At 45.5% G+C, this 127,536-nt stretch overlaps 4 protein-coding genes across 12 annotated transcripts; 3 read left to right on the top strand and 1 right to left on the bottom strand.

Annotated features, from left to right (window-relative positions):
* Positions 1–10,452: 10,452 nt before the first annotated feature.
* On the bottom strand, positions 10,453–22,955 carry ZNF286A (zinc finger protein 286A). Of its 3 annotated transcripts, XM_081220458.1 has the most exons (7): positions 22,909–22,955; positions 22,406–22,616; positions 21,651–21,734; positions 21,268–21,356; positions 17,733–17,847; positions 16,589–16,681; positions 10,453–13,067 (listed from the first exon to the last, which is right to left on the bottom strand). In XM_081220458.1, exons 2-7 carry the CDS (start codon positions 22,440–22,442, stop codon positions 11,836–11,838), a joined length of 1,650 nt encoding a protein of 549 aa, XP_081076584.1. In that variant the 5' UTR covers positions 22,443–22,616; positions 22,909–22,955; the 3' UTR covers positions 10,453–11,835. The 3 variants fall into 3 exon arrangements, with proteins under 3 accessions (XP_081076584.1, XP_081076585.1, XP_081076586.1); XM_081220459.1 differs by lacking the exon at positions 21,651–21,734; XM_081220460.1 differs by lacking the exons at positions 21,268–21,356; positions 21,651–21,734; positions 22,406–22,616; positions 22,909–22,955 and adding an exon at positions 20,327–21,258.
* Positions 22,956–35,857: 12,902 nt separating this feature from the next.
* On the top strand, positions 35,858–54,756 carry TRIM16 (tripartite motif containing 16). 2 transcript variants are annotated; one of them, XM_081220594.1, is made up of 6 exons: positions 35,858–36,428; positions 42,608–42,703; positions 45,574–45,807; positions 48,242–48,407; positions 48,841–48,936; positions 52,778–54,756. In XM_081220594.1, exons 1-6 carry the CDS (start codon positions 35,931–35,933, stop codon positions 53,359–53,361), a joined length of 1,674 nt encoding a protein of 557 aa, XP_081076720.1. In that variant the 5' UTR covers positions 35,858–35,930; the 3' UTR covers positions 53,362–54,756. The 2 variants fall into 2 exon arrangements, with proteins under 2 accessions (XP_081076720.1, XP_081076721.1); XM_081220595.1 differs by lacking the exon at positions 45,574–45,807.
* Positions 54,757–60,421: 5,665 nt separating this feature from the next.
* On the top strand, positions 60,422–90,494 carry FBXW10B (F-box and WD repeat domain containing 10B). Its single transcript, XM_081219282.1, has 14 exons — positions 60,422–61,213; positions 63,157–63,333; positions 64,369–64,572; positions 64,675–64,802; positions 65,496–65,618; positions 68,856–68,965; positions 70,592–70,792; positions 77,949–78,070; positions 81,743–81,891; positions 82,883–83,025; positions 84,560–84,718; positions 86,384–86,649; positions 87,378–87,527; positions 89,655–90,494. The coding sequence occupies exons 1-14, from the start codon at positions 60,712–60,714 to the stop codon at positions 90,476–90,478; spliced, it is 3,258 nt and encodes a 1,085-aa protein (XP_081075408.1). The 5' UTR covers positions 60,422–60,711; the 3' UTR covers positions 90,479–90,494.
* A 1,878-nt stretch (positions 90,495–92,372) lies between these two features.
* Positions 92,373–118,413, top strand: LOC308607408 (Golgi apparatus membrane protein TVP23 homolog B). 6 transcript variants are annotated; one of them, XR_014013999.1, is made up of 9 exons: positions 94,762–95,042; positions 95,525–95,607; positions 96,801–96,945; positions 100,899–100,988; positions 102,397–102,528; positions 106,961–107,089; positions 108,527–108,656; positions 109,788–111,927; positions 117,169–118,413. XR_014013999.1 is itself a non-coding variant. In XM_081219288.1 (7 exons), exons 1-7 carry the CDS (start codon positions 92,493–92,495, stop codon positions 108,551–108,553), a joined length of 618 nt encoding a protein of 205 aa, XP_081075414.1. In that variant the 5' UTR covers positions 92,373–92,492; the 3' UTR covers positions 108,554–109,780. The 6 variants fall into 6 exon arrangements, 3 of the variants coding, with proteins under 3 accessions (XP_081075414.1, XP_081075415.1, XP_081075413.1); XR_014014000.1 differs by lacking the exon at positions 117,169–118,413 and having other exon boundaries at positions 109,788–109,945; positions 111,837–113,204; XR_014014001.1 differs by lacking the exon at positions 117,169–118,413 and having other exon boundaries at positions 109,788–113,204.
* The last annotated feature ends 9,123 nt before the right edge of the window (positions 118,414–127,536 follow it).

Here is a 127,536-nt window from a genome sequence, read left to right as displayed (position 1 = left end):
TAATAAATGTTAGCGTTATTATTATTTTTAATGCACGTTTTCCTTTGCCTCAATTCCATGGTTTTAATGATTAAAGGCCATCTTCTCCACATTGGGTCACATAGAATCCTCAAGGTTTCTAGAGCAGCTTCCCTTAATGGTGAGAAAAATTCCTTTCTAATCCTTCCTTCCTTCCCTCCCTCCCTCCCTCCCTCCTTCCCTCCTTCCTTCCTCCCTCCCTCCCTTCCTCCCTTCCTTCCTTCCTCCCTCCCTTTCTTCCTTCCTTCCTTCCTCCCTCCCTCCCTTCCTTCCTCTTGCCGCACCGCTTGTGGGATCTTAGTTCCCCCACCAGGGATCGAAACCCAGGCCCATGGCAGTAAAAGCACATTTCCTCTAATCTTTTCTTATTCTGTGTGCCTTGGATTCTCTTCTGCTTTGATTGTGTGTGAGCCCCTCCAGATGGAGATCTGCAGGGAGATAAAAAGCTCAGTGAAACTGAACACAGTGCAACACTGGGCTCTTGAGATTTCATAGCCAATGGGTACCTTTGGAGAAAGTATGACCTAACCCTGTGACCCTTGAACTATCACAGGAGATATGCAAGCGGGAAATCCAACTCCTGGAGGTAACAAATACGGTATATGAAACGAAAAATATACGGGATAGAACTAAGAGCAGATTAGACACTGCAAGAGAAAAGATTAGTGAATGCAAAGACATAGAAATAGAAACTGCCGAAAATGAAACACAGGGAGAAAAAAGACGGAGAATGAACCAAGCAGCCGTGAGCTGTGGAACAAGATGATGTAGTCTAGTAGTCTAAGTGTAATTAGAATCCCAGAAGGAGAAGAGAGGGTGAGAGAGTAGAAAAATATTTGAAGAAATAATGGCTAAATATTTTCAAAATTTGATGAAAATTACAAACCCATAGATCCAAGAAGCTCAGTGAAATTCAAAGAAAAGACATGAAGAAAACCACACAAAGGCACATCATATTCAAATTGCTACATACCAGTAATAAAGGAAAACCTTAAAAAACAGCTGGAGGATATATCACTTATTTGGGGAATCTAAACTATGACATAAATGAACATATTTATGAAACAGAAACAGACTCACAGACATAGAAAACAAACTTCTGGTTACCAAAGAGGAAAGGGGGTGGGGACAGATAAATTAGGAGTTTGGGATTAGCAGATACAAACTACTATATATAAAATAAACAACAAGGACCTACCATATAGAACAGGGAACTATATTCAATATCCTGTAATAAACCATAGTGGAAAAGAATATGAAAAAGACTGTGTATATATATGTATAACTGAATCACTTCGCTGTACACCAGAAACTACAACAACATTGTAAATCAACTATACTTCAAAAAAAAAAGATTTAAAAAACAGCTGGAGAAACAAAGATCTGTACGTACTAGAGAACAAAGATAAGTACTTCTCATCAGAAAACAAAAGCAAAGACACACAAAAAAGCAAGCCAGAACACAGTGAAACAACACCTTTAAAGTACTGGGGGAAAAAACTGTCAGCCCAGAAATTTATACTCATCAAAATATTTTTCATAAATGAAGGTGAACCAGTGAATCAGTAGTGGGATGAGGTGGGGTTGACACACTTCTCCCTATACTTCCCACTAAGTACAGCTAAAAACCCTCAAAATTGTCTATAAAACAAATATAAGACTCAAAGTTGGACAGTCCCACTAAGGACATTGCCACCTGAAGAAAGACACAGTGGTGATTTTCCTAGGTTTTCTTTTTGCCTAGGTTTTCTTTTTGCCTCCTATATGCTGGCCTGGGTAAGTTGACAACCTACAATGCCAATGGGTGCAGATTTTTTTTAAAGCCCCCAATAAAGCCTGCTCTTTCCAGCCAGAGACCAAGAAAGGGAAGCCTAACATAACAGAAAACTTTTGAGAAAAAAACCCCACTCCACTCCAGTCAAACACTATTGAAAAAAAACTGTGGCCCCACCTCAAGCCCATCAGCAAAGGCTGAGTGGGGAGCCTAGGCTTCCTTCCTACCCTGACTGTAATGAGGTGCCCCTCTGTCCCTACAGGGGGTGGTGTCAGAGAGGGGATGGGGAGCTGAGATTTTCATTCACACTTGGTCGTACTGAACCTCCCCACACACAATGTCAGTGGCACCATTTGGAAGCAGTAATAGCATGGCTCTCCCCTTAAGACAAGGTGCTGTCGGGGGTGATGGCCCAGTGGGGGTGGCCTAGAAAGAAATTCCTCTCCCCAGGGCTGTTAATAGAGACTGAGTCCCTTAGACTTCCATCTCCACCAAACAATAACCAGGTGGTGGTGACCTTCCTTAGCCCACCAGAGTGGTGTCAGAGGAGGCCTGCTGAAACACAACACTTAAATAAAAATCCAGAATATCATAATACTCAAAATGTCCCCAAATTTGGCAGAAGACATAAATCTGCAAATTCAAGAGGCTAAGAAAATGCCAAGCAGGATAAACACACACACAAAAATCCAGTTTAAGACAGATAAGCAGCAGCTGGACCTTCAGCTGCTTTGCCTTCCCCTGGATTTTTCCCTCAGTTTCTCTGACTCCTGGGTTACACGTATGTGTTTAGCTCTGTGATGTAGGGTCCTGGCTTCTGCAGGACACCCTGGTCACAAGGTCAGAGGCAGCAAGAACAGACACAGGTTTCATTCTGTCCTTATGAAGTTCTAGCTCCTGCTTACAGGCTCACAGCCTGTTCGTGATCTTCCCTTGTTTACTGCCTGTGGGTTTCAAGCATCAGACGTGGAAACAGCTTCGCAGAGACTGTGTACCCAGCTCCCACAATTCCCAGAGCAGGTCTCCTTTGATACAGTAGCCAGGCCTCCCCAGGAGAGGATCCATGGCTTTCTGGCTGATAGCAAATTTCCCATTACCTCTGGAAGGGTCATTGCCCAGATCCTGGGAATCATGTGCCTGGTCTTGATGGGCACATGATGAGTAAGTAAGTGGTGCGTAAGACAGTCATGTTATTCCCTCTGTCTGTGAAATACTGAGACATAGAAATCTTTTCTGATTCCAGGATCACAAGAAGTAATGAAGGAAAAACCTGAAATGAGAGTTTGATGGCCTGCATTCTAAGAAATCTCATGTTTTATAGACAATCAGGAGAAAAACCATATGATAATCTCAATAGATGCAGAGAAAGCTTTTGACAAAATTCAACACCCATTTATGATAAAAACCCTCCAGAAAGTAGGCATAGAGGGAACTTTCCTCAACATAATAAAGGCCATATATGACAAACCCTCAGCCAGCATCGTCCTCAATGGTGAAAAACTGAAACCATTTCCACTAAGATCAGGAACAAGACAAGGTTGCCCACTCTCACCACTCTTATTCAACATAGTTTTGGAAGTTCTAGCCACAGCAATCAGAGAAGAAAAGGAAATAAAAGGAATCCAAATCGGAAAAGAAGAAGTAAAGCTGTCACTGTTTGCAGATGACATGATACTATACATAGAGAATCCTAAAGATGCTACCAGAAAACTACTAGAGCTAATCAATGAATTTGGTAAAGTAGCAGGATACAAAATTAATGCACAGAAATCTCTGGCATTCCTACATACTAATGATGAAAAATCTGAAAGTGAAATCAAGGAAACACTCCCATTTACCATTGCAACAAAAAAGAATAAAATATCTAGGAATAAACCTACCTATGGAGACAAAAGACCTGTATGCAGAAAATTATAAGACTGATGAAAGAAATTAAAGATGATACAAATAGATGGAGAGATGTACCATGTTCTTGGATTGGAAGAATCAACATTGTGAAAATGACTCTACTACCCAAAGCAATCTACAGATTCAATGCAATCCCTATCAAACTACCACTGGTATTTTTTTTCACAGAACTAGAACAAAAAATTGCACAATTTGTATGGAAACACAAAAGACCCCGAATAGCCAAAGCAATCTTGAGAACGAAAAATGGAGCTGGAGGAATCAGGCTCCCTGACTTCAAACTATACTACAAAGCTACAGTAATCAAGACAGTATGGTACTGGCACAAAAACAGAAAGATAGATCAATGGAACAGGATAGAAAGCTCAGAGATAAACCCACACACATATGGTCACCTTATCTTTGATAAAGGAGGCAGGAATGTACAGTGGAGAAAGGACAGTCTCTTCAATAAGTGGTGCTGGGAAAACTGGACAGGGACATGTAAAAGTATGAGATTAGATCACTCCCTAACACCATACACAAAAATAAGCTCAGGGCTTCCCTGGTGGCGCAGTGGTTGGGAGTCTGCCTGCCGATGCAGGGGACACGGGTTCGTGCCCCGGTCCGGGAAGATCCCACATGCCGTGGAGCGGCTGGGCGCGTAAGCCATGGCCGCTGAGCCTGCGCATCCGGAGCCTGTGCTCTACAGCGGGAGAGGCCACAGCAGTGAGAGGCCCGCATACTGCAAAAAAAAAAAAAAAAAAAAAAAAAAAAAAGCTCAAAATGGATTAAAGACCTAAATGTAAGGCCAGAAACTATCAAACTCTTAGAGGAAAACATAGGCAGAACACTCTATGACATAAATCACAGCAAGATCCTTTTGGACCCACCTCCTAGAGAAATGGAAATAAAGACAAAAATAAACACATGGAACCTAATGAAACTTAAAAGCTTTTGCACAGCAAAGGAAACCATGAACAAGACCAAAAGACAACCCTCAGAATGGGAGAAAATATTTGCAAATGAAGCAACTGACAAAGGATTAATCTCCAAAATTTATAAGCAGCTCAATAACAAAAAAACAAACAACCCAATCCAAAAATGGGCAGAAGACCTAAATAGACATTTCTCCACAGAAGATATACAGACTGCCAACAAACACATGAAAGGATGCTCAACATCTTTACTCATTAGAGAAATGCAAATCAAAACTACAATGAGATATCATCTCACACCAGTCAGAATGGCCATCATCAAGAAATCTAGAAACAATAAATGCTGGAGAGGGTGTGGAGAAAAGGGAACACTCTTGCACTGCTGGTGGGAATGTGAATTGGTACAGCCACTATGGAGAACAGTATGGAGGTTCCTTAAAAAACTACAAATAGAACTACCATATGACCCAGCAATCCCACTACTGGGCATATACCCTGAGAAAACCATAATTCAAAAAGAGTCATGTACCAAAATGTTCATAGCAGCCCTATTTACAATAGCCCGGAGATGGAAACAACCTAAGTGTCCATCATCGGATGAATGGATAAAGAAGATGTGGCACATATATACAATGGAATATTACTCAGCCATAAAAAGAAACGAAATTGAGCTACTTGTAATGAGGTGGATGGACCTAGAGTCTGTCATACAGAGTGAAGTAAGTCAGAAAGAGAAAGACAAATACTGTATGCTGACACATATATATGGAATTTAAGGGGAAAAAATGCCATGAAGAACATAGGGGTAAGACAGGAATAAAGACACAGACCTACTTGAGAATGGACTTGAGGATATGGGGAGGGGGAAGTGTAAGCTGTGACAAAGCGAAAGAGAGACATGGACATATATACAGTACCAAATGTAAGGTAGATAGCTAGTGGGAAGCAGCCGCATAGCACAGGGAGATCAGCTCGGTGCTTTGTGACCGCCTAGAGGGGTGGGATAGGGAGGGTGGGAGGGAGACGCAAAAGGGAGGGGATATGGGAACATATGTATATGTATAACTGATTAAATTTGTAAACAAAACAAAACAAAACGAAACAAAAAAAATATATTACCCTTTGGGATTAAAAAAAAAAAAAAAAAAAGAATGGATCAACAACAAGGTGCTCCTGTACAGCACAGGGAACTATATTCAATATCCTGTGATAAACCATAATGGAAAGAATATGAAAAAGAATATATATGTATGTATAACTGAATCACTTGGCTGTACAGCAGAAATTAATACAACGTTGTAAATCATCTATACTTCAATTTTTAAAAATTTTAAAAAAAGTGACTTCTAAAGTTCCTATCAATTGTCATAGGTTGGATTCTTCTGTGAAAGCAGTTTCATTGATGGGTGTGGCTAACCAGCTAACTTTCAGCTAAAAGATTATAGATTTAGCAAACTGTAAGTATAATTGTGATTTTCTACACTCAAATGACATTAAATCAAACAGTTGTGGATCTTTAAATATATATATATTTATATATTTTTTTATATGTATTTATTTATATATGTATATATAAACTTAAGCTCTATAGTTGCAACACTTAAGCTTGGAGTCCTTCTGGTGACCATTTTTCATGAAATGAAAATAAGATTGCAAAGTCTTATTATACTTTATGTTATTTGTCCTTATTACAAAAATGGATTCAAATGCATTAGTGAAGTATTTACAACATACACACCAGTAAGCACAGAAATCATAACTCTACGACTCAATGATTTATCACGAAGCAAAGACACCCTTGTAACTACAACACAGTTTAAGACAATGAAATAGAATAAAACTACCAACTCAGAGGCCCCTCTCCTCGACCTCCCCAATCACTACCCATTCTATCCTGCCAAAGCTAACGATCATCTAGTTTTTAACACCACACGTTAGCGTCACCTGTGTTATAAATATGTGTACTTAGAACCATACAGTACGAATTATCCTGTGTCTGGCTTCTTTTGCTCAGCATTATATTGGTGACATTAATCTGTGTGGTTTCATGGAGATATTCTTTCCGTTTCGCTGCTCTGTGTGTTCTTTGAATGACTACCTCACGTTTATCAATTTTGCTGTTGATGGACATTTGGTTTGTTTCTAGTTTGGGGTTATTAGCAATAAAGCAACTATGAACATTCTTGATGGTTTCTCTTGGTATATATGAATAGACATTTTAGGTAAGTATAGACCTACAAATAAAATAGCTTGGTCATGGTGATTGCAGATGTTCAAATTTACACATCACTAAAAAACAATGGTTTGCTAACTTTACAATCTAGTTAAGTGATGGAGAAAGTCTGGGAGATCTTTCTCTGATCTCACTGTGTGGGGCAGGGGGATTATCACACGCCACCTCCTTTCTCTCATGTGTCTATGCCTTCTTAGGATTCCTCCTACTTTAGAATATCTGGGAATAGATATGGCCAAATTCTCCACCACCACCTAATCAGGTAAACGTCAGAAGATTTCCCTCCCCCATTTCCAAGTATATCTCTCACAGGTGATGGAATGGGACTGGAACTGAGCAGTTACACATCCGTGGCTCTAAATGTAAAAGGAGATGGAACCAAGGACTTAGAAACTAATAAAGGAGCTAGAATTCACCCAAATCTGTCCTTTTCTTTTGGGGGGCATGAAAGATCTTTGATATTGATGCTTATGTGCATATGAAGTCCTCTGAAATAAGATCTCTGGAAATAAAAAGCCAAGCTCTTCAACTCTGTTGAGTTGTTCGAAAAGTTCATGTATCTGGAGACTCTAACGGGTGATACCAGAGACGCAGGCACTGCTGGACCAAAGACTGTTTACCTCTATCTCTGTGCACATTTTATGTATAGTAAACTCAATCTAGGGACAGATTATCTGGTTTATGGACAAACACAGTTCAAAAATAACAGGTTACACCGTGAAAAATGTAAAGAACAACAATGCAGGGAAAAAAATCTCATTTTTTGAGGGCATTATTTGGAACTACAAGGTAATCCACAAAAGCCACATTTTATACATTACCACAGGGGAATACCCTTCCCCCTTGTCAATTAAACCTATGGTGAGGGACAGCCCAGGTGGGACCTCAAAAAGAAGAATTAGGTAAGGAAAGGGAGAAAGGGACAAAGAACTTCCAACTAGAGTCCTGTTGTAATACCTTTTAAAAAGTGAGAACTCATTTAATAAAATAAAAAATTATGAGAGAGTTAAAATAGGTAATTGAACTAATTAATTGCCAACTAATTTGAATAACATATTCTTAGACTATCGTTTTTATACTTTTGGGTGATGAAGCCAAAAGTAATTCAAAGTTTACCTTAAATCAGTTTTTTAGCATATTTGGCCTAGTTTTAACTGTACTTTTGTGTGTGTGTGTGTGGTACGCGGGCCTCTCACTGTTGTGGCCTCTCCCGTTGTGGAGCACAGGCTCCGGACGCGCAGGCTCAGCGGCCATGGCTCACGGACCCAGCTGCTCCGCGGCATGTGGGATCTTCCTGGACTGGGGCACGAACCTGTGTCCCCTGCATTGGCAGGCAGACTCTCAACCACTGCGCCACCAGGGAAGCCCATTAACTGTACTTTTCACATGAAGTTCTTCCCTCCCTTGTCTCCCCAATATGCCTAAGTGAGGGGTGTGCTTGGCCTGAGGACTTCAAGCATCATTTGGTAGGAACGACCTTCCCTGGCTCTTTCACCTTCTCACAGATACATGGGTTGTGATCCCCCAGCTCATGTCTACAGAGGTTGTGAAGCCCAGATGAACAATTAGAAATGCGATCAGTTTCCTTAATGATGTGGAGATATTTTATAGTTGGGTTTTTTTTTTGCCTCTTAAAACATGCTTAAGTGATAATTTAAAAGCAATTTATAGAAGTTTCTGACAACAAATATATAAATGACATCTTTATTGACAGTGGGCCAATAAGAACAATCAAATTTTGTTTACACGTAACCAAAAACATTTGAAAAGCAGAACACTAAAACTTCCGAGATTCCTGTGGGAGCACAAATACACAGTCAGAACTGATCGAACTCCAAGCATAAAAGGAACAAATACTGAAACGCAAAGGGCCAGAGCTCTCAGTAAAACTAGCTTAGAGTAAGTCCTTTGACACTAACTAAACGACAATAATACTTGAGTCTCTGGAACCATGGTGTGGCTCCTGGTTAAGTGATAATTAGAAGGAAAAAAGGCAGATTCCACGAGGTCTCCAGGAGGCGGTGCAGGGAGCCGCACCAGATGGAAGCAAGAGCAGAAAGAAGTGAAGCCCTTTTCTATGATACGCCAGGCAGCAGGATGGTCAGCTCTAGATCAGTAAGTAAAGGTGTGGAAGACTCACTCATTCTTAAGTCATTTCTGATTGATGCTTAGTCACTTGCTATAGACCGAATGTTTTGTGTCCCCCCCAAATTCCTGTGGAACCCCAATCCCCGAAGTGGTGGTATTTGGAGGCAGGACCTTTGGGAAGGGATGAGGTCATAAGGGTAGAGCCCCCATGAATGGGACTAGCACCCTCATGAAAGAGGCCCCAGAGGGCTCCCCTGCCCTTCCACCATGGTAGGACACAGTGAAAAGATAGCCATCTGAGAACTGGGGAGGGGGCCTCACCAGACACTGAAGCTGCCAGGGCCTTGATCCTGGACTTCCCAGTCTCTGGAACTGTGAGAAGGTTGTTTATAAATAAGCCACTTAGTCAATGACATTTTGTTACAGGTAGCCTAAAACAGACTCACCACTTCATTAAGATATATGTAACAGTGGATCCTCCAACAGCATGGGTTTGAACTGCTCAGGTCCACTTATGGGGATTTCTTCAATAAATACTGTCAGCCCTCCGTATTCGAGGGTTTTGCATCAGCAGATTCAACCAACAGTGGATCCAAATTTCCATCCATTGTTGGTTGAATCTGAGGATGCAAAAGCCACAGATACGGAGGGCCGACTGTACTACACCATTTTATACAAGGGACTTGAGCATCTGTGGATTTTAGCGTATGTGAGGGCTCCTGGAAACTAATGACAGAGAAAGCGAGGGAGAGGTGGAGGAGGTCTCTCAATACAACTATGTGCCAGGTTCTCTACATTCATTGTCTTTTCCTCACAACAGCCTTGAGAGAGGGTTGATCTGTCCCCATTTTACAGATAAGCAAACTGGGGCTCAGAAACAGTAAGTAGCTTTCCAAAGTCACATAATTGCCAAGTGGAGGTGGCAGAATTCAAACCCATTGATTTTGGGTTAGCCAAATATTGGCTCCCAGATGAATTTGTTCTCACTCAAGCATTTGGCCTGTTGAGAAACAGCAAGTATTTTCCGGGACATGTAATCTCTGCTCTAACTACTCAACTCTGCTGTTTTAGCACAAAAACAGCCAAACACATGTAAATGATGAGTGAAGCCCAGTTCCAATTAAACATTATTTACAGAACTAGGTAGTGGGTCCAGGCCATAGCTTGTCAACTTCCACCTCAGACCGTTAATCTGAATATCAAGGTGATGAGAGGGCTGAGCTCTGTTTATTTTGTCCTGTGTCAGCCATTCTCCGACCCTCACCTCTCAGACCTCGGCCCCTTTCAATGTATTCTTATTTTTTAAGAATTCTTTTCAAAGCCTCTTTCTTCCCAGTCCTTCCTATCCCATTTCCTACTGTTTTGATTTCCATCGTTGCTGGATTAGACTTGACCTTGATCTCTTTTACTACTTCTTTAAACTCTATTCCTCTTCTTTTCCTCAGTAATAGAACTAAGGTCTACAGAGGAAACTATAAGAATTATAAGAAGTAACAGGGATAATGTGTAGGGGGAAGAGTGTGGGCTGATTGCTGAAGGTCCAAGGATAGGATTTAGGAGAGGAGAAAGAAGAAACCTGTAACTAATCTTTCCCTCTCTATCTTTTCTATAATCTTCTTTTCACACCGTATAACAGAGCAACAATAAAAACTGACATTTGTATAGTGTTTTGCTAAACATTTATTTGAACTTTTGCTTTTGTGTTTCCAATCCCATCACATGGTTCTTTGGTCACCCATGTAACTTATGTCAATCGATCACTATGGCTTCAAGCCTTTTCTACTTTCCTTGGAGCCCTGGGATACAGCAAAGACCAACCGACATACAGGAGGACAACAAAAAACTGTGGGTAAACGGGAGGCCTGAGAAACGGCAACTACTTCCCGGGGTGTGGGGTAGGGGGAGAAGCCGCTTGTCCTCTTGAAGTCACTGTCCTGTGACTCTCTTCCGTATGTGACACGGCATTTGTGCCTCAAAGCTGCTTCAGTTCTTCTTTTTGTCCAAGACCCTATATGGAACCCATCAACTTTTCACTCTGCACATCCCAGCGGCTTTCTCTCCAAGTGACAAAACATACCTTACAGAGAGCAGAATAAGGTAAAGAAATGAAATCTCCCTAACACTGTGATTACAGAAAACCAAGGATTCATTCAGTGCCAAGGATAAGAAAAGAGGGACTTGATCAAAAACTACAGTTAAGGTTCTGACTCTTTCTCTACCTCAGGGTAACTTCCAAGGAAGTGTAAAGTGAAGATGTACCCAGCAGGGGGATAATAATCATCTAAATCTCAGCATAACCCATGTGAGCATAATTTAGACCTCTTATATTCATCAAATGAGATAGTAGCCTTTGGGGTTGGGAGGGAATCCAAAGCACATTTCAGCGCTTAACCTTTAAGTTTTTATAGTTAATGTAAAAGAAATGACATTCTCTGTATATCTGGGTCTCCACTTTGGATTCAAAGAGGAACAGCTCTGTGTCTTCCCAATGATAAGAATATGAGCCCTCTGCCTCACCTACCAGATAAGAATGTCCTTACAAAGTGAGATGCTATAACAGGCTTTGATGTGACAAAGGGGGAAACTGGATTTCACATTGATTGCATTGCTACCCACTCCCAAGGATTTTCTGAATTTCCACAAAAGGGCATTGGGGGGCAAGCGGGGTGGGTTAGGGATCAACCTTTGAGATTCCTGGCTGGAAGCATTCAGAATGATCAAATCAATGGATATAAGGAACATTCTGTTTATGCCTCAAAGCTATGTATTATGTAAGTAGAGTTAGATACACACAGAACTGGTCCTCAGGCAGCAGTTTATGTGTCTTCCACACAAATTGCTCAGGTATTTAACACAGCGATAAAACCAACTCACATTTCTTCACATTCAGTCATTTTTCAGGGCTGCTCTTCCATGTGAATCCTTTGATGCCTGATGAGGGATGAACTGCACTTAAAGCTTTTTCCACATTCATTACACCTATAGGGTTTCTCCCCAGTATGAGTTCTCTGGTGTTGAATAAGGGCTGATGAATGAATGAAGGCTTTTCCACATTCGTTACATTTGTATGGTTTCTTCCCAATATGAATTCTTTGATGTTTAGCGAAATTTGAGCTCCGGCTGAAGGTTTTCCCACATTCGTTACACTCGTAGGGTTTCTCTCCGGTGTGAATTCTCTGATGCTGAACAAGATGTGTGCTCTGACTGAAGGTTTTTCCACATTCACTACATTCATAGGGTTTTTCTCCGGTATGAACCCTCTGATGTTTGGTAAGGGATGAGCAGTGGCTAAAAGCTTTCCCACATTCCTGACATTTATAGGGTTTCTCTCCAGTGTGAGTTCTTTGATGTTTAATGAGTGCTGAAGAATGAATGAAGGCTTTATCACACTCGTTGCATTCATAAGGCTTCACCCCCGTGTGGATCAGCTGGTGCTGCACGAGGTGTGTGCTTCGATTAAAGCCTTTCCCACACTCACTGCACTCATACGGTCTCTCTCCAATGTGAATCCTCTGATGTATTGCAAGGGATGCGCTTTCTGTGAAGGCCTTCTTGCATTCGCTGCACTCGAAGAGAATTCTAGTGTGAGTTCTCTGATGTTTAGTTAAATTGGCCCTGTGGCTGAAAGACTTCCCACACTCGGTGCAGCTGTAGGGTTTTTCCCCGGTATGGACTCTCTGGTGTCGAATGAGCACTGAATGGTAAGTGAAGAGCTCACCACAGTCATTACATTTATGAGGTTTCTTCTCTTTGTAGGTCCTCTGCTTTTTCATTAAGGTTGATTTCTGTTTCAATCTTTTTTCAAGGGTATGGAAGGCACAGGATCCTTTGGGAACTCTGTCTTGAGTGAGAAGTACTGACTTCTGGTTCAAATTTTTCCAGTAAACATCATGCTCACGAGCTCTCTCTTCTGGGAGTGAATTCATGTGGGTGAACATTTCTCTTAAGCATCTCTCCTGATTTCCTTGCTGATTCTCTAACCGGTTTTCACATGCGAGAGTTGTTTCCAAGTTGGAGTCACAGACACCATTCCTTGTCAGCCTGTCTATGACTGCAACCTGGCATGATCCTTCTTTGGAAAAATCTTGCACTGAAGTTGAATCTTTGCTTCCGGGTCTAGTCTCTGAGTCTGAAACAAATTGGAAATGCAAATTTCCTTTGTTTTCTGAGTTCAACAAAAAGGCAGGTCTGTAACGGGTAAGAGTTAATGAAGGTGAAGAGCATGGCTTCAACGAATAATTGGATTTGACTCTTAGAAGATGACTTGCAAAGAGAAGCAAATGGAGAGAAACAAATGCACAGTAGATGCAGAGAAAATCAGCAGACCCTACCCAGGAATCAGAATGGGGGAAAGGTGACCAGAAAGACAGGAGGAGGGATGCAGATGAAGCACCATTTCACCAGATGAGCAGGAAATGAGCATCCCAGATCAGGATAGGGGAGGAACAACCTCTACAGAATATCAAGCGCTGTCATAAACTTCCAGCCGGTTACCACCTTAGTGCAGGGCACAGTGATGACTTCTAAGTTTTCAGTTACCCAACCCTACTCACATCCTAATATGCATTCCATTTCCAGTTTAAAATCTTCCCTAAGAATTCTTTTATAATATGTCCCTGTTGAAAAATCAGTGATCTCCCTAAGATATAATGGCAGATATATTAAATTATATCTGAACAAGGCTAATCATTACAACACTAATTGAGGTAGCAAAAGACTGGTAACATCTCAAATGTTAAAATACAGTAATATTTTAATACTATAGAGAACTGATTAAACTATGGTGTACACATACAATGAAGTATGTGCAACTTAAAATAATATGAGAATGATCTCTACATATATTGCTACAAAGTGATCTTCAGGATACATTAAACTTAAAAAACCCAGCAAGCTGTGAAGGAGTGTGTATGGTCTGCTACTTTTTGTGTAGGGGAAAAAAGGGGAGATACAAATATATAGACATATTTGGTTATATTTTCCAAAACTAAGGACAGATAAATGAAATACTAATAAAAATGACTGCTTACAGAGAGAACACCAGAATAGAGAGGGCAAGGATGGAAGCCAACCTCTCTGAATATATCTACTATAAATCTATTAGAATTTTTATATTCAATATGAAACTACTCTATAAGGCTGAAATAGAGTTTGGTTCAAAAGAATAAGTAAATAGACCAATGAAACAAAAGGGCAATTTCAGAAGTCAAGTAAATATAGGAATTAAGGACAATACAAAGGTGGTATTTCAGTCAGTGAACTAAAGATAATTTGTTTTTACAACAAATGGTCCTGTGAGTGATTAAACATTCAAAAGACAGTTAAGTTAGATCTGCCCCTCATTCCACACAGCCAAGTGAATTCTGTTCCTTCATCGATGTACTCTTCTATCCATTTATTCAACTATTACCTATTGGATGTCTACCATACACTAGGCTCCGGGGAAAAACACACAGTCCCTATGTACATGAAGGGAGAGAAAATTTAGTCTAACATCTAAAAATACATATAAAAATGCACCTGTAGTAAGTACTAAGAAATAAAAGGCCAATGATGCTGTGAAAGATGATATGGGGAACCCAGGGGGATGAAGGGAGGCCTCCCTGAGGAGGTAAATGACTGAGCTGAAATTGAATTGGGTTTGGGGCTCAGGTGAGTGTTCCAGGTAACAGGTACAGCAGCACAGGGGTGAGTGTTCCAGGTAACAGGTAGAGAAGAACGGGGGTGAGTGTTCCAGGTAGAGGGAATGACAGGTACAGAAGCCCCAAGGTGAGAGGGGACATTTAGGAAGAGCACAGTGGTTGAGAGCAATGGGCTCTGAAATCAGAATGCATGAATTTAATCCCAGCTCTGCCACTTACTAGCTGTGTGACCTGGGGCATGTTATTTTACGTTTCTGCTTCAGTTTCCTTATCTGTAAGATGGAGCAATAACGGTACCTACCTCATGAGGAATAAAAACAACACCTACCTTAAGGAGCATTTAATGAAAGTATTTATCAAACACTTAAAACTCTGACATAGCATTGGTGCTGCATTAAGTGTTTGTTAAATCAGTAAAACATAAATTGATATAAGGATAGTGTAGGTAGGTAGAGGCTGTGACCTCAAAGTGTGGTCTGAGGACCCCTGGGAGTCTGTAGGTTCAAAACTATTTTCAGAATAATGCTTATATCTTATTTGCCTTTTTCATTGTCTTGACATTTGCATTGATGTTGCAAAAGTGATGGTGGTAAAACTGCCCACAACTTATGCACAAATCAGGACAAGACACCAAATGTACTAGTAGTTGTTGTATTTTTCCCCACCATGTACTCTCAGTTAAAAAAAAAAAAAAAAAAAAGCCAGTTTCACTTAAAAATTTCTGAGGAAACAACAGGAATCATTATTAACTTAATAAATTAATCTTATTTATTAAACCTTGACTACATGCCTTCTTAATATTCTGGATGATGAAATAGGAAATATTCATAATGCAAGTCTGCTCATATCAAAGTATGATGCTTGCCTTGAGGAAAACCACTCATGAGACTATTTGAGAGCTGAACTGGCCATTTATTTTTTCATGGACCATCACTTTTACTTGAAAGAATCATTGACAAACTATGTTATCCATGTTGGGTATTTGGCAGATATTTCCTCAAAACTGAAAAAAAAAACGAGCCTGTCACTTCAAGGAAAACAACTGACAGTATTTGATAAAATGTGAGCTTTTGGGCAGAAATTAGAATTTTGGAAAACTTATCTACCACTGAGAGCTTGATAGCTTCCTAATACTTAAAGGCTTTTCTGGTAAGGTCAGTGGTGATACTGAAAATTGTGGTTTTTAAAATATCGCATAATGTATTGTGTCAATATTTGGAAGATATGCATAACTCAGTGAACCAATATTTCCCAAAAGATCAATAGATTTTAAGAGTAGGAAAAATTCATGGATATGGTTTCAGATGCACCTTGCACCTAACCTTTAAGAAACTACAACTTGCCTAACTTTGGTGTAGTATCAGAATAGCCAATTATCTGGAAAGTATATTAATTATATTTTGTTTGTGTTTTTTTTCTTTATTTTTTTTATTAGTAAGGTTGTTTCTTGATGTGGATGCTAGCTACATGAATGTGTTCAATTTGGGAAAATTCATAAAACTGTACAGTTATGATATTTTAATCTATTTTACATTACAAAAAAAAGGAAAAGAAAAAAGGCAAATGAAGCAAATGTGAGCATGTGTTTGATCTCAGTGTTATTTTATTTCCTTGACTTTGTATGTATTCAAAATGCAATATAATTTAAAATAAGATATTAAAAAAATAAAAGCATATTGGCACTTCTATATTCTTTCTTTTTTTTTTTTTTTTTTTTTTTTTTTTTTGCTGTACGCGGGCCTCTCACTGTTGTGGCCTCTCCCGTTGCGGAGCACAGGCTCCGGGCGCGCAGGCTCAGCGGCCATGGCTCACGGGCCCAGCCGCTCCGCGGCATGTGGGATCTTCCTCGACCGGGGCACGAACCCGCGTCCGCTGCATCGGCAGGCGGACTCTCAACCACTGCGCCACCAGGGAAGCCCCTATATTCTTTCTTAAGCACTGAAGAGCGCCACTTCTTTACTGTCTTGTGGGGTTATTCTTTCCGAAGATTCCTGTCTATCTGACTCACCTGAACAGCTGCTTTTGGGGGCTTTTCTCTCAAGCATCAATGGTTCTTTTCCATTATCCAAATTGTGGTTCTCAGGTTTGGAAACTGGAAGCCCTGCTCATTAAAAAAGGAAAAAAAAAAAAGGAAAGAAAAAAAAGAAAGGGACTTAGCTCTTTGTGATGGGCACAAAGCTCTATTCCAGAGCATGGTCCCAACCCCTGGATCCACAAAAAAGACAGGACATCATAGGAAGTTTTGGAATAAGGGAGCGGGGGGCCTCCAAATGAACCTTAAAACAGGTGCAGCAAGAGCCTGGGCCTCATAAGGAGTTACACGCATTTGAAAAGACAAATATTTAGCCTGTAAAAGAAGAGAATCTGTCTTGTTTACTGTGGGAGTTCTGGGGAGATACTGCAGACCAGTCCTCCGCTCAGGGAAGGAAATGGGTGAAGTGGGACACCAGTGGCAGCACCACAAGCCTGTGACTCTGTGACTATCTGTCTTCTGATGTTTTTCCTTTCTTCCTTCTTCAGTTACTAGAACCTGCTTTCTTAGGGAATTTATTATACGAGGTTTGGGAGGAGCTAACATAGTTCCTTCCACCACTGATACGAACACATACGTGTACATGCATGTGTGTACATATGTACACATGCACATACCTCCCCCCACCAAGAGGCGGGCACAGTATCCAAACTGGTCAGAGCATACTGTATCTCCCTGGCTCGAGTTACTGCTTCACTGATGGACATGTGACCCTATCTGCTGAAACTCCCAGGATAGAAGCCTTCTTTTTTTCCTTAGCTCTCTAACTGGAAGAATAATGTAACCCTAGAGCGGCCAATGGCCATCTGTGCCACACAAGGAGATCAGGACAAGCTATACCACGTAATTAAAAAATAAGTAAATAAAAGAAATTCCTGACAATATATCTGATTCCCTTTTAAGCTGGTGTGAATTCGGTTTCTGTCACTTGAATCCAAAGACTCCAGATACAAAACAAGCCTAGACATTTCACCAAGAACCTAGGCAGAAACAGATTTTCTCTGGGCCCAAAGGGATCAATACTTTACAATTACTGGCTTTGTTATGCTACTTCATTGTCAACAAGGTAATGATGTCCCCATAAGCAGGGGCCAGAGTCATGGCAGGAGCCCATCCTTACAGAGTGAGACCAGGTTCCTGTAGTTCTCCAGCATCACGTCCCTCTGTGCAGGATCCAGCCTCCCCCACTCCTCTGGGGTAAAGTCCATGGCCACATCCTTGAATGTCACTGATGCCTAAGACACAAAACATACTTTTGTTCACCATCTGTCACTCCACAGCCTCCCTTTCATGCCCCAGTTTCTGTTGGCCCTGGAGTAGATGCGTACATGTATTCAACGGGGGAAATCACTGTGAAAAATGACAAGCATTCTCATGTGTCCTGGACATTCCATGGAAAGTCACTGGGTATCAATTATGTGCCAGGCACACTGTCCAAGATTCAACATGAGAACCAAATGAAACAAGACCACGGTTTCTCCACTGACAGACTAATTTTTCTGGGGAACAAAGAGTTAAAACATGAACCAATGAATCAACAATGTAGTCTGGCGAAGTAAACAAAATATAGGCATCTGTCTGTATAATTCTCCTTGTGAGTCCTCGCCATGGAATGAACAGACTGGCATCAAATCCAGTGAAGCACGGAATCAATTCAAGGCAAGATGCATTAAATTGGAAAATGACAGCAACCAATTAAGGGTACAGATATCACATATAAATGTTTATGGGTAAACACCATAGGATTATTTATACAAGACATAAAATACAAAAACTGTATGGAGATAGACACATACCAGTACTGAACATGTCTCTTTAAGTAAAGACATAGAGAATGGGAATAATATTCCAGGTTACTGAAATAAATATATACCAAATGCTATAACTGGATAGAAAACACCTTCTATTTAAATATTCATGAAGCACTTGCAAAAGTAACAAAATAAATGTTAATAAATTCCAAAACAGAAAAGAAAGAGCAATAACTGATAACTGAAAAAACATATCAAAATAATAATGAAATAAAACGCAAAAATCAATGCCATAAGGCTAAAATTGTACTCAGAGGAAACACTTCAATTTCATTAAAAGAAAATTAATGTAATTAAATGAACAAAGCATACAAATCAAGTTAGAGACAGAACCCAACAACAAATTAGGGAAAACAGAAGGAATTACAGGATAAAAGTAGAAATTAAGGGGAAGAAAAACAAGAAAAATAAGACAGCTGGGAAATCTGAATAAGAGCAGTAGGTTATAGTACTATACCAATGTTAACTTCCTGATTTTGGAAAAAGAATAATAAAAGCGAGGTGAAATGCTAAATTTTGGAGAATCTGAAAGGAGAGCATATGAGAAATCTTTCTACCACTTGCTAAATTTCTATAAGTCTCAAATTATTTCAAAATAAAGTTCCCCAAAATGGAAATAATCTGAGACTTAAAAAATATAAGAATCATCCTTGGAAAATAAAATGTAAAAATCATTAAGCAGCTACTAAATAGACAAGATACTGTGAGAAAAAATGACTTTGATCCTAAAATCTGCATATCTATAGCTAAACTGACAGTGGAAATTAACTTCCAAACCATAAAAGAAAAAAAAAAACATCAGATTAACAAAAATGCAAACTACAGCACAAAAGGCAGAAAAAAATACAAAAGAAACAAAGCATAGTAAACAGAATTATAAAAATCACATAGCAGGAAAAATGTGAAACATACAAGTAATCATAATAATATGAATAAACTAATTTCTCTTATAAAAAGGTTTCTTAAAATAGCCACATCCTCTTTACAGAAAAGAGATCCAGACAAAACCCCAAAGTTGGGGATGGAGGGGGGGATGGAAGGAAATATAGTATACTACATATTTGATTACAGTACTTCAAGCTCAACAAAAACATATGGAAAAATATACACTAAACTGTTATCCTCAGTAGGGAGAGGTGGTGGACTGAACTTGGGGAGGTAAGGACGGGTAATATACTTTAATATTTATATATGTCTGTACCGTTCACCTGGTTACCACGAGCAAAAATTAAAACTCTAATTATTAAAAAAGTCTAATAAGTAAAAGATAAACAGCCCAGGCAAATTCTAATAAGAAAGACAGTTGCAGTATTAGCATCAAACAAAATCCAACACAATGCAAAAAGGACAGTTTTAAAAATTTTCATAAAGGTTTAATCCATTCTGAAGCTATAAAAGCAGTCTTGAACCTAATATTAATGTGCTGAAATGTATAAAGCATTCACCCTTTTTCTGGTACCTGTACTCTGACTTTCCTCTGGCTGCTATGCCTGGCCACTTTTAGTCCATGCAGTTCAGGTAGTACAGCTCCATCTCTGACCCATGGGTGGGATGTGTGTTTGTATGTGTATGTACAGGTATATTTTCTAGTCTGATCACCACACTCAGATTTGCCAATAATGGTCCAACAATGGGCCTAATACCCATTATAGAGTTAACCTCAGTCCTTCTTCTGGAACGACCAGAAGGGAAGATGCCCCTTTTCTCTGATCTTCAACATGAGAAGATGTAGGCCTAAATTTGTTAGGGGCTACCCTGCACGAGAAGAAAAGCCTGCTTGAGTGCAAAACACACAGAAAGAAAAGAAAAGGTCACTGAAATGGAGAAAATAGATTTTAATGTCACTGCCTGAACTCAATCTTAGCCAGACCTAGATTTTTCACTTATAATAGTCAATAAATACCTCTTTTTGCTTAAGCCAGTTTGAATCGAGTTTTCATCAGGTGCAACTTAAAGCTTCTTGACTAATAAAGTCTTCAATATTCACGTAAGGTATTCAAGAAACCAACGGAGGCAAGCAAGTATACAAGGATCCTGAGAAATCACGTTGACAAACGGCAGCAATGTGCAATGTCCACTTTCACACTTTGGATTAAAGTAGCAAAAAGAGAGGCTAGTGGAGGAATCTTTGCATTGTGGTATGACACACACCATGGAGAACTCTCTTCTCCCACTCACCTTCGTTTAAGAAAAATGTTCAGACATGCAAAAAGTTGAGAGACTAACACACTAGTCACCCATATACAACTACCACTTAAATTCAGCAATTCTTAATATTTGCCCTTGGGGAAGTGAGAGTTTGGAAACTGAGTTATAACTTGGTAACAGTTCACCTCTAAAATACATCCGCATTCATCATCTTGCTGGGCTGGATTCTAACTCTTTAAATTAAATCTTCTATAGGCTTCCTATTCCAGCATTCCTTTGAACTATTTAAGTACTCACTATGTTCATAATTCACTCCAGCACTTCAGGTGTTTTCTTAAATTCCTACTTAACAGTCATGTGTATGTTGTTTCCCCTAGTGAAACATACATTTTAAGAGGTATGCACCACATTGTCTTTTAAAATCGTTTCCCAAATAACAAGCATAGAAATTAGCTAATGGGCTAAAGAAGGGCAATGCTCCTTCTATGCCTGCTGAGTGATAATAAATACTAGACGGACAAGATACCACGAAGAAGCAGAAAACATTTTCCACTGAGCCCTTTAGTCACTCGACTTGTCTCTTAGAATTAGAATTCAGCTCTAGTGGACACAGAAACTCCACATCAAAAAGAAGGGAGTGCGTCTGCACTCTGAGAAATAAGGTGGAATTTCAATAACCAGCAGAGACTCACTCACCTGCGATCTGGCTGTGAGGCGCAAAGCTGCCACTTCTCCTCCTTCTGTGCTCTTTTCTTGGGAAAAAGGAGAATCCTGGGAAGACAGAGCTAAGGGCAAGAAAGCAGTCATGATAGGGCCTAGATCTATCTTGTGACTCAGATTTATGAGCTTAAAATTCTCAGGACTTCCCTGGTGGCCCAGTGGATAAGACTCCGTGCTCCCAATGCAGGGGGCCCTGGTTTCATCCCTGGTCAGGGAACCAGACGCCACATGCATGCCGCAACTAAGAGTTCGCATGCCACAACTAAGGAGCCCTGGAACCGCAACTATGGAGGCCACCTGCAGCAACTAAGACCCGGTGCAACCAAATACATAAATAAATATAAAAAAAAAATTCCCACCACCGTACTCCTGGTCGTCCCTACAAACACTGCAACTGAAAGGAGCCTGAAACAACGACGTCCTGGAAGATGGCAGTCTCTGATCTGGAAATTAAAGTAAGTTTTTTCTCTGAGCTTAATCTACATTAAATTAATATGGGAAAAAGAAGCTCAACCGTTCTGAAAAGTCACCCTGCAAGCTTAGTCCAAATGTAGCTTGCTGGATCCCATCTCTAAATAATTATCACTAGTTGAGACTGGGGTACAATCTAGAAATCCAACAAGCACAGGTAGGGGCGGGGTGTGGATTCTGATATAAGAGGTCACAGACCAAACTTCTAGGAGAACTGGAAGCCAGTAACTGACTCTTATGCCTGGTGCCTCCTCTATTAAGCAAAAGTATCTGCTCTACTGAAACCAAAGGGTTTTTGTCCAAAGTGGAGGTACAGGAGTGGAAAATACTTTTGCCAACCAAAAACAGCTGAACTGTCAGACCCACTGATGAGGCTAGGATGGTATAATCACCCGGGAGGAAGAAGGTGTGAGACAAAGTATGAGACTATGCTCAAGCCTCAGAAGCTGACATTTCGCTCACATTTTGGGGGTGTCTTTGGAGGGTCCGCTGTGCACCCAGCTGGGATCCCACAGCAAGCCCTCCACTCTCACCCAAAGAGCCCTTCCATCCCCACACAAAGGAGCCGGACAGCAGTGACTCCCGTTCAGAAGGAAAAATTCGGCCCGGCCCCCAGCACAAGTTCAACACCGGCCCCCCTCACCGCTCTTCCCAGGCATTTCGGCCATATCTGTCTCCATGGTCACCACCTCCTCCCGGCCGCGAAGGTTCAGCTCTCCCCCCAGCGCAGCCCTCTCCGCGCGGAGGAGCGGGAAGCCCCGAGGCCTCGTGGTCCTCCTTCCCGCCTCCCCTCGGGGGGCTCCTCCGAAAGGCTTCGCTCCGTCCTGAGCCGACTTGGCCCTCGAGGCTGGCACCTGGAAAGCCGGGACAACATCCCTGAGGCTGGGCGCTCGCGCCTGGCGCTGCTGCTCGGAGCTGCGCGGGGGCCGCGCGGCCGGAGGAGAGGCGCCGGGGCCGCAGCCAAGCGGCCGCCGCGCAGACCAAGCCCCCCGCCCACCCCGCGCCCCGGGGCTTCGGGGATGGGGCTCGTGCCTGCCCTCGACGTCCCTTTCTCCAGCGCGCACTCCACCCGACTCGGCGCAGACTAATGTCCCGGGGGCACCGCCGAGGACGATCAAGGAGAGCCGCACCTGAGCAACAACTCACCTCCCACACCGGGCCTCACAAAGGCTACGAACTTCTCTGGCCAGCGGGGCCGCGCATGCGCAATAGCACAGAGCAAGGCTGGCGGGCCTCGTCCGGCCCCGGAACTACGATTCCCAGAAGCCCGCGGGAGTGGCCAGACTCCGCTCCTCGGCAGGTGGGAGCTCGCGTAGCGCGGTTTGGGGAATCCAAGGAGCTGCGGTCTCCCTACCTCTCGCGAGAGTAGTAGTCGCTTAGGTCGTGCGGGATCCTGCGGACACGCGAGAGCGTGAACCGCAGAGCTGCGTTATTGCCGGTCCGGTGCTGTTTCTGCACTTGAGGCTGCTGAAGTTGCCCACGCAAATCACTCCAGTGCAAGGTATCTTAGAGTATATGGCTTTCCCCATAGTCTTGTCCTCCCAAGACTCATCCTTTGCCGTCAAACAATGTGAAAGGTGTACTTTGCAAACCGATGTGCATGCGTCCGTAGGCGACTTGTTATACTGAAAATTCACACGTGTGAGATAGGGGAGTTGAAAAGATTTAACCAGTTTCAACAAATTTGAGCAACAGGTTATTTGCAAGCATAAAAATTAGATTTATCAAAGGAGGTGTTCTCTCAAGGGAGCACGTTTCGTCTCTACTTCTGTTACTGGACACACCCAAACTTAAAATGTCTAAATGCCCCTCTTCTTCTTAGTGAATAATATTACTGCTCACAAACCCATTTGCAAAAGCCAGAAGCAGAATATCCTCAACTCTTGCTATCTGTTCATCACGAAGTCCTATTTATTGTATTCTCCAGTTTGTCCATCTTTCTCTTTTCCCACCAGTATGACCCTAGTTCTAGACACCGACATTTCACTAGGATTACAGTACCAGTCTCTTAGCTGATTTCCCCAAGTCAGGTTTGCTTTCCCACCAATCTATTTGCCACACGTTCTGGCTCGTGATCGTTCTAAAGCAAGAATAAGATGTTACTTAACCCTTCAATGGCTTTCAAAAACTTTGGGAAAGATGATTTTTAGTTCCTACAAGAAGGCACCCCCTTATCCAGTTCTCATTTTCCAATGTGGTTCTCATCATCAGAGCCTCCTGGTATTCACACCTGTGTGTAATCCACCCCCCACTGAGTGTGGATAGGACTTGTGACTCACTTTTAACCCATAAAACATAACAAAGGTGACATGATTCTAATGCTTGTTTTGCTAGGGTAATCCTCTTTGCTGGCATTGGTGAAGCAAGTGTAATGTTGGGGAAATCCACATGACAGGGAACTGTCAGCCAGCAGGGACCTAACCCCTGCCAACAACCCCCAGGTGCTTGGAAGTGGATCATCCCTAGTAGAGTCTTCATATGACAACCCAGTCCTGGCTGAAACCTTGACAGCTGGCTGCAGAGGACCCAGCTCAGCTGTGCCCGGACCTTCAGCCACAGATACCGTGAGATAATAAGTGTGTGCTGTTTTGAGCCACTAAGTCTGTAGTAATATTGTTACACAGAAAAAGGTAGCTAACACAGCATCCTAATGTAAGTGGCTAGCTCCTTGTCCAAAACCCAACCTGGATGCCTCTGGAAGGAGGGAGGTTGTTGGATTGAGAAACTATTGAAAAACTGATCGGAGACCTCCTGGGAGACAGATGGCTACAGTTGGTCCTACAGGTGTGTGTGTGTGTGTGTGTGTGTGTGTGTGTGTGCGTGGGGAGGGAATGGTAGCAGCAATGGATAGCTCCAGATGCCCCAAGGGGACTGCAGGGAGGTTCTGTTGTTTTGTGTGCTCCTTTCTGTTCACTCCCAAATTGCCCCAGGTATATCTTTGCCCACTCTTTCACCATCACACAGGGTAACCTTAGAGCTGGTCTGGGAGAGGCGTAGATAGTAATACAAGATACAAGCAGCTCCACCTCAAAGGTTTTTATTCACCTTTCTCCCACCCTGATACACACAAACACCCCCCCACACATATACATGCACGAACACACACACGGTGAGCCAGGTGATTATTACAAAAAAGAGGTGGGATGATGAGGTTCCTTGTGGGATAAGATCACCTGGTAGGAAGAGGGAGGTAAATGGGGAGTGGTCTTGCCCCAATTTTAACATCATAGATTCTCTGCTTTGAAAATAACTCAATTTCTCTAAGCCCCCTTTTCCCTCCCCACATACACATACATACATATAATTCAGCCACAGCTTGTTCCCTTCCTGTTGAGTTGAAGGAGGTATAGGAAATACCCCAGGGTTTTGGTTCCCTTTGTCCCTACATTACCAGCTTATATCCTGGGATTGGGGAATGTGGACTCACAGTGAAAAAATAAGATGTGAAGCATTCTATTGCTATAAAAGAAAAACAATAATTTGAACGATCTATAACAGATAAGGCAGAATTAGTGGGCCATTTAGAATGTATGTATTTTTTAAAAGCTATCCTAAAAGAGTTAAAGGAGGACATAAGAAATATTAAGCAAGAACTTGTCATAGTATTCAATTTTTTATTGAATAGCAGAATATGTAAAACTGAAGAGTGAATTTGAAATCTGGACTCTTGGATCAAGGAACTCTACTTTGCCATAAGATATCAGGAAGGGATAGAAACTTGAAAAATGTGAAAGGAATGTTAAGCAATATAGAAACTGACTAGATATTCACATAATGAGAGTCCTAGAAGGGAAGAAAGAATAAACAGAGAGGAGAGCATGTTTTAAGAACTAACCACAAATTATGGAGAAATAAAGGTTAAAGAACTTGGATGGAAAGTGCTCATTGAAAGACAAACAGGAAAAATAAGAAAAGACATTACACGTTATAATAAAATCTAACACCATAAATGTTGGTTCGCAACTTCAGGAGTTTCCTGGGTGAAATTCGAAACTGGCCCCTGTATATGGGGGGCAAGGAGAGACCAAAGAAAGATGCAGACCACAATCCAGGTTGGTACGTGGCAGGATTAATAAGGGGACTCAGATACGAGCCTTGTCTTGGGCCGGCCACAAGACGAGTTGATCTCTGCACCCAACCACCAGAGTCTTAAAAGTTTACACAGAGGCCTTAACTGGGTTCAATCACGTATTCAGTCTAGATGTTCTCAACAACACTGCTCTCAAGGCTGCATCCCTGAAACATTTCCTACTGTGGGAACAGTGGGCAGAATGTACATTCCAAGGACAGAGAGGTCGTGAGGAACCTCCAGTTGCCTGAGTCTAGTCCTTGGGTCAAAAACCAGTGTCAAAAGCAGTGCCTGGCATTTTGTGGCCCCTCAATGAGTAACAATTGACTAAATAAATCTGACTTGTCAGTAGCACTGACTGCAACAAGAAAATGTAATGATATCTTCAAATTGTAAAAGATAAAACTTTGAATCTAGAATTTGATATTTTACTTAAGAATCATGTAAATGAGGTAAAATAAAGATACTCTTACACATGTAAGACCTTGGAAATATTCTTGGAGGAAGTATTTCAGCAAGAAGAGGAAAAAATGAGGGAGATGCTTCAAGATACAAAGAAAGTAAGGATAAGAATAATTTAGTAAAGGGCTTCCCTGGTGGCGCAGTGGTTGAGAGTCCGCCTGCCGATGCAGGGGACACGGGTTCGTGCCCCAGTCCGGGAAGATTCCACATGCTGTGGAGTGGCTGGGCCCGTGAGCCATGGCCACTGAGCCTGCGCGTCCGGAGCCTGTGCTCCGCAGCAGGAGAGGCCACAACAGTGAGAGGACAGTGTACCGCAAAAAAAAAAAAAAAAAAAAAAGAATAATTTAGTAAAGAGTTTGTTATCGTCTTAATAATCAGGAGCAGAGATAGTGAGACAGGGTGACACCAACTACATGTACGTAACAGTGGGATACTAAAATTTTAATGATACCAGTGGGGAGGAGGGTGGGAAGTAGAAATGGGAAAGTGAAAGTAAGTTACTTGTCTTGATTAGAGAGGGGATGTACATATTCACAAGCTTAATAAATGATAGAGAAGAAACATAGGTGTGGGTTTTACAACTTAGGTACAAGTACCATGAGAATAAAAGTAGAACGTATAACACTCAAACCAGAAGAAAACAATTGATTATTCAATAGAAAACTGGACAAGAGGAAAGCAAAAAACAAGAAAGTGTGGTAAAGGGAAAACACAGAATAAGACCTGTTATATCACTTATCACAATATATGTAAATGGGCCAAACCTACTGATCAAAAGGCAGAGAACTTCAGTTTAAATGAAAAAGAAACAAACAAATGGAAACCCCCCCCCACAGAAGACAAACCCCAAGATGCAGCAATATGTTCTTTACATCAGAAACCAAGCAACACAGAAAGATGAAAAACAAAGTGATGGCAAAAGATATAACAGGCAAATATGAATTAAAAGAATACCCATGGGCTTCCCTGGTGGCGCAGTGGTTGAGAATCTGCCTGCTAATGCAGGGGACACGGGTTCGAGCCCTGGTCTGGGAAGATCCCACATGCCGCGGAGCAACTGGGCCTGTGAGCCACAACTACTGAGCCTGCGCGTCTGGAGCCTGTGCTCCGCAACAAGAGAGGCCGCGATAGTGAGAGGCCCGCGTGCCGTGATGAAGAGTGGCCCCCACTTGCCACAACTAGAGAAAGCCCTCGCACAGAAACGAAGACCCAACACAGCCAAAAAAATAAAATAAATAAAATAAATAAGAAGACCCCAAGATCACTATTAAAAAAAAAAAGTGACATTTTAAAAAAAAAAAAAAAAAAAAAAGAATACCCAGACCACAATGTTATTATTAGATTCAAGATAAAACATCATATTGGACAAAAGAGGAACATTATATACTTGTAAAACTCATGAGGATAAGTGTAGTCAATTGTATTTGCCCATATTTCTGCTCTTTCCACTTTTCTTCTTTCCTGATGCTCCCTGATTCCTTCCTTTAGCATTCATTTTTTGATAGAAGAACTTCTCTTAGCCATTCTTTAAGGGTAAGTCTGCTAAGTGACAAATTCTTTTAGTTTCCAGTCATCTGAGAATGTCTGGATTTCCTCTTCATTCCTGAAGGATAGTTTAGCTGGATATTCAGTCGTGGTTGACAGTTCTTGTCCTTCAAGTTGACAGCACTTGAAAATGTGCCATTTCTTTCTGGCCTTCATGGTTTCAAATGAGAAGCCTGCTGTCATTCAGATTGATGCTCTCCTGTAGGTAATGCGGCATTTCTCTCTGCTGCTTTCAATATTTTTTTCTTTGTCTTTAATTTGCAGAATTTTAATTATGATGTGTCTCAGCAGGGATTTCATTGAGTTTATTTCTTGAATCTGTTAAGTTTGTGTCTTTCACCAAATTTGGAAACTTATCTGCCATTGTTCTTTTGAATACTGTATCAGCTCCACCTTCTCTTTCCTGTGCTTTTGGGACTCTGATGTTAAGATTGCTGGATCTTTTGTCATTGTCGCAACAGGTCTCTGAGGCTCTGTTCATTTCTTTTCAGTCTGTTTTCTCTCTGTTGTTCAGATTGGGTACATTCAGTTGATCTGTCCTCAAGTTCAGTGATTTGAAAATCTGTCATTTCCACTCTGCTGTTGAGCCCATCCAGTGAGTTTTTAATTTCAGTATTTGTATTTTTTAGTTTTATAATGTTCCTTTGGTTCTTTATTGTATAACTTCTTTTTCTTTGCTAAGATTTTCTATATAGTTTGTTTTGAGAGAATTTGTAAATTCTTATTGAACATTTTTTTCAAACAATGGCTGCTTTATTTATTTTATTTTTGGCTGTGTTGGGTCTTCATTGCTGCACGCAGGCTTTCTCTAGTTGCGGCGAGTGGGGGCTACTATTCGTTGCAGTGCGCGGGCTTCTCATTGCGGTGGCTTCTCTTTTTGCGGAGCACGGGCTCTAGGCCCGCGGGCTTCAGTAGTTGTGCTACACGGGCTTCAGTAGTTGTGGCTTGCCGGCTCTAGAGTGCAGGCTCAGTAGTTGTGGTACACGGGTTTTGTTGCTCCATGGCATGTGAGATCTTCCCAGACCAGGGCTCAAACCTGTGTCCCCTGAGTTACCAGACAGATGCTTAACCACTGTGCCACCAGGGAAGTCCATGATGGCTGCTTTAAATCCTTGTCAGATGATTCCAATGTACGATTTGTCTCAGTATTGGCGTTAGTTTGTTGCCTTTTCTCCTCCAGGTTGTGATTTTCCTGGCTCTTGGCATAATGGATGATTTTGTATTGATTCCTGGATATTTTGTCTGTTATGCTAGGAGACTCTAGGTCCTATGTAAATCTTCTATTTTAGAACATCGTCAACCTATTTATAGGTCTTGGTGTACTTTCGTGGGCTGTGGTTTCAATGGCAATTTAATTTTCAGAGCCTTTGTGGTACTAATTTGGTCTGCTTGGTTTATCTGGTACTTCTAGGGCTCCTGTTGGTGCCTGCTGATGCTGCCTGAGTGGGTGGAAAGAGCTTCCCCAGGCTGGTCCAAGGTGGGGAAAGGGGTCTTCAGCCCTTGAGGAAAAAGAGTGCTTCTTGGGTCGGGTGCTTTCTGTGGTGGCATCCCACTGCCAGTACCACCCAACCACCTGCTGTCTCTAGGGTGTGTGTGCGTGTATGTGTGTTTTTTGGGGGGGTGGAGATTCCCAGGTCCGGTTGAGACAGAGTACTTCCTGGGCCAGCCGATTGTCGTGGCAGGGTCCCCCTGCTGGTGCCATCTGGAGCCTGGTTTCTGTGGGTGAGTGGGGCCTCAGGTTTGGGGGGACAGAGAGGCTTCTCAAACAGGATCCCCCTCGTCAGTGCCACTTCACCCCTGCTTCAGCTCTAGGTGGGGGAGGGAAGACTCAAGTCCAAGGGATAAAGAGGCTTCCTGTCTGGGTGATGGTTGTGACAGTTGCTGACTGGAGCACTGTGATGAGGCCACAGCGTGGATCACTGTGAGTTGCCGCCAGAGGTCTGAGTAGAGTGTGGGGCATGTGCGCCAGGAATCGCCATCCTTGTTATTTCTGCCTGAGGCGGTTGTGGGGGTCACTGGATAAGAGGGGATTTTCCTGTTAACTGAATTTAAAGCTCAGAACCTCACAAAGCTGTGAAGAGCCACCGTGGGTTAGAGTTCACTCCTTCCAGCTGGCATTAGGAAATTATCTCGCAAAGACTTTGCCTCGTGTGAGCTGTTTGTGAGCGAACGAACGAACACATTTTATCTATTTATTTTGCACTCACAAGAGTCTTAGATCCACGGTTCTCAACCAGGGATGTTTTTGCCCCTGAGGGGGACAATTGCCAGTGTCTGGAAACCTTTTTGATTGTCTCCACTTGGGGAGGGGGTGTCAGATCCCGCCCCACGTGGCAACAGTGGGGAGGCTGAGAAACCCTCAGATAGGCAATCCGCCATGGCCGCGTGTGACCACCAGGCGGCAGTCATGCCTGCTGCTGAGATGTTAAATCACAGGCGCTCACCAGCCCCACAGTTGATTGTCATAACAGTCCATCACTCTTAACATACACACAAGTTGTTTTTAAATTACAAAAGTGAAACATTCTTTGCAACAGGTTCAAATAATATAGAAGTATATGAAGTACAACATGAGGGTTCTTCTGTTCTCCTTTTAAGTCTTACCCTTAAAGAATTGAGTTTAAATCTGGGGATCTATCCCAATTCCTTTCTCAGATATGTGTGTGTATATATATGCATATGTTGTGTGTGTGTGGACACACATGTCACTAATATCATACTGTTTCTTTTGTTTAGCAACTCACTTTTAGTTCTCAACATCATACTGTGGACAAATTTATAAGTATTTTAGAGCTACCTCATGTTTTAAATGGATGCACAGTGTTCTGGTGTATTAATGCACTATAATTTATTTATATATATTCTTATTGATGGGCACTTGAGTTCTTTCCAAAAATTTTTTTTTTGCTGATGCAAGCAATTTTGCGGTCATGCTGCTATTTCTGTAGGATAGATTCCTGGAAACGTGATAAGTCAGAGTGTATGTTCATTGGAAACTTGATGACACAGCAGCACTAATTCATGTTCTAACAGTGCAGGAGAGGACCTATTTCCCCTACTCTCACCTACATTGGATACTATTGATATTTTACTATCTTTAATTTATATTTTATGGTATGAGTTTGGATATATTTTTATATGTTTATATTTTCATATGTTTATCAGTGTATTTCCCTTTCCCATTTTTATATTTGTTTTTTTAAAAAATCAATTTGAAGTAGTTCTTTATATGTTTTGCTTATTAATACTTTGTCTGAATTTTGATTTTGAATAAGGGGTGAGTTAGGGATAAAACTTAATATTTTCTCAAATAGCTAGCCAATCGAACTAACAGCCTTTATTAAATAATTCCTTCCTTTCCCCTTGTAATGAATTGCATGCATCCCTGTGTCTATTTTTGGACTCTGTTCTATCTAATCTTGTGCCAGCTTCACAGTGTTTTGTTCATGGTAGCTTTATAGCTGGTGAGGAGGGGGGGAAGAGTGCTAGGATGAGTACTGTGATGTACAAAAGCCGAGTGGGAGGAGAAGACATGGCAACAGACTCAAAGTCGCCAGAAGCTGAAGAAGGCACGTAGGCGGGAGGAGAAGGGGATGGAGTTGGAGTGAGAGCAGGCTCAGATCACACAGGGCCCTGTAGGCCGTTTCAAATTGGGTCTTTATCCTTAGAGCCATGGATCCATAGATGGATTCTGACCAGAGGAATAATATGATCAGATCTGTATTTTATTCAGCTTTCTCTGGACTTCTGTTTCCACCCACGATGGAGTAACTGGTACCAGACTAGCCCTCCCACCACAAACCTCTATAAAACTTGATAAGATGTAAGAGATAACTATTTTCAGGCATTGAATGACAGGCAGCACAAGACTGTTGATCCCTGGCAGAAGGAAAAACTCATGAGGTGAGCCCAATGGCCACCCAACTTTCTGTCTGGGAACAATTTCCCAACCATGACACAGAGAACTGGAGTCCAGCAGAACACAGAGGTCCCGCTAAGCTGAGGGTCTGGAAGAAATCAGGGTCCAGAGCAGCTGAAGCAGCTAGAAACTGTGGGGCCAGGTACACAGAGGAGGGTGTTATGTAAAGGAACACAACACTCCAATTGCATGTACATTACACCTCGGTAAGGTGGATTTTAAAAACCTTTCCCTTGGGAATTCCCTGGTGGTCCAGTGGTTAGGACTGGGCACTTTCACTGCGGTGGCCCTGGGTTCAATCCATGGATGGGGAACTAAGATCCCACAAAATAATAAGTAAATAAAAAAATAAAAAAGCTTTTCCTGGATGCACTATGGAGAACGGATTGCAGGGAGTGGTGAGTGGATGCAGGGGTTCCAGTTTGTAGGCTGTCACTGTAATGCAGGTGAGAGACAGTGGTGGCTCCGACTACAGTCATGGAACGTAAAGAGTAAAGGTTCTGGAGGTACTTGGGATGTAAACTGGTGATGGAATGGATGTGGGGGAGGAGGGAGGGGCGCTCCCTGGGTATCAGGTTGACTGCTGACAGCAACCTCAGGGAAGAGAACCAGGAAGAGGGCTGGCTTTGTCTGGGGGGGATCCAGAAAGGTCGTCAGTTTCATTTGGGCTGTGCTGGGTTTGAGGTGACTGAGAACGTCAAGTCTTTATATTTAGAATGTAGTTGGAGATCGGATTTGAAAGTCTGAGCTGGAGACGTCAGTTTGTACCGACGGTAGCTGAAGTCTAAGGAAGGGGTGAACTCATCGAGGGCAGAGAGTAGGTTGGGAAGGGGAAGTGATCGTGGCTTGAGCTTCAAAGAGCTTCTCGTCTTTACCAGCTGGGGAGAAAGAGAAAAGCAAGAAGAGCAGATGGGAGAGTAGTGGCCGGGAGATGAGGGCGACTGGGAGAAAGGGGGTCCCTGGAAGGCTGTCTAGTCATTATCGAACTTCCCACTACATCATCTTGATTTAAAATTTAGAATCTTGCAATAACCCTGAGAGTTAGACAAAGTGAGTAATTTTACAGGTGAAGGAACTAGAGGCTCGGAAGGCAAATGACATCTGGAAGTGGCTAACGAACAGCTGAGCTGAGTGCAAACCCATCTTCTGACTCCTGAATCCTGGGCGTCTCTGCTTGGAAGACGATCACTGAGTGGCCCCAGGAGATGTGCCAACAAACAGGTTTATTTTTTGAAGTTGCAGTTTTATGATTTTGTACATTATGAGTTGTTGGTTTAGAAATTGGAAAATATGAGGGCTTCCCTGGTGGCGCAGTGGTTGAGAGTCCGCCTGCTGATGCAGGGGACACGGGTTCGTGCCCCGGTCCGGGAAGATCCCACATGCCATGGAGCAGCTGGACGCGTGAGCCATGGCTGCTGAGCCTGTGCATCCGGAGCCTGTGCTCCGCAATGGGAGAGGCCACAACAGTGAGAGGCCCGCGTTAATGCAAAAAAGAAAAAAAAAAAAAAAGGAAAATATGGGAAAAAAGTAACTACCTGCGATAATTTCATGGAGCTCTTTTCCTGCTGTCTACACGTAGACACACATACACTAAAGCTGTTCTTTTTGACATAATTAGTCTCAAAGTGTATGATCCATTTTATAACCTTTAAGAAACTTAATATATTGTGATCCTTCCTCATGCCTTTAAATAATGAGTAACCGGTTTGAATGACTTAGAGAGAAAAGCAAACAGAATAACTTGCCAGAAGCAAACAAGGCTTGTTGGCTGGATGACCTTCAGTCCTACCCAACTGCTTATGACCTTTTTATATACTTTCTATTGAACATTTGCATCTGCTTTTTGGAATGAGTGGTGGTGCAGGAACTAAAGCTTCTACGGCACAGATTTGTAATTTTCACTGCTCTCATGCAACCCTGGAGGGCGTGTGTTGTATGCCTCGGCCTGACCCGATGTTCCCAGGCCCGTGGGTCCACTTGGGCTTCTGGTTTATGGGGACAGAATGAACACACTCTTCCCCAGGCCCCCAAGGTGAAGCCACACCATACTTCAAAGATGAAACTTCAGAAACCCCTATGCTCAGTTGAGGGAAACAAAACCAATAGGTTCATATGGGTGTCAGGATAGGTCCCAGGCAGATCAAGTTTCAAACCTGACACTGATCCAGAAGCCACACTGCACCAGTCCAGAGCGGGAGGGGAACACATGCTTTAAGGGTTCAGTGGAAGCACCGTGTTCGGGTTCGTGGTCGGGGCAGCAGATCTAAGGCACATGTTACTTTGATCCTGAGACCGTCACCTGCCTGCCTCAGGAAGCTTCCCTGATGCACATTTTCTTAGGATGTAGTCTGTCCAGCTTTGAGGTGCTGGGGCTGATAGGTCATGCTGGGGAGAAAGCCAGGATCTGAACAGATTAGGGGTGAGTGGTCAGAAGTTAGAGCAGGTCCTCTACCTCTGTCTGGATTTCTTCAGGCTGAGTTTTTCCCACCTTTGTCGTCATTCACGTTTTACATTCATCCAGGCTTTTTTTTTTTTTTTGCGGTACGCAGGCCTCTCACTGTTCTGACCTCTCCTGTTGCAGAGCACAGGCTCCGGACGCGCAGGCTCAGCGGCCATGGCTCACGAGCCCAGCCGCTCCGCGGGATGTGGGATCTTCCCGGACTGGGGCATGAACCTGTGTCCCCTGCATCAGCAGGCGGACTCTCAACCACTGCGCCACCAGGGAAACCCGGGTCTCCTAATCTTGATGAGCTTCTCTGGTCCCTTGGATCTTGCCTCAGGTGTTTTTTTGACTGCTTCTCCCTTGATGAGCAACTGTTCAAAGGGAATCTGCTCTTTGGATCTCAGGGAAGGTCATGGAGGCTGGAGTCTTGCCTACAAGAAATGCGGGACAAAAGAAAAAGCCCTCCATGTCTGGGAGCCCCACGGGGCCCCGTTCTGTTTCATAACCTCCAGTACCTCAGAATGTGACTGTATTTCGAGACTGGGCTTTTTCAAGAGGTCATTAAGGTAGGATGAGGTCATGAGGTTGGGCCCTAATCCAAATCTGACTGCTGTCCTTATAAAAAGAGGAGATTAGGACACAGATGTGTACAGAGAGCATGTAAAGATACAAGGAGAGGACGGCTGTCTACACGCCAAGGAGAGAGCCCTCAAGAGAGACCAACCCTGCCGACACCTTGATCTTGGACTTCCAGCCTCCAGAACTGGGAGAAGATAAATTTCTGTTGTTTAAACCAACCAGTCTGTGGTACTTTGTTATGGCACTGGGAGCAAACCCATACACCACGTCTAGGAAAACCTTAGTAAGCAGATAAAGCGCCCACCCCTCTCTAGGAGCCACTGGGCAGGTTGTGCAGCCCGGGAGGGCTGTCTGCTTAGAGCTTTATGTGGAAGGAGACACGTGCTTCCTGAGCCTCCTGATCGCCACTGAATCCCGCTCTGAGAGAAGTCCATCTCCTGGAATGTGCAAGAAGGTCATATGGAAAAGGTCAGGGTCAGAGACACGGATCCTCTTCCCAGCTGTGTCATGTCCAGTTCTACGAGGTGGGAAGGGATGAGGGCTGCCCTATTGCTGAAGTCCTTACATTCTGGGTCCCTTTAAAAATTGAAAACAGGGGACTTCCCTGGTGGTGCAGTGGTTAAGATTCCACGCTTCCAATGAAGGGGGTGCAGGTTGGATCCCTGGTCAGGGAACTAAGGTCCCCCATGCCACGCGGTGCAGCCAAAAAAAATAAATAGAGAAAAAGTGAAAACAAAAAATCGAACCTGTCAAACCACGTAATGCAACGTCGGCTTTCACTGCAGAGCTCAGGAATCTCCAGTCCTTTCCAGACCGATCCCCCAGCTTGGCTGAGATTATGGGGAGGCGAATGATTCACAGAAGAATAACAGTTTTGGGTCTGGGCTGGAGGACGGGTTGGAGCCTGTGGGGAGACAGCTGGGCCTCCCTGAGCCTGGGGACCCGGGCTGCCTTGTGGCCACTGCAGCTGGCCGTCCTCTAAGCTGAGCAGAGTGATGACGACTGACTGAGCTTCCTCTGGGGAGAGGAAACAGTTAAAATGCTGCCGCAGCTGCAGTCAGCTAGCTGGGCGTGGTTCTTCCATCTGACTGAGGCCGCAGGATCCTGGGCCCAGGAGCAGAGGAAGCCCAGCTCTGACGCAGAACTTCCACATGGCTGAGTTTGATCTGATGGCTCCCGGGCCGCTGCCCGGGGTCCCCTCTCACCCTCCGGCCACTCTCAGCCCAGACTCTGGGTCAGCCAGCCCAGCAGCAGAAGACGCAACCTCCCCGGGGAGCTCCCCGGGGGAGAGCCGGGGACAGAGCCATGGCTCTGCCTGGCAGGGGGGTCCTGGGGCGGAGGCGGAGGAGGAGGTCCTGTGCGACTTCTGCCTCGGGGCCAGCAGGGCGAGGGCCACGAAGTCCTGCCTGACCTGCATGGTGAACTACTGCCCGGAGCACCTGCGGCCGCACCAGGAGAACAGCAGGCTGCACGGCCACCAGCTGACAGAGCCCATGAAGGACCGGGACCTGCTTGTGTGCGCGGCCCACCACAGCCCGCTGGTTGCCTTCTGCTGCCCCGATGGGCAGTGCATCTGCCAGGAGTGCGGCCGGGCCGAGCACAGGGGCCATGCCTCTGTCTCCCTCGATGCTGCCCACAGGGACAAGGAGGCAAGTGCCGGGGTCTGTGCGGAGAGGGAGGTGGGGAGGCCGTGGGCCAGGGAGAGGCCTGGCCTCTGCCTCGGCTCCTGGGGCTGCCGGCTTCACTCCTGTGCTCTTAGCTCTGGCCCCTGGCTGTGCAGCCAGCCTCCCTGTCTCTCTCACTTGGCTTTGGAAACTGGAGCCGGTTACTCTGTCGCCATTCTCGGTCCTGCTGTCCCTGTAGTCTCTCTGTCTGCATCTGTCGCTCCTGTGGCTAGTTTCCTGCTATTTCTCACTTAGCTTTTGGTGACTGATCTGTGGGTGGGTGTTGGGTGCAGAAGGTGTTTCCCTCTGGCTGGATCTGAGTGGCAATGAATGCAATGTAAAGCTTGGCAGAAATTCAAGAGAAAAGAGCCAAAACTTTGCCCGAAGTTCTCTTTTTCCCTTTACCCCAAACAAGAGATCAGTAGCAAAAGGGCCCCTCTGGAGATACTGGGTATGAAATCCAAGAGCTTGAATAGTGCCGAGATAACAGAGAACTGGAAACTTCCCTCCGGGTACAATGTCAAGGACTGCTTACCTTAGGGAAAATAAATCTCCTCATCAGATAGAGGTATCAGGAGAGACTGAGAAATACTGTACTCATAGCCTGTAATTTTATTCCCATCAGGTAGGGCAACCATTTCTAGAACAGCTGGCTTTTCTTTGCCCTGAGAAAGCTGAGAGCCTGGAGAAGTTCCTGGGAATGGATTCATATGCTTCGTTTCTCATAGTCGGACTTTCCACGAGCATGTTTCTTCTCAGTGGGGAAGTGCAGTTCTTTTGTCCCACATTTCTTGTGTCCAGACTCCGGGCAGCTCCCTGTCTGCACTGAGCATGGCCGCCAGGCCCATGGCAGCGTCTTGGCCCCGGGGTTCCTGGGCAGCAGACAAGGAGCTTCCTGGAGGAGGACCTGCTCCTCCACACCCTCCCTTAAGTGTGGATTTTATCCAGCGTTAGTGGGAACTGTTCCAGAAAGCTCTGTATTCCAGATGCCAGTGAGTCACCGTTATCAGCTCTACAATCTACTTGCCAACAGTTCCCAGCATCTCCAGTGCCAGGAAATGTCCAGTCAGGAGAGCAGGTCACTGCCACCCACTCCCCACGTTCACAGCCACGTTCACAGAGGAGGCTCTGGGTCAGCAGACAGGTCAGAGGATAAAGCTCCATGTAATTGACTACATGGTCTTCATGGAGCCTTGCCGTGTGCTATGTGCTTTCTGTGGATTTTCCCATCCGGTCCTGGAATAACTCACTGAGGTGGTGACTCTTTTCGTCTTCATCAAATTTGTCCAGACTCATACAGATGACTAAGCCATGGAGTGGGAATGGAAGCCTCTGGAAAGCCACCCCACCGGAGGAACACAGGGAAGGACCCCAAGGTCACAATATTATAACCTTACTTTATTTTTTTTGTACCAAAACCCTGCCACACATGTCGTAGAGAGATTAAAGCATAATGCACTGCTTTTCCCTTGTTCAGGGTATAATATCTGAATTCTGTTATGTTTAACTGGAAAAGTGATGCATGTCTCCGTTCAGAAACAATCTCCACCAAACACTGAGATAGATTTTCCCAGAAAAGCCCTCCCTCCCAGCCTGGATCTGCCCTTCTCCCTCCTCAGAGGCAGACACCACAATCTACTCTTTCTTCTGTTTCCTTTCGGAAATTCTGTGCCCGTAGCAGCATAGATACAATATGAATTTCAACGTAGTGTAAGCTGGTGCGTTACCGAGACATAGGGTAATTGTCATTCTGAGCAGGGAGAGTTGTGTTGCTCGTGTGTGGAACCCCAAATTCAGACATCCCAGGAGGGAGCTGTGTCAGGTAAAATACAGACAACTGGGGCAGTTCTTGGTGCTGAAAGCAGGCCGGTTACAGGTGTGATGCAGCAGCCCCGTACCCCAGATCCTTGGTGCGGGCCCAGTTCCCAGCCTCCGCTCCCCAGTGTGTCTGTCAGAGTTCCTGCCTTTCCACCCTGCATCCTTGCTTTCAACTCTGAGAGTGAGTGTGTGCTCTGTAAGCGCTTTTTGGGTGGCCCTGCCACGGCTCAGGAGCCAAAAGATTTCTTGCAAGGAGCCCAGGAGACCAGCTCCGAAGACACAGTACCTGGATGAGGCTGCAGCCACCACCAGGATTATTTTGAAAGTCTTATTGGACATAAGTAAGGCTCCAGAAGCTCCATCTTTCCTCCAGCCAGCCCAAGCCCGCTGGAGCTGCTTGCTGAAGGTCACTTTGGATCGAGTTAAGCGCTAGTCACTCAGGCATGTTGTGCAAGGGAAACCGTGAACAGCAGGGTCAGCCACAGGGACACAGAGAGGCCGGGAGCAGCATCGGGTCCACAGAGCGATTGATTTCTCAGTTCACCGACAGAGCCCCTTCTGAGGCTCCCATGGTCTCTAGCTATGCCAGTGGGCAAAAACTCTGGATTTGGGAATTCTGGGTGTTCTCTGATTATTTGTTCTGTGCCGCTGGGCTTCCAGAGGCCAGCTCTTCCCAATGGGGACTCAGCTCTTCCCCTTGCCCAGGCCAGCGTCCCAAAGCCTCTTAGTTGTTTTGTTTTGTTTTTTTAAATTGAAGTGTAGTTGATTTACAATGTTGTATTAATTTCTGCTGTACAGCAAAGTGACTCAGTTTTAAACATATATACATTCTTTTCTAAATATTCTTTTCCATTATGGCTTGCCCCAGGAGATTGGATATAGTTCCCTGTGCTCTACAGTAGGACCTTGTTGTTTATCCATTCTACATGTAATAGTTTGCATCTACCAACCCCAAATTCCCAGACCATCCCTCTCCCTTAGCTTTTTTTTTCTTTTTGGCCGCACCCTGCAGCATGCAGAACTTCCCGGACCACTGTGCCCCCTGCAGTGGAAGTGCAGAGTCTTAACCACAGGACCACCAGGGGAGCCCTTCCCTTAGCTTTTTTTTTTTTTTTACATATTTATTGGAGTATAATTGCTTTACAATGGTGTGTTAGTTTCTGCTCTATAACAAAGTGAATCAGTTAGAGCAGCTAAGCTTAACTCCACTCACCTTCTCTGAACTCAGGCTCGCTGCTGGGAAATGAAGCTGTGGCATGCGTGTGTGTGAATTGTGAAGTTGGCACTCTTTCTGTAACTGCTTTCCTGTTTGTTCTTTTCTATTCCTTTTCACGGTTATCGAACATTATCGAGCACTTTCTATGGGCTAAGTGTGCTACACTGTCTCAGGGAGCGTGGGCTGTAGTCAGGAAGCCAGGGCAGGTCCACGTCTCCCTGGACGCCAAAGGGCTGGGGCAGCACAGAGGCCCTGCTGCGTGTTCCAAGGAGGAAGACCCCTGGCAGTGAGGTCAGGGCAGGTATCTTGGGGGAAGGAAGGCTCGGCTGGGCCCCGTCTTAGACCTTCAAGTCGATTAGTGGCATCCAATCTCAGCATTGGTTCCAGAAAGCTCAGGATATGGTGGGGATCTTGGACACAGTCTCCAGGTAGAGCTGGAGCCGAGTTCTGAGAGCCACAAGTGTTCCCGCTTGTTGGGGGTGCCGTTAACCAGCATTGTTCATGGCCCATTTGCTGCCAAAAGGCGGGTGGTTTGAGGCTGTTCAGGAGAATTTCTTCTAGAAGTTCCGAGGAGTGCCTTGGACTCAGTATTATGCAACTTGTTTTATCCTGAACATTCCACCAGGCTGTACATCTTTCAAGAGCAGGGACAGTGTCTTATATAACTGGACTGGCATGTAGTGAGCTCTGATCAGCTGGCCAAGGAGTGAAGTCAGGGCTCAGCGGGGGCCCTAGTGTTCCCAGACACAGACTCTCCAGAGGGAAACACAAAGCAACTGGCACCATCTGGAAGTTCCTTCTCTCTTCTCCCTCCCCCTGCTGTTCCAGTTTGCATCTCTAACCTGACCCTGGTCACTGAGCTGCGTACCACCTTTGCCCTGGAGATAGAAGCAAGAACGATTTTGTTAACATATTCTTGAGGCACCAGAGGAGACGCTAAACCAACTGATGAGGGTCGTAGAGCCTGAGAGAGGCAGGTCTTGTACCCCAGATATGGTGCCCGCTGAAGCGGGGAGGACTCTCTGTGCCCTTGGACATGGGGCCGTCTACTCTCATTGGCACTGCTGTCCTGCTTTTGTGTGGGGCCTGCCTGGGCCTGCGATGTGCATATGGCTCACGTCTTGGGACACCCCGGAGCCAGGGTCTGAGGCACCCCGTCATTTCCTTGGAACAGGAAAAACTGGAGATGCTGGTCTCCCAAGTGGCCCCGCCTCTTGTGGTAAGCAGGAGTGCCTGCTTGTGGGGTGACTCACTCAGAGGTCCCCATTAGGCACTTGGGAGTCCCTTCCTCCTTTTATGGCAGTCCACAGACAGTGGGGAGAAGCCCCCTCCCTGGACACTCTGGGGGTCTCCTGTGTCCCCGGATGGTGCTGGGGCCGACCGCTTTAACACACTGTGCACTCGTTGCTACTGTGTGTTCTGTTGTGTCTCCCACCACCTTTCAACAAGCAGCTCATGTCCCCTCCCATCCTGGAGCAGGTCACTGGGTAATAAGCCTTCTAGACAGACCAAGATTCCACGTTGCCCCCAAATAGTCTGGATCCCGCATCTTCCCTGCTTCCCCCACTCCCGGGCATCAGGTCTCAGGTCTCAGGGGCGGGAGGTCACCCGGGCTCACTTGGCTCTGAGTCAGGGCCGCAGGGCCTGAGCAACTGTTCCCGGGCTTCTGCAGACGGAGGCGAGTCCCCTGCCTGCCTGGGCTGCCACCACTGGGGCCTGGGATTCCCGCGGGCTTCAGTGGGAGGAAGGGGAGATGCATCACAGTGCCCCTGCACCCCGAGTTCTGTTAGGGTGAATGACGACACAGCTGGAGTGCAGACACACGCTGCTGTGAAAATCAGTGAAAGCTCTTCTTTCTTTTTTTTTTTTTTAAATTTAATTTATTTATTTGTTTATTTTTGGCTGTGTTGGGTCTTCGTTGCTGCGTGCGGGCTTTCTCTAGTTGCGGTGAGCGGGGGCTACTCTTTGTTGCGGTGCGCGGGCTTCTCATTGCAGTGGCTTCTCTCATTGTGGAGCATGGGCTCTAGGCACGCGGGCTTCAGTAGTTGTGGCTCACGGGCTCTAGAGCACAGGCTCAGTAGTTGTGGCACACGCGCTTAGTTGCTCCGCAGCATGTGGGATCTTCCCGGACCAGGGATCGAACCCGTGTCCCCTGCATTGGCAGGCGGATTCTCAACCACTGCACCACCGGGGAAGCCCGAAAGCTCTTCTTTCTGTTGCTGCTGTCTCGTGCCCTTGTGGACGCAGAAAGTGACGGGGCCTCTGAAGTTTGCAAAGGCTCTGCTTTCATGCCTCGGCACGTTCTCGGCAGACAGTGCTTGGGGAGTTTCAGGAGGCGAGAGTGGGGCTGGGCAGGGGCGTCAACGTGGGCAAACCCAGGGTTCTCAGGCAGGCACTTGCCTCGGCGGGGAGGGTTCGCTTTGCCTGCATCCGGCAGAGAATAAGAGTCCGTGATGAAAAGCAGCCGAGGTAGTGCTGGTAACGATGATGAGGATAATGACACCACCGACACGGATGGAGCACCTGCCATGTGCCCGCTACTGTACAGAGTTCCTGATGACACGCCTCCCATCCTTGTGGGAACCCTGTGAATTGGGCACTTTAGCTGCTCCCACCTCACAGGTGAAGAAATGCAAGTGTGGAGGCATTAAGTAGATTTTCCCGAAGTCTCATCTGCTAAGTAGAAACCTAGGATGCCCACCCCCGACTTCAGGCGCCCTGTGCTCCTTGTCAGGCTGTTCTGGGGCCGGATGGGCTGGACTCAACTCCACTGACAACTGTGTGACCTTGGATAGGTGGCTCCATTTTCTCACCTGTACAATGGAGATAATGTGTTTACCTGCTATGGGCATGGTCAGGATGATAGGTGACACAGAGAAATGCTTGAAGCGATGCCCAGCGCAGCATAAGGTCTCCCTGCATTTTAGCCAGTTCACCCCAGGAAGTGCCGGCACATAGCTGACCCTCTGTGCCTCCACTGAGGGTGGGTGCTCCAGCCTGGCTTCTGAGAGCAGTGTCTGAGACAGACTCCCCTATCCATGGAAGAAGCGCAGACGGTGCCCTTGATCCTGGGGACCTTCCGAGTGCCCTGGGCTCCTTCCTCCTTGACGCTGACCTTTCCTCTTCTTAGGCTGAGCTTCGGATCACCCAGTTAGACCTGGAGCGGAAACTCAAGTTGAATGAAGATGCCATCGCCAGGCTCCAAGCCAACCATAAGTCCGTTCTGGTAAGGCTGGCCGGGGTCACCTGCTGGGCTTTGGCACACCTGGCAGCTGCTGCATGCTCAGCCAGGCCCACCCGGGGTTGTGGGATGCAGGGTGTAGGCCCGGCACCCATGTCCACGGGCCCCATGGGTTTTATCGTTGGGTGAGAACTGTGGGTACAGATAAGGTCGGCCACACTGCAGGGTGGCTTCAACTTGTTATGGGGATTTGCTATGAAATTAGTTCAAGATTCAGAACTGGCAAGTGATTTACTTTTTAATGTTATGGAGTAGAAGCAAGCTAGTCCTGTAATGACAGTGTCCTTATTTGTACATGTGCATATGCTTTTTTGACCAGGAGAAAAGGGTGTATGTGGGAGTCAAGGGGGGTGGTTAGCCAGAGCTCCAGAAATTATGTATAGTCTTGGATTCTTCTATCATAGGAGGGTGTTCTGCATGCAATTCTCACCAGTCCTAAATCCTGGCAGCTAGAAAAGAGAGATGAGAGCTGCTGGATAAGTGGATGGTACTTGATAAGGCCAGTGGCGTGCCAGGCTACTTAGTTTTAGTCTCTCTGGTTTATGACCACTTTCTATAATAAACTCTAAGTAGACCCAAACAGTTCCACAAAGGTTTCTCATTAGTGGCAAGCCAATAACCTCAACTCAGAGGAGAATGCAAAACAACTACCCTATGGCAGTCAGTCAGCAGCAGCATCTTTGCATATCAAGAATGATTCTATCCATTCATCCATCCATCCACCTACGTATCCACTATCCATCCATCCGTCCATCCATCCACCTACATATCCACTATCCATCCATCCATCCACCCACCCATCCATCCATCCATCCGTCCATCCGTCCATCCATTCACCCATCCATCCACCCACCTATCCATCCATCCACCCACCCATCCGTCCATCCATCCATCCATCACCTACCCATCCACTCACCCACCCATCCATCCATCCATCCATCCATATCTAATACATGTAACCATTTCAACTTAATTTCTTCCTCCTTGGTGTTTATAACTAACTAGCTGTGGAAGAATGAATACCTATTTCTTATCCATATAATCTTATGAAAAGAAGAACAATAATTATCCCTTTAAAGTCTTGGAAACCTTCAGAGATTGTTGATTTCCATGCTCAGTGTAATCTGGAGAACTGCATGGAGCATCTTGCCTTTTTCCAGCTCTTTATTTTCCAGACACTTTGATCCCTACTCAGTTCTTCTCTTAACTGCATGGTAACCAGGTGAGGTAGTTACCACAGTGACCACCATGTAGGAGGTACATGAGGACACAGAGACAACAAGAACCGTCCAGGGCCCCTAGGTTGATGGGACAGGAGAGCCTGGGAGTGTTGCTCCCTTGACCTAAGAATTACTCAGTCTGTTGAAATGGTGGTGCTTTAGTTTCCCTTGGTGTCCTCAGGGGATTGGTTTTAGGACAGCCCCCAATCCCCTCACCACGGATACCAAAATCTGCAGATGCTCAAGTCCCTTGTATAAAATGGCCTAGTATTTGCATGTAAACCTACACACATCCTCCCGTATACTTTAAATCTTCTCTAGATTACTTGCAATACCGGACACAATGTAAATGCTATGTAAATAGTGGCCAGCTTGGCAGAGTCTAGTTTTACTTTTTGGAACTTTCTGGAATTTTTTCCCAAATATTTTCGTTCTGTGGTTGCTTGAATTCGTGAATGTGGAATCCGCAGATATGGAGGGCCATCTGTATTTACCTTCTAGGGTTGCCATGAGAGAATATGTATACAGTGCTCAGAACAGTGCCCGGCCCATGATAAGCACTTACTAAATGTGGCCGTTATTATATTACTATGTTATGTAATTAAAAAGTGACCAGGCAGGCGGCAGGACCCCAGGAGAACAGAAAACAGTACCTGGAGGGGCTGCTCAGAGGGCTCTCAGATGGGATGGTCATGGAGGGACAATGGGAGAGATTGAGGCAGGCAGGGCATGGGCTCCGGGCTGTGGAGTGGGGTGAAGGGAGGGTGAGCAAAGGAAAGTGTTTCCAAGAACTTTACATGAAGTTTAACCAGGTAATTTGTGTTGGGGCAACGATCTGGAGTTGGGCATTGTCAGAGGGAGCCATCAGCACCAGGACCTAAGAACTACCAAAGAGAAGTGGAAACCGTTGAAAACGTGGACTGAAGTTGTAAATATGACATTGACTGAAGGCATTTGTAAAGGATGTGGAAGGATAGAATCCCACGTGCACGAGTGCCATCGTGCAAATCCTTGCTATTCATCACGTGGAATTTGTTTTATATATTTTTGAACGTGACATTCCATTCTGCACAGGTAGGCTGGTCCTGCGATGCTTAGGTGCTGTGGACACCTGCACACACCCTAAACATTTTGTGCCTGGCACAGACACCATAGGGTTAGATGTGCTTTTGGCTCAGATGGACCCGGTGGGCAGTTTAACTGGACATAAATGAAATGCTAAGAAAGCAAATTCATGCTACTGATTTGTATAAAGAAGCCAAATTATTATTTTACCTCAAGAAACATGACTATCAAGTATACTGAATACGTACATTGTCCTGGTTGGAAGATGGATGTCACAAACTTGAAGAGCAGCCCGACTGTCAGAGCTGGACTCAGAAATCAGATAATTCACTCTCTCATCTGATGGATGAGAGACTAAGGGAATGATTGGCAAATAAGTACTTATACTCTGGAGAGTCCTTCTTGTTTCCGGGAACCCAGGATTCAAATGAGAATAAAGGCTTCCTTTTACAATAGGAAATTGCTCCCCGATTTTGCGAGTTTCTCGGGTTTGCATTTCTGCGTGTTGAGCTTTGAGAAGGTTGGATGCCTCACTAACAGGTTCTTCACTCCCCCCCACCCCCCCGCCAGGTGTCGGTGTCGGAGGTAAAGGCAGTGGCCAAGGAGCAGTTTGGGGATCTCCTTGCTGCCATGAGGAAGGCCCAGGCTGACGTGGTGCTTTTCTTGGAGGAGAAGGAACAAGCTGCCCTGGGCCAGGCCAATGGCATCAAGACCCACCTGGAGTATAGGAGCGCAGAGATGGAGAAGACCAGGCAGGAACTGGACAGAATTGCCGCCATCGGCAACCCCGTGCTTTTCCTGGAGGTATGGGCTGCCGTGCCACCCATGCCAGGGAGACCTTCACTCTGCTCGGCCTGTGGCACACAGGGGAAGGGAACTGCCTGCTGATAAACGGGTGCGCAGGGAGCTGTGAGGACAGAGAGCAGCTGAGTACAGGAGTACAAGAGGGAGGGCTCTCCAGAGCGGAGAGGCTGGAACCGGGTCGTGGAAGATGCATTATGTGCCAGCAGAGGCAATGGCATGTGCAAAGGCAGAGAGGTTTGAGACAGCACAGCTGATGTGGGGAACTAAGGTGCTTTCACAAGGATGGGGTATGGGACGCTGGGCACAGAGTGATGGGAGGCGAGGCTGGCGGGGCCAGGTGGGCATCTGGTTGTAGAAGCTTGTTCTTCATCGTGCAGTCACAGCAGCCCAGGGAGGACTTCAGCTGAGGGGTGATGAGCTCAGGCCTCAGTGTGCTTTATGAACCACTCCGACAGTGGAGGGATACTTGCTGGGCCGGGGTGAGACCGGGGTCCTGCTGCCTTTCGGAGAGGGCTGCCCGTGCTGGGGTGACTGAGGACAGACAGCCCAGCAGAGAAGATGAGACCTTTCATTACAATGTGCCATTCATTGTATGTTAAGCCACCTGCCATCAGATATTCCATCTTCCTGGATCTGTCACTAGAGCGCTGTGTAGTTTTTAGCAAGTCATTTAACCTTTTTGGGTCTCAGATTCCTCATTTATAAACAAGCAGGTCGGAGGCAGTGATTTCCAAGGCTCCTTCAGTGCTAATATTCCTACATACAAGTAATTCTTTTATTGCATTTTGGGAAGAGATTCCCTTCTAGTTAACGGCAAACGTAAATGTTTATTATGAAAAAAAAATTTGGAAAATATGGAAAAATATAAAGGAACACGATCATCCATATTCCCATCACCCAAGGTAATCATCATTAGCTTTGTAATGAGTGAGATTGAAAGAGTAACAGACAGAGACAGACATACCAAAGAATGTCTTTCAGTTCCTTTACTTTACAATATCAAAACAAAGAAACTGGGCTTCCCTGGTGGAGCAGTGGTTGAGAGTCCGCCTGCCGATGCAGGGGACACGGGTTTGTGCCCCGGTCCGGGAAGATCCCACATGCCGCAGAGCGGCTGGGCCCGTGAGCCATGGCCGCTGAGCCTGTGCATCCGGAGCCTGTGCTCCGCAACGGGAGAGGCCACAACGGTGAGAGGCCCGCGTACCGCAAAAACAACAACAACAACAAAAAAACAAAGAAACTGTGAAGAAAAATTTGGCTTCCCATGTCATGAGTTTCCTAAAGAGCATATAAATAATTTAAAAAAAGAAATAAAATCTATTTTTTTCTCCTTTTGTTAACTTTAACATAAAAACTTTAATATATATAAAATATATTTTAGTATAGGACAACTTATTTTAGTTAAACATAACTTCTTTTTCCACAAATTTTTAGCCAAATCGAAATGACATGTATTGTTCCCCAGTGATTCTTTTTTTTAAAGAAATAGACCATTTTATTTTATTTTATTTTTTATTTTTTCGCTGTGCCGTGTGGTATGAGGGATCTTAGTGCCCCAACCAGGGATCCAACCCTCGCCCCCTGCCTTGGAAGCACAGAGTCTTAACCACTGGACCGCCAGGGAAGTCCCCCCAGTGATCTAAAATGTTACTTTTATCATATATGGCACTAAATCTACATAAAATGCTCATTTTTCTTCCTATCTACTCTCTGGCTTGGCCTCTTTCTTCTCTTCCATTAATCTAACCATTCTGGTACAACTGTTTTCATCACCAAGTTTTCTGCTGTACCCAGTTTGTAATTCAGTGCTTCCGTTGCATTTGAATTTGATAATGTGTTACACCTGAAAGCAACCTTTCCTGATCACTGCAGAGTTTTGAAACATGAGAGGCTTAATGTGATTATCTATGTGAAAACACTTTTCAAACTCTAAAGCACAGAACAAGAATTAGAGAACACTGTGTATTGGATTGAACCGACTAGGAAAATGCAGCAGCAAGCATTCCCGCCTGAGGACTTGTCTGTGAATCTTCCAAGTGGTACACCCGTTCCTCCATCCCTGTCATGGCCTGTGTTTAAATTAGTTAAAAAAAAAAAAGCACTGATAAAATGAAGGTTGCAGGAATGTTACCGCCATCTGCGCTGTTGGTGTAACACATTTGTTCTTCGATTCCCTGTCTGGGCTATGTATTGCATCTGCTCGCGGGTGCCTCATATCTCTTGATTTTTAAAAGTCCACTTTCCCAGTTAAAAAACACGAATGCTTTCTACATTATCAGACGCTGAGCTGGACCCATTACACACACTTTCTTTGTGAAGTGCACGTCACCATCAGCCTATTTTACAGATGAGGAAGGTGCCGTATTGAGGAGGGCAGCCCTGTTTAAGAAGCACCGAAACCAGGGCAAGTTCTGCCATGTGTCCTTTCCTGCAGGAGTACTGCAAGTTCAAGAACATGAAGGACGATGCTTTCCCCAGTGTCTACATTGGACTCAAGGACAAGCTCTCGGGCATCCGCAAGGTCATCACGGACTCCACCGCACACCTGATCCAGTTGCTGCAGAACTACAAGGAGAAGCTCCAGGAGTTCTCCAAGGAAGGTGAGAAGCTGTGGCTTGTAGTGTCTCTGAGGGGCTGACGCGGGAGGTGGGAGTTGGGAGGGAGAGCAGAAACGGGGAGCTTCTCATTTTCAGAGCCATCCTCTGGCTCGCCGTGCTACTGATGGACACTTACCTTAATGACTGACACCAGAGAATGTGAGTCAGTCACATCACACCCTTGGCCAGCATCTCCGAGACTAGCTTCTGAGGTTGCTGATGCTGTACTTTCAAGTGAAATCCAAGTCAGGCTGGGGTCTTTCCTCGGCGTGTTTTACTTTAGTGTGGTCCATTGAGCAGGGGTCTCTGACACATGACTAGTGTCCGGGCCCTTCTTCCCCGAGGAAGCCCAGGGAAGAGGGGCTGGGGGTTCCTGCTTCTTAGGTTCTCCTGCCCACCTGGACAGGTGTGCATTCACAATTCTCTGATTTTCTAGAGGAGTACGACATCGGAACTCAGGTGTGTGCCATCACTGAGCACAAACACTGGACCTCAGAACCAGAGCCCAGCACCAGGCAGCACTTCCTTCAGTGTAAGTCGTGAACAGCTTCCCTTTCCCTGGGTGTGGATGTACGTGTGAGGCTTTGGAAGCAGGGATGCCGTTTCTCACGTACGTTTCAGGTTCTTGCAACATCAGGGTCTGTGCCCAAATGGTACATTTTAAAAAGTTTAATTTAAAAAAAATTTGAACTTTTCATTTTGAAACAGTTTCAGACTTATGAAAACATTGCAAAAAGAGGACCAAGAATTCTTGTATACCTTTCATTCAGTTGTTCCAAACGTTAACACTTTACGTTACAACGGTGCACTGATCCAAACTGGAAAATGAAATTGCTGCAAGCCTATTAACTAATCTATGGAATTTATTCAGGTTTCACGAGGTATTCCTCCCGGTGTCCTTTTTCTGGCTGGAAGTCCGGTCCAAGGTCACAGATGTTTCTTTGTCTCCAGTCTGGGTCCAGTCCTTTTGTCCTTCTGTGTCCTTCATGACCATGGCCCTTTCAAAGATCCTGGCTAGTTCCCAGATGGGTCCCTGTTAAGTCTGACTTGGCCAGAACTGCAAAACCCATCGTCCCGTCATGATGTGGGAGTGTCCTGGGCTGTCAGCATTTTTGAAAACATGTTATTTCCAATCAATACTTCCTTATGGTTAACAAGGCAGGGAGGTTTCATCTCCCAGGAGAGGAAGGGCTGCATCTGGGTAGTCAAGGCTCACTTTTAGGACACGCAGCTGCTTCATCTCTTTGCAATGTGCCGTTGAACCCTGCTTCTGCTTGCTTTCTGGGGGTGAGCGCTGGCTGACCAACTCCTGAACTCCTTTTGCTCTGGTCGTGACGTGGAGCCTCGGCTTTGATGACTGTCTCCTGTTCTTTCCACAGCTCCTTATTTTCCCCAGGACCTCTCAGTTTCCACACAGTTTCCTTGATTTATTCTTTCCTGCTTCCTGACAACAGCACATCTATGTTTTTTTAAAAAAATAAATATATTTATTTATTAATTATCTATCTTTGGCTGCGTTGGGTCTTCGTTGCTGCATGCGGGCTTTCTCTAGTTGCGGCGATCGGGGGCTACTCTTTGTTGTGGTGCACGGGCTTCTCATTGCGGTGGCTTCTCTTGTTGCAGAGCACGGGCTCGAGGTGCGTGGCTTCAGTAGTTGTGGCACGTGGGCTCAGTAGTTGTGGCACATGGGCTTCAGTAGTCGTGGCTCACGGGCTCTAGAGCTCAGGCTCAGTAGTTGTGGTGCACGGGCTTAGTTGCTCCACGGCATGTGGGATCTTCCTGGACCAGGGCTCGAACCCATGTCCCCTTCATTGGCAGGCGGATTCTTAACCACTGCGCCACCAGGGAAGCCCCACATGTATGTTTTACTAACAGATATAGTTAATACAAGAAGCCAAACACCTTTTGTGCTTAACATTAAAATAAAAGTAAACCACATCCTATTACAATCTGTTTTCTGTTGCATGACAGTCATCTTTTTTCATGCATGACATTAACTTTTGCTCCTAGAGCATTGCTGTGAACTTTTAGCCTTTTATGGACTCAGATCATTTCACCTGTCCAAGTTCTGTCAAACTGCCAGCTTGACTGACCAGTGGGAGCCACTTGTAAGCTGGCCCCTTTGTCCTTTAAGCATTGACCTTCTGCCCTTGACATTCTGAAAAGTATTGCTGCTTTCTGGCACTAACAGAATGTTCCAGACCCATTCTGGTTCTCTTGTCCCAAGGCATAGAATCACCTACCCTGTAAGGAGCCCCGGGTCCCCCTAGATGAGAGGAATACTAACGCACTCATTCATTTGGCACGTGTATACTGAGCATCTTCTCAGAGCTAGACCCCCAGGATAGAGTCCCACATAAAATGTGGAGCTGATAGAATAAAAGGAGAACATTCATGAAACAAACACACTGATAAATAATTACACATTGTGATGAGTACCAGGAAGTTATAAAGCCAGGGTGCTCCGAGAGACATTGACAGGCAGGCATGGAGACGTCTTTGAGGACAGACTCACAACCACAATCCGAACGGATCAGTCGGGACCTCCCTGACTCAGGTCAGGGTGAGGACCCCACCGCGGAGGGAACGGTCTGTGCCGAAGCTGCCCGAGTGGGTTCAGCATTGGGTGGGTCTGAGGTCAGGGTGCTGGAGTGTGGAGGTCAAGGGGTAGAGGGCAGGAGATGAGGTTGCTGACGCAGGCAAGCGCCAGTCACGCAGGGCCGGGAGGCCAGGGAGGCGGGTCACTGCTTTTTCCTAAGGGCAGGGGCACCATCAGAAGCTGTAAGCTGGGGCGACACGATTCACCTTAGCTGGCTCCCTGAAGCGAGCTCCTGTCGGGGAGAAGGTCTGGGCGGGGGAGGCGGGAGAGAGCACCACGACCAGCGTGGGGCTACTGCACGCTCTGGGGGAGATTTGGGGGTGGCTTAGATGGGGGTGAGGTAGGGCACTGAGAGGGTGGGACCCACAGGACTCAGGGCTGCTTGCGTGTGTGGTGGGACAAGACGTGGGAGGATGAGGGAAAAGAAATGGAGTGTGACTTGGGCACCTGGGTGCGTGGAGGTGTTGTTCTCTGGGACCAGGAAGAGAATGTGTGGGGCGGGGGACTGCTTGAGAGTTCCCCTGCTGAATATTGGCCAGATATTTTAACAAATGAATGAATCAAATGTGGGTGTATGAGTGCCTGTCTGCCCCAAACCCTTGCCGACGCTGGGTAGAAAAGTGCCTGGATTTCAGGACGTATTTGTCGAATGAATGAAAGCATGAGCCCATCCGCAGGTTTTACTTCTTGATTCAGTTCAGCAAATAATACAGTAAATTCCAAGCAATTTGAGCTTCAGGAAGGAAGGACGTGGGTTGGCTTGTCAAAAGGGGTCTGGGACCACTTAAGACCTGCATGGGCGAGGTGCCCCCTGCAAGCAGTTCTCCGTGACACTGGCCTGGTGTCCCACAGTTTAACTCAGTTCTGGCACTGCCTGGAGATGGCGTCAGATCCCACAGGATGGCTCCCACTTCAGATGCCAGTTGCCAGGTGTTGGGTCCCCAGGTGACGGACAACTTCTGTCTGACTTGGCTACAAATCAGAGGTTCCCAGGACAGCACCCCCCCCACCTTGGACTCGAGCATTTGCTAGAACAGCTCACAGAAGTCAGGCAGACAATTAGGTTCACCAGTTTATTAAAGGATGTGGTAAAGGACACAGATGAGCAGCCAGATGGAGAGAGAGATGCACGGAGCAAGGCCGGGGAGGGTCCCGATCGCAGGAGCTTCTGTCCTCCTGGAGATGGGGTGCATCGCCTTCTGGTGTGGATGTTTGCCAGCCTGGAAGCGCTCAGAACCCTGCACTATTGAGATTTTATGGAGGCTTCATCTCATAGGCATGATGGCCCACTAACTCCATTTCCAGCCCCTCTCACTTGTCCTGAGATTAGGAGTTAGGGCTGCAAGTTCCAAGCTTCTAGTCATGACATGGTCTTTCTGGTGACCAGCCAGCCCCCTCCAGGAGCCCACCCAGAGTTGCCTCATCAGAACAAAAGATACATGTGTAACCTGGGAAATTACAAGGGTTTCAGGAGCTCTGTGTCAGGAACAGGGGGTAAAGACCAAATATTAGAACAACAGATGGTCCTAGTGCTCTTATCTAAGGAGATTACAGGGAGCTTTGTGCCGGCAACCGGGAACCAGAGACCAAATATATATTTATTATAAATCACAGTATCACACTTGCGTTCTGTTTTCTGGTTTTCCCCCACCTCTTTTCTGGGAAGGAACAGGGGTCTGGGAGACAGATGTCTTTTCGTCCCTTGGAGGCTCGCTAGGTTTGAAGGGTTGGGTCTGAATCACCTGTCGGTCCCTGACTTTCTGTGTCCCCTCAGATGCCTGTGACATTGCCTTCGACCCCGACACGGCACACAGGTACCTCCGGCTGCAGGAGGACAACCGCAAGGTCACCAACACCACGCCCTGGGCGCACCCGTACCCAGGCCTCCCCAGCAGGTTCACACACTGGCGGCAGGTGCTGGCCCAGCAGAGCCTCTACCTGCACAGGTACTACTTCGAGGTGGAGCTCTCCGGGGCGGGCATCTACGTGGGCCTGACGTGCCAGGGCATCGACCGCAAGGGCGAGGAACGCAATGGTTGCATTTCCGGAAACAACTTCTCCTGGAGCCTCCAGTGGGATGGCAAGGGGTTCAGGGCCTGGCACAGTGACACGGAGACCCCACTCGAGGCCCGCCCTTGTCAGAGGCTGGGGGTCTACGTGGACTTCCCCGGAGGCGTCCTCTCCTTCTACGGCGTTGAGCCGGAGGCCATGACGCTGGTGCACCGGTTCGACTGTAAGTTTTTGGAGCCCGTCTACCCAGCCTTCTGGCTTTCCAAGAAGGACAACACCATCCGGATTGCGGATCTGGGAGAGGAACCCGAGAAGCCGGCACCGACCCTGGTGGAGCCTGCTCCCTAGATGCCGGGGTCCAGAGCCCAGACCTGTGCTAACACACAGACGGGGCGGCAGCTTGCGTTTTAAGGCTGACTGGGGGGCAGAATCCCTGCCAGCGGTTGCTGGCTTTAGAAATCACGTGGGTCACAGGATGAGGGGAAGGCTCTCTGGCCGCCGCCTTGGGCTCCATGCAGCGCTGTTCCCCACGTTTGCAACAATCCTCAGGCCCTAAGTCCCCCTCGCCATCTTCTCGTGATGTCCTGTCTGCTTGGGTGAACAAGCGCACTGTGCCCAGAGGTGGTCACCAGGAATCCTCAGAACCATCAGAAAGACTGCAGAGGAATCAGAATAAATCACTAACTTTATCTCGCTTCCCCCGCGTCCCCGGCACTGTCCTGAGCTCCTCCCGTACGTCAGCCCTCGTGGCTCTCATGGCAGCCCCGTGGGGTAGCTGCTCACACCGTCCCCATTTTGCAGGTGGGGAAGCTGTGGTCCAGTGGGGGTCAGTGAACTTGCTCGGGCTCATCGTGGTCACGTGGTGAGTGAGTGGCCCCTAGGAGGGCTGATGTTGAACTTCTAACCACGACCCCACGCTGCCTTCCTCCTTAGATGGTGGGTGTTGTGTGCACGGGAATAAACCACATCATGAACTGCGTTCGTAGGAGTAGAGTGTCTTACAGCCTCCGTCGCTTTGCACCCGCACGTCTGACTGGGCCTTGCAGCTGTGCTGTGATGGAGAGCTCACTACCTCACCTGGAAGCTCACCTGGTTTGGGGACAGTGAGGATTGCAGGAATGTCTTAGTGGGGTCCGAGTCCTAGTCCCTGTAACCTCAGGCGACAGGGCTCCTTCCTCTCTTCTGGAGCCACCTGGACGATGTGGACGCGTCTGATTCCTCATTCAAGGGCAGTTCTCCCGTGTGTTTGGGGGCAGCTCTCACACCGTCCCCCCCCGGGAATTATTCTTGGCTTCTCACTCTATCCTTGGCTTCTCACTCTACCTCCCACTTTCCTTTGTGGTTTCCGGACCTTCTACTCCTCTGATCACATCCCCCTCCTTTCTACAGATGCGTTCCCTAAGATTCATGATACACATTCATCAAACCCTTAGGCAAATGACAAATTGTATTCAAATGAGTTTCTAAGGACATAACCTGAGGCCCCTTTCGGGATTCCCTGGAAATACAACTTCTGGGTCTTTTCCGTGACCTGTGTCAAGTCAAGTCCCTTCCTCTTTGGCCAGTCTGACGGTCGTGTGTCGAGAGTACTTTACTTGAGTGTCACTCGACTCGTTTCCAGAGACCCTGCCCTACATTTGAATTCTAGGATTTATATAGTATAGGATTTGAATTTTTTAATTGAATTTAAAAGCTTGGAATTTTATTGACCTTTAAAATATTTAAAAAATTTTTTATTGGAGTGTAGTTGATTTACAATGTTGTATTAGTTTCTGCTGTACGGCAAAGTGAATCAGTTATACATACACATATATCCACTCTTTTTTAGATTCTTTTCCCATATAGGCCATTACAAAGTATTGAGTAGAGTTCCCTGGGCTATACTGTGCATCCTTAGAAATTTTTAAATTTGAATTTTAAATTTCATCACATCATTGCTGCTTGCGGAGATAGTTTTATTCATGACTCTATGCCCAGTGTAATAGCTCTCCTTCCTAGCCTGGTGTCACCTACAGAATTGGTAACCCTTTCTTCTTAAATCTTACTCTTGTTGATATACATATTGATTAGGTTGATACCTATATTGATTAGAATCTTGCAGTTCTCAGCCAATATCTTTTGGGTTTAGTTATTCAATAAGTTGTGCATCAGTAGAATTGTTTGCTAATGTAGCCCACCTTATGCCCCTTTATCCACTGCTCACCATGAAGGACTTTTCAGCGGCAGAGATCAGGATATACTATGTCAGCCTTTCCTCTCTAATGATGCTCTCTAGGGGGAAAGTGAGATCAGCTTGGCTGGGTTGTTGATGCTTCTTACTTTCTTCCCCAAATGCTCACATAATATTTGACAAACCATTTTAGAATTCTGGTGTAAGTTCACACCTCATCTGCTGTTTCCAGAATCTACCTTTTTTTTCTTTTAAAAAATCAAGACAATGTTGCCTGTCTTCATCCTCCACCATTCTCCCTAATTTCTCAAAATTTACTGCCTGGATTTCAGTCACGTTGGTAAATTGTGTCAGTGTTGTGAGATGTAATTTGTTTAGGCCACACTCAGATTCATAAAAGGAACCCTTTGGGTGTCTCCTTACCTGTTTTGAACTTCAGTTCCTCTTTTTGTCCACTCATTTTTGGTTTTAAGACCTTTCCTCTCGATACAGAAGATCCAAGCAAAATTGAGCATTAGCATTGCCTTAAGCAATGGGCGTATCTTTTTTCTTCCCCTGGGTCCAAAAACTGAAAATCGCCTAAAACAAACAAAATTAAAAATCAAAAAAGATAACAAAGGCCAATTTTACGCCCTCTGTCATATTCCCCAAGCTGTGTCAGTGTATGCCACTCTTCTGTATGTCCCACAGAAGCCTCCACTGTCTTTGGCAACTCCCTAAGCATAGACAGGAACATATAATAGCAGATGCAGCTGATCAGACATTCCAGAGGTTCTGGATCCTCTTTCCTCTTAACACCCACCGCTGGCTACCGCGTTCCTTCACTGAAGTTTTGCTGAGGCCCTCGGGTTTCCTCTAAAAAGCTTAGGTTTGGGGACTTCCCTGGCGGTCCAGTGGTTCAGACTCCACGCTTCCACTGCGGGGTTGGGGGGCTCTGGTTTGCTCCCTGGTCAGGGAGCTAGGATCTCGCCTGCCTTGCGACGCCGGCAAAAAATAAAAATTAAGGGCTTCCCTGGTGGCGCAGTGGTTGAGAGTCCGCCTGCTGATGCAGGGGACACGGGTTCGTGCCCCGGTCCGGGAGGATCCCACATGCCGCGGAGCGGCTGGGCCCGTGAGCCATGGCCGCTGAGCCTGCACGTCCGGAGCCTGTGCTCCGCAAATGGGAGAGGCCACAACAGTGAGAGGCCCGCGTACTGGGGGAAAAAAAAATTAAAAAAAATAAAAAGCTTAGGTTTTTAAAGTTAATGATGAGTAAGGAGGGCTTTGGCATTTTGAGGGCATTCCCCATTTCTTACCTCATTTAATCTTTGCAGTCCTGTGAGATAGGTAATATTTTCCCTGTTTTATGGAATTAAAATGAAAAGCTTGGCAGCTCAGAGAGGCAAAACTTGGTCAAGGATGCTCAGTAGGACATTTTGAAAAAAACGTTTGTGTTTATTTCTAAAACGAGGTTACGTTCACAGGTTCTGAGACATGAACATCAGTGGCTCTCAGAGTGTGGCTTCCTGACCAGCAGCATTGGCACCACCTGGGAACTTACTAGAAAAGCAAATTCTCGGGCGTCAGCCAGACCCGCTGAATCAGAAGCTCTGGGGCAGTGTTTTAACAAGGCCTCTGGGGGTTCTGATGCAGGCTTGGGTTTGAGAGCCTCTGTCTGCCCCATCTACTCACTTGAATCTGTTCCCCCCTTCATACCTATAGCAAGTGCCCGCGAGTTCCCGAACAAGCAGGAAGTCACCCGATCTCCTTGAGGACCCGGCCATGTCAGCCAGGTCAAACTTTTCTGTGCTCTCGTGTTTCTCCCCTTCCCGGAGAGCGAGACATTTCTAGCCAATGCCCTCGTTCCCTACCTGCTTCTCTTTAAACCAAAGGGCAAATGGCAACTGGAAACTCCACAATTTCTCAGGAACGAAGACTTGTCTCAGTTAACTTTGCCAACAAGTGTGACACCACCTGATGGGCAGGCAGTGGCTCAAACACGATGGTTTTCCCCCCTTTCCTTTTGAGAACGATCCTAGTACAGCTTTTACCATGTGATCAAGTGCCTTTGCAAACACATCACCCGCCTGTGAGCGAGGTGGACTCATGATCTCCATCTACAGAGGCGGGCAGCCGAGGGCGGCAAGTGAGTCGCGGGGTGGAGGTATGTTTGCTGCTCCATAGCCGAGACCCTCCTGCTCTGCAGCCTGAGCCCTTCCCTGATTTCCCGCCATCTGACCCAGGTCAGGTGCTGGGTGGGAACCAGCAGAACCTCAGGTGCACGTCGTTGGGCAGGACAGCGGAGCCGATGGGGGTACAGCAGCCATGCCTTCTGGGGCTCGCTACACCATGCAGGGGGCGGGTAAAGGAGGTGAAGATTTGGGGTGGTATAGGCTTTAATCAGAATCATGAACAAAACAATGCAAAGGGCAGAAGGAAGCTCGGGGACTGCATGGAGGCTGCAGGCTGCTCGTAGCCTGGGTATCTGAGAAATCTCCAGATGTACGTCTCAGCCCCAAAGCTTTCCTCTGAGAAGTGTTTTCCCCTCCTGGGTCTTACTCCACCGAGACCTGTTTGCCCGCCTACCTCTTTGGGTACCACCGGCGCCACTTCCCCACCATTGGCTTACCCATCAGGCCGTTGCATTCCGCCATCCGCCAAGGTCACATTCTAAACTCTAACACCCGATCTCAAATGGCTCCAGTTGCCCTCCTGAGCTGTCTGACATTCAGTGTGTGCACGTGTGTGCGTGCTCACACCTGTGTGTGGGATGCGGCGGCAGCAGAAGTAACCACCAGGCTTAGTTACACTAACGAATGTAAGCCTCACCCTACGACACCCTGCAGGGCACTGGTGATCACACATCCTCTACAGAGGAGGAGAGATGGGGTCCCAGAGGGGCCGAGGGGCTTGCCCAAGGCCACAGCCCTAGTAAGAAAGCAGCAGGATTCCAGCCAATCTCTGACTCCAAGGCTGAGTTGGATTGTAAAACTGCTCCCTTGAAGTATGTCAGCTTCACAGATTAAAATCCTAATTTATTTGGACCTTTAGGAACAAGCTATTGTATTTTCAGCTTGTAGCATTTCTGGGGGTAATGTGCCCCCTTATGTACTCAGGTGCTTTGGGCCTCCCTCCTCTGTCTGGCCTTCCTGGTGGGTGAGATGTTAATCCACTCTGGCCTTTTCTCCAGGCATCTGTCAGACAGAGGAGCTTGAGCTGTTAGCACTGATCTCCTTCCCGGCCTAGTTCCTGTCCCCATCCCAACTCTTTACAAGACCTTCACGGCCGAACAACCCAGCGATGACTTACGCTGCCTTTCTCTATCGGTGCCCGGTCACCAGATGTGGGCGCTAGACGTGCTCATGGTATTGCCAACCTTTTGCTTTAATCCGGGGTGGTAATAACAACACCAAGAGCAGAGGCAACTGGCTTCACACATTTGATCTGATACTAGAAGGTAGCGTAATTTTCATCACCTGCCTTCATCTCCTCCTTCCTCATCATCAGTAAGATGGAGAAACTGAGGCTCAGAGAAGCCAGGCAGGGAGCTCATGATCATCCAGCTCCTTGGTACCAGAATCAGTGTGTGAACCTGGTCCCACCTGAAGTAGAGTTGTCTCAGTGTGTCCTCAAAACTCTTTTCTGTGTTGTCCTACGTTTGCAAGGCCAGTTTGGCTGCGGTGGTGAGCTGAGGGGCTATGGTTAGGTAGTAGTCTATTACAGTCATTTTTCCTAATTTAGCAGTATAGCTTTATGAGTTATTTTGAAAAATTTCAAACCTGTGAAAAGCTGAAAGAATAGAATGATGAACACTCATGTGCTCTTCACGCACATTCACTGATTATGAGCAGTTTGTTGCATTTGGGCTCTCTTTCTCTCTGTGTATACACATACACACACTGAATATGTGTGTAATGTGTGTGTGTGTGTGTGCATATTTTTCTCAGACCTTTTGAAAATTATTTGTAGACACTTCATTCTGAGTATGTCAGCATTTAGGAGTGATTTTCAAGCTGTTTTCTGTGGACTGGGTTCTCTGGAGCTGCTGCTAATTTAAATTGTGTGGAGTCTGAAGCTGGTGTAAGACAATGTCTGTCATCTTTGGGCTCAGGTGTCAAGGTTTTGTCTTCAGAATAGCCCCCTTGCTCTCAACAACTGCGCTGCTAACAAGTCAACTTTTGAACTTATAAATTTGTACTAATAGACTATCACTATGTCTATGTTGCATGTTGCGTTTTTACAGAAGATATAATTTGCAAACAGGCTTTTGTTACTAAAAAGTTTTGGAAATCTCAGTGAGCCCCTGGTCTCCTTCTGGGTCATCACTGACCATCTTTTGGGGGCCCCGAGGGCCATGTGTGCTCACATGTTTGGCTGTAATGGCCCAAGGCACCACTTCTGAGTGGATCACAAGCCAGTGCTAAATGGTAATGATCTCATGAAACAGGTAAGTCATTGTCATGTCATTTTTCTTTTAAAAGCTCCACACATACTGTTTCTTCCCATGCATCTCAATGTCTGTACATACGCATGTCTAAACATCATAGTGGACATTGATTATCTGGCTGCCCAGGATAATGATCCCAATGACCATAATACTGATGACAATAGGACGGTAGTTAGCATTTATTGAGGGCTGAATATGCACCAGGCAGTCTTCTAAGTGCTTTGCATATAATACCCCATTTCATCCTCACACTGCCTCTGAAGTAGGAACTACTGTTGTTTCCATTTTACAGGTGAGGAGACTGAAGCATAAAGGGTTAAGTAATGTGCCCGTGTTCACAGAGCTAGTGAGCAGCTGGGCTGGGGTCCAAACCCAGGAGTCTGACCCCAGACCCCACACTCCGCTCAGCTGTGCTTCCTCCCGATACCTGGGTTGGTGTGTGATTGAGGCCGCAAGTCCCCAAATATATTCTCAGGCCCACAGACATTTTTTTCCACTAGGGAGTTTTCCCTGCAGAGGTTTCTGGTTAACCTTCTGAAGCAGTTAAGTAACAAATATATATTAAACATTTGTGTTTTCACTTTGATGATGAGTTAAGAAGATGACTGTAAACATATTCAAGATCAGTCTAACCAAACAGCCATACACAGACGTTTCCATCTGATTTCATATTCACAAATATTTAAAAGTCACTCACGAACAGCAACAATGGAAGCTCAAGACCAGGCTCCACAATATTTTTTTCCCCCTTTGAAAGGGGTGCGTACATTATTTAAATTTGACTACCTCTCTTCCTGTTGTTCTAGAAACGACATGACCAGCTCTTTCAGAATATACAGCAACTGCCTCCCCCTGAGCAGCGCCAGGCTTAGGAGATTTACGGTAAAGGCATGTTTCCTAGGAGGTCAGTACGGAAACCCAGAGTCAACGGCAGTTTCTGGGGAGAGCAGCTTTCTGTCCACTGCAGCAGTTTCCTTTTTCTTTGGGAGATGTTCACATTTGAAAAGGCTCCATTGGGATACTTATCAGCCTCTCCTGTTCCTCTGGGGTTTGATGCAGTTGACAACCGGCAAGGATAAAATGAGCTGGTCATCTCGGGACCATGGAAAACATGGAATCGAGGCTCAAGAATGCCCCTTATTTTCGATGTGAGAAGGGGAACAATTCTGTCCCCATGTGCCAGAAGTGTGAGACGTGTGTCCTGGCCTGGAAGATCTTCTCCACCAAAGAGTGGTTCCGCAGGGTGAGCAAGATGTCCCAGAGGAGGTTTCTGGTCAGCATCCTGCAGCAGCTGGATAGCTTGTATTTGTTACACTATTTTCAAAATATCCTTCAGACCACGCAGGGGAAGGATTTTATCTACCACAGGTCCCGGGTCAACCTCAGCAAGGAGGGGAAAATCGTCAAGTCCTCCTTGAACCGAATGCTGGACAAGACGGTGGAACAGAAGATGAGGGAGATTTTGTACTGGTTTGGGAACAGCAGCTACCGGACGAAGGCGAATTACACACTCTTGCTGCTGCAGATGTGCGACCCCGAGTTACTTCTCACTGCTGTTGATGTCATCAGAGTCCTGTTTCTGAGAGGGCGGAACGATGCCTCAGGTGAGCGAGGCCACAGGTAGAGACCTAAGGGTCCTCAGAGACCAGGAGGCCAGACTTCAGGAGCCCGTCAAGGAGTGGGAGGTATGGACAAGCTTAGGTAGATGGGGATCTTCCAGATTGCAGAACAGAGCGCTTTGTCCTGACACCCGATCCTGTTGACCAAAGGAGAAGCTGCTGAATGTCACTTCCGTCTAGAAAATTATAAAAGGACAAATGCAGAAGGAACTTTCAACTGTCAGGCGTTTCAAAGGGATTTCTGCATCCCTTAGGCCCAGAAGTGGCTGGTCTGCGCCTCTGCTACTTAATGCTGGGGCGGTTCCTGCTTTAGCGGGTTAGGGATTGAAGCGGGTTTGAGAAGGAGGTAAGGGGGGTGCTACTGAGTTGTGTTGCCCTTCAGTTTGCACTGCACGGAAACTAGGCCAAGAGGCCAAAACCTAGGGCTTTCCTTCATTCATCCCACTGTATCCCTTGCTTGCACATAAAATCCAACCTCAACTTGGAGTTTATCCAAGGCTGGAGGTAGTGGAAGGGCCAAATAAGGCTGGGGTAGGCGTTCTCAATCGTTGCTTGTATCAGAATCACTGGGAGGGCTTATTAAAACCCAGGTGGCTGGGGTCCTCCCCGGAAGGTCCTGACCCAGCAGGTGTGATGTGGGCCACGAGTCTGTATTTCTAACAAGTTCCCAGCAGATGCTGATGCTGGTCTGGTGACCTCACTTTGAGAGCCGGTGGTCTAGGGTGTTGGTGACAAGGCCTTGGAAATGTTTGGCCGGTTGGACTGGGGCAGCAAAAGCAACCAGAAAGGAGGTAAGGGGCTGGGGGTTGCAGGGGGTCCAGTACGAGAAGCAGAGGATTAGCAGACTGGGACAAGGCTGGGAGAGGGCGTCAGATGGAGGGGTTCAGAGGTTGAGCTCTTGAGGGCAGGGAATTCCTGTTGTCCACGAGACCTGGTTTGTGGTCCTGTTGGCAGACTCATAGAATCCCAGGAAAGTTTAAAGCTACGTGGCCTTGGGGGCAGTTAGATCCCGTTATATGCCCTTGATTTTTTTGGTGTGTCCAGGAAGTAAAAGAATAGTCATCTGGAATGAAGAAGTGGTGGAGAAAATCAGAGGATCCCATAAGTTAGATTAGAGATTGATCAGTCCAGCTCCTTCATTGTATAGGTAAGGAAGTCGAAGTTCAGGGAATCTCAGTGATTCGGCCGTGGTCACCCAGTCGGGGGGTTGAAAACCAGGCCCCCGTCCTGATCATCTCCCGTGGGCAATGCTGGCCCCTGGACAGGGGTGGCAGGTCTCGAGTAGCCTCATCTGTGCACACAGGTCCTCACCCACCGCAGGAATCAGCTCCTTGTATTAAAAGTTGTGTAAGTCCAGTTACAGGTTGTGGCAACCTTCCCCTTTTCCTAGGGGAGCTTCTCTCTTAAAAATTAAATTTTCTAGGACTTCCCTGGTCATCCAGTGGTTAAGACTCTGTGCTTCTACTGCAGGGGGCATTGGTTCGATCCCTGCTGGGGGAAGTTCTGCATGCTGTGTGGTGCGGCCAAAAAGAAAGAAAAAAAATTGAATTTTCTAATTTGACTCAAGGGCATTTATTCATATCATTGAAGAACATGACGCAAAAGCTTCAGAAAAGCAGTCCCTCTTCCAGCTCCTCACTCTCTCTCTTCCTCTTTCCCTCCCTCTCTCCCTCTCATTCTCTCTCTGTCCTCATGTATATAGAGCTCTGATGAAGTTTGCAGTGCAGGTGGGCTGGCAAAGGCTAACAGAGGCTTTCTGTGATTTTTACGTAGAAACTCAGAGGTCCCAAATAAAAACAGACATAACTGGCCTGGTCCGTTTTGTGTTGATTAAAAAGAAGCCAGTAGAAATAAAACCATCTCTCTCTACCACTTCCTCTCCACACACCTGCCTAAAGAGCCGCTCATCTTGGCCTTTTGTTTTTCAGGGAACGACCCAGACTCCAAGGATTTGTTTTTCGTCCCTGAGAAAGCCAACATGGCCCCGTGCGAGACCTCACAAGTCTGCTGGGCAGCCAGACCCGGGCACACATCCTTCCCGTTGTCCAAAACTACAGGAGAAGCAAGCTTGCACGAAAATGTGTGGTGGGGAGCAGCCACTACTGGTAAGTCCGCTGGTAGGAAGAAAGCCGATGGGGAGGGAGTCCCGTGGAGATGGAGGGGCTGGTAGGGCGGCCGTATCTAGGGAGGACAGAGTTGGGCAACTAACATTCACTTGTCACCTACAAAGTGGATTGGGCTCTGTGAAATTTATTCCCTCATTTAATCCCACATCTGGTAAGGGGAGAAACAAGGATTAAAATCAGTCAGTGTGGGACTTCCCTGGCAGTCCAGTGGTTAAGACTCTGTGCTTCCCCTGCAGGGGGTGCGGGTTCGATCCCTGGTTGGGGAGCTAAGATCCCACATAATGTGGGGCGTGGCCAAAAGATAAAATAAAATCAGTCGATGTGACCTTAAGTCCCCTTCTGCCCCAGGCCGGAATCTCTCGGTCTAGCCCCTGACCTCTGGTGTGTGGGGATATGGGGAGGGGCACCTCCAGAACCCAACCCACCAGGAGCTATTTTTTCAGCATTGGATTCAGTCTTGAGGTGGAAACAAAAGCAGTGGGGAATTGGGCCCTGACCTTAAGGCTGTCCTCACTTGGTTTTTGAAGCAAGACATATACACAGAATAATTACGGGAAACACAAAACATAGATTCAGGAACGCTTTTTATACAGAAATTTTCAAGTTTCAAAAGTAGGTAGAATAGTGTAATCATTACCCACATAACCATCATCCAGCCTCAATAATTATCACCATTTTACCAATCTTATTTCCTCCATCCCCCTCTTTTGAAATTGAGACTTTTTCTTGTTGGGCTCATTTAGAGGAAACTCCAGACACCATGCCATTTCACCAGCAGGGCAGTTTTGATGCCACAGACATCGACTTGAGCTGGGAACGTTGAAAACTGCTTGTGCGTTTGGTTGGGGAAGCTCTATTTTCATTTTGGCAGAAGAAATGACCAAACCCCGGTGGCCTCAGGGTAGACCCTGATGAGCTCTGTTTTGGGGGACAGCTTTTGGCAAGGACTTGCTCTCGGCCCGGAGTCACCCCAAAGATGCCCCAACCGTGCCCCCTTCTCTGGCTTTCCTCTAGAAGGACAGTGGAAGAGTTCACTCCAGTATACTTCCGAGATGAATAGGCTGTCTTCTGAAAAAGCCAGCGTGTCCAAAGCAGGCTCGGCCCCCGCTGCCGATGTGCTGGTGGATCTGGAGGCCGTCAGAGAGCTGTCTTCTGGGGTCAGCAGATACCGCGACTTCATCCGTCACCTGCCGGTCCATCTCTCCAAGTATATCCTCAGTACGCGGGGTCTGTTGGGGGATTTATCAAGACCCCCCCCTCCCCGCCTGCCACCACTGCAGCGCATTTGGGAGGTCCCCAGGTCCACCTCTTGTTTTCCAGGTATGCTGGATAAGAACAGCCTGAAGAGGTGTGTGTTCGTGAGCCAGCACTGGGCAGTGCTGGTGCAGCAGGTCAAGACTGACCTGTCCATGCACGCTTTCATCCAGCACCAGATCACCTTACTGCAGGTACTTTCTTTGGGAGGGGACAGCTGTAGACCAGCCTCATGTCTGCACCAGCCTTTCTGTCTGCGGTAGACCCTGAGCTGGCCTCCTGCTGCTTCCTCAACTGCCTTTTTGTCCGGACTCCCGATATCCCCATTTACTCTCCCCTTGTTGGTGCATCTAGCAGGGATGACACGTATAGAAACCTCTTGGGAAGACAGAGGCAGAGCCTTTCCAGAGCCTCACAGAGCAGGGAACTTTCCCCAGGGAACCATATTGCAGCTTGTGCAATATAAGAAAGCTTCATGTACACAGATGTTTACAGAGCCACAAAGTATTTTTTTAGGTTAAAATGCAGTTTTCCCTGGATAGTAACCACCTCTGGCATTTATACTTCTGTTTCTTGCCAGAAGCCTGACCCTAAATCATGGGTTCCTGGTAGCTTGGATTTTTCCCAGCAGAGGGAGAGGAGGCCTTCAGCCAGGGGACATGCTGGAATCTGGGAACCGCCCACCATCCTTGCTGGTCCCTCTCCGGATGTTTGGTGGGCGTTACTCTCCTTCAGCCAGTCTACACGCACCACTGGCCTAGCTGGCCAGGCCCAGGCCTTCCTTGCACAGAACTTACCCATCTTTCAGATCTTGCCAAGCACTGGTTTTTCCCCTCCTCTTGGAGTGCAAGATGTAAGAGTAGCCATTTTCGGTTCTTTTCCCTCAGGGGTCCTACACCAGGGGAATAGACCCTAATTACGCCAACAAGATTACTGTCCCAGTTCCTAAGATGGCAGATGACGGGAAGCACCTATGTGTGAAAAATCAGAAATGGAAACTGAGAACGAAGGTGGGTTCTGATGGCACTTGGGCCAAGTGACTGTGGGCGTCCTTTCCAACTGGCCATTGAAGGCTGAAGTCCAGACTCGGCCCTCACATATGGATGTCGGATATGGGAGGATGTAGGATAGAGCATATGGATGTAGGATATGGGAGATGTAGGATGGGGCATATGAATGTAGGATATGGGAGATGTAGGATGGGGCATATGAATGTAGGATATGGGAGGATGTAGGATAGAGCATATGGATGTCGGATATGGGAGATGTAGGATGGGGCATACGAATGTAGGATATGGGAGATGTAGGATGGGGCATATGAATGTAGGATATGGGAGGGTGTAGGATAGAGCATATGGATGTCGGATATGGGAGGATGTAGGATAGAGCATATGGATAGGGTATGGGAGGCAACATTCCCTAAGGGAGACCACAGTTGGGTGCTGTGTGTCCTTAAGCGAGTGACTTTCTCTCCTTAAGCCTTAACTACCTCTTCTGTTAAACGAGGGGGCTGATTTGGTTGTCTTCTCAGGGTTCTTCCTGACTGCAGCTCCCACGTCAGGTCCTGTGTCCATGGCATCTGTCATGTAGCGGGGAGCTCAGAGCCAGGAGCAATGTCAGGATCGCTGGGGTTTTCCTCACCACCTCTGTCCCTGCATTGAGAGGCTGCAGGGGGGTCTGTCGCTCGGGATTGAGGACATGAGGGCAGGGCTAGGGCCGTCCCCAAATGTCCAGGGTCCTGAATGAATTAAGCTTTCCGACCTCTCACTTCCAGGTTCGTTCTGGTTCTAGGACGGAGGAGAGCGTTACTTAGTCTCAGACCTCTCTACAAAACCTCGGGCACTAACAAAAAAAGTATCGTGTCTCAGATGGAAGACTCTGAGCTCTGGGTTCTGCCCATTCAGCCGTGGTGGTCGTTCACCAGACCAGTGGACTCCTGCCCCCTCCTCTCTGCTCAAGGGCCTTCTATTTTGAAATCTATTCAATGGGCCCCAAAAGGATACTTAACAAGGGTGGTCAGACTGTAGCTTTCCATAGGAAGACTGTTCAGTTTCAATTAGAAGTTGAGAAAGAGAAGGGTCCAGTTCTTATGTCTATAGAGGCCGTTCTGGTCACACAAAGGAGGGAGGGGGGCGGGGAGGGCAGCAGGATGATGGGACCGTGGTGACTCTGGGGGGCCCAGTCACTACTGAGGTCCACCTGAGCATTGCCATGGGAGACTGTGCACCCCGGCTTCCCAGGCCGCCTGAGCTTTCAAGGGAAGTGAGAAATCTGAATTATCATGGCACAGCTCCTTCTTTTCTTTAATACTGGCAGCCAATTAAAAGCATTAAAAAAACCCCCAAAACTACATGGGCCCAAGAAAACACATTTGTGGGCCTGCAATTTTTGAAATCTTTGAGTTGGCCCCTCCGCTCATTTTATAGATGAAGAAACAGAGTGTCAGGCCTCCACTGGAGGGAAAGAGACATAAGTTCAAGGCTGACCCACTCTTTCCAAGCCCGTCGCTCTGTTAAGTGTAACACAGCCAACACCCTTCTTCCTTAGGTGATGTAGCTAGTAATTGCCAGACAAACAAGGACTACCCAGACAGTGTTTGATGCTTAGAAATGTATAATTAATTTAAGGAAAGAAAGAGAAACAGGTAAAGGTATGGAGACCGGTAGGGAAGCAGTGGGACTGAGCAGTGAGGGGGCTGCTGGGAAGAGGCGGAGACGAGTGGTGAGTGCTTCGGGGGTGTGTGTGGCTACAGCGGGTACTGCCTGGGCTTGATTTCTGTGATCTTCTTGATCTACTTGAGCCTCACGATGCGTCGGGTGGACAGTGTTGCTCCCAGTGTGTGGGTGTGGAAATGAGGCTGTGCTCTTAGAATACTTACCCAAGGTCTCCTGGCTGGTCATGGCAGAGCTGGGATTCGAACCCAGATCTTTTTCACCCCATCTACTCCACCGAGTAGCCTCCAGGCTCTCAAAGCTCAGTGGGTGAGCGAGAGCCAAGGAATCCCAGCCTGGGCTGTGAGGAGCCAGGGAAGCCTCGTTTAATTCAAGGCAGGATATCAGAGCTGCCTGAACACGCGAGGGGAAGCAGGCTGATGGATTCTTCTGGGGAGACACTTCTTTGTGGACGTCAGGACCTGGTGAAAGATTGAGAAGGAGGATGGGCTGAGGAAGAGTGGACGGGCATGGAAGAGAAGGCTGAGGTTGGGAAGGAAGACGGGTTCCCAGACACAAACGTCGTACTGTGGTCCTCTTTGCTGTCATCATAAACTCACTTTGTCTTATTGGTTTCCTGTTAGTGTGATTGCTATTTCCTGCTTTTTGAGGTTGAAGAAAATGAGGCTGGGAAGAAGACTGGAACTGGAATTCCAGTTGAATCATCTATACCAGAATTTAGCATCCCTGGAGGGCCATAGCTACTCAGAAAGTGTGTGATGAAGGGAGGGAGTGGGGAGGGAGGAAGGAAGGAGGGAAGGAGGGAAGGAGGGAAGAAGGAAGGAGGGAAGGAGGGAGGGAAGGAAGGAGAGAAGGAAGGAGGGAGGGAGGGAAGGAGGGAATGAAGGAGGGAAGGGAAGGGAGGAGGGAAGGAGGGAGGGAGGATGGAAGGAGGGAAGGAAGGAAGGGAAAGAGGGAGGAGGGAAGGAGGAAGGAATGTTGGAAAGGGATGGGGAACACCCCTGTTGAGACTTGATAAAATTGATTTCCCCTCTCTGAGGCTCAGATGCATCATCTGTAAAATGGTGAGAATACTTTGTGGGGCAAGTGATGTACTTTGTGAGGCAGCTGTAAGGAGAAATGAAGGTTGCAGATGTATGAAATCTTTGACACACAAGTGCATAGAGCGTGCAACAGGAATTTCACATGTGACTTGAGTTCCCACGAGTACGCTCTGTACTGTCTCGTGCACAGACAACAGGAACTCGAAACCCCGGCTTCTGTGAAATGGGCACCAGTGACTTTATTTTGTGTGCATCCTGGTCGTGAGCTCATTTTTGGAAAAGTTGTGCTATCAGCAGCATCGGAAGTTCACAGAATCAGAGGTAGAAGAAGGATCAGGACCTTCAATTCAGTATTTTCTCACTCAGGGGTTCCTTTTGCTCACGGGTCCCTCCCCATCACCACATAGCAGTGGCCACAGCCTGAAGAGGAGGAGCTCTTGGGCCCCTGTACCCTCACCAGGGGAGAGTCTCAGGGATGCGTGTCTGGGGTCAGGTTGCTGCCGTCCTTTGACTCTAAGTGTTCCCTTGTTAGAATGACTACGACCTGTGGACCGCATACCAGAACCAGGAAACTCAGCAGGTGCAGATGGAGGAGAGGAATGTCTTCTGTGGCACTTACAACATCCGCATTCTCTCTGACATGTAGGTACTGTGGTCAGAGTCCAGGTCTCCAGGGATCCTTGAACTACCCACACGGGCATCTGAGGACTCCCATGACCTTTGCTCACTTGGAAAGGCAGTCCTTCCTCACCTCAAGCCCCAGCCTCAAACCCACATGAGATCCCATTTGGAGAATAGGTGCTTGATTTTTGCACCATTCTTGGCATTGGGTGGAGGTCGCTCTCCCCTTATAAATTTTCTGTACACTGACCAACAAGCTTTTGCACAATTCACAGGCATGAAATCTTTTTAAAAAATATCTTTACTGTTTAATTCTTATTTTAGAAGTAATATATCCTTACTGGAAAAAAAATCCATGAAATGCCAGGAAATGTATAGAGGAAAGGAAAGCTCTCCTACAATCTTGTCACATAGAGATAACTACCATTAATATTGATGTCTACCCTAGAATTTTTTCTTTGCCTCTATAAATACATATATTAAATAGAAATGGGGCTATGCTATACATAGTTCTGTAACCCACTCTGGCAAGGTACTGTGAAGGTCTTTCCATGTTAAATATGAAAATGGTATTTATGATAACTACCTAGTGTGGCATCATTTGAATATGCCATAAGAAGACCCTTTAATAGGCAACTTTCTGCCATACTTTAGACCTAGGACTTCACTCTTTATTCATAAAGTTTTGTGAAGTCCATCATTGTTCTATTTTTGGTTGTGAACCTTACTAACAAATTGCTTCTTGACCAGCCAGTAGGGGGAAGACAGAGCAGATGGGAAAGGGCAGAGCTGAGATTTTATGGATAGTATGGTGATACATGCTCTTTAGAAGAGAAGTTGACTGGTTGAACTCTAGATAGGACAAATGGAATGAGGACAAAAACGTCAGGAATTGCTCCTCATATTTAGAGTGACTTTATATCCCTGTTTACTGAAACAATTCCACTTTACTCTGTGGTCCTCAAATAATTAACAATAGTGTCCCCTTTCACAATAAAAAAATCTCAGTTTGGACAATAAATTATTTGGTCATCCTGCTCATATTTTATCTATTTGCTAATAATCTTATGGTTGGAAAATTAATTCAACTCACCCTGTTTTGTTGGACTGTAAGCTCATTGAGGGCAAGGTCCATTCATATCTTATTCATCTATCTTTGTATTTCCCATTAGCACCTATTTTCACAGGACTTTGCCCCTAATATATGCTCACTGGTTATTGGTTAAGGGAAAAAAGAAAAACAGCAAAAAACCAACAGTGGGACATGCAGTGGGTATAGGACTTCCCAAGTGTGTTCCTCTGAGGTTTTCCATGAAAAAAGGTTTCCATGGTCAAATAAGGTGGGAAATGCTGCATACTCTGTTCTGTGTCTTGATGATTTATCATACATTAGCAGAAATTATTAAAATAGTTTTGCCTTTTGTGTTTAGGTTTTAAATCTATTTGAAATGGATTTTTGTTATGGTGTGAGGTGGGGATCCATCAGGGACTGTTAACATTAGGCCTTGCCTTCTGCTATATCCCTTGTTGGAAGGCCCTGGATTTTCCATTATAGTATTGCTGCAGTTGAAAGGCACTGTGCTAAGTGAGTTCTAGGAAGGACAGTAACTCTTCTTTCCATGGATCATCCTTTTTCTGGAAACTCAGGTGGGACCGAAGCAGAGTCATCCACTATTCTGGGGGAGATTTGTTAGCTGTGTCATCCAATCGGAAGATCCAGCTTCTGGACATCATACAAATAAAGCAGATACCCATCAAGTTCCAAGGCCACACTGGGAGTGTCCGTACCCTCTTCTTGTGTGCGGAGGAAAACTTTCTCCTGAGCGGGAGTTATGACCTGAGTATCAGGTAAGTGGTCCAAGAAAGCTGTGGTCCCCAACCTGCCCAGGCCTAAATGCAGCTTGTGGAAAGAGCATGCATACTTTTACCTTTTTGTATTTATGCAACAGTTATCCTAAATTACACTGACTTTTAGAATAATCCACGTTTTTTTGACAAGATAAAAACCAAAAATTTGTATATTGTTTAAACTTTGGATGAGATAGATGTATAGCAATTATCAGATCTATTTTCTAGCTGAAGGCTGTGACTCAAAAAGTATTTTCTTTAGCATTCTTAGGTGAAGGCATAATTTATATTTCTTTTTATAGATTTCTTCAGGGGAAAGTAGTTTTTTGTGGGTATGGAAACAAAATAGTGTTAAAATATATATATATATATATATATATATATATATAATTTTTTTTTTTGTGGTATGTGGGCCTCTCACTGTTGTGGCCTCTCCTGTTGTGGAGCACAGGCTCCGGATGCGCAGGCTCAGTGGCCATGGCTCACGGGCCCAGCCACTCCGTGGCATGTGGGATCTTCCTGGACCGGGGCACGAACCCGCGTCCCCTGCATCGGCAGGTGGACTCTCAACCACTGCGCCACCAGGGAAGCCCTGTATATTTTAAAACAATATAATAAACACCCATGTGCTCATTACTCAGGCCAGGAAATAGGGTGTTACCATTCCCTAAATCCCCTTTGTGCCTTTCTCTTATTCCTTCTTTCTTCCTCCCAACCAGAGGTAATGTTATCCTAAATTTTATACTAATTATTCCCTTGTATTTCTTTATAGTTTTGCTACCTATTTATATATATGCCGATATATTAATTACTTTTGTCCATTCTTGAACTTAACATAAATGGAATAGTATCTTAAAAGTTCATCTGTACTTGATTCTTGCACTGAACTGTGATTTTGAGATTCATTTGTAAGATGTAGGTAGCAGTAATTAATTTTTCACCGAGATACAGTATTTTATTAGATGAATACATCATAGCTCATTTATGTGCTCTTCTGTTGGCGGATATTTGCATTGTTTATAGTTCTTTATTCTTTCAAAGAGAACTGCCATAGACATTCCTGGATGTGTCTCCTGGTACCCATGTACATGAGTTTTTTTATTTTTTATTGAGGTATAATTGACATAAAGTGTTAGTTTTAGGTGTACGATATAATGATTTGATATCTGCATATATTGCAAAATGATTACCACAGTGAATTTAGTTATATCCATCACTACACATAGTGACAGTTTTTTTTCTTGTGATGAGAACTTTCAAGATCTACTCTCTCAGAACCTTTCAAACATACAACACAGTATTGTTGGCTTGTTTTTCTGTTCTTGCATCAAAACCGCCTTTTTAAAAAAGATAGTTTTTATAGAGCAGTTTTAGATTCACAGCAAAATTGAGAGGAAGGTACAAAGGTTTCCCATATACCCTTTGCCCCATTCTCAAGATACCCCATCAGAGTGGTACATTTGTTACATTTGATGAACCTGCATTGACACATCATAATCACCTGAAGTCCATAGTAAACCTTAGGGTTCATGCTTGGTGGTGTACATTCTATGAATTTGGACAAATATATAGTGACATGTATTCATCATTATAGTATCATACAGAGTATTTTCATTGCCCTAAAAATCCTCTATGCTCTGCCTATTCATGCTTCCCCCTAACCCCTGACAACCATAGATCTTTTTACTGGCTCCATAATTTTCCCTTTTCCAAAATGTCATATAGTTGGAATTATACAATACATAGCTTTTTCAGATTGGCTTCTTTCACTTAGTCATATGCATTTAAGGCTCCTCTGGGTCCTTTCATAGCTTGATAGCTCATTTCTTCCTTATGCTGAATAATATTCCACTTTGCGGATGGACCACAGTTTATTTATTCATTCATCTACTGAAGGACATCTTGGTTGCTTCTAAGTTTTGGCTGTTATGAGTAAAGCTTCTGTAAATATCCATTTACAAGTTTTTTGGGTGGACATAAGTTTTCAGGGTAAATATCAAGGAGAACAATTGCTGGATCACACGGCAGAGTATGTTTAATTTTGTAAGAAATCGCCAACTGTCTTCCAACGTGGCTGCATCATTTTGCATTTCCACCAACAATCAATGAGAGTTCCTGTTCCTTCACATCCTCACCAGCATTTGATGTTGTCAGTGTGCTGGATTTTGGCCATTCAGATAGGTGTGTAGTGGTGTCTTGTTATTTTTTTTGCATTTCCCTGATGACCTGAGATGTGGAGTATCTTTTGGGGATGTCTTCTTTGGTGAGATGTCTGTTAAGATCTTTGGTCCAGGGGGCTTCCCTGGTGGCGCAGTGGTTGAGAGTCCGCCTGCCGATGCAGGGGACGCGGGTTCGTGCCCCGGTCCGGGATGATCCCTCCCGCATGCCGTGGAGTGGCTGGGCCCGTGAGCCATGGCTGCTGGGCCTGCGCGTCCGGAGCCTGTGCTCCGTGGCGGGAGAGGCCATGGCAGTGACAGGCCCGCGTACTGCAAAAAAAAAAAAAAAAAAAAAGATCTTTGGCCCATTAAAAAAAATTGAAGTATATTTGATTTACAATATTGTGTTAGTTTCAGGTGTACGGTAAAGCTGAAATACATACATATATATATTTCAGATTATTTTCCATTATAGGTTATTACAAGTTATTGAATATAGTTCCCTGTGCTATACAGTAACTCCTTGTTGTATATGTATTTTATGTTTAGTACTTTGAATCTGTTAGCCCCATACTCCTAATTTATCCCTCCCACCCTCCCTTTTCCCTTTGGTAACCATAAGTTTGTTTTCTATGTCTGTGTGTCTGTTTCTGTTTTGTATATAGATTCATTTTTATTATTTTTTAGATTCCACATGTAAGTGATATCATATAATATTTGTCTTTCTCCATCTGACTTACTTCACTAAGTATATTCTCTAGGTCCCTCTATGTTGCTGCAAATGGCAATATTTTGTTCTTTCTCATGGCTGAGTAATAGTCCATTGTGTATATATATACCACATCATCTTAAGCCAGTTGTCTGTTGATGGGCACTTAGGTTGTTTCCATGACTTGGCAATCGTAAATAGTGTTGCTATGAACATTGGGGTGCATGTATCTTTTTGAATTAGAGTTTTCATTTTTTCCAGATATATGCCCAGGAGCGAGATTGTTGGATCATATGGTAGCTCTATTTTTAGCTTTTTTAAAGGAACTTCCATACTGTTTTCCACAGTGGCTGCACTGTGGAAAAGTTCAGTGTAGGCAGGTTCCCTGTCCTCCACACCCTCTCCAGCATTTATTACTTGTAGTCTTTTTGATGATGGCCATTCTGACTGGTGTGAGGTCATACCTGATTGTGGTTTTGACTTGCATTTCTCTAATAACTAGCGATGTTGAGCATCTTTTCATGTGCCTGTTGGCCATTTGTATGTCTTCTTTGGAGAAATGTCTATTTAGCTCTTCTGCCCAGTTTTTGTTTTGGTTGTTTGTTTTCTTTTTGTTGAGTTCTGAGAGTTCTTTATGTATTTTGGATAACAGTCCTTTATCACATGTGTCTTTTGCAAATATTTTCTTCCAGTCTGTGCCTTGTCTTCTAATTTTCTTGACATTATCTTTTGCAGAGTAGCTATTTTAAATTTTAATGGAGTCCAGTCTATCAGTTCTTTCTTTCATGGGTCATGCCTTTGGTGTTGTATCTAAAAGTCATTGCTATACCCAAGGTTGTAGCTTTCTCATATGTTATCGTCTAAGAATATTATAGTTTTGTGTTTTATGTTTAAGTCCATGATCCATTTTGAGTTAAATTTTGTGAAGGATGTAAGGTCTGTGGCTAAATTCTTTTTTTTTTTTTTTTTTTTGCATGTGGATGTCCAGTTGTTCCAGAACCATTTGTTGGATAGACTCTGTTTGCTCCATTGTATTACCTTTGCAATCAGTTGACTGTACTTACATGGGTCTGTTTCTGGGTTCTCTGTTCTGTTCCATTGATTTATTTGTCTATTCTTTCACCAATACTACACTGTCTTAAGTACTATAGCTTTGTAGTGAGTCTTGAAGTTGGGTAGTGTCAGTTCTCCAACATTATTCCCCTCCTTCAATATTCTTTTGGCAATTCTGGGTCTCATGCCTCTTCCTATAAACTTTAGAATGAGTTTTCAATATCCACAAAATAACTTGCTAGGGCTTCCCTGGTGGCGCAGTGGTTGAGAGTCCGCCTGCCGATGCAGGGGACGCGGGTTCGTGCCCCGGTCTGGGAGGATCCCACATGCCGCGGAGCGGCTGGGCCCGTGGGCCATGGCCGCTGGGCCTGCGCGTCCGGAGCCTGTGCTCCGCAACAGGGGAGGCCATAACAGTGAGAGGCCCGTGTACCGCAAAAAAAATAAATAAATAAATAAATAAATAAATAACTTGCTAGGATTCTGATTGGGACTACCCTGTTTTGTTTTGTTTTAAAGATTTTTTTTAAGTTGTTGTTGTTTTTGATGTGGACCATTTTTAAAGTCATTACTGAATTTGTTACAATATTGCTTCTGTTTTTTATGTTTTGGTTTTTTGGCTGCGAGACATGTGGGATCTTAGCTCCCTAACCAGGAATCAAACATGTACCCCCTGCACTGGAAGGTGAAGTCTTAACCTTTGGACCACCAGGGAGTCCTCGGACTACCCTGTTTTAAAATTTTTTGATTTGTTTTGTATTTAGCTATGCAGTTGGAAAGTTTTAATATGTGATGGTGGGGCAAATTTTACACTTCACTTTCCTTTTTTTATATAACTTAGCTATGGTATATATTTTTTGAGGTTTTAGGGTAAGTTTACCGACTTGAAAAATCTAACTAGACTTACAATTGGAGTTGCATTGAATTTATAAACAATTTGGGCAACACATTCATTTCTTTGTTCTTTCTTAGAACTTAATACTTTTTCTTTATAAAAGTCTTGTGTAGTCTTATTTAATACTTGTAAACTTTATAATTTTATTGCTATTTTGAGTGGTATCTTATTTCCATTTATATTTTAAAGTTGGTTATTGCTGGTACTGAGAAATGGTATTGATTTTTATAGGTGTATCTTGTATCCAGCAACCTTGCTAACCTCTCTTGCTAACCTCAAAGTATGTATGTTGGTTTGGTTTTTCCATGTAGATGATCTTATCAACTGGAAATAATGGCAATATATCATCTTCTTTTCTGATACTTATGCTTTTTTCTTTTTCTTTCATTCTAACTTTGCCTTGGCCTTATAGTTAAGCAGTAGCTGTGACAGGCATCTTTATCTTTTTCCCCTTTTTGAAGGGAGTACATCTGTTTTTTCTCCATTAAGTATAATGCCTGCCATTATGACTTTCTTATATAAATAAGTTTGCTAGGTCAAGGAGGTCCCTTCCATTCCTATTTTTCTAAAAGTGTTTCTCAAATATCAATACCTTTTCTGCATAAATTACGAAAACAACCTGGATGTGTGGTTGGCCATGTTGCTAGAGACAGAAGTTCAAAACATGCTTTTTTGGGACTTCCCTGGTGGCACAGTGGTTAAGAATCCGCCTGCCAATGCAGGGGACATAGGTTCGAGCCCTGGTCCAGGAAGATGGCAAATTCCGCGGAGCAATTAAGCCTGTGTGCCACTACTGAGCCTGCGTTCTACAGCCCGCGAGCCACAACTACTGAGCCTACGTGCCACAACTACTGAAGCCCGCACGCCTAGAGCCTGTGCTCTGCAACAAGAGAAGCCACTGCAATGAGAAGCCTGCGCACCACAACGAAGAGTAGCCCCCGCTCGCCGCAACTAGAGAAAGCCTATGTGCAGCAATGAAGACCCAACGCAGCCAAAAATAAATTTTTAAAAAACATGCTTTTTTTTCAGACCAGTGGGACATTGTTGAATGCACTATGGGTGCGGAGCAGGCTCTGATGAGCAGGTAAAGCCATAGAACCTTTAGGAATATTAGAAGGAAAAGCCTAACAAATCTAAAGAAAAACAGAACCAAAAAACCCATTTACTAATCATTTATTATGTGCCAAGTCTCATAATAACTATGAGGTAAGTACCATTATTATCCCCAATTTACAGATGACGAAACTGAGGTACAGAATGATTCAGTAACTTATTCGAGATCACACAGCTAGTAAGTGATGGACCTGGGATTGGACCTCAGGCAGCCTGGCTCCAGAGCCCACCATCTTGACATTATATCGATACTTTGTCCTGTCACAAAGGCATTTGGCTGAAGTGGAAGTCAATATTAATGATAGTTGAGAGACCTCAGGCAGGTTTGCGTATTAAAAAACAGTGTGACTCTGGGAATTACCTGGCGGTCCAGGGATTAGGACTCTGTGCTTTCACTGCTGAGGGTGCGGGTTCAGTCCCTCGTCAGGGAACTAAGATCCCACAAGCTGCGTGGCCAGAAACAGACAAAAACATACAAACAAAAAAACAGTGTGACTCATACACATTCCCATGTTTTCTCTTAGATATGCTTTAGAAATGGCATAAAATATTCTTGTGGCTTGGGTCAATTGTTGTGTTGTTCTTGTTTGAAGGTCAGCTCTACCACTGAATCAGTGCCATGGATTCTGAGCCTGGTGACCATTCTAGGGACCCTTCCACCTAATACCAGCTAACAGTTATCAATTATTTTCTACACACTGCTCATTGTTCTAGTGTTACATGCATTATTGCAGAGTTTCTCAACCTCAGAACCATTGACATTTGGGGCTGGAAAATTCTCCCTGTGGCGGGTCATCCTGTGAATTGTAGGATGTTTAGCAGCATCCTTGGACCTTGCATGCTAGATACCAATAGCACCTCCCTACCAACTTGTGACAACCAAAAATGCCTGCAGACATTGTCACAGGGGATGGAAATCACCCCTGGGGGTAGAAATCACCCCTGGTTGACAGTCACTACATTAGTGTATTTAATTCTTCATAGAAACCCTGTGAGGTAACTGCTATTATTATCCTCTCCATTTTATCAATGGGGAAATGAAGCTTACTCAGAAATTAAGTAAGCTTTCCAAAGTTACAGCTAATAGGTGCTGCACCTGGGATTCAGATCCAGGCCTTGCACTCATAAAACTCTGCTGCCTTCCAACTCCCTATTGAACTCTATACCATCTGATCCCTTGGGCCCTCAGAAAATCTCAAAAACTTATTATTATTTTTGGCCTGATTCCTGCAGATACTGGGATCTGAACAGTGGGGCTTGCATACGCATCTTCAGTGGCCACCAGGGGACTATCACTTGCATGGATGTGTGTAAGAACAAGCTCGCATCTGGAGCAAAAGATTGCCAGGTAAAAGGTGAGAAAGAAACACCTCCAACTCTCTAAGAAGTTTCCCCAAATCCATGGGTTGCCAAAGGACTTGTTTTGCTCATTTCTATGGGCGGTCATTTATCCTTTCAACCGTCCATGTATCCATTGACCCATTCACTCAACAACTATTGATTGAATGCCAGGTGCTGTGCTAGGTGGTAAGGAAAAAAACGCTTATGATATGGCCCTTCTGATGTGGCTTTTTATTTCCCCAAGAGTCTCATGGTCTTCTAATGGAGACACATGTAGAAATATATAATGGGGGATTATAGTAAATATGTGAATGATAACAGTTGCCATTCATTGAGTACTAACCTTGAGACAGGCACTGTGATAGGTGCTTTGCATACATTATCTTATTTAACTCTCACAAGAATCCTATGGGATGACTGTAATTTTAAATTACAATCAATTTTAAAAAGAAGAGAAAAAAAAGAGGGAGAGAGAAAAAAAAGAATCCTATGGGATGGATGCAGATAAGGAATCCACAACTCAGAAAAACAACTTGCCCCAAATCAAAGCTGCTAAGTAGTCGGGTGGGGATTTGAACCCAGGGCTGTCTGGCTCTAAAATGTGTGCTCCAGTGAGCTTGTGAAGTACTAAGGGACCGTAGAAATAAGAGTAAAAGGGAAAGCACTGCAGGCAGGGTGCTCTTTGAGTGTGATCTTGAGGAGGAGTAGTTCTACACACAGAGGGAGAGTGTAGAGCATTCCAAGCAGAAGGAACACCTCAGACAAATCACAGAATATTGAAAACAATGAAGAATTTGGGGAATTTCCCTTTGCTCTGTACAGCTGGGCTGCAGCATGTGGTGTTGGAGATCAGGCGGATACGTTTGTCTGGGGCCAGATTGTCAAGGGCCTTCTGCGTTGTGGTTGGAAATTGAACTTTATTCTCTAAGACGTGGGGGGCGGTAGATGCGTTTTAAGCTGAGGATTGATACGATGAAATGTGTATTCGAGAAAGGTTGCTCTGGTGATATTGTGGAAGAAGGATTTGGAGAGGTGGTGACTCTGGGGGACAGGGGGCAAGTTAAGGTACTTACTCAGTCTAGAGAACCTGTGATGTCTTCAGAATATCCGAGAACAGGCAAGTGTGAAGACATCAGATGGATGCGAGTTTACACGAGATGGTACAAAGAGAAGGGAGACTTCTAGAAGGAGAACTGGCGAGACTTCAACACTAGCTGGAGATGAAAAGTGAGAGAGAAAGGCAAAGGGTGAGGCCAGACTTTATAACGCAGGCCTCTGGGTGTCTGGAAGTACCGCTGATGGAAACGGGGCTTCAGAGGAAGAGTCAGGTGGGGGAGGGAAGGAGGAGGGGGTGAAGGCTTCCATTTTGGACACGTTGAGTGTGGCAGGCAGGAGAACGGCCAACCAGAGATGGCCACGTTCTAATCCCGGACACCAGCGGCTGTGTCTTCTTGTGCCTCGCATGGCAAAAGGGACTTTGCAGATGCACTGAAGTTAAGGACCTTAAAATGGTGAGATGCTCCTGGGCTGTTGGTGTGGGCCCATGGGTAATCGTGGATCCATAAAAACAGACATTTTCTTACCTGTGATCAAAGGGAGTCATGACTATGAAGAGTGGTCAGAGAGATACCGTGTTGCTGGCTTTGAAGATGGAGGAAGGGGGTCCTGAGCCAAGGAATGTGGGTGACCCTAGAAGGTGGAAAAGGCAAGGAAATGGATTCCTTCCCGCCCACCCCCCAGAGCCTCCATAAACGAACACAGCTCTGCTGACACCTTGATTTTAGCCTTGTGAAGTCGTGCAGAATGTCTGTAAGATAATCCGTTTGTTGTTTTCAGACACGAAGCTGGTGGTAATCTGTTACAGCAGCAAATAGGAAGCTAACACATTGAGCGTGGTATTACCGCGGACATCCGGGGGAGGGCAGCAGGAGGTGGATGCAGCCCCAGATGGGTCAGCTTGGTGGTTACCAAGTACAGTGAAAGGTGGAAGCCCCGGGTGTGGGTGAGGTTTCCTTTGCAGAGCAGGAGGAAAGAGTGAAAGAGAAGAGAAGCCAGGGCCTCGGGAACCCACAGCATGTTAGGAGTGGGCGGAGGAAAATGCCGGGAAAGGGACAGTGGGCTGGCGGGACACACACGGATGCTCAGAGCTGACTGGGAAGCCTTACTCCCTACCTCTTTGCCCTCCCCAGCTGACTGAGCGTCTCATTGCCGTGATTGCTTTGAGGGGTGGAGCAGAAAGGAGGAAGGATGAGGCTCTGAAGATGGAAGGGTGGACATGACCTCCCACTCAGCTGAGAGAGTCCTGTGGGCCACCAGCAGGGCTATAGGGCAAGGGGAGTTAGGCCCTCACCTCTGGTGCAAAATTTAAGCGGACAGAAAAAAACCCTCAGTAATCAAGTTGCTTATTTTAATGCAGTATTTTAAAAGTCAAAATTAACGTGCAAAATACACAATGAAAAAAGCATCCGAAGATCTCTCACTCCACCCTAATCCTGGCCCCAGCTACCAGCCAGCCTGCTTGGGCTCTTCCCACCTTCCTGGGTTACCAAAATAGAACAAAAAGGAGACAATTAGAGACCTGAAGGGTACCCCCCACACTTTAAAAATTCTTTAAGTCAGGACACCTTACCAATAACTCCTTTAATTCATCTTTCAATTTTCCCACTCCTAATTGGATAAAAGGGCCAATATATATTTAAAAACAAGTGTAGAAAAGTGTACTCACATAGTTCTGGTTAATGGTTAGTAGCGTGGCCTGTGGACCCAGACTCCCTGGGTTTGAATCGCAGCTCAATCTGCTCACCACCTGTGTGATCTCGAGCAGGTTACAGAACCTCTCTGGGCCTCAGTTTCCCCATCTGTACAGTGAGGAATAGTAATAGCTCTGCCTTGTGAAGATGAGTTAATGCCTGTCAGGCAGTTTGAGTGGCGCCTGGCTCACAGCTGGCGCAGCGTGGATGCCAGCTATGGTTACTCTCCGGTCCTGGGTTACGTGTTCTGTTACCCAAGGAGGAAGGTTCTTCAGGGGCTTTAATGCCCTCACCCCTGAATTCGTGGTGCCTGCTTTCAGCTTCTTCCCTTAAGCTTGGTTCTCTCACCCACCCAGGGACACATACCCACCCAACACTTACAGTTTGGGGTACAGTGGCTCTGACGCTGTCTGTGTAGCAGCAGCATTAGACCTGCCCTGAGCCGTGACAGTCTCGCAAAAGTAAAATCAATCCAAAAGTCAGATTCAGAAATATTTTAAAATGTAAATGAGGAGAGACAGCTTTCTTTCCTTTGGGGGATAGAAGGTGTGGGTCAGGAGGACAGCATCCGGGAGGAATGAGGACATGAACATCTGCCGTGATTTTCCTGAAATCCACTCCATAGGAAGCATTTTTCAGGCTTATTAGAGTTGAGGAGACTTATTAGAGATGAGCTGTCTGACTCTTGGATCCCGAGGCTAAGTTCCAGGGTCAGAGCCAAGGTCCATGCACTGCTGGCTCTCCTAAGGGCTGTGTTCGGGGAGCGCTGGGTTGCAGGTACGTGGACTGTGGGTGAGCCTCTGGAGCTGCCGGGCCAGGTGAAGGCTTCCAGGGTCTGACACGATGGGCTCGGCTGGTCTTAGCTTCTGCGATGGGGTGTGGAGCCCCACTGCCACCCTCTCCGTGCACCTACCCCTCTCTCCCCCTCCCTTTCAGAGTGGGATATCGAGACAGGAAAGTGCCTGAAGACCTTTAAACACAAAGACCCCATCCTGGCCACCAGGATCAATGACACATACATCGTGAGCAGCTGTGAGAAAGGGCTGGTCAAAGTGTGGCACATCATCACAGCCCAGCTGGTAAAGGTGAGGGTTGGGGACTGGGGGGTCGGGGCACTGGGGGTGAGGGGCTGGAGGACACTGGCAGTCCCCTTCCAGGTAGCTCCCCAGACTGCCCTAGAGCAATTGAGTGACAGTCACCTAAAGAGGGTGGTCCTGAAAAGGGGGAGGGGAAGGCCCCCCAAGAAGGGGCCATTCTGAGCCAGTAGAAGGTCAAGGCCCGTGTGAGCCACGTTGTCACGGGTGGGTGGTGGTGGTGGTGGAGGCTGCATTCTGACTCCGCATGATACCTGGGTTCGGGGTCTTTTAACAGCAGCATGAGTAAAGTGCCTTCTCCTCTTCTGGAACATTCCAGCCTGATTCTGGTGTGGGGTATAGGAATGAACAAAGCCACAACTGTTTTCCTCCTTCCTCTCATGAGAAGAGAACATTGGCTGTCTAGAAAGTGATTGTTCACACACAAAAAGCGTTCTTGCTGGATTGGAAGCCCCCTGGCCCTAGTGGGTGGTGGGGAGATGTCATTTGTGCCGGGACACAGGATCACAGTGAGAAGCACTGGCCTGGCTGGCAGGCTCTTGCCACCAGTGATGTCGTCAGCGTGGTCTGCCCAGCAGTTGCAGGCACAGGGAAGCCCGGTTGCCTCTGGGTCCTGGCAAGGAGCTGGGGACGGAACACCTGAGCCTTGCCCTTCTGGCAGCAGAGGAAGGTAAATCGTGGCCCTCTCTGGCACTCTAGGAAGGTGGGGCCGGCCCCGCCGCAGACCCACCGGGAGCAAGGCCTCTCCCTGCTCACCTTCCTCCTTAACTCGGGAGAGAGCTCCGGAGAGCGGGGGGCATGGAGTCCGCCGGCCTCATTAGAGCAAAGGCACGGTCAGCTCAGATAAATGCTAAGTGGTGGTGGCCACGGATTGGTGGAGTGTGGCTTTGGGATTCCCCTCAAGAAGCCTCCAGCTCTGGCCTTTGAGGAGTCACAGTCTGAGTTGAAGACGGGCTGAAAGCAGAGGCATCTTTTCTTGCAGACGCTCAACGGCCATGAGGGAGCTGTGAAGTGTCTGTGCTTCGACCAGTGGCATCTCCTGTCGGGAAGCGCTGACGGCCTGGTGATGGCCTGGAGCATGGTGGGAAAGTACGAGCGGTGCCTCATGGCCTTCAAGCATCCAAAGTAGGTGCCAAGGAAGCCGTGACCCAGCTCCTGCCCCCCTCCGTTTCCTGCCAGAGCCCAGACTTCGCTCTTCGGCAGATCGGTCCCCTCTGCTGACCTTCTGTTGACTCTGCTCCTCGTCCATCTCTGGTCCCTCTTCTTCTGCGTGTCGTCCACTACGACCACCCCCTCTCCTGTCCTCCCTTATTTCTCTTAAGAAATAATACTAAATGTGGATTTTGAGAGGTTATTGAAACTTTACACTTACGGCACATGGGATAAATTTGTATCTGTTACCTACCAAACTTAGGAATATTGGCAGAACTGTCCCCCAAACAATGCCAGCTCCAGTAAGCTTAAAATCTTGGAATTGCGTGTTCACAAAAGCTTAAAATTATCCAAGTGCCAAAGGTTTAAAAATAACCAAGGGCTTAAAGAAGGAGCTCCCTTAAAGCCTGCGGGCTTGATCCTATTCCAGGACAGCAAATGGATTTCATTGTACACTTCAAATCCCAGTTTAGTGGTGGTGGCTGCTTGGAGCCAATTAAGAAGTACTCTGAGGGCTTCTCTGGTGGCGCAGTGGTTGAGAGTCCGCCTGCCGATGCAGGGGACATGGGTTTGTGCCCCAGTCTGGGAAGATCCCACATGCCACGGAGCGGCTGGGCCCGTGAGCCATGGTCGCTGAGCCTGCACGTCCAGAGCCTGTGCTCCGCAGCGGGAGAGGCCACAACAGTGAGAGGCCCGCGTACCACAAAAAAAAAAAAAAAAAAAAAAGAAGTACTCTGAGGTCACATCTAAGCTTATTTGAAAGGATATTGTGGTCAGTTAATGGTTCTGCCACAGTCATGGGTTTTACAGGCTGCTCTATGCCACTCCTGTACTGCATGAATAATGCTTCTTCCCCTGAGTGCATTATAAGAAATACCAGGAAACTAAGTGCTGTCCCAATCGATTGAAAGAGTAAATGGGCCTTCCAGGAGGATCTATCACGGGATAGTTATTTAGTGAAATATGGCCCTATATTTCCTTGTACCCTCACAGGAACCTCTTGAACAGGCAGACTGGCTTTGTGGGCAGTGGAGGGGGATATAGGCGTTTATGTGTATGTTCTCTCTCTCAGGTCTGGGGTGCTTCTTATAAAGATGATCATTTTCCCTTGTTTTTTCTTTCTTTCTTTATATAACAGTGCTACTCTTAGAAAGATTCAAAATGTTAAATACTTCTCAGCATGAGAAGTATTACCTAGGAATCAAATTGTAAGAGAGAAGCATGGTCATCTCTGTATCAGACCAAAAAAAAAAAAAAAGAATCTGTGACTTAAGCTTTTTTGTTTTGCCACCTTGTGGCACTGTAACCAAATTGCAGGAAAAATAACAGAATGGGGGGGGGGAGATTCCATCTGTGTCTTGAGGGTTAATGGTTTACATCCAGAATCATAAAATGATGGCAAACATCGTTTCAAGGACAGTCACGACCCCTGCCTCCCAACAGTACCTGAAATGCCCCAACTCCAGACACACCCACACAGTTTGCCCATTGCTCTGTTCCCTTCCAGGGAGGTTCTCCACGTGGCCCTTCTCTTCCTCCGGGTCATCAGTGCCTGTGCAGATGGCAAGATCCGCATTTACAATTTCCTAAATGGGAACTGTCTGAAGGTGATGAAAGCCAATGGCAGAGGTTATCCTGTGCTGTCCTTCTTTATTCAAGGCAACAGGTGGGTGGTAGGTGTGGAGGTCAGAGCCCTGAGCATTTCTGTTTGGATGATGTTTTTTCCTCCTATGGGACACTGGCCCTGGATTTGCTGGCAGCAGGAGAGAGTGGGCCGTGCTCCCCTCCAGTCTTGGCTGCAGTAATAGGCTCATGGGGGACTCACGGGACTTCACACAGAACTTAGCAGTGAGGGACCACACTACTCTTCATTCGTTCTGGGTGTCTGATCCAATCACGCAATGGGCTTGATACAGCTCTGCCGTGGGGACCGAGGTTCTGCCAGCCTGCAGCCCCTGATCCCACGTCCAGCCTGAGAGCTCCCCAGCTCTCTGTGTCTCGCTTCTGATGCAGAGAGACTTGCAGGAGGGTGGGAGTGGCACTGGCAGGCGGCCCAGTGTCCAGTGGGGCAGAACTGAGCAGATGAGTTTACAGAAAGCAGAACCATGACGACACTAATTGTATATAATACTGTGTTGTTAGAGGCTAGGTTCAGGGTGATATTATGTGAAAATACCCAACCAGACTTAACTTTTAAATTCTACCACAGCCTCACTCAAGACGTCACTTAATCACTTCGAACCACATTGCCTTCCTCCTAATGATTAGTCCTCCTTGCTTAAAGCAGGGGGGTGCTAGTATACTAAGACTCAATAAATTAATGGTTTTCAGTTATGAAGTCAGAAGGCTATAAAAAAAAAGGTCACCTTTGACCTTTTCTTAATCATGACTTCCGAAGAGAGATGTCAGCTTGAGCAAAAATAGGTCTGAAAGAGATTCCTAGTTGGAATGATTCCCCAAGTTCCATTCCAGTGCTTCCAACCGTAATGAGTCACTTTTATGGAGAGTTTACGCTGACAGTGACAGTCTTAAAATTGCAGCCTTTTGGTGCAGAAAGGAGCCCACACATAGCATTTCCATTTCTTGTTTATGGTTATGGGAGACCTAGGAGCAGAGGTGGGGGAGGGAAAGCAATGCCCTGTGAACGCTGTGAACCCTAGGAGCAGCGGGTGGGTAGGAGGCGATGTTGGGGACCCCAGGTTTAGAACTCTTTTTTTCTCTAGTGGCATGAGAGTGGGGATTAGGGAAGACAGAAATCCTCCTGCTTTACAAAGTACAAATGTTCTGTCTGAACGTAGAGCGTGCACAGACACCCAGAGCGATGGCGTGAAGCGGGTGGGGCTGGAGGGTCAGCGAGGGCTTGAAGGCCTCCCCCATTAGAGTTTTCCTCATCCCATCACGGCAGTAGAGCCATGGCATTTGGATGCTGTGCTTAAGAAAAAAGGAGTGAACTTGAAGACAACTGTGTGCAGAGTAGCTAAGCCTTCTGACTCAGGCACCCCAGGTTCTTGGCACTCACTCCAGGATCGGAAATTCATTAAAAAATATTGTAATCCCAGAAGCGAAGTAATCAGGACATGTGTGCCTTGCTCACATCTAGTTTCTAAAGAAAACAGCTTCAGAGCTGACGACCCCTGCTGCACGGCCTGCCACCTTTCTCCGCCGTGGACCCTGAAACAACCTACACCACCCTGTCTGTGCGGTCATTTCCCGGGCACTGATCCCTTGGCCTCAGGATCAGATGGGACAGTAGTCCAAGTGCATATTTGGAAGCCAGGCAGTGGCAGCCTCCACACTCCTTTTGTGGGCAACCCTGTTGCTTTGGTTCCAGGATGGTGATCAACACGGAGGGCGACGTCCTCATGTTCCAGTTTGAGAATATCAAGTGGCAGTATTCCCTGGAACGGGCCAACGAAAAGAAGAAGGACAAAGAGGATGACAGGGGAGAAAATGGCCTCACGGAAGTCCTCTCCAAGTCGAGCACTCAGATTTACAGCCCTCAGGAATCCATATCTAGCAAACAGGCGGCCCAGGAGTCCCTGTTCAGCAAATCTCACAGGTCCCCAGTTCTCCTGAGGGCATCCAGGTTACCTACAGGTAAGAACTGAATCCCAGGCCACCCCAGTGGTACCCAGTGGAGCAGGTGAGGGGCTTCCAGGACCAGTTTCTCTGTGGAATATTTTGGTCAATGGTTTCTTGATGATATAAATCCCAACCTTTACGTCACTCTCTTTGATGTGACAATTTGTTAGCCAGCTCGAGGGAATCTCCTGATTTTCAAGGCCTACGTTTTCAAACTTATTAGAATCTTTCTGCAGTAGATGACACTAGCCCTTCACACTTGCCATTAAAACAAAAACACAACCAGCATCCTCCCCGTTGCCCCTGATCCAAGCATATAGTACATGATTATTTCCTTAGGACACAGACAAGACCTACTGTACTGCAGAAAAATGTCCTCTGCGGAATGTATTCTCTGTAGACCTCTGACTGATAACACACGTACCTGGAAAATACTAGATCAATAGATCACCTCCAATCGTATTACACCACAGACGGTCAGTTAGGACAGAGGACCGAGAATTTCAGATAATGCTTAAAACTTGATAATCAGTAGGAAATGGGGGTAGGAGGGGGGCGTCAGGAGGTGATCTAGATGGACCTTCGGCTCCAGGTGATTGCCTAGTTTCATGGGACAACAGGAAGCAACAAACAGTAAAGTGATAATTTGGGTGAAAATCAGTTGAATTATCAGCTACGCCCCCAGTATTCATACCTAATTGAATCATATAATTACTACAGTTTCCTCCTCAATCTTAATTTAGGAGTGTTAACGGAGGCACCTCTAAGTCAAGGAAAGCCAAAGTCACCCCAAAGAGTTGGCAGGAAGAGACCGAGTTCTAGGGAAGCAAATGGCACGGGCACCGAGCAAGAGAGTTTGGAAGCAAAACCCCTTGCCGGAGATAACAAGAATGGTGATCCTTTATTCTGAATTCATGTGGCAAGATTCAATCTCTCTCTCTCTCTCTCTCTCTTTCTTTGTTCAGTCTAATTTTTCAGCAGGTTGATCAATCAGTTTGCTTGGATTCTGAATGGATAAAATGCCCAGCTTCTCCTAAGAGTGGTGGGTTTTCCCTAATCGTCCCCTTTCTGACTTGAGGCCACACAGAGCGAGCGCCTTTCTCAGAGCTGAGCTTCTGGTTTGGGGCTCACAGTCAGCCTCCTCACTTCCTGGACTGTTGTGTCATCAGTCTGAGTAATGGGCACAGCGGAAGGGAGAAGAGGCAGTGGGGCTGATTGCAGAGGCATGTTAGGGGGGTTCACGGGGATTGGGGGGGTGCTCTACATGTGAGATAAGGGGGTCAGGGAGATAGGCGGGGAGGGGCTTTGGAGAAGAGTTACCATGAATCGGGTGTCCCTTTGTTGTTTTTGAGAGACTCTGGTAAAGATTTGAAATGCCTTTCAAATATTTTTGGCTAATATAATAGTGTTTCTTTGAATCAAACTCCCTGCAGAGACTACCTTCAAGGTGAGGGTAAAACAACTGAGTTTTGTGAGGTCTGTAATAACAGTGGGCATCCTTGCATATACCTGTGTCTGTGTACCTGTATAGGTATACCTGCGGGGTAAAGTCCTAGGCGTGGCATCGCTGAGCCACAAGGATGATTGCATTTTAAAAGCTAGAAGGAGATTGCCATAGTTGTCTTTAAAAACTGCTGTGTCACTTTTCACTCCCACCAGCAATGCGTGAGAGCTCCCACTGCTCCCAAGCCAACACTGGGTGTTCACCATCATTTTGCTCATATGATAAGTAAAGATGATATTTGCATTTCTTTAAGGTTGATCACTCACAAACCAAATGTCCCTCAGTGGGCAGTAACTAAGTAGGTGATGACAAAGCCATACTAGGACAAAGGCATATTATACAACAGCTAAAAATGGATGAGGAGCTCCATTTTTGACTTGGAAAGAGATCCATAATATATTATTATATGAAAAAAAAAGTTACTGAACAATGAGCCCATCACAATTCCTTTTAATAGAAGGAGAAAAACTGTGTTTTTTCTCTCTCACACACACAGACACACACCCACAGACATACACACACACACACAGAGTGGTGTATTCTGGAATTGGACGAAGCACGGGGAAGACTTTGACATCTTAATTTCATTTAGATAAGACCTACTTGGTCAAGGAAAATTATACGCTGTTATAAAATTGTAAAATCAATACCCTGTTGCATATTCTTTGCTAGTTTTATTGGTGCAGTTTGAGGTGCAGATTTTACTTGCTAGGTCAGACTAGACAAATGCCTTCTCCTTTTCATGGTTCAGTTATTCCTTTTGTAAAAGGAGGATAATAACACACTGAAAAGTGTGTCTGTGAGGTATTGCAGGGATTCAAAAGCCCAAATGAGAGACGTAGTAAATTTGCTCACCTATGAAGACATCGTTGCTAACTCAAGGGCCTTAGGCATCTTGGAGGCCTTGACCCTAAAGTAGCATGCCAGAATGAATCTCTTGTCCTTGTCAGTGACTTTTGGATCTACAAAATGTTCAAAACTTTTTGGGAACTCCTGTTCAGGAACTGCCTTTTGGCCACTTGATAGTTTCAATTTTGCAGGGGTGACATGTTTTTTGAAGGCAGTTTTGATTTTGAGAAACATCCAAAGATCATTTGGAGTCAAATTTGATTAATAAAGTGGAAATCAAGCTTTGCAATACAGGTTTTATTTAAAAATATAGGTATGTTACTGAAAATTTGTAAGGCCTATGAATGGGGTGTGAAGGTCATTCCCACAGGGAAGTTTCACGAATGTGTGGAGCATAGGCATTACATATGTTCCTTCCAAAATATGAATATCTAGAGGTTAATACACACTTGTACACAAGTACTAGCATATTTGTTAAAAACTTGTGTTAAATATTTTGTAATTTCTCGTCTCATAGAGGATTTTTGCTCACATGATGGCAGCATGTCCATTGGGTAACAAAGACCATAGTCTGAATAGCAGTTGGAATGGATTTAACTTTCATACGTAAGTACTTAATGGTTTTCATGGAACACTGGTTTGTTTTTCTTTTCTTTTTTTTAAAAAGCAGATGATGTGGAGAAAATACCAAAACAAGGACAACTGGGAACTTTGGGAGACTTGATCAGTTGCTCAAAGAAGAAGTCCTGGTGCATCCCTGTGTCACCTGACCAGTTCCTCCTGACTGTGAATGCCCTGCAGAAAGCCCATAATTCTGGGGAGTTTGCCTATCCCCGGAGGCCCCAAACCCAGGTCATCAATTCCTGGGGACCTTCCATTTCATACCCAAGGAAGGTCCTGAGTTTGAAGGGACGATCGGTCCAACATGCAGTCGATCGGTTGAGATTGAGCAACCCTCCCATAGATGTGAAACAAACCAGTATTCCCCTTGAAATCCAGAAGCTTCGGCCTAACCTGAAGAACTCCGTGCACAACCCCAGAGTCCAGTCTACCATCCCCCAGCCGGTGCTTATCTGCCCCAGGTTCTCTGGCAGCATAAAGGGTGAAGACCCGCCAACCAGTTCAACTGATGGGGCAGTGCGCAGCTTCAGCCCCCTAACCAGCACACAGGTCATCAAACCAAACCACGTGCTGGCTCCGCCGATGGGCACGACGGCCCAGGCTGCCAAGAAAGATTGGTCCCGCTTCTACACGGCCCTCGACCCCTTCAGAGTGAACACGGAGTTCATGCTGCTGACTGTGAAGGAGGAGAAAGAGTACGAGGAGGCCAAGATGAAGGAGTTTCAGGCCATAAAGCCAGCTGGAGGGGTTGATCCGGAAAAAGCCAGCAGAGCTGCCTGGGTCAAGAAGATCAAAGGCCTGCCCATTCGTAATTTCATGAAGCAAGGAAAAACAGCAGCCCCTGAACTTGGGCAAAACGTATTTATCTGAACCAGCCTTGGGAAATTACAGCGTCTTATAATAAACAAAAAACCAAGTGGATGTTGGTGTTTGGCCTCTTTTTGTTAGTTTGTTTTCAACTGTTCCCTGGCAATTAACATGGGAACTCTTTAATTATTTTCCTATAAGCCAAAGAACTGATACTTGTCAAAGTAAGAAAACAGAGAGAGGCTGGGGGTGATTGGCATCTGTAGTCCCACTGAACACCATTCAGTGAGAGGCATGGAAGCCCTGTTTCATTGATGGGAGATGTTGGAAGTTTAATACTACTCATGGCTACCAATTTAGGGCTGTCGTTTCTTCTAGCAAATGAACTGATGGGATTATATCAGAATAATGCACTGGAGTTCCCTGGTATTTTCGTATGGAAGCCTGATGAAGCTCAGTGAGTTCAATTAAGAATCTAAAAGGAGAAGCCCTCAAATTGCATTTTTCCTCCTCAGGGCTAACTCCTATGGAAGAGAATTAGGCACATTCATCCTTTCTACATTAGTAGCATGTGTGTTGAGGTTGCTACTTAAGCCTGCTGAGGTTGGTGTCAGGGGCCAGGCAGGTGATTTAGATGTGGGCAGCCCAGCATAGGGGCTGTGGCCCATCAAAGAGCTCAAGCCCCATATGAAGGGGGTAGCTCCTACTCAGTAGCTCAGCATGGCGTAGGATGGAAACCATTGAAACAGAATGCAGAACAAAACAACAAAACACCAACCCTACAAAACTCCACAACCCACACACACACTGAGTGGGCCACCAAAACCCTGGCATGGGTAGGCTAGATGCACAGGCCACCTGTTCCCAGCCTCCGCTTTCACCTCCAGGTGCAGGAATACCATCATTTGCCAAGCTTTCTCTCCCTGGAGAATTTTTTCTCCATTATTAGGAAATCAGGTTTAAAGTAGCACTGGCAAATAGCCATGTAAAAATTGTGATTTGAATGGAAAGAATCCCTTCAATTAAGGAAACATGCTTCTACACATTATTCCATGAGCCCTCCAACAGCAGTTTGACAGCAGGCTGGGCAGATAGGATATTGTTATAATCACAGTTTCAAAGATGACATAAAGTCCCTGAATTTCAGCTCCTTCAAGGGGCAAGATCACAATATTCGCGGCTAAACTTAAAACCGTGATAATAACATCTATTGAGTAGGTATGGACACTGTAGGGATACCATTATCATCACCTTACTGAGGAAGGGAAGGACACATAGAGGTTAGCTAGAAAATTGGTTAAGTGGAGTAGACGGGCTCAAACACAGGGGGCTCAGACTCCGGGGCCCTCGCTCTCAGCCTCTCTCCTTACTGTTTCCCAGGTCTATCTTTCTCCCTTAATAAGATCCGCCATGTTTAGGGTCCTCCTGCCTCGTTCTTCTTAACATTTACCCCTTCGCAGGAGGACATTTATTTCTTCAACTGCTTCCACTATTTAAGGTACAAAAGTAATCCTGTACGGAATTACACGTCATCGTAAAACACTCAAACGAAATGAAAACTATGGAATAATCATGCCCCTGACCCCCACCCCTGCCCTCAGGACATCCACACTAGCGGAATGACACTCTGTAGGCAGCAGCAACATCTCCAGGTGACAAACCATGAAGTCCCTAAAGCAGCATCTTTTACTTTCCTCTCCTGCTTGGACTGGCCCGTGCCCCGGCCCGAGTCCTGGCTCCCCGCCCCCGCGCCCGCCCCCGCGCCCGCCCCCGCGCCCGCCCCCGCGCCCGCCCCCGCGCCCGCCCCCGCGCCCGCCCCCGCGCCCGCCCCCGCGCCCGCCCCCGCGCCCTCTCTAGCCCCGCCCCGATCCTCCCACTCCGAATCGCCCCGCCCTCACGCTCGCCCCCGACCCTACTTGCTCCTCCCCTGAGGGCCCGGAAGCGGAAGTGGGGTCGGGTTTCCTCTGTTACTCCGACTCCTCCAGGCCCGGAGTGAACCCTCCTCGTCTGTTCTGGTCCCCGGCCCGCGGCTGCGGCGCTGACGTGGCTCCCGGAAGTGGGGCTGGCGTGGGCCGCCATGTTGCAGCAGGTGAGGGGCTGTGGGTGCGGAGAGAGGGCCGCGGCGGCTGGGCCAGGCCTGCAAGGTCTGAGGGGCGCGTGCAGAGCGTCCGGGGCCGCTGCCGGAGCCCGAGGAGGAGCGGGTGGGCGGCGGGCGGGGCGGCCGGGGTCGGGGCCGGGGTCCGGGCTGCGCTGAGGGCCGGCGCGGGTGTGAGAGGCGCGGGGTCGCGCCCGGGCGGGCGGCCGTGGAGACGCCGTGTGTGGCCAGGCGAGGGGAGGGGGGCCGCCGCCCTGCACGTGGGATTAGGGGACACCCCCCCCCCCGGCCTCGCGTTCAAGTTTGTGCTGTCACAGCAGCGTTGGAGGTGGCTGGTCCACTCTCGTGACCGCATCTGCCCCTCCGAGCTAATTACAGCCCTCACGTGTAGGACCAGAGATTAGTAAGAATCATTTCGTAGTTTCTTCCTATTTTTTAAAAAGTTACACTTTCAGTTAGATTTTGTAGGCGTTTTTTCCTCTTGAGGGGTTACTGTGGCCCAGGCACTGTGCTGGGCCCCGGGGAAGGGCTGCGAACCGCACAGACGATTTCCTGCCCTGAATCGGAGGGTGAATTGGAGGGTGCCGGAGGTGGGGAGGCAAGGTAAGTTAGAAGACTGAAGGTACTTTTCACAGGGCGATCACAGAACCAGGGGGATGTGATAGCGGGTGTCTGCGAATAGGTCGCTCTCGGGATTTAGGGTCGGAAAGGGCTGCTCCGGGGAGGTGACCGGAGTGGGGACTATCCGGTGATGGTCTGCACCTGCGCCCCGGCTGAAGGAGGCTGGAGAGAAACACACAACGGCACTGACTGTTCGCACTTAAGCGTGTGGCCAGGCACCTCAAGCGAGCCCTTAGGGCCGCCAGGCAGTCACCCTGCCCCCTCCGTAGTCCCCTCTCCCTCACACCTAGGCTGCTCTCCAGGGCTTCTCCCTCAGACCTTCAGCGTTTCTTCCTGATCTGCTCTCAGCCCCTAGCCTTGCTGCTCATTTCACTGAGAAGGTGGAAGCCTTCGGTGTCCGCATCGCCTGCCATCTCCAGCTTTCCTCGTTATCTCTTGTTTACTCTGCCTTTGTTTTATGTAACTGCACTGTCTGTGCTGCGGTTTTTTGTTTTTTTTTTTAATGTTTTGGGTTTTTGGTCACGAGGCATGTGGGATCTTAGCTCCCTGACCAGGGGTCGAACCCACACCTTCTGCACTGGAAGGCAAAGTCGTAACCACTGGACCGCCAGGGAAGTCCCGGTGCTGCCTTCTTAAGTCGAGCCCTCTACTTGTGCACTGGTTTCCATCCCCTCTTGCCTAAATAAAGTACCCCCAGAGAATTCTAGCCTGTCACCAAGGTGGAGACCACTGGTCTCATAGATGTGAATCCATTTTACATTTTCTAGCTTCAGCTGTTCCTCCACTCTTCCACCTTCGTTTACTCTGAGGGCTTTCTCCATACATACTCTTTGTGTTCCCACTTCTGTGCCTGTGAACAGATACCTAGTCAAGGGGCCAGAGGGAGGCCCAGCGGGTGAACTCTCCTGGAAGCCTCCCCACAGCCTGTCCCCTCCCTCTGCTCCTGTTTGCGCTCACGTTACTTCTGGCACTGATCACAGTCTGCCACGTGTCGTAGGTGATTGCTCCTTTGTTTATTAGCTCATGCCTTCAACAAATACTGTAGCACCTGGCCTGGTGCTCGGCTAGACACTAGGATTTATTACAATGCAGGGACGGAACTTGCCCTCCAGTAGCTTGGAGTCTAGGAGGAGGTAGGAGTAGACTTGCAGTAAGAATATCCCGAGATAATCGTTCAAGCGGAGATTTGCCCAGGTGCTGTGGGAACGGGGGAAGGGGGATGCCTGGGGTTTTCAGGGCAAGTTTCTCAGCTGTTGCAGTATTTGAGCTGAAAGTTGAAGGATGATTTGACGTTTGCCTGATGGTCCGCTTCATAGGGGATGGGGAAGGGAACAGCTTCTGGGTAGAGAAAACATGAAGGGCAGAAAGGTGGGAGGGCCCGAAGTGTTTTCCCAGAGCAGGTAGTGACAGCGTTGCTGCAGTGCTCAGTGGGAGGGGGCGTTGTCGGGAGGTGGGCTCGGGATCAGGTCCTGAGCTGCCACGAGCTCTGGTTTGCTGTGCCTGAGGGATTTAAGTCTTATCCTGTACAGGGAGGGGCGCCACTGAACAGTTTGGGCAGGGGGGTGACATGGTATGCTCTCCATTTAGGGGGATACTCCGGGTAATGAGGGGCTGGAGTGGAGCGGGGGTGAGGCCAGAGATGGCAGGTGAGTGGGGAGGGGCTGGCACTGTGAAGGGGCTGGCACCTTCACACGAAGGTGTGAAGCGTGACTGAGGCTGCAGGTGAGTTGCAGTGAGCTGAGGTGCGAACCACTTAGAGACCTGAGGTTGAGGAGGGAAGGGAAGTAGAGGACAGAAGGGAGATTCAGCATCAGGACATTAAAACATCTCTTCACGCTGTAAAGGACACCTGAAGAAGCTTGTATGCTGATGAGAAAGATCCACCAGAAAGACCTGAAGATACAGGAAACTGTAAATAAAGGGGAAGAGTGATGGAACACGCCCCCAAGGAGGCGGGGAGAGAAGGGATTCTGACTACAAGTAGCTGGTTTAGCCTTGGAGAAAAGGGGACAGAGTTGTGAGAAGGGGTCGGGAAAACAAAGCTGCAGTCAGATGATTTTGTGGAGGAGCCAGAGACAGTGAGTTTATCTCGGCAGCCTCAGCCTTCTCTGACCTGGGAGAGCCCCCTGAGGGTGGCTGCATTGAGTTTGCGCTTGGCAGCTTCTTGGGTGGGATGGAGACGGCAGGTGCTTGGGTTGCCACGTGGGGTTTGGCCAGGTGATCAGGGTTGGGGGAGGGAACTGCCCTCGCCCCTTCCCTAGGCTGTGAGTTCCAGGTGGCCGTGACCGCGTCCTACCGTCATCTTCCGTATTGACTAGCGTGCTGCCTTGCATGTAGTAGGCATGCGATACGGAGTTTCATTCTGCTTCATGAATATTTGCTTTTCCTATCAGGACAGTAATGATGACATTGAAGATGTTTCACTGTTTGATGCAGAAGAGGAGACAACTAGTAGACCAAAAAAATCCAAAATCAGGTACAACGATAAGTTGCAAGACTCGGGTTAGTGTCTGGTGCTGTTCTGTCCATTGCCTGGTGCCAGCGACGGGGTTCGGGGCAGAGTGGTTGTGATGTGCTGGTGAATATTGTGTATTGCTGCTTTGCTCTTTAGTCCGAGATGAGGTGACATCTCACGTTTTCCCTGGGAATAACTGACATACGGCATTTTATGCAAGACTGAGTTTTCTCAATCTGCAAATCCAATTTTTTGAACACTGGTATTTTTAATTCTGACTTTTGTACCAAGAATGCACCATTTCTTTAGATAGTTTCTGTAGATACATTACATTTTGATTTATTATGCAAATTTCAGAATTGTATCTTTTCTATCAACTAATGTGAGAATATCAAGCCAAATATATTTCTATCCCAAACTTAGTTACCGCTAAAGAAATTCACTTGATGAAATCAAATTCTACCTGAACCTTGAAAACATCTCTAAGTGAGAGATGCCCGTCACAAAAGACCATGTATTATATGATTTTGTTTATGTGAGATGTCCAGAATAGGCAAATCTATAGGGACAAGAAGTACATTAGTGGTTGCCTAGGACTGGAGAGGGGTGGGATTGGGGTAAATGGGGGGGGGGTGACTGCCCGTGGGTATAGGCTTTATGTTTGGGGTCATGAAAAAGTTCTAAAATTGATTGTGTGATAATTGCACAATTCTGTGAATATACCAAAAATCACTGAATTATACCCTTTAAATAGGGGAATTGTGTGGCGTGTGGATTATATCACAACGAAGCTGTTGATAAAACGGCAACTATGCCTGATGGTTACTTTGTCTTAATGCCTGAAGTGATTTCTGAGGGCCTAGAAATTCTTAGGGCATGATTTTTAGACATGTGAAAATAGGAGTCAGTCCTAAGAGTGTAGTTTCCTAATTCCTCTAAGCTTGGTAAAGTTTCTTGTTATTTATTTTGTGAAAGTTTCTAATCAATGAGGTGTTAAAGTCACGTTTACATAGTGTATTTTCTGTGACAGCAGGGCCTAGTCAAAAAATGGGACTTATGAAAAGAGAGAGGTAGGCGGTTTGCTTCTTCCTCAAGTCATCTTTTCTTTTGGCAAGACTCTGCATGGTTCTGCTATGGCTGAAACATTTTCATCTACATCTACAGTACCTGTTGTAAATGTAATTGCATTTCTTTTATTATGTTTTGGTTTTCAGACACCCAGTGGCATCATTTTTCCATTTATTCTTTCGAGTCAGTGCAATTATAGTCTATCTTCTCTGTGAATTGTTCAGCAGCAGCTTTATTGCCTGTATGGTGACAATTATCTTATTGTTGTCATGTGACTTTTGGGCAGTCAAGGTAGGTTTGATTGTTTTTATTTTAAAATCGTGTTTATATGATGAGATTGAATGACGTGTAAACAGTAAAAAAAAAAATGACACTTAGTATTTCCGATTGGTATTAATTTATCTTTTTGTTACCTTGGGCCTCGCCTGTGTCAAAGTGCCGGTTGTGGCAGATCACGTGTAGGTTTACTGACTTGTCTGTGCTTTATGTTAACCTACATCAGCTTTAAAGTTAAACAAACAAACAAAAATGTGACCAGCAGCTACAGACTACGCGTATTGCTTCTAATCCTCACCACTGGTTTTGCTTCAGGGTCACCTCCGGCTGTGCCGTGTATGATTTCTAGATAAGGCCCCAGGGTAGTTTGTCCACAAATACTCAAGTACCGACCATTGCAAAGGCTCCTATTTGAGCTTGAGGGCAGTGTTTCTCTGCCAGGTCCAGTTTTGCCCCCCAGGGGGACGTTCGTTTGTCAGTATCTGAAGACATCTTTGGTTGTCACAACTGGGGGTGGGGGAAGTGTGCTATTGGTATCACACGGGTAGAGGCCAGGGATGCTGCTAAATATCTTAAGGTGCACACACAGGACAGCCCCCCACATCAAGGAATCATCCGGCCCAAAATGTGGATAGTGCTGAGGCTGAGAGATCCTGTTGCAGGGGATAGAAAAGAGTGTAAGGAATGGTTCAAATTCAGAGGCAGTGGTAGGTAGAGGGATGGATGGATAGAGAGATAGGTATATAGATAGAGGGGCATGTGATCAAGTAACCATGGTAAAATATTAAATGTAGACACTAGGTGATAGGTATATGGGTATTCACTGTAAAACTTGACTTTTCTTTGTGTTTGGAAATTTTCATAATAAAATGGTAGGGGGAAAAATTGAAGGCAAAAAAAAAAAAGACAAAAGCTACTTTTGGAATTTGAGATATGTATATTGATTCAAAAACCAGTAAGATGTTACAGGTCTGCTCATGCCCACCAACCCAGCCATTTTTAGATCTTTTGATTGTTACAGATATCAGAAGTGGTTGGCTTGGTGGTGGCCAGTTTCCATAGGCCACAAAATGCTGAGAGTAAGGATTACAAAGGTCTGTATCCTGTAGGCTTTTCTTTTGTACAGTCTTCTTTGCCTTTTATTTCTTTGAATTTCTTCTGTTGCTTTATGCTCTAAAGTGTTCACTGTATCCAGGTCACAGTTTTGTTTTGAGGAACGTTTCTTTTTGTTGTTCATGTAATTTCTGCTTAGCCAAATAGAACACCACCTTCAGTCAGTTCTTCCTGGTAATTTCCAAAAATTATATAATTAGATCCTTGTGGGTTTAGAGTTTTAAAAAATGTGGCCAGAGGGAATTCCCTGGTGGCCTAGTGGTTAGGATTCCGGGCTTTCACTCCATAGCCTGGGTTCAGTCCCTGGTCAGGGAACTGAGATACCGGGATGCAAGCCGCAGCACGAACAAATTAAAAAAAAAAAGAAATATGGCCAGAAAGTATATTTTCTGATAACATATATTTTTTTTTAAAACAAGGGCTTAAAAAATACCCTTTCATCTGTGGCAGAATTACTTACAGATATGCAGACAATTGAGATATGAAATTAAGAAGTCAAGAATGTACAGAATACCAGTCCATTATTAAATGGACTTGGGGAAGTGGGTGTGCAGGGTTCTGAATGTAGTTAGAACAGCAGTGTGTTGTAGTTGTAAATCTCCAGGCAGTTGTCAAAAGAAGAGATAATTATTAAAAAATAAGAGATAAATAAGATAAAGTTATTTAAAAAATGAAAAGAACTTAAATGTTATAACCCATATGGGGCTTTTGTCTTATTCTTTATTTTGAGAAATATAGTAAAAAAAGAATAAATAGTTGTTTTCAAATTTTTATGCTAACTATTAGTAAAATTTAAAACATTGTGTGTCTTCCACAACATTGGAGAAGACAGGAGCAACTAAAACATACATCAAGAGAAGGAGAACAAAGCAAGCGTCCAGGAACCTGAAATATCATAGGGCAGAGTGCAAGGGGGTGGGAGCAGTAGCACATTAGTTACAGCTGTAGATGTAATTTGATTAAACCCTCTTTTTAAAGATAAAAATTCTTAGATTTGGTCAAAAATCAAAGTCCAACCCAAAAGATCTAGTTATAATTGTAACATTAGAAAAAGTAAAAGAAGGCAAAGATAATATAAGACCAATTCAAACAAAAAGAAACTTGACGCTATATTATTATCAGACAAAGCAGAAATGAGAGTAAGACAGCGTTCAGTGGAACAAGAAAGGTCAGTTGATGAGTCACAGTGAGGATCATTCACAGAATGACATCACATCAAACTATAGTGAAAAACTACTAGAAACACTAGAGAAGATGGAGGAACACCGTTGTGATAGAAGTCTAACAAACCATTGTCTTTGCAGATCAGAGCAACAAAAAATACGTAAGGTTTGAAGGATCTGAATGAAATAACAAGGTCACTTTCATAGCAGTATTTGGAACTCTGTATGTAGAGGCATAATACCTTCTTGTTCAGTTTCTGTGGAACATGTACAGAAGTTCACTAAATATCACTATGAAGAAGATCCAAAGAAATTGCCCAAAGCAGCTACATTTTCTAGTCCAGTACAACAGAACTGGAGACTAATAAAAAAAAAATGGTTGTCAAAATTGGGATTTTTAAAAAGAGCCATTCTGCTAAATATCTTGGCTTAAAAAGGAAATAAAAACTGTAAATACAGATTATTTATACCTTAATGATAATGATCATCTGCATTCAAACTTTTGAAACGTGTCTAAAGCTGAATTCAGAAGAAAAACAATAGACAAAAGTCTTTTATTAGAGGTCTAGAAGTTTCAAAAACAAAAACAATAAGCTTGAGAGAAATTCGGAAAATAAACTAATAATGACAAAAACAGGAAGTAAAGAATTGGAAAATGGGAAAATGGAGGAGTTTGAGACTATTCTAAGAGCTGTTATTTGAAAGTGCCACTAAAATAGACCTCTGGCTGTTCTCGGTCTTCTTTGCCAGCTCTTCTCTTTTACTTAGCCTTTGATTGGTAACGTTTCTACAAAATGAAGTTTGGTCTCTAAGGCTCCTCTTCTTCTCTTCTGTTTTCCTTTCATTATGTTAGGAAAGCTATCAAAGCAGTTACATTAGTAAGAGGGAAAGAGCTTGGTGCATTTCAAGTACTGAATGAGGGTCAGTGCCTATAACCGTAGCCTTCGTTTGGGCTGCTGTACAGAATACCAGAGACTGGGTGGCTTACAAACAATAGGAATTTATTTTTCCAAGTCCTGGAGGCTGGAAATCCAAGGTCAGGGTGCCAGCATGGTCAGCCTCTGGTGAGGGCCCTTCTTGGGTTCCAGACTGCTGATGTCTCGTATCCTCACATGACTGAGAGCAGAGAGAGGGTGAAAGCTGTCTCTTGACTCTTACTAATGGACACTAATCCCATTCACAAAGGCTCCGCCCCCATGGCCTCATCTAATCCTAATCACCTCCCAGAGGCCCTCTCTTGATACCATCACTTGGTGATGGGGTGGGGGCAGAGTTTCAACCCATGAATTTGGGGGGACACAGTATTCAGTCCATAACCTTTTTTAGAGATGCATAGTTATAAAGTATATGTACTGTGGTCAGGATATATAGGAAAAAGTAGGTCCCAGTAGCTAAAGAGCAAGGGGTTTAGAAACACATTAGGGAACTGGAGGAAGGACAAGAGTTCGTGAGGGAAAAGAAGGGTAATGTTTATGGGTGTGCTGACCCTGTCACCTCTGCCCCTGTGGGGCCTGCCATTGCCATTTTATTTACTCTTTTGTCCAGGCCTGGTACGTAGTGGTCATTAACTGGATATTATGGCGGGAAAGTTGATGATTTCTTGTTTGTGAACTGTTACACTAAGATACGATGTTATGGTAGACCTGTAAATAATGTTTTTAAAATGTGTGTGCATATATTAATCTTTACCAGAATGTCACAGGTAGACTAATGGTTGGCCTGCGCTGGTGGAATCATATTGATGAAGATGGAAAAAGCCATTGGGTGTTTGAGTCCAGGAAGGTAAACTGCCTTTGTTTTTTTTTTTTGAGCGTCATTCAGAAAATTATGTGTAGGGCTTCCCTGGTGGCGCAGTGGTTGAGAGTCCGCCTGCCAATGCAGGGGACGCGGGATCGTGCCCCGGTCCGAGAATATCCCACATGCCACGGAGTGGCTGGGCCCGTGAGCCATGGCCACTGAGCCTGCACGTCCGGAGCCTGTGCTCTGCAGCGGGAGAGGCCACAACAGTGAGAGGCCCGCGTACCGCAAAAAAAAAAAAAAAAAAAGTGTAGATACATTTGAGTATTTAAGGGTCAATTACCTAAACACTTCAGATGCATCTACACATAAGGGACCGCCCTAGATCGCTTGGCATGGTATAGCACAGAACCAGATGGCCTTCTAAACTTGCCTTGCGTTTCTCTAGTTCCGACTGGAAACAGGGCGTGTCCAGGAAAGAACCCTGAGAGGGCTTGGGCTCAGGGTTTATGCCGTGTGCTTAGCTGCCTCCCAGGGGGTTGCTGCTGAAGGGTCTCTGTTTGTGACCCTCAGCCCTGTGTGCCTTGCCTAGTGTAGCTCCCTCCAGTGGCTCCCTCTGTCCTTGCCCCCGGGGTCCTCCATTCGTGCGCAGGAGAAAGAGGAGGTTTGCAGCTGGATAGAAAATCTGAGTTAAGCAGAGAGCAGTCTGTTCTTCAGGCTGTGCCTTCAGAAGCCCTAGGGGACCTTGCTCTGTTTTGGGTTAGCCTGCTTATCTGTAGTGGAAATCAGTTTGGGAGCCAGAGGACAAAATTCCTGGAGACAGCACCAATTAAATTGCTTGCCTCTGCTTGTTAGGCCCTGACTAGGACTCCTCAGAAAACAGCATTGTGCTCAGTGAGCCCATAGTCCTTTATATTATAAAATCTACCTTGGAAACCACTCAGCACCCTTTTAAATTCCTGGGTGTTGCTGAGACATTCTGGTCATTGTCCAGAATCCCTTGACTGCATTTCTTCCTGTGGACCCTGACTTGACCTTTTAGTCTCCAGGATGACCATAGCCTTGATTTCCTGAATCCTCACCTAAGAAGGCATCTTTCAAAGCTTGCTTATGAATAATCAGTATAAGTGCAAGAAGGATTGACTAGAAACCTATCAGAGGCCACTCTTACTGTCTTGGGTGATGACAGACTGTCCACTCTGCCCTGAAAATGAAACATTCTCGATTTAAAACAAAGTGTGTTAAGACCAGTTCCAAAATTACAGTAGTGGTAGATCTACTGTTTTGTTTGAGGGAGATTGTGGGGCGAGGGGTAGGAGTTCTGACTTGGGACTTGGGTTGTCTGTATTAATTTATTTGAATTTGAGGGTAAGGGGTTTTTCATTAAAAATGTTAAACTTTTTGCTGATAAATATCACAGAACATTGGTTATTAAATTCATGTTCCTTTGTAGGCCTCTCCTCAAGACAGTAAAACAGTTTCAGAGGCTGAATCAAGAATCTTCTGGTTAGGACTCATTGCCTGTCCGGTGCTGTGGGTAATATTTGCCTTTAGTGCCCTCTTCTCCTTCAGAGTGAAGTGGTTGGTGAGTATCAGTGTGGAGCTATCAGTAACCCACTAAGGTGGCTGATGGACAATCATAATAAGCAACCACCTGTGTTAACCTCAGGGACCCATCTTGAATAGGCAGCTTCATCATGTATTTCCCAAGTTTGGTTTCTCAACTCTGCTTTTCTCTAAGTACAGAGAGCAGAGTCCTGTGAAAGACTCCATCTCACCAGTTCTCCAAGTGCTTAGCAGAATTTGATTTAGCCCATCTTGTTCAGTGATTACCACATTTATCACATAATCTTGTCGGTTGGGGATGGTCAGTGTACTCCAAACGTGCTTAACTTGGTTTGGAACTAACAGAGTGGTCTTTTCTGAAAATACTGGTTGGTAACCTGTTCTGGTTATCTATTGCAACAGTCATCTTATGCTCTCTTGCAGTTTCACTGGTTCAGAAGTTTGGGAAGGGCTTGTCTGGAAAGTTCTGGCTTGGGATCTTTTGTACTTGTGGTCAGACAGTGGCTGGGGGCTGGTGAGGCTTCTCCTCTTTATGGGGTCCCATGGCCTCTTAACACGGTCTTTCCACATTGCTGGTTGGGGCTTCATTACAGTCTGGTGGCCTCATGGCAGTTAGACTTGGAGGGTCACAGCTTACTTGGAGGGTCACAGCTCCAGTTGAGAGTGTTTTAGCTCACAAGGTGTATTACCTTGTACAACTGTATTAGTTTGCTAGGGCAGCCATAACAAAGTATCACACACTGGGTGGCTTAAACAACAGAAATTTATTTTCTCCCAATTCTGGAGGTCTGTCTCTTTGGCTTGTTGACTGTCTTCTCCCGGTGTCTTCATGTGGTCTTCCCTCTGTACATGTCTGTGTCCTAATCTCCTCTGCTTATAAGCGCACCTATCATATTGGATTAGGGCCCACCCTAGTGACCTTATTTTTCCTTAATTCTTTAAAGACCCTGTTTCCAAATACAGTCACATTGTGGGGTCCTGGGATTATATATATATATATATATATGTAAACATATACATTTTGGGGGAACAAAGTTCAGCCCATGACAACCACCTAGCCTCAGAAGTCACAGCATCACTTTTGGCACCCGTCCACATTCAGGAGAATGGAAATTAGGCTCTACAGCTTGATGGGGGAGTAAGAAGATTCTAGAAGAAAGAGCATGTGGAGGTACAGTTGCCACCATCTTTGGAAAATATAATCTGTCACTTAGCCCAAACTGTGTGTCTTATTCTTTTAATAATTGATTTTATCTCACTTAATACTTACTGGTATCAGATGTATTTTGGCCTTAATTGTGTTTTTTTCCCCTGTTGTTAATATTTCCTTGTCTAGTTCGCTGTATAGGTTCTCTTTTCCTTTGTGCATACACATACCTAAATACTTTCCCTTTTGAGATTTGGAAGGTTTATTTTCTGTTTTTAGTTTTTCTAGTAGTTATCTGTATCACATAACCCTCTTTCATGCATTTCATGTATCATACCTTCTTTCATGAATTAAGAAATGTATTTAATGTCTTGATTTCCTGCTGTGAAAGATGTAAAGTTAACATTCATGCCTTCTCCCACCTTTCCTCCCTCCTTCCACTTCTGGATTTTTGTTGGTTGTAGTCTTACTTTAGTTATTTTAAGTAATATACTTACTCCTGTTTATTGACTTAGAGACTGTTTAGAAAGGGAATGAAATAAACACTCTTATATTCCCTCTTTTGTTTCTTCCCTTTCTATGCCTGAGCTTTCTTTGTTCCAGTATTATTTTTGTTGTCAAGGTTTATAACAATTACCTTTTGAAACGATATTTGTTACTGGTTGTTCAGTCTTTGATCTACTTTTAAATAAATTGATTCAGTCCTTTTATTGCAACTTCTCCTTTACCTCTTGGTTGGCTGAATTTCATTGTTGGGTGATTTTTTTCAAAAAACTTGTGGGTATTATTTTCCTTTGGCTCTGTCATGTTTAAGAATATGAGCCTGTTGACTTTATTCTTGAATAAACTTTTCTTTTTTCTTTTCTTTCTGAATAAACTCTTTATGCTTGAATAAATTCTTTATTTCTTCATTCTTGAAAAAAGATTCTTTATTCTTGAATAAAGAATTGGCTAAGTTAATATTCTTGGGTCACAACTTTTTTCTCTCACCATTTAGAAGACATTACTTACTCATTTTCTAATATTGAATATTGTAGAGAAATCTGAGGCCTGGCTTACTTAACCTCCATGTAAGGGAGTGAATTATTTTTCTCCCTGGACAAATAATTTTTGTTAATCATTCTTGAAGTTTTAAAATAGCATACATAACCAGATTGTCTTTGTGTTTATCTTTCTGTATTGCTTTTTCTGGAAACTGTGTGCCCCTCTAATATACAGGCCCAGGTTTTGCTTTGAATCAGGAAAATTATCTTCTGTTCTCTTTACATTTATTTATGTTCTGTTTTTTTGGTGTCTCTAATTCTGAGGTACCAGTTACCTCTGTGTTGGATCATTTTTATCTGTTCTCATCTACTATCTTAAATGCTTTCGTCTCTCATCTTTTTCCTTTCTGGTTATTCACTCAGCACATCTTTTTAAAAGAGTCTGCCATACACCAGAGCTGTCCTGGGCACTGGGGATATGATTAAGGGCCTGATAAACAAGATGACTGCTCCAATAGCACCACTTTCTAGCGGAGCAGAGTGTAGACAGATAGTAAATAAGGGTTGTTAGAAAGGTGGTACAAGGTAACAAGAGTGGAGAGTGCCAGGGAGAGCTGAGTGGGCTGCTTTAGCAAGGGCTTCTCTGCGTTTCCTGAGCTCTGCCAGCTCTGTTTTCAACTCCTTCTGGTGTCTTGTCTTACCTTCATTCTCTTTGAATTCTTATCTTTAGGTTCTTCTGTAGGGTGACATATGCTTCAGGAATGCTGTTATTTTGGTGGACTCTGTTTCTTTTTAGAATCGATTCTTCGTCTGCCTTTTGCATACTGTGTTCCTTTCTTCTTTTTGTTTTTTGCTGTGGTTCTGCGTAGCTGCCTTTCCCTGTTCCCCTCCCCATTTTGCTCCTGTTCGCAGTGGCAGCTCTGTCCAGACCTTCTCTTTATGTTGGTTTCGTGTGGGTGAGTTCTCCTTGCCTGCCTTCCTTGTTGTCTGAGACATCTGGGCTCTGCTGTGAGCTGCGGTTTGGTCGACTGAAGGCGCAGGTGTGAGGAGGGGACCACAGCCCTGCCGCCGGCTGCCTTGCCCGGGTTCCTTCCCTTACGTAGTGGAGTTCTGGTTGCTCTGTCGTGGTTCTGCCCTCCTGCTTTAGATCGTTTGTGAGCTCCTGGAGCCTTCACCTCTCTCTGGGGAGGCAGCCCAGTCTTTCTGTGGCAGTGTTTCCCCTTCCCTAAAGCAGAGCGGGGAGGGGGGGTGAAAGGTGGTTTGGGCTCCTGTTTTAAGACCACAGGGCAGGAAGGGGGCATCCCGTCCCTCAAGCTTCCCCACCCACTGTTCTCTGTGGTGATGGGCTTGATGACCGTTGGTCCTCCTGCCTACGCAGACCATTTGCTTATTCTAGAACAGGGCTTGGCAAACTGTGGCCTGCAGGCCAAATCTGGCCTTATGCCTGTTTTTGTAAATTTTTGTTGGAACACAGCCTTGCCTGTTTGTTTACATATTGCCTGTGGCTGCTCTGGGGCTAGAATGGCAGAGTTGAGTATTTGCAACAGAGACCATATGGCCTGCAGAGCCTAAAATATTTATTATCTGACCCTTTACACAAAAGCTTTGTAGAATATTTAACCGTGGGATCCCCTCATGTTGTTCAAATTAACTTTTCTTTAATAATATTTAAATAGTAGGCTTGTGTTTCTTATTCTCAGTCCTTAGCGGTCTTAGTGGGGTCACCTATAGGACTGTGGCCACAAGGAAAAAACAACTCTGCTGAAGTGCATTTCTTCCTAGTGCTGTGTCCCCCTCTGCGCCCTTCCCCCCATCTCCTTGTCACAGAAGGCAAACCCCTGTTGGTTGCTACCTTGAGGCACCGGTTTGCTTTCTTAGACGCCAGGTGTTGCCCACACATTAGCATAGAGCAGAGACTCAGCTCTTTGTGCTTTCAGTGTGTTGAACTTGATCTATCTCTTGACCATTCTTTTGGAATTCTTAAGGAAATAGTTGACATTTGAGCCCCTTCTGAGTCTCATTTACTTTTTTTATATCTTTACTCACAGAACCATGGAAAATATTAGAGAATGGTCCCCCCACTGCACCCCCGGGGCTGGCACAGAGCATGTGTGTTGATGGGTGCTTGTTGGGTGGTGCAGGGTGCGATTGGACGGGTCTGCCCTGGGAGGGAGGGTGCATGGGAGTCTCACAGCCACAACCCCTCTTCACAGAGCTTCCTCTTCCTGCTCTTTCCCGAGACAGTCTCCGCGTTTTGTTTATGGCAGAGAGACGGTCAGTCAATGTCAGGCCCGTAACTGTTGGTTATTCCTCTCTCCCAGGCGGTGGTTATCATGGGTGTGGTGCTGCAAGGGGCCAACCTGTATGGCTACATCAGGTGCAAAGTGGGCAGCAGGAAGAATTTAACCAGCATGGCTACATCGTACCTTGGAAAGCAGTTTTTAAGACAAGTAAGTGTTTTCTGGATGTCAGGGTAATTTGGATGCGGTCAGTGACTAATGCAGTGATGATTTCTAACTCTTGTAGAGTTTAATTTCTATGAAGTACTTTAAAAAAAGTCTTTAAAGGGACATACTTATTTAAGTATGACATCATGATGATAAAGTTATTTTAATTTCTCTTTGGAGGCTTATAGGGCATTCCAGAAATGTATTGTCGGTATCCTGAAATTATTTTAAAACCAGAGGGATAAATGTTCATTGATAATAACTTTTTTTTTTAATTTGCTGAAGTTCAGTTGCTTTCCATTACTTCCGGTGGCTCTAAATGAACAGTTTTGAAGAATGTATCAATATATTGTGTGGTTTTAGGCTTTATAGTAAGAACAAGTTAGAAGCATAATAAGACCGTATTGTTAAAGATTGTTTTAAAGTACTCGGTTTGTTTTTGAAGAATGTATAGGTTTTACTATAGCTCCCCGATATGAAGATTTAAATCGGAGTTTTCCATGGGGTAAGTGGTATTCATAGGTAAATAGGAATTGGTAAAACTTTTGGGAAATTGATTAGGTCTTTGTATGAGTGATGTCTCGTGTTTGTGTTCATGCAGTAGGTTGGGCAGGTAACGTTATACAGGACACTTACGGGTTCTCAACCTTGGACATGCATCAGAATCTCCTGGAGGGCTAGAGCACAGATTGTGGGATCCTACCCCCAAAGTTTCTTATTTAGTTGCCCTGGGGCCGGGTCTCATAGGTCACGTGTTTGCAGGTTCCCAGGTGGTACCAGGTTGGAACCAGGTGGAACCAGGTTGCTGGTTCAAGGATTACATTTGTGACTAAAGCCCTGAGAGGCTAAGTGACTTCTCAGGAACATACAGAAACAAAAGGGTGCAAAGCTAGGGCTTAACTCAGCTCTCTTGCAATCCAGTGCCGTTTCCTGTACAGTTTCTCTTATATAAAAGTTAAGAAGTAGGGAAAATGAGGATTCTTGTAGGGACATGACTCTCCTCCTGAGGGTTTTTGCAGAGTCCTAGTATACCTTTGCTGGGTAAGGTCCACCTCATGGTAATTGTCAAGTGTGTGCTTAATAGGTTTTTTTTCCCTTACGATTACCAGCATTCAGGTGAAATTGAACCTTGAGCTTGACATACATGGACAGGGTCAGTAGACTTTCATGGCACTTGGTGATGCTCTGCTAAAATGAGAGTGACTTGCTGGACATCTGGGTGGACCCGTTGCTTTACTTCTCTAGCATGACAGTAATTTTTAACGTAATTGGGCCATGGGATGCCAGGTAATGTAGTAGCTGGCTGTGCTGGCAATTACAAAATGTTTTCCTAGTGCTTTAAATCTGGTATGTTAAGTAAAATAGCTTTTAGTGTTAAGGAGTTGTTTCTCTTGCAAGTAAAATAGCTTTTAGTGTTAAGGAGTTGTTTCTCTTTTGCAGACCACTGGAGACGATCAGACCTCCTGAAGAGAGTGAGGGAGCCTGCGTGTTCTTTCCATCGGGAACAACTGAAGGGGGTCTTGACTGTGAACCTTTAGAACTCAGTACCTATTGCAAAGAGGAGTGTTGGGTTTGTTTTTCCATTTTAAAGTTTACTTTAAAAAAAAAAAGGAGAAGTAGTTTTCATATTAAGTTTTTACTTTCTAGCATATGGGGCTTGAAGGTGTGGTGTAGCTAGAAACATTGTTAACATTTGGTTCATGGTGTACATATGTGTATGCACAAAGTCGTGTAAGATCCATGTGTCTTAAATTAACAAAGTGTTTGTGTTCATGCCCATATGGAATGGAGACCTTTGCATTTTGATCCACAGAACAAGGAGTATGTTCCTAGTCTATCTCAAAACTCTCTGTGTTTACATACTATTTCTGTAGATTATTTTAGGTTTTGCTTCCATGGTAAGAGTGAGCACTTTGGCTTATATAGAGAGTTAGAAATAATTGTTAATTTTACACTTAATATATATGATGAAACTTCATGATGAAACTTCTTATCCTAGGCGTTTACAGGCAGGTAAAAACCAAATTTGGGCTATTGGTGTTAACTAGTTTCTAAAATTTTGTTATTTTTATTTGTAATGAGTCACGTACTTAAGGCCCAGTTAATATAAAAGGAATTTTCATAGTTTATGTTCATGGGATACGTAGGCATTGCTGCTGTTCTATTTATTTTTGGGGAAAGATAGCCGGATTTTACTTTGGAACCTTCCAGAAGCTCTTCAGTGGTCCTTGGCCTAATGAAATCTATCTTTTACCACTGAAAGAGTATTATTCTTATGTCATAGTGAGAATAATCATTTCAATACTTGGCATTGTAAATGCCTAAAAGACGTTTTATTTTACGAATCTATTTTTTTCTTGCTATAATGGGGATATCGTAAATCATGTATTTGTATTAATGGTATTTCTTAAAACAATATATGTAACAATCCGCAAACTGTTGTAGGCATCTGTAAATTCTGTTGTAGGTACTGTAAATTTTGTTTCAATCGGCAGATAGGTTATTTTGTGATTGTATTTATACATTGTTAAAAATTTTTTGAAGGTGTTTTGTTTAATTGAATGTATCTTATTGGCGTGATAGCTTTGAAGGTGCATAACTTTATATTTGTATAAAACTCTACTGCTTACAAAGCACTTTGACACTCGTAATCTCATTTGATCCTCACGACAAGCCTGTTATGTGTGATGCCGGTTTATAGGTGACGAAACAGGACTTCAGGTTATTGACTGACTTGCCCAAGGAGACACTGATTACAGGAAGACCCATCAGGACATATTACTGATTTTAGAGGAAATATTTGTCTCTAAATGTCCTTTCCTTTCGTACGAATCATTAATTTACTAAGTCATTAATTTGGTAAGTGCTTGTTTCCCATTTTATTTACACTTGTCTGGTGAGGAAAGTGGATGCTGTGTAAATGTTTTTATTTAACCTGAAAGATCTGGTGTCAGTCTGTAGAGCTGAGAGTCTCATGGGGGGGGGTTGCTCTTGAGGTAACTATTGTTATTTGAGGCTGCAATCCTAAACCACATATGAATTGAATTTTGGAATATGCACGTGGCGGGACCTACTGTTTATCCCCCAATATTCATTTTTCCCTTCTATTCATTTCCCACTTATTAGCCAGGACATGGCAACAAAGACAGTTTTTCCCAGATTTTCTTGCTGCACCTTGGCTACGCTTCCAGGAAGTATTCTTAGAAGGCCGGCATGCGCGTCCCCTCCCCTTTTCACCCCTCTTAGCTGAAATGTTGACAGAATAGATGGCGCTTGAACAGCTGTCATGGACGATGGGGTGGAAGCCTTATTTTGAGAACAGCAGAGAAATAAGGTAGAGATTGAGTTCCCTCTGATGGGGCCAGCAACCCTGAACTGCCTGTCTGAATTTTTAAACGAGAAACAAACTTCTGTCTTGTTTAAGTGTTATTGCTTTGGTTTTTCTGTTGCTACAGCCTAAGTGAATTCTTATCAATACAGTATATTTTCAGCAGCCCCCATAATTGTTTCCATTAGTATAGTATTTGAGATGTAATAGTTCATCAAATACATATTTGCTCTTTTCTCTGTGAGGTAATTAAGCTAATATTATAGATGCTACCAAGTCCAGCTGTTCCAGATGCTGTGGCTGCGTAAAAATTCACCCCAAAACTTAGCAGTGTAAAACAGTCATTTTCTTATGCTTACACAAGCTGTGGGTCAGGAATTTGGGTGGAGCTTAGTGGGGACAGCTTTCCTCTGCTGCACAGTCTGGGGCTCGGCTGAGAGATTTGAAGGCTGGGTTTTGCACATTGGCCAGGAGGCAGGAAACATCTGGGGGCATCTTCACGGGTCTGGAGATTGATGGTGGCTGTCAGCTGAACCTCAGCCAGGTTGCTGGTTGGAACACCCACATTTGTGACCTCTGGGTCGTCTCTCTGTGGAGGCTCATCTGGGCTTCTTCACAGCCTGGTAGCTGGGGTCTAAGACAGGCTTCCCCAGGGAGCCAGAGAAGTGTGTGACGTTTTTATGACTAGTCTCGGGGTTCACATAGTGTCACTTCTGCCATACTCTGGTTGAAGCAGCCACTAAGGTCCCCCTGAGTTCACGGGGAGGGGACAAAGCAGCCATCTTTGGAAAGTAAAATCTGCCACACATAGTCCTCTCAAGACTGGAAAACTACTTGAAGAGACTGAGGGCTGCAGGTGTTGCTTTCTTTTTTATCTTCCCTGGTCAGCCTTGAGCACAGGTGAACTGACTGAGTGGTGCAATTAAAATGAAAGTAACATTGCATTCTGTAGCCCCCAGTGTGCCTGTTGTGTGGCCCACAGCTCTGAAACACAGGCAAGGGTGTGTGTGGTTGTGTGGAGGTGATGGCACAGTAAGTCCACCATGGTGTCCCTACTGTGGTCCTTTAAGTTTGTAAAACTCTTCAGAGCTCATTCAGAGCTCCTTTATGTCTATTACCTTATTTGATTTTCCCCCATAACCTCTAGAAGGAGGAGAGATCATGAATAACCTCATGTTACAGATGAATAGCTAAGACGGAGAAAAGTAAAATAATTTACTGACGATTGCATGTAGTAGAGACAGTGATGCTCCCCCAGTATTCCCTTTGTTCTCCTGTACTTCCCACCAGCTCCCTAATTAATTGAAGCTATGAGATCAGTTATGGCCCGTGTGATGTGAGTGAAGGTGACCTGCATCGCTTTTGGGTGAGGAAGGTGAAACTGATGTGAGAGTCTCTAATCTTTCTTCCCTTCTGTGGCAGCCAGTGGTGCTCGAGATGGTGCCTCGGCCAGCTGGGTCCCTGGGTGGCTTGTAGAGCAGAATCCCCCACCTGCTCCTGTTGGACGAATGGCGTAAGTGAGCAATAAACTTCTGGTGTGTGAAGTCACTTGATTTCCTGGTTAATTTGTTTCCATAACATAACACAACGTAATAGCCTCTTCTGACGAATATAGGTGCACAACTGACAAGTAATACTCAGAAAACTTTTTTTTTTTTTTTTTTCTTTTTGCGGTATGCGGGCCTCTCACTGTTGTGTCCTCTCCCGTTGCGGAGCACAGGCTCCGGATGCGCAGGCCCAGCGGCCATGGCTCACGGGCCCAGCCGCTCCGCGGCATATGGGATCCTCCCAGACCGGGGCACGAACCCGTATCCCCTGCATCGGCAGGCGGACTCTCAACCACTGCGCCACCAGGGAGGCCCTCAGAAAACTTTTAAGTCCTAATTCAGTAATTCCTCCACTGTTCCATGCTATTTCCTTTTGCAAGGAAAGAAATTGGAATCTGGTCCCTTAGTGCAGCATCACCAGTTCTAATCAGAACAGACAGGTGAAGTTGACCAGGTGAAAATTCAACTAGGAGAGTCCACCTCCATCTAAAGGGACAGGGGCTTCTCATTTCCAGCCACTTGTTGCCACTCAGGAGTGTGGTTCCTGTGTTGCTAGGGTTTTCAGTTTTTTAAGAGGAATGGAAAATCTGGATGTTTATATGAAATCTGATCTTTTAATGTTTATAAATTAAATTTTAAAAGAAAACAAACGTGAAGTCAAACTGAGTATGTTTGCAGGTCAGGTTCAGCTGTGCTAACTTTCGTGGCAGTGCAGTGATGTTCAAATTAGTTGAGCTCTTTCTTCTAAGTCTTGTGTCAAAGCTGAATATCTATAATGAGCAAAGCAGAGTTGCTCTAGAGGAAACAGGTTTGGAGGTTCTGGAATCACCTGCTCAGCCCTAACTACCATTTTCCAAGGAGCCCCCGAGCCACTGTTTGCTGCAAACCACTGCTGGGAAGGTGAAACCAAAGTCTGCCTGGTTTTGAGGAACACCTTCTCAAATCATATGTCACATACATTTTTCAATTAAAAATAAAGTCGAAATAATATCAAATTCTTGTGAGAAGCAGGAAACATTCCTTAAAACCTTAATATTGTTATTCTAAAAGGAAAAGAGCAATCCTGTCACTTCCTGAAGAAGTTAAATTTAGTGCCAAGAAAAAATGTAGTCTTATATATAACTTTTCCCCACTACGATTAATTAAAAAATAATAATTAAAGCAGTCATGGTCAGAAAACCGAAGGGCTACAAAGAAATGCAAGTCTTATCGCACTCTCAGTTCTGCTCCCCAGAAGCAAACATCTTCAGCTGCTGCAGGTTTTGTATTTTGGGGTATTTACTTCCATACTAAATAAAATGCTTATTGTTTGTACAGTGTTTCTTGACTTATCAACTTTCTATAGTAGCTGTTGGCTTCCTGCTAAGAAAAATGAAGATTTAACTGAAACCCCTCCCCCTCATATAGTTTGAGCACTTTTTTTCCCCCCTACTTGGTTGTAACATTAAAGGCTTAACATAAACCTCCATTTCTTATTCCTTAAGTTATCTGATGTTTAACTGTTTTCTTTATTAGTAATTTGTTCAACTGCAAGTAACAGGAAATTCCACAAATAATAGTGGCTTAAACAAAAAAAGGGTTTGTGTGTTTCTCTACAAAGGAAGTCTAAAAGTGGGCACTTGCTGGTGTTGATGCAGTTACTAAACGGTTCCTCAGCTGGTTTTTGTCCCCATGCTCATTGCCTCAGGGTCACAAGATGACTGTCACAGCTGAAGATGACTCATCTGTTTATAAGTAAGGAAGGAGAGTGGAGGTTCCCGTCCTATCTATTCCCTTTTAGCAGAAAAGCAAAAGGTTTCTCAGAAACCACTGTAGACTTTTGCTTCTGCTTGCTTACATCTCATTGGCCAAAGTGGTGTCACCCAGGTGTACGGAAGTCTGGAAAAGCAGGTATGAAGGTGGGCACATGGCTGCCTTGAGTAGAAGTGAGGTTTTGTTAGGGGAGAAGGGAGAAAGGGACATTGGGTAGGAAACTGGCAGCGCCCACCACATACTTCTCATGGGGGCTTTATGTAGAGGGCACCGGCTGCTGCTGTGGCACCGTTTCTACAGTAAATAAATAGCCTTGGATCTGGACGGCCTTTTTAAAGCCAACTTTTGATGCAAAGCCATTAAAGCACTATTTGGTGAAATAGTTCTGTGAGGGCGTAGGCTGCTGTACTCTTACGTATATATTCTTACTTTAATGTGATTTGGGGGTTGGATTTAGGATATTTAGAGCCTACACCCTCAAGAGTTCTCTTGAGGTGGTGCCACCCCCAAGGGAGGGTGTTTTTGTAAATGTGTTAATCATTGGTTAGCACGATAATTGGTTATTTTAGTGGGCGGAGGCTAGGGATGCCTGGAGCTTGTAGTGCATAGGACAGTCCTGTACAACCCCAAATTGTCCTACATCTCTATAGCTTCCATGTGTCCCATGAAAATTATGTACGTGACAGTCCTGCTATAAAGAGAAAGGAACAGCAACCCCTGACAGCTGTCAGGTGGAGGCTGACCTGGCCCTTACAGCTAGGCTCTGGTGTTCTCTTTGAACATGAGTAATTCTCTACGACACCAACATCTGACAAGGCTGCCCTGTGACCATGAGGCAGCAAGACAAAAATGAGGATGCTTTGTAGTCATGTTGGAGCATAGAAACAAAAATACCGCGCAAACCACAAAACATGAGCAAACACCCCCTCTCCTGGCTTATGCGGAGACTGCTGCTGCTCTGCTGAGTGTGGTCTTAGACCACTCTGTTCTCCCTACCACCTAGATGAAAATTACCAAGATACCTACTCAGAATTGCTTTGCTTTCTGAAAGCACCCAATCTGGAGTAAAACTATGGTTCATGGAACCCTGCTTGAAATCCCCTATCACAGGCCCAAATTCTCTGATAAGCCCGTCCTAGCACCCTTGTACTGAGACACCCCATGGTGTGTGGTCTTCCTTGTGCAAATAAACCCACTTTGGTTCAACCACAGTTCTGTTCCGCATGGTCTCTAGCTGGTGAGCATTGACACTGATTAATAATTATCTGAGCGTAGACTGTAAGTCCTTTTTTGTTGCAGATTTGCAACACTTGACTTACCCAAAAACGCAACTATCAAGTAAAGGAAGGTTGTACTCTTTCAGTACCTTACCAAGAGTGTCTCACCAGTTTGAAAACTGTCACCAGTTTTCATGTCAGTGTTGCTCATGGCATTTGAATTGCAAGTTAAAACCACTGCAGCTGCATTAGTCTGCTTTGTAGTGGCCACATATACAGGAAATATATGTATATTTGCAAGCACCCGACTATGTGTCACATGCATATGCAGGATTTGCATGCCCAGGAAAGACCCGAAGAGGCCCTAATCTCTCATCTCTAGATGGTCTTGAGGCTCTGCACAGACAGGAAATAAAGGCTTAGGTAGAGTTGTAAACTTCTGGAGTGTTGAAGGTGTGTCCCAATACACATGAGCCCCTCAGCAAAAGGCAGAAGACTTATTTCAGGTGCTTAAGGAAATACCTGCCTGATTATTAGCTGAAGATGAAGCTAACTGAGTAGAGATTTCAGTGGCTACACATGACAAAGAGTACGGATTTACAGAATTAGTTCGGAAAGTCACTAAAAAACCTGCAGCCACCACCACAATAAGCATTAAAGGGAAGGGGCCACAAATCTGGTTTCCAGAGTCGCCACCTTGTATTACTGAAATCCTCCAGTTTTCAACAACAAAAAATTATAAGACATGCAAAGAAACAAGACAATGGCTCGTACACAGGAAAAATACAACAGAAACCTTCCCTGAGGAAGCCCAGACTTTAAATCAGCTGTCATATATGTTCAGAGAGCTAAGAGAGACTTTGGGCAAATAACTAAAATAAAGTAGGAAAATGAGCTATGAACAAAATGCAAATATCAGTAGATTAAAAATAGAAAGGAAGCAAATAGAAACCTTTGGAACTGAAAATGGTAACTGACATGAAAAATTCACTAGAGAAGTTCAACAGATGAAAGAGAACAATTGAAAATAGGACAATTGAAATAATGCAGTTTGAGGAGCAGAAAGAAAGAATGAAGAGTGAATATAGCCTAAGGGACCTGTGGGACCATCAAACATACCAACATATATGTTATGGGAGTCCCAGGAGACAAGAGAAAGGCAGAAAGAATATTTGAAGAATTAATGGCTGGAGACTTCCCAAATTTCATGAAAGACTTGGAAAAAAAAAACAAACCCTACATTAATCTGCACTTTCAAGAAGTGCAACAAATTCTAAGGATAAATTCAAAAGAGATCCACATCTAAACACATCATAGTTGAATTGTCAAAAGCCAGTGACAGAATATTGAAAGCAGCAAGAGAAAACAATCCATCACATATAAAGGATGCTCAATAAGATTAAAAGCTTGCTTCTCATCAGAAACCATGAGGTCAGGTGACACATTCAACATAGACTTTAAGACAGAATTGTTACAAGCGACAATGACATTACATACTGATAAAAGGGTCAATCCATCAGGAAGATTATATATGCACTTGACAACAGAGGTCCAAAATGCATGAAGCAAAAGGTCAGAGGATTGAAGAGAGAAATAAAAAACTCACTAATCGGGCTTCCCTGGTGGCGCAGTGGTTGAGAGTCCGCCTGCGGATGCAGGGGATACAGGTTCGTGCCCCGGTCCGGGAAGATCCCATGTGCCGTAGAGTGGCTGGGCCCGTGAGCCATGGCCACTGAGCCTGCGCGTCTGGAGCCTGTGCTCCACAACAGGAGAGGCCACAGGAGTGAGAGGCTCGCGTACCGCGAAAAAATAAAAAATTAAAAAAAAAAAAAAAAACTCACTAATCATCATTACTAGTGGTTCACTATTAATAATTTAATGATTAAGTGAGATACTCCGTATAAAATATTCAGCATAGTCCCAAGCATATGGTAAGCACTCCGTAATGGTACCATACTCAGAAAGGAAAACAGAGTTGCTTAGCTAGTTAAAGGTAGAGCAGTCAGGAGGTCTAACCCCTGGTTGAGTGGCCTCCTTATGATTTAGATTCCCATCCAATATGTGGCATGGAGAATTCAAATGGAGAAAAGCCATCAGTTGCAGGAAAGAATGCTGATTATTTTTTATTTTGCTTAGAACAAGTTAGAGATTGTAAGATTATAAGCTGGTAACTTACTGTAGTGTTCATTTACAATTTATTTTCTATTCAGAGTACATCTTGTTATTTATGTTTTTCAGATAGTTGTTGAAATCCAACAATGCTATGGACCAGTCTTCACGGTAAACATTTCTTTTAGGATTTTCGCCTTTCCCTGCGCGCCCTTTTCCTCTTCTGCTCGTAACTTGTGCGTTGTCCACTAGATGGCAATACACCAACATAAAATGAAAAGGAAACAGCCATACTGTAGCATCTTACTCGATTTAGTGGGAAATGATAGTTTTCCTGGAAAATTAGCCTGCAAGTAGTGGGTTAGGACTAAATCCATGCTTCCTATTGTAGAATAAATTAAAACCAGTGCTGATGAATGAATAGATGCTGAACGACTAAGTACAATCATATATTTAGTGCTTACAATGTACCAGACCCTGAGATAGGTCTACATACAGGATATGTGTCTGCTTTCCTCATATCACCACCCCCTCCCTCCATTGAACAGATGGGGACTCTGAGGCTTGGAGGGTCAGTAGCTTTCCCAGGGTCACACAAACTAGAGAGAGATGAAGCCAGGACTGGTCAGTGGCAGGGGAAGATGATGAGTTTGAATTTAAGATATGCTGGGTTTGAAGCCAGTGGTCACATCCGAGTACCAGAATGCAATGGAAGCATGGAATTCTACCTTAGGGTTGGGCAGAAGCTATGAATTTAAGAGGCATCTCTGCAGAGCAGAGTTGAAGTTGTAACAACATATGCGGGCTGTTTTGAGGAGAGTGTCTGTTGAAGAAACAGCTGAAGTGTAATCCCCAAGGAGAAGGTGACGGCAGAGGGTTAGGGGGACGAGCACTGGTGGCAGACAGTCCTCCTGAGTTGAAGTCCTGGCTTCACACTTCCTAGCGGCGTGTTCTTGGGCGAGACAGGTGACCTCTTTGACCCCTTGCATTAACCTCAGGAGGAAGATGCTATCTCCATTTTACAGGTGAGGAAACTGAGGCTTGCAGAGCATAAGAACTGACCCAAGGTCATAGTGCATCTAGTGCATGATGGCTCTAAGATTCAGATCTGGAGAGTCCGACTTAGGCTCACACTGTTAAGTACTGCATGTGATGCTCCCCCAATCAGCGTGCGTAGGACACTGGCTAGTAATACCTTGTGTATGTGTGAGTCTCCTTGTACCAGTCAGAGGAACAGACCAGTAGGAGATATAAATGTAAATTATATCTATAGATCTATATATTTACATCTTATGGATATATTCCTTGAAATAAATTCTCTCTGCATATCTATATCTACCTACCTAGTGCATGTACACAGACACACACACACACACACACACACACACACACACACACACACATTTATTTCAAGGAATTGGCTTATGCAGCTGTGGGAGCTGGCCAGGCCTGGTCAGTGTGGTAGAACAGCAGGCTGGGACTCTTGGTGAGTAGCTGAGGTTTTGGTCTTGAGCCAGCTTTCTTCTTCCTCTGGAAACTCAGTTTTGCTCCTAAGGCCTTTTAACTAATTGGATGGGGCCGGTCCACATTATCAAGGGTAAAATCTCTCTTACTTCAAGTCAGCAGATTGCGGATGTTGACCACATCCACAAAGTACTGTCACAGCAACACCTGGACTAGCGTTTGGTTAAAGACCTGGGTGCTGTAGTCTGGCCAACTTGACATCTAAAACGAACCATCACTCTTCTCCAAGCGGCCTGCAAACGCCGTGACAGCACGAGGCTCTCTTGTTGGCCAATGCCAGGCACCCAGCGGCACCCAACAAACCTTATTTGAGCGTGTACTGACGGTCCAACAGCCTGGGCGCAAGTGAACCTTCAACTGTAGACCTGGAGAGGTACAGATTTTCAGTGTCTTGAGTCATATGTTACTTCCTTTGGAGCCCCCTGGATGGAGCAGCAAGACACGACGATGACGTAACGGTCATTGCCGGCTGGGGCCACGGGCAGGGCTGCTGCCACCACTAAGAGCTGGGTGGGGGTCCCTGTAGAGTGCTGGGTGTACACTATCTCTGTTTTTAGGTTTCTGCTGGCACCTGTTTCCAGCCATTGATGCTATTTGTCTTTGTTGGGATGAAGGCACAAAGTTTTTTAAGCAGCACAACCTGTGAGGTTAGGTAAGAGTGGATAACTGTGGATCTATGAGTGCCTATGGTCCCTGAAAGACCAGCCCTGCATGCATCCTTCTGAGGCCTGGCAGCCTCTTCTGATAAAATATGGAGACAGGATAGTGGATGCCACCCAGATGGTGGAAGCATCCACCAAAAATTAGGCTAAAAATGCAGTCCTTCGGGGAGCCTTCTTGGGCATCGGTTTCATACCTCCCACCACTTCAGAGAGAATGGCATCACCTCTTACTTGAAGAGCATTTTTAAACACATCTTGGAACACTTGCTCACCTTCTCCTCTCTCTTCTCTGGGATCTCGTCATGCTGCCCTCCTAGAAGCACGGACGCATCCCTTCGTTACCTGTATCTACAGAAGTAACCTGATGACAACCAAATTCATCTTGATACCCTAAGCCCTAGGACAGAGGTGGGCTGTGGCAGATGCTACTCAAGACCTGTACAGATTTCAAAAAGCTTTTTAAAAAACGGGTGGTGGAGGCAGAATACCTGCCAGGACTGAGTTGTGTCGCCTCCCTGGCTCCCCCATTTCTATGTCAAAGCCCTAACCACTGTGACTCTTGGGAGGTAGAGCTTTTTGGAGGTAACTAAGGTAAAATGAGGTCAGAAGGGTGGGTCTTAATCTAATAGGATTGGTGGCCTTACAAGAACAGGAAGAGAGAGATCTCTCCATGTGCACATGCCAAGGAAAGGCCATGTGAGGACACAGTGGCCGTCTGCAAGCCCAGAAGAGAGCTGTCATCAGAAGCTGAATACGTTGGCACTTTGATCTTGGACTTCCAGCCTCCAGAACTGTGAGGAATGAATTTCTGTTGTTTAAGCCACCTCATCTATGGTATTTTCTTATGATAGCCCAAGCTGCCACTGCAATACTAATCATAACGAATTGTAATATTTTAAAGCTTGTCTCATAGAGGATGTGAAATGAGCCAGAGAAGCATCAAGGAAGGAAACTTCCTTGAAGTCTTTTCCAACTCCTAGAAGAAAACAGGGAAAGGGCATTCTAAGTCAAAAGAATTCCTTGGGCAGGAGCGTGGAGCATAGCATGCAGATGCTTGGGCATGTGCGTGCACGCACACACACCACTCTGTGCTACAGCCACGAGAGATACCTCATTGTTCTTCAGATGTGCAAGGCTTTGTTTAGCAAGACATCTTTTAAATATTCTGGATATTTATCCCTTGTCCATGACATGTGTTCTGTAACTTCAATTTTAACTTGGTTTAGGATGTTTTTTGGCATAACAGCTTTAAAAAACTATGTAGTCAATTTGTCAGCCTTTCCTTTTATGACTTGATTTTTCAGTATTCATTTAAAACACTTGTTCCTTAAGCAGTGCATAGTGGTACTCTATATTTTCTTTTAAAATGACAATGTAGCTTTTCATATTTAGCTTTTTTAATAATCCAGAATGTATTTTGGTATAAGTGTGAGGCAGGGATCTCTTTTTATCTTTCCCCAGGTAGACAGTCAGTTGTCTCAGCACCTTGTACAAAACAGTCCAGATTTTTCTCTCTGATTGTAATGCTGCTTATGTCAAATATCAAGTTTGCCATATGCACAGATCTATTTTTCTTATTTATTTGGAAGGGTGCTTTATATATTCTGGATACTAATCCTTTACCATTGATATCTGTTGCAAATGTTTCATCTCATTTTGAAATTCTGATCAACAGAAGGTTTTACTTTTAATGTTGAAATTATCAATTTTTAATGGTTTCTTTTTTATGTATCATATTTGGGAATCTTTTTCTTACCCTAAGGATATAAAGATATTCTCCTAAAAGTTTTGTAACTTTGTCTTTAAGCTTTATGTGTTTAAGCCTCTAAGATGAACTTTTTTTGTATGGTATGAGATAGAGATCCATAGTAAATTGTATTATTTTTAAACAGTTCTTCCTTTCCTCTATGCCCTTGCCATGGCTCACTGTGGGCAGAATATACTCCACTTTCTGACTGTCTTTGAACTTAACCATGTGACTCGCTTTGGTGAATGGAATGTGAGCAGATATAATGTGTGCCCCAGCCAATAAGAGACTTTAAGTGTGCTATGTGGTTTGGCTTACCCTCTTGGGTTCCTTACCTGCAACATGAGAAGTGCATGTCCCAGGTCCCCTCTTCTCCTCCAGCCTGGCTCAGAGAATGAGAGACAGCTGGAGCAGACTTGACTCTGAACTGTTAGATGTCACAGCTGGCATACAGACCTATATGTGCGTGAGAAAGAAATGTTGTTTGTTGTAAGCCACTGAGATCTTGGGGCATGTTTGTTATACAGCATCATTGCAGCAACATGGCTGACTAACACTAGATTTAATTTATTTTTATTTTCAATATGGATAACCAATTATTGAAATATCCATCCTTACCACGTTGATCTCCAGTACCAACTCTGCCATAAATTAAATTTCTGCACGCATGTGGGTCTGCTTCTGGAATCTCTTTTCAGTTCCAATTCTCTATTTGAGTACTTACTTTACCATTTTTAAATATATTTAATTGGGTTTGATTTTATATTTCACTAATTTATTTTTTAAATTTATTTTAAAAATGAATTTATTTGTTTATTTTTGGCTGCATTGGGCCTTAATTGCTGCACGTGGGCTTCCTCTAGTTGCGGTGAGTGGGGGCTTCTCTTGTTGCGGAGCACGGGCTCTAGGTGCGTGAGCTTCAGTAGTTGTAGAACGCAGGCTCAGCAGTTGTGGCTTGTGGGCTCTAGAGAGCAGGCTCAGTCGTTGTGGCGCATGGGCTTAGTTGCTCTGCAGCATGTGGGATCTTCCCGGACCAAGGCTCAAACCCATGTCCCCTGCATTGGCAGGAGGATTCTTAACCACTGCACCACCAGGGAAGTCCTTATTTTATTTTTAACTTAATATTTTACTGAGGTATAGTTGATGTACAATATTGTATAGGTTTATATAAATGGAGTTTAACCTTTAAAAGTTGTGAATCACTATACTGTACACGTGTAACTTATATAATATTGTACATCAACTATACTTCAGTAAAAAAGGTTATACTCCATTTATAGTTATTACAAAATGTTGGCTAGATTCCCTGTGCTGTGCAGTATATCCTTGTAGATTATTTATTTTATACATAGTAGTTTGCACCTCTTAATCCCCTACCCCTATCTTGCCCCTCCCCACTTCCCTCTCCCCACTGGTAACCACTAGTTTGTTTCCCATATCTGTGAGTCTGTTTCTTTTTTGTTATGTTCACCAGTTTGTTTTATTTTTTAGATTTCACATGTAAGTGATATCATACAGTATTTGCCTGACCCTGACTTATTTCACTTAGCATGATATCCTCCAAGTCCAACCATGTTGTTGTTGATTTTATATTTTAAAAGAATATTTTTGGGCTTCCCTGGTGGCACAGTGGTTGAGAGTCCGCCTGCTGATGCAGGGGACACGGGTTCGTGCCCCGGTCCGGGAAGATCCCACATGCTGCAGAGCACCTGGGCCCGTGAGCCATGGTCACTGAGCCTGCGCGTCCGGAGCCTGTGGTCCACAATGGGAGAGGCCACAACAGTGAGAGGCCCGCGTACCGCAAAAAAAAAAAAAAAAAAAAAAAAAGAATATTTTTCATCCACGTTCATGAGTGAGACTGATCTGAAATTTTTCTTTTTCAAATTGTCCTGTTGAGTTTTGATATCAAGGGTAAGATTGCCTTGTAAAGTGAGCTGGCAGGCATTCCCTTGTTCCCTATATCATCCACTTCTTTAACACTGGAATTATTGTTTCCTTAATAGTTGGTGGTACATTGGAAGAACAGCCTGAGCCTTGTGTTTTCTTTGTGGGAAGGCATCAAGGTCACATTACCCTCAAAATCAGTTTGGGAATATTTCTTTCCTTTGGAACAGTTTGTGCAAAATGTGAATTATCCATTCCTCGAATGTTAATAGAAACTGCCTCTGAAACTCTAGGTAGGGTGATTGTGTGTGTGTGTGTGTGTGTGTGTGTGTTAAATTCCTAATTTGATTACTTTTATTGTTATTAGTCTGTTCAGGCTGCTTTTCTTGGGTCTGTCTGTTCTTTATATATTTTTAAGAGAGTTGTCCCTTTTGCCCAGTTTTGAAACATGGGAGTGAAAACATGATCAGGCCGGAGTTTTAGAAAGATCTCTTGGTCGGGTAGAGTCACAGGCACTAGAAAGCACACATTTCCCATTTACACTTTAATTTTAGGTATGTGTTTGGGAGGCTGGGACTTAGAGGGAGGAGCTCTGGCTGTATCTAACTTGGTCCCACCCCCGACAGTGTCCAGGTTCTCTCCTTGTGGATGTGGAGCTCCATCACTTTTAACCTTGCTAATCCCTTCAGGCCTGGTTTCCTCATCTGAAAAATGGAGGTAATAATACCCACCTCACAGAATTGTGAGAATTAAGTGATAACATATATGCCAGCACCTGGTAATACATAGTATAGATTCAGACATAAAAAACCCTTTGGAGAGCTCCCGGACCAGACATTCTGATGGGACTCTCAATTGGATGGATCTCTAAAAACATGCAGAAATAACTCTCAAAATCACAAATATATGTTGTGGGGACTTCCATGATGTGGTAACAAGGACTGGACTTAACCTCCCACTGTAAACAATTGGAAAGCTGAACAAGATACATAGAATAACTTTTTTCTCCCAGGCATTGGACAACAGGTGGTGCACAATTGTGGTGCCTGAGAAAAGGGATAACAATGAAGTGAGCCTTGTAACCTGGGCTTTCTGCCTGGAGGCAATTTGACACCAGGATCAGGGAGGAGGAGCCCAGAGAGAGGCAGGCAGCCACCTTGAGTTGTGAGATCAAAGAAGATCCAAAGAAGCCAGCCCAGGGTAAGTTAGGTGATCTGAGAAAACCAGGTCACCTGGAAAACAGGGCAAGTCCTGGGACTGCTTAACTGGGAGCAGGAAAGGCGCTGACCTCAGATGAATGGTGTTCTTCATGCTGTGTATGGCCCTGGAAGACGAATCAGGACGGTTGGATGGAAATTAGGAAAAGAGGTTTGGGCCAAGCCCAAGGAAACACTTTCTAGTAGTCGTGGTTGATTGGGTTGGAGCGGCTGCCAGGCCCGGCTTGGCTGATGAAGGGACTGGGCAGCGCGCCAGGTTGTTGCCAAAGGTCGTTTTGCAGGGGGTAGGGGCTGGGCTAAATGCTGTGCAGGGCCCAGTCTCGAGGTTGATTATAGTTTGGTTTTGATAGCCTGGCTTCTGTAAGAGGCAGGTGACAACTGACTGTTTTTAAAGCCTATTGAGAAAACTGAAAGTCCCTGAAAACCCCACCCCATAAAAAAACAGAGCAGTTTTCCCTATGCATCATTTGTATTTATATTTTTATTTGATTTCTCACCTCCATGTGTTTCTCCTTGAAGGCAGGGACCATGTCACATCTATGTTTTCATGTCCCCCTCCCCTCCCGGGAATAAGCCCCCTGGGTACCAGGCGCTTTCTCAATACCTGAGCGTAGGGGCTTGGCCTGAGGAAGGGCTGGCAAACGTGCACCTTGTGTGCTGCCCTTCCTCCTGTGCCCCCGGCAGACATTGTTAGTCAAGCATGGAGTTCTTTTCCACTGAGCTCAGCCTCAGCCATGGTTCTAGACTGTTGCTTCTAATTAATTAGAATTAGTGCTGACAGTGTTTAACTATCTGCCATCCTGGGGCTGAAGGAATGCTTAGGATTCAAAAAGCACAGTAATATCCTGTCCTGGTCACAGTCTATGTTTTTCACCAGCTGTCATCTGCTTTCCAGTACGTGGGCACAGCCGGCATGCTGGTGGTCTGGCTGAGAGCCAGGGGGACATTTTGGGGGCACTGAATGCTAGGAACGCCTTGGGGCTGATGGAATGAAAAGGCTTTGGAACTTGGATGGGATATTGATATAGTGTCCAGGGTTGCAACCATGTAGGGTAGGGGTGGGGACTTGATCACATCTCTGAACCCCTTATTTTGGGGGTGGAGCCTGATGCAATATTGGCCTCCCACTTCGGACTGTGAGCACCTGCAGATGTTCCTCTTGGCTGAGGATCATTTCAGCCTAATTTGCGCTGCAGTAGAAAGAGGACAGGTGTGAGACTCAGCTCTGAGCTCGTGTTCTCTCTCTCTGCCACTTACCAGGTGAGCAGCCTGGCTTCCACCTCTTTAAGGAGGAGGTGACAACATCACCTGACAGTTGTTTGGAGATTTAATGAGAAAAACTAGGTAATGTGTCAAGCACACAGTGGATATTAAAAAAAAAAAAAAATGGCCAGCACGAACATACTGTTCACTGTGGGCCGTGTGCTGCTCTGTGAGGTACAATGAACGCATGGATTAATTCAGTCAACGCTCATAATATGCTGTGAGGTTCTGTAAGTATCATCCTAACTTGATAAGATGAGGAAACTGAGGCTCAGAGCAGTTGGTTCTACCCAGGGTCACACAGCTGGCGTTCGGTAGAAACAGGGTTCTGACCCGGAGCCTGTGCCCTTAGCTGCCACTCCCCGTGTCGCCAGCGTGGCCACCAACACGTATATGTTGGCCACCAGCTCCGTGCGAGATGCTGTGTTAGGTGCTGGGTGGACAAATATTAATAAGATACATTTGGGAATGAGTGAACGGGGACGTGAAATCGAGTAGGACACAGTTTGGGGGCCACGGAAAGCTTGTAATCAGTGTGGGGTGATGGGATGGGGCAGGAAAGGAGGGTCCCACGGAAATGACCGGCACTCAGTAACCTTCCAGAAATCTCTGCAGGTAGATTATTAGATAGGCACTCTAGTTTACAGAGCCGCCTGTTCTGAGTTTGCTGGGTGTGAACTGACTCACCGGGGCTTGGTCAGCCCTTGGTGATCGGACCCTGCTGCGTTTCTGAACCTGCACCCCTAGGGTGAGATGCTGCGTGCCCACCTCGCCAGGCGGCCTGAGGTGGGCAGGCACGCAGGCTCGTCTAGTCCAAGCTTTATGCCCAGACTGGTGTCCTTACAAGAAGAGGAGATTAGGACGCAGACACACGCAGAGGGATGACCAGGTGAGGACACAGGCAGAAGGCGGCATCTAAGCGCCCAGGAGCGAGGCCTCAGGAGAAACCAGCCCTGCCGGCACCTTGATCTCAGAGTCCTCCAGACTGTGAGGAAGTCAGGGTCTTGTCTGAGCTGCCCGGCCTGTAGTGCTTTGTTACGGGGTCCTGAGCCTACTCCGACACTAACCATTTTCCATCTCACCTCTCACACCAGCTTCCAGACCCCTGGGGTTCCCTCAACAAGCACCTCCCGGCTTTCTTCTCTGTTCCTGCTGTTGTCTCTGCTCTGGCGCCCTGCTGTGGCGGCCTCGAGCTCACTGTGTCTGGAACCTGCAATCTGGCCTGGAGACGAGAGACTCCAGAGCAAGGGAGATACTGATGAAAGATGGGATTTAGGATAATTACAGTCTCAACCCCTTGGTGTGCCGTTCAGAGGCCTGTCTTCTATTACCTGGCCTTTCTGGATTCTGGTTCTCCACAAGCAAAAATGATTTTAAAAAATACTCCATGATTTCTCTCCTCTGAACCCAAGTGACTCTGGTAACATTTTGTCATAAAAGTCACATCCAGCGTAGTAGCCGTTGTCTCGCTGCTCAGGCCCAGTACCCCAGGGAGGCCTCCCGAGTGGAGAAATGCTGCTGCTCTGGGTGGCAAGTCCTCCACGGAGCCTGGCGCTGTGCCCCGTTCACCCAGGTGCTGGTTCTGGGTCAGGCCCCCCAGGAAGGATACCGAGATGATGATTCTCCTGCAAGCCTTGTGCTCCTGGTTCCCGCACAGCAGTGGGAGGAGCAGGGTGGAGAGGGTGTGGTTTTGGGCTGAGTCCCTGAGGGGTAGCTTCAGCCTGTTTCTGAAGGGGAACCCTGGAGTGTCAGCTGGGCCTTTGTAAGTTCTGAGTGCGTCTCTGGGAGCAAAGAGCAAGGGAGCCGGGCTCTCTGGGCTCCTACCCATCAAACGCTGGCCGTGGGCCACACCCAGCGGGGGTTGGAGGCTCCCCGCCATTTCTGGCTGGTTCTGGAAGAGCCGCTCCAGTAGCCCAAGGGCAGCTGTCCAAAAAAGACTTGCATCTGTGCGCTGTTGGAAAGAAAAAGCCCCCTGAAGCCAGGGAAAGGATGCCCCCCCCCCACAGTGAAGGGGTCCCTGGGGCTGTGGGCAAAGCTCCCAACTGGGAGCTCCCTAAGGCCAGGGTCTGTGTTTTGATGTCTGCATCCCTTGCAACCAGCACGTCTGACACATAACAGGTGGTCAGTAAGTGGACGTGCTGTGGACTGAATTGTGTCTCTCCTGAGATTCATGTGTGAAAACCCTGACCCCCAGTGGGAA

Source organism: Mesoplodon bidens (assembly GCF_964165515.1).
Source record: "Mesoplodon bidens genome assembly, chromosome: 19".
NCBI classification, from domain to species: Eukaryota; Metazoa; Chordata; class Mammalia; order Artiodactyla; family Ziphiidae; genus Mesoplodon; species Mesoplodon bidens.
The sequence above is the reverse complement of the archived record's forward strand: the minus strand, read 5'-3'. Positions and strand labels throughout refer to the sequence as shown.

Coding starts and splice junctions, on each gene's coding strand:
- TRIM16 (XM_081220594.1), top strand. CDS start 35,931: ATGGCTGAGTTTGATCTGATGGCTCCCGGGCCGCTGCCCGGGGTCCCC. Junction 36,429..42,607: donor CTGCCCACAGGGACAAGGAG/GCAAGTGCCGGG, acceptor TCCTCTTCTTAG/GCTGAGCTTCGGATCACCCA. Junction 48,937..52,777: donor CAGGCAGCACTTCCTTCAGT/GTAAGTCGTGAA, acceptor GTGTCCCCTCAG/ATGCCTGTGACATTGCCTTC.
- FBXW10B (XM_081219282.1), top strand. CDS start 60,712: ATGGAAAACATGGAATCGAGGCTCAAGAATGCCCCTTATTTTCGATGT. Junction 83,026..84,559: donor ATGGCCTTCAAGCATCCAAA/GTAGGTGCCAAG, acceptor GTTCCCTTCCAG/GGAGGTTCTCCACGTGGCCC. Junction 84,719..86,383: donor TTCTTTATTCAAGGCAACAG/GTGGGTGGTAGG, acceptor CTTTGGTTCCAG/GATGGTGATCAACACGGAGG.
- LOC308607408 (XM_081219287.1), top strand. CDS start 94,995: ATGCTGATGAGAAAGATCCACCAGAAAGACCTGAAGATACAGGAAACT. Junction 95,043..95,524: donor ACCTGAAGATACAGGAAACT/GTAAATAAAGGG, acceptor TTTTCCTATCAG/GACAGTAATGATGACATTGA. Junction 102,529..106,960: donor CCTTCAGAGTGAAGTGGTTG/GTGAGTATCAGT, acceptor CCTCTCTCCCAG/GCGGTGGTTATCATGGGTGT.
- ZNF286A (XM_081220458.1), bottom strand. CDS start 22,442: ATGGAGACAGATATGGCCGAAATGCCTGGGAAGAGCG. Junction 21,357..21,650: donor GGACGACCAGGAGTACGGTG/GTGGGAATTTTT, acceptor TCTTGCCCTTAG/CTCTGTCTTCCCAGGATTCT. Junction 17,848..21,267: donor GCCTCACAGCCAGATCGCAG/GTGAGTGAGTCT, acceptor TTTGTGTCTTAG/GCATCAGTGACATTCAAGGA.